Raw genomic sequence first — 144179 nt, 5'->3', positions numbered from 1 at the left:
TTCATGAGTGTTTTTTTTTTCAAAACATCTCTTCTTTTGCACAGCATCAATCAAAGTGACAGCATCCCTTAGATTAAGTTCGGATTCACCAGCACAAATTAATTAATCTGTCCAGTACTTCCTATCTCCCTGTTTCAATCAAACTACAAATAAAGCCATTCAAGACTTCAATTCTTTGCTGATTAGTCAATAAACCTTGACAACACACTTGTGACAGTACTTCTGGGATTCTCACAGAAGCTTATTTATAGCAGGTAGCAAGTGTCACGATCAGTCTTCACAAATGGGCGTACATTTTATATTATTTTTTAAAACTAGCTTCATAATAACAACAAATGAAAAATTGGAACAGCATAAAAATAAATTTGAGAAACACATTATCTGAAAAGGAACAAAGCATAAAATTAAACATCTCAGAAATCACAGAAAATGGAAGTGCTTTGGTGCTATATAATAATAGCTTTCAGCTCCTTTCACTGGAACCAGAGCAGTACAATGTAAAACGGAGATATGCAATGATCCACACGCAGCTGGCCAGAAGGTAGGTTGCACTGTGGAAATGCCCTAACATAGTGAAAAAAATCATCACATGCAGTCATTCCAAGGAATTTGCCTATTATATTGGAAAAATTATACACTCTAGCGACCGGAGGAAGAGTGAGAGCAGGAATATTTCCAGCAGCCTGTGAGATGTTAAGAAGGAATACTGTGCCCTTGACACAGAGCTCAATTAACATCCCATACTATTCTGGTTTGGACCCTTACAACTAGCTCTTTCCAAGAGAAAGCCAGGACAGAGTCTTATTCCACCAAGAAACAACAGGAGTGAGACTCCATAAGGCTTAATCCTTCCCCCCAATCCCAGAGTTTACCAGCACTGTCCCAGCAGACTTTTCACACCTACCACTGATACAGAAGATTATGCAGTCTCCCTGAGAACACCACGTATAGTTCCACCTCACAGGAATAAAGTCACCATTCCAGTAACATACAATGTTATCTTAAGTATTATAAATTGACCAAAAATAGTAGTGATATCTTCTATCCTAGGCCTGAAGGGGAATTAGAGTCAAGAGTAATGCAGTGCAAATAAGATCAGTGTGTTTTAGAGAGAACTCATCCCAAGCATTATGGATTAGTTATTCTGTACCACTTGACCCTGGAACTGAAGCTTGTTTCTTTTAGCTCTTCAAGGATGCTCTTAACCTATACAGTCTAACAGGGTCTTACATACCAGTCTGGATATCTAGTAGAAAAATCAAGCACGGTTCTGCTCTTTTCCACTTCAGCCTAAAAGTGAAATTTTCATGTCTACAATGGGCTTCTCTACCATATAACTTTTTCTTGGTAGAACAGCATCCTAGTTATGGGGGCCAGGACCAGTTTATTACTATGTGAGTATAACCAAAACTGTGTATTCTACACCCTCTATGTAATTTCTGATGCATTTTTAATAATGGATCATTTGCAGCAGCTGCCCAGGGCACACCTAATGGCTCAGCTGTGATAACTGCCCTATGGGGAGGAATTAGCACCTTCACACCCAGCCTGAGGGGTCATCTCTGCTAATGGACCACACCGGACTGACATAATAGGCAGCTGCAAGGACCTGGACCATCAAAGATTCCAAAAATATCCCATGACTCACAGAGTTAAATCATCCATTGTGAAACTCCCTGCCCTGAGAAGGTACTAGATATTCCACCTGAACCTGAGTATATATCATCTTTGTGTTTTTTTGGAATTTCCAATACCACTCCTCAGATTGAGAGGAGAACCAGAACTCCAACAGCGCTGCCACTGCCCCTCTCGACAGTACTGCGACCATTACTTCAACAGAACTGCCACCGTCATCTGGACCAACAGGTTTTCCTTTCCTTTTACTTTGTACCCAGCAGGGCCACGTGGTGCTCAGCACACAGGCCAACGAACACTGTTCTGTTCTTGTCTCAGGGGGCTGGGTTATACATCTGTTTTTGTGGGCTAAAACCAGTTTTTCTCTGTATCGTCGCATCTATTGTAATTTATTTTTAGTAAATTTTAACTCTGACTTATAATCTCTCTAGAGTTGGGTTCATTTCTCCCACTGATTTACTTTTAAACCAGCACAAACAGGAATGCAAAACAGTGGATTACTGAACATGAATCCAGCCTAGATCTGTGTTCGTCATCATGACCTTATGTCAGTTTGGTATCACGTGAGATCTTCGCAATTTTTGTGAAGCAGAATGAGATGTTGCTGCTGGAGATAAAAAGGTGCTTTTCAGAATTTATTGTAAAGGTCTCATGCAAGTTAATTCAGTATCAAAACTCAGAGATAGCAAGATCAGGCATTAATATAATAAAGATTTGATTCTCTCTTTATATAATTCCTACCAGTGTTAACAGATGTAATTTGAAAAGAGATGTCTGAGCAACATTAGAAAAAATATGCAGAGATTCTGTAACAAAACCACTGTGGGTCATAGAAACATGAATCATCTTATTTTTAAAGTGTTCAGGAAATCAAGTTACAAACCATGTGCTATTACCATGAGCATAAAGTTACATTGTAATTAAATTCCTAAGTAAAATTTTAGTACTTTAAATTACTTAAAAACAACAGCAAAACAACACAGTGTGAATGAGTAATATTGTATTTCACATTATTTGCACTTTCATAAATTCAGCTCTGAAAATAATATGCAAAACATTATTAAAATACTTCTTTCATTTCAACAGTTTTCCAATGAAATTAATATAATTGGATGCATTTGGATTTGTAGATGCTGAAAAGTAGATTGATGAGGAAGCATAAAATATTTAATGTAATTCTGGGTAAGAAATTACAAAGAAAATATATTACAAGTTAAGCACAGTTGATTTTAGACTAATTTATTTAAGTTCAGTTTCTCACCCACAACCTAATAATGATTGTATCTGTCAGCCAACTTAATATTTATATAAGTGTATATTAATATGGAGCAAAATATCAATAATCTTAAGAAGCAGTTCCTACAGATGACGACACTTTCTATGACAAAATATGAAGACTATCTGGTAGAGTTATGATCATTTTAAAATACATTTTTATATTCCTTTCTAAGTGTTTTGAGGTACAATCAAAATTGAACTCTGTTAGACACTGGTACATGTGCAATCCCTGATAATTATCTCCAAACAAAAGAAGTTCTTGTGTTCCTTAGGTCACAATAATGTATGTCTCTACTGAATCCTGATACTCTCGCTTGTCCTGTTCTTCCTACAGATTTCTCTTTCTTTACTCCTTTTCTTCTGATTTCATTTAATCTTTTTGTTTTAACCATGCAGACCTAAGCATTTGGAAATTTTGCTTGTTGTGTGTGTGTATATATACATATATGTGTGTGTGTATGTGTATGTGCATGTTCACAGACATGTGGGTACTGTCCAGTTCACAGAGGCCATTAACATTTATTAGTTGGTCCTACAATCAGATTTATAGATTTCAAAAAAATATTTTTGTCTATTAATTATTTTAAAACTGAGGTGGATAATGTTTACACATTACTTCATTGTTCCATCTCTGTTTCTGAGTTTCTTTCCCACATTTGGCATGTAAAGTCATGTTTTCTTAGAATCATATCAGTGACATTGTTAGCAGTATTTGGGACCAGTGTTTTCCTCAGTGTTAACTTTTTCACACTGTTTCAATGCCATCCTTTCAAATTAAAAAACTGAGTTACACGGAGAATGTACAAACATCAAACTACTGCAAGATAATGAAGAAAAGGTCATTTCAGGTTTCATAGCAATGCTTTGGATTGTAACACATTTTATCAAGTCTCATTAGTTATGTCATGTTTCATATCTCTTGTAACATCAGATGCTGTAGGCTGAAGCAACCCATTTTGTAGGACATCAAAATGTACTGCACTGTATGTCACCTGAGAAATCTTTGACAGTACTATTAGGAAAAAGCAGAGGATTCATTAGAGGAAAAACACCAACACTGAAATCACAGAAAAAAAAATAAAATGTTTCTACCCATAATTAACTGTTAGATCATATTAAAAAATAAATATCTGGGCTTGAATTTATTCTGGTGAATGAACTGTTCATAAAATAGATATACTTGGAACATATTTGCTTTTACGTGCCCTGATAAGGACACATATAGTGTCATACTGACATTGTATCTTATCCTACTTAACAGTGTATAAGCATGCTGCTTATAATGTATGTCTTAATCTGGCCCCAGGAATTTCTTTACAGACACAAAAGATCCTGATTTGCAGATAAATTGCAGAACACTTAATCTGTTAAATCTGAAAATAAGATGAAAGGTATTTAAACTGTTGTTGCAGAATTCCCATTAGAAATACTATCTGAAAAGAGAAATCTGATTGAAATAATTCTAATTGCTTCTTTTGATCTCTGCTTGGGGAACTAACAACACTGACAAATGAACTCTGGTGAGTACTGTTGAAGTAAAGACAGTATCACCCCAGCTGCTTGCCTTGGTTTTGTGCTTGAGGTTTCTATTTCCACTGCAAAGCTGTCAGAGGGAAAACCTGCCTACACCTCATAGGGGTCTTGGATTGAATTTCATGCCTTGGCTTAAAAATACAGTTAAACTGGATTTGCATTAGGGTACCAGACCCTGCATAGAAGCGTGTGCATTATGGATATGCAGTCTATTTGGTTAATTCTTCTGTGGAAGTGGTAAAATTTAGTGAGTGGCTGCTGAAGTAACTTAAACTGCCACAAGAATTTTTTAGGTGCCCTAAATCCCAGAGTCTGAATACTCAAGAGCAAAAATTTCCACATCTTCCTTTGTTAGCATAAGTACCCAATTTTATCTCAGATGGATAACTTTATACCATCTGAAAAACAATTTTAAGTAATTTACTGGTTTTATTCTTCACACCTATCTTGTATGTTTATGCAAAATTTAGGTTCTTATTTCTAGGGTAAAAGACAGTAATTTAAAGAAAATTCACTTAACAAGTTTTTTTTTTTTAGAATTGTCTCAAAGCTTTGTGATAAGCTGATTTTGAATTAACAAAATCTTAACTCACAGTTTTTTGTGAAAAAAACTTAATTTGGAATGAAGATTTTTTTACCCCACAAAGTAAACAATTAGAAAGAAAATGTTTTAGACTAACTTTGCAAGGGGAACTTTATTTTCAGAACTGATGATATTTTTTTAACAAAAGCCTGTAGTTAAAAGGCAATGTCTATGCGTTTTGCACAAAACAAATGGATTTATTAATATTTTGCATTCTTCATAAACCATGAAACCTAACCATATTATGAGTCATGTTGCCACCAAACAAGCCCTTGATCCATAGTACTTAAATTCTAAGTTTAAACTGAGATGACAGAGAGATGTACAAAAATTTGTAAGAATACAATGCCAATATCTAGGCTGAAAAATTAGTAGCATGCATAGTAGAGTACCAAGAGTCATCTATTATCAACTTTTTAATTGATTTCACAGAATGAGAAAGATTTAGTAGTGATGTTGGGGGAAACTAACCAAAAAGCATTATAGAAATTCAGAAAGAGTTTCTTCCAAAACCTATGGTTTTACAGAGAAAGAACTTATAAATATTAGATAGCATCTGTATGAGTGGATTATAGTGGTTCATATCAAGACTGTAAAAGTTCTGAGTACCAGCTACATTCCTTCAATTGGTTTAATGGTTTTGCATATGTGGATTTTTTGTTTGTTTGTTTCTTGGTTTTGAGGTGTATCACAATTTTTCCTAGAATATTATTTACATTCCTGTCTTAACAAATTCCAAAGAGCTTGTTTTCCCTACAGGTGCTGGTGATGTATTACTGCACCTTATCATAGTTAAAGGTTGTACTTTTTAATTGTATTGTACTCCTTGTACTTCCCTGGCAATTAATGAAAATTTTGTACTAAATACATAAATATTATCAAACCACTAAAAATAATTTTTTCTGTTTTCATTTCCTCTGGCCCACAAATTGAGAGAGGAAAAAAGTTAACTAATTAACTAGGGTTTAAAGAGAAAAATATTTAACCATCTTCAGCATTTGAAACCCCAAGTCATCTTCCTTCTTCAGGAACCCACACTTGCATCTGTAGAGTGGGGATAAAACTAATCAGTTATGAGTTACCACTATTGATTAACTCAAACCACAAATGATTTCTATTAATCAATCACAAAACACTGGAAATTCACTAGTTTTTATTTAATTCTCTAGCAATTATTTCTTATTTAAACATAGATAATGTCTTCTCTCAGTGAATTATACATGCAGAAAAGTTTTCTTGTCCCTGGTTTCAGAATGGTGCTGTTGAAAGCAGACAGATATTTTCATAGTGTGAAAAATTTAGTTTTCAAGGTATTACAAGGAATATGTGTTTGATGAGCAGAATGAAAATAATTTCTATATTTGATAAACACTTCAATTATTTTTATTTTTTCCCCACTTAACAATTCCTTTACTTTTACCATTTATTACCTTTTCATTTTGGGAATTCACTTGACATCCTTTAAAAATGTTTTGTGAGCTCTTTACTGCGACTGAAAGGAACAGAAGAATTCAACAGAAATGTCACCTGTACACTTGAATTGGATGCTAAGGCAATAAAGTTCTGGTTTTTTTTAAAAAAAAAGTTCTAAAAAAAGTTTCTAGTTTTTTGTTTTCAAACATGTAGCACCACCTTGAATTAATTTTTCAATAAACAACACGTTTTTACATGTGTCTCTATTTCATAAACTACACTGGAAAATTTTATTTGAGAAATGTCAAAATTGCTGTAGCTTCCAAGAAGTCACATACATTTATGGATTTTGGATAGTTAAAAATGGAGATAATATTTTCATAAAAAAGGAAGCTTTTTATTTCATCTATTTATAGAATAAACATGTGTATTTATTGCTCCCATTGTATTTACTTTACAATGCTTTTCTTTTTCAATGAAAGTGTAACAATATAATTTAAATTTTAAAAAATTCATTTGGGCAAAAATAATTATTTAGCTTTTCAGGTTTCATTTTAACCATCAGATTGAAAAATCAAGCATTTACATGATTAGTAATTTTGGCTGATACTGCATTTCTCATTTATCTATCATGTATTGAGGTGTGTGCTGATTTCTGCAAAGGTCAGGAGACACATTTCCTTCCACCTTTTACCCCAATCTGCAACATTTAATGCTTTTCTAGAGGCATTCACTGGGACTTTTGCCCAGTTAAACATCAACTATTAGTTACTGCCAAAGGCAAAATTCTTATCTCATGTGGCAAATTGTAGGTTCTTTTTTCCCTCCTCACAGACAAACAGATCAGCTTGAACAGATATATAGTCCTTGAAATGAGATGTCATTCACAAAACATTTTTTCTATTATAAAAAATTCTGTTTAATAAATATCATGTGAACATTTAGAAATCCCTTTATTTCTCTGAATGATTAAATCATTTTGGTTTTAGTTGTTTGTTTTTTTTTAAATTTTACCCAAAACTGGGGAGGAGGGGAAGAAAACAATACTGTTTCTTAAAGTGGTTCAAAGGCAAAAGTATCACAGTTTTAAGCAATGTTCTGCAAGCCTGTTTGTAGTGATCAAATGTTCTAAGTACATAATACTTCATCTGGGATCTGCTAAAGGCAGAGCAAAAGGGAGATGTTTTACCTTACCTGGAGTTTATCTTACCAAGGTCTAGCAAGAAATACCTTGTTTTGTTGTGCAATTAGTGCTTTACAGGACTCTTACTGGTCTGCCAAACTTTAAAAATCTGCAATGCTCAGAGTCGAGATCTTTTTTCTCAGTAGCAAAACCTCATATCTCTTTCTGGGCACTGCATTGAGCAGAAACTGTGAATGGCAGTTCTCTTCTACCTGCAAGAAATTTAGGAGTCCTCTTTTGTGGCAAGGCTTTATGTAGCATCTGAGAGAAATGGTCATCACTGGATTGACATAATGCCTACTGAATTTTGCCTATCTAACAGCTCTTGCAGCACCTGGTAAGTCGAGAGTCTATAAACCAGAACTTACTTTTAGTCTAGGAAGTCCATTTTTGACTTGATCTCTTCAGGAATGATCAAAAGCTAAAACATGTTATTAGGATCATTGTCCAAATGCCTCTTAAACACTGATAGGTTTTCAACATTGACCACCTCTCTAGGAAGCCTATTCCAATGTTTGACCACCCTCTCAGTAAAGAAATGCTTCCTAATGTCCAGTGTAAGCCTCTCTTGGTAAAACTTCAAGTCATCCCTGCGTGTCCTGTCATTGGATACCAGGAAAAATAACTCAGCACCTCCCTCTCCATTTCCACTTCTCAGGAAGTTGTAGAGGGATGAGGACATCCCTCAGCATCCTTTTCTCCAAACTAAACAAACTCAGAGGCCTTAGCCACTCCTGACAGGACATTCCTTCCAGCCCTTTCACCAGCTTTGTTGCTTTTCTGTGGAAACATCTGAGTACCTGGACATCCTTCTTAAACTGTGGAGTCCAAAACCACACACACTACTCCAGGTGAGGAGGCACCAGTGCTGAATACAGTGGGATAATCACCACATTTGAACATCTGGTTGTGCTATGTTTAATCCATGCCAGAATGCCATTTTCCCTCTTGGCTGCCAGATCACACTGTTGATTGATTCTGAGCTTACTACCAAGCAGCACACCCACGTCCCTTTCTGCAGGGCTGCTCTCCAGCCACTCCTCTCCCAGTTTAAACTTGTACCTGGTGCCATTCTAGGTGCAGAATCCAGGATTTGGACTTGTTAACTTTTATCTCATTAATGCTTCAACCTATCTAGATCCCTCTGCAAGGCATCTTGTACCTCAAGAGAGTCAACAGCTCCTCCTAGGTTATTACTGACCGTTAGTGTAACAGAGCAACCATATGGAAACCTAATAGAAAAGCGTGTAGGGTTTCAGTTCCCCTCAGGAACTGCTGAAGTTCAGAAGTGTTTCTTAACCACAGAGAGAAGATTGTGGGATCTCATTTGGAGAAGAAAATGTAACAGAATTCCAAAATAGTTTTTAATTTTGCTGCTTCTGTCAAGACATGATAAAGATCACTACTTTTAAGATAATAATACTTAAGTGAATTCAGACACACAAGTTGAAATTTTGAGAATAATATTGAAAGAATGACCATATGAGAGCTGTTCATTACATTTTGGTGCTATGTTAATGGGGAAAGATGAGAAGTTTGCAAACAAATGGGAGAGGCAGGACAGAAAAAACCCACCCCTGTGCAAGGGAAAAAGAGGTGAAATTAAGCAAGTGGTACTTGAATATGAAAGGAGAAATTGTAGCAAATATCTAATTTGAACAAAACTAGGTAAGTCTCTTCAAAACTCTGGGAAATTGAGATTCTCTTTATTTGTGCTTTAGCAGTAGTCTCAAATTCCTTTATTGATAGCTTATAGTACAGATCTAAGCAATGAGAAAAGAGTTTAAGTCATGAAGTTCCAATGTAAAATTGAACTTCATCAAATGTCTAGTTTCTGGGGGATATGTCCAGGCCGTTTTTATACTTCTAAATAGTTTAAGTAGTTTTGAACTCAGAACATCCATGTCTGCAAATTCTCTATTTCACACTGCATAAGACTTTCAACTATAGCACTGTTCAATTTGATATGGGTAGATTAGGGGATTTGTGATGGAAACTGAGTGTTTCAAGCCAAAGGCTAAATTCCCATCTCAGTGGACTGGGACTTAGGTACCTATCTGCTTTGAATACTGTCAGGAAAGCTGTCATATGCATGAAAATTCTTGGGCAGCAAAATACAACAGCATCCTCAATATTTGAAAGGAGCATTAACCTAAGTATTTCAAAGAGCATATAAGCTTTTTTTAAAATATAGGTGATATAGACTACATTCTCCATAGTTATCATTTTCTATGTGTCATCTTTTAGATGTACAAATTTGTAGAAGTTTCGAAAATTAAGTACTGCTATTGATTAAATGCAAGATTTGTTCCAAGTTGTGAATCAGGTCTAATGCTTATCAATAATTCGTTATTTCACATTTGAGACACTACTGATTTTTCCACATGCAGACAAGATTATCCTTTCATTAAACAACTCAGTTTTGAATACATGACACTTTTCTTTTAGGTTTCAGCTTTTTTTTGAGGATACATAATTTCACTACCAAACAGTGACTTGAATAATTCAGTTGCAAAATCAATAAATTGTCCTCTGCCATGCAAAAATGTAAGTAGTATGATTTTGACATGATGCTTCAATCTGTAAGTTTTTAACACACAGGAAAGACAATTCACAAAACCAAATCTCCACATATGTTAATAGGAGGAATTGCTAATATTTATTGCAGTTCAAAGCAACCTGAACCCAAATCAGGAGTGGCTGAAAACATGACAGTAGTTTGCAGCAGAGGCAGAAGATCCCTCCATTAATACTCTAAACTGTCCTCTGAGTAACAGCTTGAAGTTTGGTCTAAGTCTGTGCAAGGGTCCTGGAGTAAAATAAAAGATGAGTTCTCCCTCATCCTTGGTAAGGCAGCTGATCAATAGCCAACAGATATGGCATTTTCTGCTTGTTTTCCTGGCATAATCTTTCACATCACCTTTAGCAGAAAGCTTTTGCCAAACTTTTGTGCTCTGGTACAGTCTCCGTCAAAGCAGGAAAAATTGAAATGCCACAAAAGCTTGAGGCTACTACAGAAAAGAGAAGTGCTTTCAAAAATAAAATAGCCCCTGGTGTATTCTGTTAGATGGTTCTCTGGATGTGTACTGGTTCCAAGAGAGCTGCCAAGTACAGTGCTTCTGGAGTCACTGATCAGTACTTGTCTTCTGACTTCTGACCAGAGGGAAGGGATAGCAGTGAAGTCCACTGGACCATTTAGTTGGAGCATAGAGAGAAACAAAACTCTGAACACCTAGTCAGCCTTACAACCAAATATGGATTGTCTGTGTAAGGCTGTCTCAGAGGGCTTCTTAAAAGTCACTATTTTGCATACAAGCTCCATCCCATTCCTGTTAAGACACTTCTTCATCTCTGCTTCATCCACATTAGACTTATCTATCATATTTTTGCAGATGGATACTACTGTCTTGCACATGAGAAATTATTATCATTGTTAGCAGTAATAGTAGTATCATCACCATCATTATCATCACAATTTTATTTTATTATTTTATTTCAATTATTAAACTGTTCTTATCTCAGCCCACGAGTTTTCTCACTCTTCTGATTCTGGAAGTGAGGGAGGGAATAGACATGTAGGGCTTAGTTACCAGCACGGGTTAAATCACAACAGCCTGCTGCAGCCAGAATCTGTCACTGAGCCTGGATTATGTAACTATACAGCCTTGAAAGAAAAACAAAAGGACCTGACTTAGGAAAAGAGTGCTTCACCATGTATTCAGTTTTAAAGATTTAGCCTTGTTGAGTGAAAAGAACTTCAGAGAGGTTTAAACATATAATCTAACTGCTTTGCTTATCAGTATTATTAATAACAAAATGTCTTGTTCTGGAACCAGATTACTACATTGGAAATTTTGGAGTACTTGAAATAAAATTTGTATGGCATGTTCTATATTATGTAATCCATGATTTTCCTCAGTAACTTTATGGCTTTCATATCCTTTGCCACTTCAGTAACAGAGCTATTAAGTTCCATATAATTTTTCCAATATCTCAGAAAAAGCAACTCGAATGGTTCTTTAATTTATCTGTTCAACCTACTGCAATCTTTGTTGGAAAAACACGAGAAATTCTAGATGGTACTTCAGACACTTAGATAGCAGGAAAGAGGTTTAAACTATATAAAATACCTCATATCCCTGCTCAGAAATATTTTTAAGGAAAGGTGTTTTTCCAGAAGAAGAAACATCCTTTTTCAGTCTCCATCTATCTCAACTGTATTATGATATATTATTTTTATACTAATGGTATCAGAATGTGAGAACTCCAAATTTTCCTTCCACAGAGGAAAATTTTATATATATCTCTCTAATATGCATTATATATATTGAAAAAAATATTAATATATATATATGTACTGCACATCCTCATAAATTTCAGTCCCAGAAGCAATGAACTTACTCATTTCTCAGTCTTATGAATATCAACATGTTTTTGTTACCACTAATATAAATCATCGAGGCTTATTTTGGCTTCATAGGTAATTTGCTTTTAGCTCATTTAATAATTTGGAATAATCAGTAATGTTTAAAATCTTAGCAATTTTGAAGTTGTGTTACAATCAAAACGCATTTAGATTGCCATGCAATTCAACCTTACAAATCACCAGCCAATCAGCACCCCCGATGCTGTGAAGCACTCTTATCTTGCTCTAAGTGTTATCTCACGCTGCTCTTAACACATTTGGAAATTGAGTACATTGACTGCCTTTGGTGTCTGCATCTATTCAGTGTTTAATGTCTGAGACTTCACCACTATTCTGTTCAATTTGGTGTGGCATTTTAGCAGTTGCTATCTACGCAGTAATCTTGTTCAATTCAATGAAAGTAGGTTCAACCACAGATTATAGAGAAATAAATTTGGAATAAATATATTTTGAAATGTGGGAACTCTACTTAGTGTCTGTTTGACTCCAAGGAAATTATGAACTTCAGGGTAGTTTTAGGTCTATTTAGATTTCAATAGCATGATCATCAATGCATTGCCTAGGAAGCTGAGGAATGGATATGGCCTGCTTTTTCTATTCCAAACTAAGCATGGAAACAGCAAGAATGAATTCTGCAGCATTTAGAATGATTCCTGCCTTCCAGTTTATGAGTCTTGGAGGATCTGGAGAGTTTACATTGTTTTGCGTGATCCAAGATTAAATCCTTTCTTCTTCCTGTGACATAATGCAAAAAAAAAAAAAAAAATTAAATTCTAACCATCTCTCTCTTTTGACATTAGTAGCATTTTTTTTCTCTCCCTCTTTTTTTTTTTTTTTTTACTTGAGTACATTCATAAGAAACTCCAAAGATTATATTGGATTTTTCTGAAATTTTTAAAGTGTTGATTTCTGCTATTGCCTGAAAAATATTATTCCATTTTTATTAGTAATCTAATTATCTGATTTGGGGAAACCTATAAACTTGTGAAAAAATAAGTCATACTATATTTACTCCAGTCAAGGTAGGTATACCTTTAAATATTAATATTGTTTATTTTAGATTATTAACATCACCAATGCAATTTGCCTAAATGAAATTTTGTTCTCTCTAGTCTTCAGAAACTTTAATTTTTGAAATGAGAAAGAGATTAATTAAGCACATGCCTATATTCCATCTGTCAAACTGCCAGTGTGAGCGGCAACAAACCAACCCAACAAGCAATTTTTATAAATTTTATATTTTTTTTTTCTTACTATGCAGTCCTTTGCTTTATTCATAATATTTCACACTTTGGATAACTTCATTGAATGAACAGCGAAGTGACCAAAAAATTACAGTATCTCAAGGTAAATCCTAATCACTATTCTCTAAATTCAACCTGATTAGTGTGATATCCTCCATCTAAAGTATCATCTTGGATGTTCTGATTTGTAATTCACCTAAGAGGATAGTATTTTCCTTCTGGAATTATTTTGCAAGTAAAATGTTAAGGAGATGCCCATACCCTAAGTACATGTAGAAATGTAATTTTTGGCTTGTGAAATAGAGGAACACAGATTACAAAGCCTACAGCTGCTCTTTTTAAACTTAATTCTCTCATACAGCAGTGATGAGTAACAGATAACTGCAGATGGTTCTGTGTTTAGCATACAGAAATATAAATAATTTCAGTTTAAGCCACAGTTTTCCTTTCTTCACCATACTGTGAGTTATACATACCTCACCTGTGTAGGCCCATTTGCTCTTTATACACCTCTTCAGCCCTTTTGCACAGCTCTCTTTCCAAATCCTGGCAAGGACCTTGGCTTGCTATCCATCTTCTCTCTTCCTAAGCTTATCTGACTTACATATTTTGCATGACTCTTGTCCAAGTCTCCTCCCTGGTCTCTCACTGCAGCTCCTGAACAACCCTTGTCCCACATCTCTCACTCTGTTCTACTCACCTAACTCTTTAGACACTTCAAGCCTCACTTATCTTTCACTCTCATCTCCTCTTCTTCATATGGTCAACAGTCCTCCTACTTCCTTTTCTGATTTCCCTGTTGGTCCTGTAACAGATTATTTCTCAATCCCGGTTTCCCCAGGTAGTTTTTTCTAGATGCTTTGCATGCCTTGGATGAGACAGAAAGGACACTAACAGCATTTTGAGACACAGTCTTACAGTCAGTGATTTTTAGATCAGGTACCAGATCTGACAACAGCTGCAGGAGCTCAGAGCTGAAAGGAAGGGGAAGTCCCATTGCAGCCTCAGGGTGGGACAAGTTCAACAGAGAAAAATCAAGAATTCCAGATAATAAAATATTTTCACTGAGCATTTACTAACTATACTGTTTTGAAGGTTTGATATTTTAGCCAGATTTAGGCAGATATTCACAAGATGGCAAAAACACATCTCCAGTGAACTTCAAAATTCTGCTCCAGGGATTTGCAGTGCTTGAGCCTGTTAAAGATGGGGTCCCAGAATTTTGCAATATAAGAGAAACTGTATACTAGTCTTTTTACTTAGTTTTCTGATAGTGTTTAGTTATTTTTTACTAAAACTAAAATATGAGCCTGAGGCACACACACTTGGCATGACAAATTTCAGTTTGATTGGTTGCATTTTGGGGGAAATATAAGCAGCTGAAACACAACACTTAGAGTGGCAACTTGTGCCATCCTGAAAGGTGCATGTGTGTATATGCAGTGTATGCACATGCACACAAAAATGTATGTCCTCCACATACATCTGGTGGAGTATAATATGTCATGGTGTAACTTTCACCCTAACATGTTTCATCTAAAATTAATAGTATTCTTCCTAAGGCACCCACCCATAAGAAAAGCAAACTAAAACGTGGCCAAGAACAAACCTCTTAAAGTCATATAAAGCAGATTGGAAGACCACATAGGCTTTCCTAGTGTAAAATCCTAATTTAAGATAAACTTTGAACATACACACATTATTTCTGCTGTGTTGATCACTCTTGGTGTGCATGTGATTTCATTACTTACTCGGTTAAACATAGTAGCAGCTGTCCTCTTTGACACTTCTAAGGGGGAAAATCAGAATGGATTATTCAAAAGATTTAAGTCCCTTTGAGACATGGCACTTCCAGCAATATTATAAATTCTTTTTTACTCCAAGGTTAGATGCTATGTTGACCTTGATTTAAAACCCATGATTCTGTTGAAAATGGCAATGATATCCAGCTCTGACAAATTGAATTGGTCTCAAGGTATTGAAGGATGACTAATAAATCTGAGACTTGATCCTGAAACTTTTCTACAGATGCTTTGAGTCTCTTTCTTCTTGAGACATTTGTGATACTGTACATAGAAAAATCATGTCATACCAGTGATCTATTTAATTGACTTAAGCTATGTTTGATATTTTCCTTCAGGATAGATTAAAAACTTAAATGAAGTTTGAGTGAATATATCTTGTCTACATGTTGGAAACAACTATAATTTGCTTTGGGTCAGCACTACTAAACAATTCATTGACTAAAGCATACAAGAAAGAATTTTATGTTGCTAAAGATTACATGTGCCAGACTACGTATATTTCTAGTTTTAGAGAACTTGCTTCTAAGAAAGGATGAATGTATATTCAGTATATGAAATGGAATCACTGGGGTTTGACTGAAACTGGCAAGTGTGAGGTGTTTTGCCACCAAATTTATATTCAAGCCATAGACTTTTCTGTAAGAGCCAGGCAGTCACCCTGCATGCTAAGCCTCTATTGAAAGGATGCATAACTCAATGAGCTGAGTTTGCAATGAAGATCCTAAGATTCAATTAAGTTTTTTGCAAGTTTAAATTGGATAGATACTAAAATATTAATACAAATTTTGAATTGGTCTCTTTTCCTTCTAACAGAATCACATAACCACAGAATCATCAAGGTTGGAAGAGACCTTCATGATCACCTACTCCAATGATCAACCCAGTACCACCACAAACACCCTTAATCATATTCCCAAGTGCCACATCCAGACACCTCTCGAACACTTCCAGAGATGACAACTCCACCACCTTCCTGGACAACTTATTCCAATGCCTAGACATTCTTTCAGTGAAAAATTTTTTTCTAATATCTAATCTGAACTACCCCTTGTTCAACTTAAGGCCATTTCTTCCTGTCCTTTCACTTGAGACACGGCAGAAGAGACTGACCCCCACCTTTCTACAACCTCCTTTCAGGTAATTGTAAAAAGTGAGGAGGTCCCCCTGAGGGTCCTCTTCTCCAGAGTAAACTACCTCAGCTCCCTCAGCTGTTCCTCATAAGACAGGTTTTCTAAATCCATTTTAATTTCAGTCTAAAGTGGCCTTCCCTTAAGCTGTGTTCTTTACTTCACTTAAGAACACTCCTTTGATCAACTAACATATAAAAACTGTTTAATAATTGTGTGCACCAGAAAGCTTCTCAAGATGGACAAAGAATTACACAATTCTTCTTGTCCATCTGCACAGAATTCCAACAAATTTTTTTAGTATCTAATGAAAAGCCAAATAAAATGATTTTTCCTGCCTACTTAGTTCTGAGTAACCACAAAAAAGGAACCATTCTCCTAAGTCTTAATATCTTCCAGATAGCCCCTGTACCTCTTTTTATTTCCTTTCACCAAGCTTGATCTTTAATCTTTTTAATGGTGCTCTGCTCTCTATTGGCTATTAGCCACACTTACTTTTTAAGGCTATAAACTTTGATCTTGTGCACCTTAGAAGATACCTAGATTGTTAATGGAGGAAAAAAAAAAATCAGTACATTTTTTTCTGTATTAAAATCAAAAGAATTTTCATTTGAGCTTTTCTTATTTCTCTTTTAAAAGAAAAATGTCACTACCAATCTACCTTAAATAAGCTTCAGTGCACAAAAAAAAAAGCATTTGTTAAAATTCTTCTGTTAACTTGTCTCAGGTTGTGTGCTGTGCCAACCAGGCCAACAACCCAGTTAAACAAACTCAGGAAAACTTTGTTATGAAATCAGGAATCTTTTCGAAAACATAAAATAAATTGCCCATTTCTAAGTCACCTGTGTGGAAAAAGGGACAAGAAGCCTCTAGCTTTTAATGCAGTTTTCAGTTAATTAAAATCTAATGGATGTAACTTGTGTCTCTGGAAATGTTCTTCCAGTTTGTTTTTTTTTTTTTTTTGCCTAATTAGTAGTGCTATTGATTATTCTGAGGCTGGTAAATTGTGGAAAGCCATATAAAACACAAGCACACTGGTTGGGAAATGTTAATCTCTTCTGTTACCTACAGTCAGGCAGATTCTGAACTTGAACATCTGTTAACCGAGACACTCATAATTACAGCAGAATCACCCCCAGGATTTTTCTGGACAGACCGTGTCTCGCTCCTCTATTAGACTCCTTTCAGAGTCCTCACATAACAGTTATCAATGTGTACCTGAAACATAATTTTGAGTGCAGTCTCACAGGAACACTTTTGTGGCTTTAGAATTAAAATTCTGGGGATTTTGCCTGTGAAAGAGAGCCCATAATTTTACCAGGCTTGCAGCCTTACTTCCATGAGATAAAGAGAATTTGGTACAACTGATGAATCAAAATATCTGGTCTAGTTTCTCTTTTGTTGCCAATCCTATTTTTGGTACAAGGTTACTTCAGCTTTGGCTGGTACTACAGGCAACCCTAGCAACACACCAGCAGTCAAAGGAATACTAGTGCTCAAAGTCTCTGGTGATAGTTAGTCACATAGAAATATAGTGGCCAAGGAAAAAAAATCCAAAGAAACATCTGAAAGGACTCTTCACATGCAGCTTGGGTGCCTAAATAAATTAAAAATAGTTGCCAAGAAATCTGTCAAAGGAACAGCAACACTCATTTTGGAGTCTGTGTTCCTTTCAGTCATAATGAACACCATGGCACAGGGAAAATGTAGGCATCACACCCAGAAAATTCTGTAGAGGCAGAAATTAATTTTCGCTTTGAGAATCTGGGAACAAGGTTGGATCAAAGTCCACTGTGCCATAAAAAATGGGAGGTTTAAAGGAATAGCTGCTGCACCTGATTCTGATGAGGAGGGTGGGAAAGATAAAGGCAGAAAGACTACTTAGTGGCCTGAACCCTCGTCTTGCATAGTTCCCATATTTCAGGACAGTTAAGGTAAAATGGTGTTCCTGTAAGAAAGAGTCACTTGGTTGTATGCTAGCCCTGCCCAGATGCAGAGCCTGAGCTGAGGACTCCGGTTGGAAAGCTCATGGCCCAGGGCCAGGCAACCTTGCTCTCTATGTAGTGCAGAGATCTGGACTTGCTTTCTTCTCACCTCTTGGGTTGCATAGGACCTTCACTACCTCAGATCATTTAGCTGGGATGAGGTGCCTAACTTTGGGATGTGGCACTGCAACTGGAATGTAGTTAGATGACTATTTTGGTCATGATCATTCACTAGAAGTTAGACTGCACACATAGCCTGTACTGTATGTTAAACACCATTACAGTGACAACAAAACAATGGTTTTCTACTATATATGCTCTAGAGGTCTTTTTCAATGGATTTTTTAGTGAAGCAGAAACATTGCTACTCAATGGAAACTTCACAGGACTTATTGCTACAGTCCTTTTTAAAGAGAAGGGTATATTCTCAGCACAATTACCAAAGTTACCCTTGAACAGATAAATGGATTTTGTTCTAAAAAAATTATCTGCTGGATAGAGACTAAGTATGCTAAATTTCAACCTAGGATCTCATCATTCAAAGAAAATTATGTCTATCTCATATTTCAAGCTTCAAGTGCAGTTATTGTGGTTAGAATTAGTTTCAAAATAGGCAATAGCTGTAAAATTTACATCGGGAACTCTCATTTTGCATTCTTTTAGAATTAAAAAGTAGTAGGGCAAAGGGATTTTGTTTAATAAGTGTTGAAAAATGTCTTTTTGAAGGGAGGAAACAGCAGAAAATATTCTAAAAGCAAAATGTTTCCTTCCATGAACACAAAAACTTAAAAATTGGAAGTTATGATGGAAACCTGTTTTCAGTCTTAGAATATAAATAAGCAGCTGTCAAAGACTGACATAAATTCTTCTGTTTATGCTTTACATTAGAAGATATTTACCATTAGCCAGAAGGCATAATTCTGTTCCCAAACTGACCTGCATGGCAAGGTGTATTAACCACTAGAAGGTGGCTCTAAGATTTCTGGACCAGAGCTGTTTTTTATCAGCTCTGATCACAGTGGACTGAGGTCATACATATTTGCATCTGTTGGAATAACTCTACCTTTTAAATAACTGACACAGCTGCATATCTGATGTAAAAGAATTAGACAATTTTATTCTATAACTGCACAAGCAAGACCAACCTATGAAATAAGTTGAGTGCTGGGAAAGTAAGTAAGAAAGCATATTGCTGTTATTAAGGACAGTAACTCTAGTGTAGAACTGCCTGGAAATTTTTGGTTTTAAAGCCACTGGAAAATACTAATTATCAAAACAGAAAATTTTTTAATAATTTATGAATTTAGCCAATGTTTTAATTTGTCCACTATTTTTAGCCACCACATCGAATTTTAGAATTCTAAATTATAGATATTTAGTCTTAAAAAAAAAAAAAGTTCTTCTCAAATCACCCATTTTAAGCCCAAAACTGTTAGTTTCTGTATGAGTACGGCAAGTGTTCTGTTATAAAACTGTCAGTCACTCCTGCTCAGTGTAAATAACTTCACCTAAATAAACACCCTTTCTTTGGATGACAGGCTATGATAAAAGTTGAAGCTGTCATGAGGATGAAAGAAAGACTTGTTCACACATTTCTTTTTCCCATGACTCATTATCAAAATGTTTGCCAATAGTCTTGGACTAGTGTAAGTCTCTTTCTGATGTAACTGATCCTATGCAATTGGAGCAGCTCCAGCAGGCTGATTACTCCATCCAGAACAGCCATTAGTCTGGTGCAGAATGAATGTGCAAGTTAAAAGCTCAAGACGTTTGTCTGAATTTTGCAAAGGAAGAATTTACACTCACACTTCCCAGTTTCACCTCTGACAGAACAAGATAGAAAAGACAAGAATGTCAGTAATGGTAGGAAAGGAAAACTGTTACCCACAAAATTGATATGAATAAATGGGTATGAATAAAATTGTTCATGTTGTTCATGTTGTTCACTTAGTGACCCCTCCTGCATATTTCCTCTCAAATGAATGTACCATGTGTCTGTAAGGACAAACTGCAGAACCAATATGCAGTATTGAGAAAAATGTTGCTATTGTGCCTTTACTGCAAACCACAAAGACACACTGAACAGTAAAGAAAACAAAAAATATTTGGAAAAAATAGCCAATCAGCAGTCTAAAATGCATTTACAGGTGTACTATTCTTTGCTACTTTGATTTGAGCATGACCTTTCAAAAAGTATTTCTGGAAAACAATAGATTCCTGGGTTTCAACACTGTTAATACTACCACTGAAAATATTTTCTCAAACAATATGAAAATATAGCTGTGTAAGGAACTGCCCTGATAATATAAAGAATGCTCTAAAAAATTCTGATGTAGTATAAGTGACTTTACTAGCTCAAGGGATCCTAGGCTATAATACCTTTTCCCATAAGGTACCTCTCTACTATATTTATAATAATATAATAACTAGGTCACTGTTCAATGAAGTTTGTAAGAGTCATTCCACAAAGAAAAGACAAAATATGAAATTTCGTGGGTTTATACCTTCCTAACATGGTATCTTGGCAACTCTGGTCTCTACATTCAGTTGTCACTGACTGTCTAATTAGTCAAGTCCACTTATCCATTTATTTTAGCTCAAGAACTGGTTAGAGTTCTGACTGATTACCAGATAACACAGGTATGAACATGCTTCCTTATTCTCCCTCTCACACTATGACTCCCTTTCTCTAAAACATCAAGCAAACACCAAGCATCAATACCTCCTACATCTTGAGCAAAAGTCCAATCGTTCTATTAGTACATGAGTTAAAACCAGGATCTCCTTCAGGAGACCTTCCTCAAGTGTCCTCAAGTCCTGCAACAAATACCCATAGGTATAAAGATTCTCTGTAAAGGATTCAGGTTTCAGGTTGTGAAAAGGTTTTTATCAAGTATGCTTCAGGTGCATGACCTTCAAAAATGGGAATGATTTCAGTTATATTGCTGTGCTTCTCACCACACAGCTCTAGTCCATTCTTCTGAATAATTCCAAAATTCATAACTTTCCATATGGCACAGTGAACCTTCATGCTCAGCTCTATGCTTTGAACACTTCTCTGGGGGTCTATAAGATGAAAGTGAAAGCATCAGAAATGTGAAGTAATGAATATAAAGATGCTCAAATATTTTATTTGGTCCAATTTTGAGATTGGAGTGTTTGAGTGTTTTTTTGATTTTGTGGAGTTTCTTGAAGTGCAGTATGAAACAACTTGTTCTTCATAAAGTACTTTACTCACCACATGTCTGGAGATATGAATGGTAGAACATGAAGTGCCATAAGAAAGTTCAGTCTCAGTAAGTCTAACAGCTGATCAAGACTCAATAAAGGATTTGAGTAGTCTGCTAGAGTCTGTAGGTCTCCTGGGATTCTTCTAGAGCTTTAATTTCAGGGACTACAATGATGAAGGAATCTGTGTTTTTTTTTAACCTAAAACAACATGTTATTTCAACCAGAGTTCTACTTCATAACAGAGTTGACTTGCAGCAAGCTTCTTCTCTTCCTCTGTTTTGCTCACTGTGTTTGTAGCAGACTATCATTATAGCTTTAATCTTGAAACTACAGCTTCCATTCCCAAAAATGTGTAAGAGTCCTAAAGTTATCTTATTTTTAGCAATAACAACAACAAAAGTGTAGAACCTTAGTCTGACCAGTATTTGAGTAAGAAAAAAGAAGTTGGGAAAAGCTTTTTTTTTTTAAATCTTGTTAAAATTTTCTTTACATGCTCCAAGCAAATTGGTATAATAAAACATTAAAATCAATATTAAATGTATTTAATTATCTATCTTTTAAGCAGTTTCTTTCACTTTCATCTTACTTTTAGGTACTACATCTTGGCATCTTTTGCTCATAATATTTGTTACCATGAGCAGCACTTTCAGTCCTTGCTCTGTGATTTAACACTTTGTGTTCTTGACAAATTGACTTCTCTCTCCTGGAACAACAGGTATTTTTGCAGAAATTCAATTTGTATTCCAGCCAACTAGCATAACAGGTTATTTTCCATAAGCTGATGTTCTTGTATTGCTTATGTATGGCATATTAACCTTTTTTTTCAACCCAAGAAGTCTATTTATATACCATCAGAGTGGGTACATGAGGTATTATATCAATGATAAGCAGAACTTTGGAATCCATGAAGCACAGGTAGGGTGTGTGCAGGGAGCAACTGTCACAGTGTTCATAACTACCTTTTTCTGATTATATATACTCAGGAAATCTTTCCCCTATCCAAAAGGCACATTTTTAATATGAGTTTGTTGTTGTCCAAGGGTAGGAGACAGATAACATTGCAAGAAAGTCTCAGCAGGCAACCAGAGGATAGAAAGCCCAGTCTAAAGAATGAAGGATACAAAAATCTTTGGCTTCTCACAAACTTTTCTAAGTTGTTTTGTTGTTGTTGTTGTTATTTTTTGGTTTTTTTATGAATGGCTCCTTTTAGCCTCTCCAACCTCGTGGCAAGAACATTGGGTACTGGTCTAGTACCTAAAAAGGTATGATCATTACCAGAAGGTTTAAGTTTGATCTAAATGAAAAAAATGCACAGGATACACACTCTGAAATAGAACTAACCTACTGTTGTACCCTGTTCACTACTATCCTGCTGGAAAGCTACTTATTCTTAGCAAGAGGGGAAAAGAAGTGACACTAGAACATAATTGAATTTATGTCAGCAGAGATATTTATAGTAGGATATCACTGCCCTCATATTTCTTCACATACTATTGCAAAGAAATTAGATCAGTTGTTTTTCCTTTCTGCATATGAACATTGTAGTTAGGGTATCTGCACTGTTTAGATGCAAAGAACTATTAACTATTGTAAAAAAAGTGGCTATGTTAGCAGGAAACACTGGAGTTAAATATTTTATTGTGTTGTGCTTGCAATGTCTTTAATGGTTGTCCAGCAGCTCCTGGTTACGCAATCCCCTGGAGAAGGAATTGAAGAAGATAGTTATGACTCTGCTCCCAAGGGCTATTTCACAACATATGCAGTTGAACTCAAGGTAAAAGGGACAGAGTTTTGGGTGCAACATGAAACAGTGTGAACATTTACAAAGTGCTGGACCTTGTTGGTGATCACAGGAGTGTGCTTCACTCAGCACAATTGTTCAGAGCTCTCTAACGCTGTGTCCAAATGACTCAGTCTGGGATGCATCTCCTGTTTTTTACGAAAGTGCACATCCCAGGTGTATTTTGACTCACTGTGGAACATGACACAGGTAGTTACTTCTGCTCCCCTTGTTCCTCGTGCCATGGTTTTCACAGGAAGGAAATTGGGAGTACAGGTCCAACTGGAGTTGCTGTGTGCTACAGTCAGGGCTCTAATCAGGATGACTGATGTTACAACTGACAGAGCAACAGGCCCACGGTCTAGTATAGTTTCAGTTAGTGGGCTGAAACATAGTGCACCAAAGAACTTTGAAATTTTGTCCAGTAGTCTAACACTGCCTGTGCTATGTGTTGTCTCAAAAAGCAGCTAAAGTGACATAAAATCCTGTGAATGAACAACAGTAGTGTTTAGCTGGACTGGTTGTAAAACATAGCCTGCTCTAAGAGGTCCTGTACAGAATCTCTCTTCTAATTGCTGAACCTAAATCTAAGGCATACCTCAGAACCTTAACTTCTGTTTTCCTGCTTTGCAAACCTGTGACTGATCATTCTTTCTGGATTTTCAATAAACTTGCACTGTTTTATTAAAGAACTACACTTGACAAATTAAAAAAAACTTCATTAGAAATTATGATTTCAGGAAGAAAAACTCAAGAGAATATCAAATCACAACTACAAAAGAAATGGCAACTTCCCCTTCCTGCCATCCCCAGAAATCTAAGGGTTTCTCAGAAATTCAGAACATTCCCCCCCAAGGTCTTCGCTCCCAACAAAAACAGCCTCCTATTTCCTTTAACACATTACCTAATGAAAAAAAGTAAGTACTTCAACATAAAGGATTTTTAATCATCCAAAGTGATGGCTCTGTAGTACAAATCAAGGAATTAGCAACAACTGATTTTAAATGGGAGATATAGCAGAAGTGCCTTGGGTAAATCAAAAGCCAGTTTGTACTTCTACAAAATCGTGAGGCTAAATTTCATTCAGAGTACAAGTTAAGCATGATTTTCAGAGTAATTCCATATGTCATGTGCTATTTTTGAGTTGGAATAACTTAAAATGTAACTTTTATTATTAAATATTATTAAAAGGTTAAACTGATCGCATCTCTCTTTTCTGTATCATTCATTACATGTTATGCTGTTACTGTATTAAGGAAGTGTTTGCTTTGACATCTTGTATTCTTTCATAAGATCCTTTTCCTATCGGACGTGAATATCGAATGTAATGCTTTGCTTTTGTGCTTGAGTTCTGCTAGTAGCTTGGGACAGCAGCTTAGGGACAGTTATAGGTGGGAAAGGAAAAAGAAGGAGGAAAAAAAAGAGGAAGGAAAAGGAAAGATGTTGAAACTTAAGGGTGTTGTAGGTGGGTGTCTATGGTTTCTATGAAAAAATAATGAAAAACAAATTTACGTATCTGTTGTGTCTCATAGCTGCACTGGACAATGATACAATCTGATTTTCAGAAATTAGGGAACTGGAAAAGGTCTTTGTTTATGAGTAAGGCACTACAAGATCAAGAAACAATGAGCTGTGACATGTCTCTTCTTTTCTCAAGAAATATTTGGAGAGAATGGGGCAATGTATCATGCTGGAGGATTAAGAACTTTTTTTCCCTATGGCATTGTAGCCACACTACTCCAGAGACTTTTCTGTGGACTTTGGACACTTAAATAAAATTAATGGAAAAATTTTCTTTCCACTGTATCACCAATCTTTAGCATCATTTAGGAACATAATGTTCTAGAAACATGTGATTACTTGGAGCAACAAAAAACTATTTAATTCATCTATTTTTTTAATATGAGATGGCTTTGTGATATACAGTTAGTTACTGTCTAGGCTTTTATGATGTAATTTCTCATCAGTATGACAGTCCTACTAGTTTCATCATAAATTACAACTCATTTTAATTTGATTCTAAACTATAACTCCTGTTAATTGTAAAGGGGAACTAAATACAGGATAACAGGGCAACTATACAGCAAGTATTAAGGAGTCCACAGCCAACATGAGACTGTGATCTAGTCATACAAACCTGGGTATGGGTTGCCTGGTATATGAGTGGGTACATTTTTACACGTCTCTCAGTATTCTAGTTACAGCTAACCTATGCAAATAAAAGCCTTTTGAATTGTTCTGTGAGGAGTTTCAACACAAATGTGAATATTGTCTCAATTAAAACACTTTATAATCATGTTGGTGGTAGTTCCAGAGCGGGTATCAGTTTGGTCATAAGGGATTTTGAGGCCAACAAGGATCAGATCTAGGACCCTTCAAAATGTGATCACAATATTTTTAATCACATCTACTTGTGTATTCAGAAACCTACATTGCAAGAAAATTAGGTAATTTACAAATACAATGAATGGATAACTGAACTTGCAAGATTTACATATACAAGTACTTGTACCTGAAAATATTGTTCAGAACAAACTATTACAATTCAGGAGATAACACTTAGAATTATATCAGATAATTTTATGAAAACATAAAATCTCAATAGTAATAAAAAAAACTCCTAAGAATCAACCCTTCAGGTTAGTACAACTAACCCTCCAGGTTAGTACAAAAGGAATAAGAGAAAAATATTTGCAACTTTTTGGTACATCTGCATTTTAATACAGTAAAATTCTGTCTGTTCAATGCCAGAAATCATTTGGTACAGTTAGAAAAGACACTATAATGGCGATCACTGAAATTATTTTAACTGTGGGTTAGATTGAGACTATTTAACTTGGAAAAAAGACAGCTTGAGTATAATAATAGTCTGTGATTGTGGGTATCACAGGGAGTAATTATTCATAATTTAAGAAGAAAGGGCATTGAATTAAACTATTATATGACAGGAAGAATAAATATATCTATATTTTCTCATATTATTCTCTGGACAACTACTCTGGCCACCTCTGAAGAATGATACCAGAACAAACAGATAATTGGTTTCAACCAATAGTGCTGTTCTTAAGGGAAATTTTTATATAACAATTTCATGTAAGTGTAATAAATATGTTACAAAATGTCCTCTTGTCTTGAGTCATATCACTGGTAATTCAAGAGTGTGCCAAGTGTAAAGCAGCACAGGATGTCTTCAGACAATGTCTTTTTGCATTCCTGCTATACTGCCTAAGGGAAAAATATACTCTACTAAGTTTGTTAGCGTGAGGCAGATATCTAAAGGTTTCTAAAGTACTTGAATTTATATAATAGCATTTTCAAGAGCAACTGTGAAATTTTAGTTTTACAGCCAAAGAGAGTGATGAAACTAGATTTTAAAGCATATGTACTTGCTACTATAAAACAAGGCTTCTAAATTTGCTTGTACATTAATTTTAAAGCACTAACTTTTGAAAACCTTGCTATAGGAAAATTTTTAAATATACATATATCTGAGAACAGAAATCTAAATGAATTCAAGTTTTATTAATTTTGCTTTCTGATTTTTTGTTTGTTTTTTTGTTTGAAATGTTATGCTTTGGAAAAAAATACTTTTTTATGTGAAAAACTAATGAACATTAGAAGTGTGTATATGGATATTTCATACTCCTTTCATCAGTTTATTCTTAGATGAATTAATGAATTCTACTATTAGATTATAATTAAGCTCATAAACTGCTTGATCTACAGTTTAAGTATGTTCTTGAATGTCTCGTTTGAAGGGAAAAGACATACAAGGTTGGCAGAATAGATTTTGTTTGGATTTTCTACAGCTGTGACACGAAAAGAAGTTTCACATACAAAATTGGCTGAATAGCTCTTGAATAAAAACTCATGTATTTTAAAATCTGAAACTAACTCAGATAATACATATGATGGTACTTACTTTTTAGAAGTTTTTGGTGAAGTCCACTAGAGGACTTGCAACTCCAGCTGACAACTAATGTGTATTTAGCCAATTGGATAGTTAAAACTTTTCAGAGAAGCAATGAGGGAAGAGCAAGTTAAGAGTGAGAGTAAGGCAGAAACCTTCACCAGGAAGATCATACTCCTCCTAGCAAAGAACTCAGGACACTGATGACTACATCAACCCCCCACCCCCACCCACCCACGTTTCTTGTTCAGGAACAGTGAGGCTTGACTGTCAATTTCAAGGCCCAAAAAGTCTTCGGAGGTGTGACTGAAATATCAGAGAAAATAGTATTTGAAAGTATAACAGTTGCAGCTGTGGATGAGGTTTTCTGTAATAATTACATAATTTAGTCTACAAACATTACGAGGTTTGCTCTTTGTTGATGAGATTGTTAAACTGCTAATTGAATTAACAATAAATTCTTAGTCCAGCATACGTATGCATGCTGTGTCTCCTTTTTGCAGATAAAAAGGTTTTCTGTGTAAAAATGTTTTTCTCCTGGTTGCAAGACTAAAAAAGCAAAAACTTCGCTAACTTGCTTTTCTCTTGAATCTTGATTTTGCTCAGCAGTTATTTGAAAGCTGGAGGAGAGCCTCTTGCCTCTATCTGTTCGCAGTATAGCCTGTATCTTGATGGCTGAGACATTTTTCTGTTAAGAGATATATGTGTCTAGAAAGACAGTTTTTGGTGTCCCAGCCCTGGAAAAGAATTGTCAGAGATTCATGATTCGTGCAGGCATCACAACCTGTGGCTGTGAACAGAAGCATCTATATCTGCTGTGGTCTGTGCTCAGTACAGTGAGGATTTCATGTGTCACACATAAATGATGATGTCTAGCTGACTAAGCCATTCTGTTGACTTGGATGGTGTTCATGCCTTCTGCATTATTAGGCATTAAACTTCAGGGTCTTGAACTTAGTCTACCACAGCAAAAACCTCAGCTGAGTACATGTGTTGCTGGCACCTCACTATTTCTCCTACTCTTCTTCACCAAAAAAAATCTAGTTCTTTGATGGTTTGACATAGATAAAGATGTCAACTGTATAAAATTTTACAGCCTGCCATGCTATAAAACATCCTATATTTTGACTTCAGTAGGAGAAAATAAAATTAATGACATCTAATAAAACACTTTTAGTGTGATTAGTCAACATGCTTTTCTCAGACTCTCAGTATAGTACATCATATTGTAGAGAACTTTCCGTTTGCTTATTTGCTTCTTGTGGTATTAAACATAGGAAACTCACATAAATAATTCCTTCAAAATAATCAGAGTCAACAGAGCATTTACAAGTGATTAAGGAGAATTAAATTTCGTTATATGCTGCAGTCCTAAACAAATTTCATACTCACCTGAGTTTGTTTCACAGCAAATCAATAATACTAAAGACTTTATTTGAACAGACAATATACAGTTTCCTATTCCTGTTCAGTGTGCATATAAAACTATCAGCTTCAGTTAATGAGAATTTTTTCCACAAGTGTTGATGGGTGGAAATGTATTCTTTGCTTTAAGAGACTTTGCCATCTTGCGTCTGACATCAGCCAACTGCCTTGAATAGCAAGAGGAACTGTCCAATTCTCAAGAACACTTTTTATGCTTTCCAGTGATCTTTGGGTAAGTATTCAATGATTCTGTAATAAAGTAAACAAACTATTATTCTGTTTTCAGGTTTCATTGCACAGCTATCAGTAGGATTAAAAAGTTTAAAAAACTCCCAACACTATAGGCATTATTTAATATCCTTGTGATACCAATGCTGAATCAAGTAAAAATATTAATTGTACTGCAAATGTAATAGCATACCACTGCTAGAATCCATACTCTTCTTGGGTATCAACATGCCTATACTTTGTGTCTTTTTTATCTCATGGTGCTATTAATTCCTGCCCATCAAGAAGTTCTCAGAAGACATCCGTGTTCTAAAATATTTTCTTAGGGAACCAAAGCAGCACAATAATTTTCAAAAGGTGCACAGATGTCACTGAGTAAAATAACTGAAAAGGAAATACTGGAACATTCTAAAATTTCTTGTCCAATTATCAGTGAATTATTTGAGTTTATGAGCCATTTTGCATTTATGCCTTCAATGAGTGTTCCCAAATGGTAACAGATATTGAAAAACTTCATAGAAAGATGTGAAAATAGAGGTACATTCAAATATTAATACAGATGTAACACAGACTTAAAGTATTAAAAATGTCTGCAGCAAATTTCTTATCACTGATAAATCAGAATGGGATTGTCTATCAGCTGAATAAAATACTTCAAGAATAATTTGAGACTGCAAGGAGGAATGATGTGAGTGCCTGAGTTTTGTTTTGGAGGTGTGTCTCCAGCCCTGCTTCTGGCCCTGCATCATGCATAGACCTGGGCCCTGTTTTGTAAGTGGGATTTCTCCTGGACTCCTTGAATATATGCTGCATACAGTCCTGTCTCCGGCCCTGTCTCTTGGATAAACTTTGGCCTCACGCTATAGCCTGGTCTTCAGCCTGGTATCTGGCCCTGTCTGCTTTTCCTCCAGGCTGGATTTCTATAGAAGGACCCCAGATGCAGTCTACTACTCGCTTGTCTATGCCTGTCATGGACCCCATTCCCAGCACCTCCCTCTGCCTGTAGGATTCAGCTCGTGTGAGACTGCGTCCTGTTGATGAGGACACAGCCCCAGATGGAGCCACTCTCAGATCCTGACTTGTCTGTTTTTGAGGAGCAACTCTGTCCTTGCTGCTCCCTGATGCAGGATTTTAAAGGTACATCTTCCTGGAAGGATTAGAGCTCTAGCAAAGAGTGATGAATATTTTTATTGTTATGCACAGGTAAGCCCAGGATTCATGTGAAGATTTAAGCACATGTAGTAAAAAGGTAATGTGTATATTCAGAGTGGAAAAATGGAGCAGCTATATTTAATGTCAACTGATGAACAACACTATAGAAAAAACATTTTTAAGAATAACATAACCAGTTAATTTCACTTTGTGTATATGACTAGAACCTGGGTTTTTTACTCCTTGCGAAAAAAAATTGGGAGAGGGCTGTTCAATTTAGGCCCTCTGTCATCTGGTTTATTTATGCATTCTAGAAGCATTGGGAACCTTGAAAATATTTTTAATTGTAATAATTTCTGAGCTGAATAGGAAGAAAAATTGAATGTGAAAAATTCATTTTTAATGGTTTTTTAAAAATAATTTCTTGTTAACTGATCCAGATTGGTTATTATAAACATAATTTGGGGTTTGTAAATATATAACAAAATGAAACTTTCTTTTCCAGAATTTGTTTTAGTCTGCATGTGTTACTTTTTTGATGGGTGGGCATAAATATATTTCTAGGATGTTCTAAAAAAACACAATTCAGTTTGTGCCACTCACTTTCCTTCCTTTATCAAAATCCTTATGCATCTGCACCCGTTTCTGACAACGTGAGCACGATGAAGCATGGCTGGAATTCACAGGTTAGCGTAGCATTCATTCAAACAAAAATGACCTAAATTAAATAGACTGAAAGCTCAGTGTGGCTGCAAAGGAGATACTATCCTGCAGTTTATTGCATTCTGAGCCAGGGAACACGGCCTTTATAGCACTATTACCAATGAATTTTAAATCACTCCAAAGTTCAAACTTCACTGAAGCATCACATTGTATGTTGAAATCAGATGACCATTTTGGCTGGCAAATGCCATCTATATTTCAGAAAACATCCATGTTCTAATAAAAAATGAATTAAAAGACATGGAAACTTCAAGCACCATTTGTCATCTGAAACTGATGTTCATTAATATGCTTCAAATCTCTAACTCTGAAAAAAGCTAAGTCAATTCCCAAATTACCATAACATTCAAAACTAAACAGTAATGCATTTTAAAATGAGTGTATTGAAAATTGAATGCCAACTGAAAATAAATGATGGTACCTTTTAAAATTAAATTACAACAGACTTTTTTCCTTGTTCTTTCCCCTGTTGTCATCTTCAGTTAGTCTAGCTGTCCAATTCTTGCTATATTTACCCTTTGACAACAAGGGCCTAGAATATAAAAGACAAAAACACCACATAATTTTTCATAATTAAATACTTCATAACAGTCTTAACTTGGTATAAAAAAAATCCATTACATAAAAAGGAGTTTCTTCATTTTTCTGTTTTCTGTTAGTTCTTTCACTATATGCTTCCCAATGAAATTTCACACACATAGCTGTTTATTTATTTGACCTTGTCCATAAATATCCTTATTTGATATGTCTGTATAGACTATTTGCAAGGCTTGTACAGCAAAAATATGAATTTTTAGTAAGCTTGGTATATATTTAAAAACAAAATGAAGAACATATTCCCTAACAACAAACTGGTAGACCAAAAGTTTTCCGCTATGAAGTTTTGGTGTAGACAGGGAAAAGCAAGTAACTATGAAAAAAAGAAATTCAAACCAGATATTGATTACATATTAGTAGTAAAAATTGATTTTTTTTTAATATATGGTAAAATGTTTTATTCTTGCTGATGTTCTGAAAATACTTACTATCAAATTTCAAAATATATTAAAAAGCCCCAAAATACCAAAACAATACCTAACCCTGGCATACTTGACAATAAAATTTAGTAAAATTTTAGGGTTTTCAGTCTCTAAATAGGAGAAAGTTACATAATAGACTTATGAAATTCCACAAATCCATTCTCTGCATTTTTAGATGCCTATATGTTTTTAACTGTCTCAGTATTTTTATTCTTTACTTGTATATTGCCTGGCACAGCATAGCTCTCCCTATTGTTTAATATCCATAAAGCAGTAGGCTGCAAAGTATACAATGAATGAAAATAAACTTTTCTACTATTATTATTTACAAAATTATTTCGATCAACATCATTCTTTCTGTGTTTTTCAGTCACCATTTCTGCTAAATGGATTGTATCTTCTACGCATTGGCAGATGCTGTTTGTCTGATGTCATAGTTGAACAATAAACATTTTAGACTGCTTTGGCACTTGAGCATAGAACATCTTTCTTTATTTGGTATCCTTCTGTTTTTCATTTTGGCCACATTTTTAAATACAACCTCTAATTTTGCTCTGGCAATCAATTACAGGTGCAAATAATTGGAGTATTTAGATGTCCAAATACCTGACTGAAGGCACAAATCATGTAGTTAAACCCTAAATGCTATTGATTGTGACCATGAAGTGAGTAGTTTAGTTGAATTCCCTTTTACTTTTTTGACTATGAAAATCAAGGTACTCTTTAAAAATAAAAAGAGAACATTATTTCTGATATTTAGAACTTATGCCTCTACATCATCTTTTTTTTTTTTTTTACTATTTTCACAAAATGTGTATTCGATGTGTCTTTCTGGTAATTGTGTCTCACAGACCCTTAGTAATAGAGAGTTACTGAGATTTTAATGGCTGTACAAATATAATAATAGTGCTTTTTTCACTTTAAGCACAATTCACAAAAACTACAGGGCAGTCAGGGAAATTGTTGCCAGATAAAATTCTCTCTTTTCTCTGTGGGAATATTACCAGAAAAAGAATTGCAAAGTTGAGGCCTTCTAATAAAACATAACTGAATTAAAGCCTATGTGCATTAGAAAATATCTTTTTATACTTTTTTTATTCCATCTTCCTTTCTGTGAATAGCCACTGTGCTTCAACAGGAATCTGACCTGTATCTTGTTGCTTTGGATCTAAAAATGCTTTTCTGAACAGAAATTAATAACCATGCTGAATCATGGTGAAGATTGTTGTTTAGTATAAATATCTGGTATAAAATGTGTTGAGGCCAACACATTTCCTTGTTGACTCATAAAAACTATTTGAATCCAGGTCTCCAGAAGTAAAAAGCTTTAAGTACGGTAATCCATTGGATCACCGAGGGACTGAAACAATTGACAGTTGTAACACATTTTTAAGCATAATAAATGGTAGAAATACCATTTTCCTTCATGTAAGTGACCATTATGAAATAAATACGCACATGCCATTTGATAGATGTAGCATTAACGGGAGAGAAGTCCCTGAGTCAGCATTTACAGGCTGAAAAAAGGTAATTTTCTGAAATGACAATTACTGAAATGACTTTGGTCTGATGGGGCATGCCCTGGGGAAAAGTCACAGGATTGCCACAATTGATTAGCTTAGAATTTGGCTTTCTATAGATTACTTTGACAAGAAACAAGCATTGGAAATTTCACTGTTCTCCCAGCACCTTGCCATATGTTCACAAATTCTGAGAAAGCTATTCTACCTCAGCTTTCCTAGGAATACTAACTCCTGGTGACCACTGTAAAAGTAGGCCTTCAAATGTTACAGAAAAATTTTAGTCTGTACCTCAAACTGTCACCAAATTTCTGGGGTGGCAGAGCCTGAACTGTGGCTCTTACCTCTTCCTAACAACTTTCTCACAGGAAGTTAACGGAAATTATTTTCCTTTTCAGTACAATAAAAAAAACAACAGAGGGCAAGGGACTGTTTTTTTTCTCTTCACATTTTGGGGGTAGGTTTCAGATGCCGTAAGTATTACTTAGGAGATGTGTCAGAAAACCGTAATAAAAATACAAATAGCTGACAAGATACAGGATAAAATCAATATTTATACATCTTTTAAAATTCTACATTTCCAGGGTAGAGGTTTTAATTCATAGTCCTTCAAATTAGTCTTTAAAGGTTGAAAATGCAGATAATCATTATCAAAACTATGAAAATTAATAAATCACACTCACTAATATTTTTAATTTTAATTACTGAAGAAGGGCCTACCTACTGCCTGGAACAGTCTGACACTGAGGTGAAAATTCTCTTTCTAAATTAGAAAGCTCATAGTGAGGACAACAAAATCTAAAAAGTAACATGTACAAGACCACTGGAAGATTACCTGGCTTGAAATGAAAACACTTTTTCCCCCTCAAAATCCATGCATAATTTTATAGATAATTAAAGCTGATGTAGAGGACACATCACAGCATTTGTAAACTCATTCCAGCAAGGTCCTAGGAAAAAAGCTCAAATGAATGTTAATTTTTTGCTAAAACTTGCAGTATAAGACCTCAGACCTCAAAAATATATGTGCATATTTAATTTCTTGCACATGAATTCTATTTTGAAGTTTTCTTTCAAAAAAACATATCTGTTAACCAGTAGGCAATCTTTTCACTTCTAGACATAACAGCAGCTCTTAAATTTTATCACACAGGTAGACAAACACTGGATAAATGCTGTTGCCAACTCACAGAGTTTCAGCTCTTAAGTGCATTTAACTACAGAAGCATTTCAGTACATCTAACAGGTAATTCGGTCTTGGATTTCAACCACACTAACATTCATACTTCTCCAATATTATATCATTTGTTCATGGCACTGTCAGTCCAGTAACAGACATAACTCCAACTGCTTAAAAACCAGGAGCAAAGCCTAAGCTGGTAATTGCAGAGGAAGGTAGTCACTCTGCCAGTGTGTTTTGATCTCAGACACCCTTGCAGAAAGGAAGGATTCCTTCACTGAGGAGGCATCTGCCTCTCTAAGAACAAAAACTGTGTTTCAGGTATAGACCAAATAAACAACTTCTAAGCTATTCTCATGCAAGAATTTAAAACAAAGAGTTAAATTTTTGCTCAGACTCGTCTTAAGGGCCTTTCCCCTGAAACAGCCTCTGAGTCTCAACTGAGAATTTAAAACTAGTCCTTGGTACCCTTTCTTTAAATGACCTTTAAACTAAATCTTTCTCTCTTTCTAATTGTGATTAACAGATATCTTCTCTTTCTAAGTCTTTCTCTGCAGTCTCATTTCCCTTTGCTCCAATTAAAACACTGCCCATTTTTATTTCAGAAACAGTTAATGGAGACAAACTTTAGATGGAAAGAAAAAAATTGTACTTCACAAAAATACAGTAGTTTCAGACTGTTTTCTATTCCTTTAAGATGTTAAGTAGTTGGAAGAGAAATCTTAAAAAGACTGAATTCTAATAGGTTCACAAACCTGCGTGCAGAAGTTAGTAGCAAAATATTTAAGAAACTAACTGGAAATGAATTCTAAAACACATATGAAAAGACAAACACATTAATTTTTAATATTTAATATTTTAAAAAATTAATATTTTAATATTTATTTTTATAAATTAAATATTTTAATATTTATTTTTGCTTTTACTGCACTTGCTAGTTACAATGTACCAAAGTATTAGGCCAGAGTGCAGCATAGAGAGGAAAACAAAAAAAGAGAAATACTTGGTTGCAAGGAAATCCTAGACCTTGCAAATAACACTTGCTTTTTTTCAAACTCTGAGCAGAAAAATGTCAATGTTAATGTTCAATTTCAGATAATTTTGTGGACAACTAATTTCCATTATTCAGCTATTGAAGGTCACTTAAGTAGGTAATCAGAATAATTAAATTACCTCCCCAGAGTTCCCTGTACTAGACCACGTTCAACAGTATTCAGTTAGGTCATATTATCTGCATGAACATCACTGAGTAGGTCTACTGAAGTATCTTGTTTTTTAATCAAAAAAAGACATCCTTTGGTTACAAATCGCAATGACTGCGAAAACTTTCATATCTACAAGTGATAGATATTCACTTAGCAACAGACATGACTGCAGCAGGTAGATTCCCTTAAATGAAATTTAGTATGTGTGATAGGCAGCAGCCTCCAAGCTGCACTGCCTGCACATAGTTGCAGTGCTGTTCTGAACTGTGGCATTGTGCTCTGCATGATGGTGTTAGTCCAAAATAATATGAAAGAAGGACCTATCAGGAAAATACAATTTCCATGAACAATCATTTTGTTCCTACTGTTTGACAAAGACAAAGATCATCCATGGCTGTAGTGGCATTAACAATGAGTTTACACACTGGAACTTACACAGATTCACAGTTTATTCCATGTGAAAAAAGTAAAATAAAACAGTCTGTAAATATAAAACAAGGTAACAACTGAAAATTAATTTCCCAAATCTGAGCTCTGCGTGATCATAAAGATAGCCTTTCTTTCCATTTACAGTGCCTTAAAACCTACAAATTCACTCAGGAAAACAATGCTGTTCATTCAATATGTTTTATAAGACTTCTATAGTACAAATTAGGATTTAGATTTTAGCTTTAAGATGTACCCTACACAACTAAGAGAAGGTGTTAAGTAATGTGGCTCTATGCTATTCTAAATGTCTTGAATCAGCCATCTAGCAGAGCAGAAAGCCACATTACTTCCACATTCTCTCTAGTGCAAGCTCTTGCTACAAGTGTGGAGAAGATCTTGGATTTCTGTTGAAACACTGTACGTGGAAATTGTAGAATTGACATATGTTAAGTCATTAAAAGATTACTTTCACATTATAAGAAGCAGATGACTCAAATATTACATAGAAAAGATGGGAAAATTATTAACTTCACAAGAATAAGTGGAAATTTCCAAACAAATGCCAGCTTTTAAACCCCCTCATTCTTATATACCTATGTTCATTTCCATTGCTTTACAATAAGTAATAGTATTTATTATTATTATTATCAGGTGTTTTACACTTCAGAGTGCATAACACATCTGAGAGTTATGGTTTCCAGCTTTACATGGATTCCAATCTATCATTTCTTAATTGCCTGCTTGGAAAAAAATCAAAGCAATTTCCTTTCCCATCTGAACAAAATAGCATTTTTTGGCCTTGATGTTCAGGATTAGGTGTTCGAAAGAAGCATACTGTCAGTCAAAGAGCTCAGCAGAAGAACCCTGCATGGTATATGAAAAATGGCACTTTGAACCAGTTAATCTTAAGTTTGAAAAAAAAAAAAAAAGTGAAACAGGGAATAGAAAATGAAAAATCATTTTTAGAATAAGCAAAAGTGTTTTCTTAAGAAGAACTACATGCAATATTTCTATCATACATAATTTATGCTTTTAGAAAAGTAAAAGTAAACTTAATTTTTGGAAAAAAATATAGTGCAATGCAATTAATATTAGTTGTTTACTAAATAGAAACCCTAGGGCAAACCCCAATAATTTCAATGAAAGAGGGATAAGAAATACAATACTGTCCACAATCTCTATCAGGAAAGAACAACAATCAAAAAGAAAGTTTGAGGAAACAAAGCTTTTCTCCAACAAAATGGGTAACTCTCTAAAAGGACTCATCAAAAGAATTAAAATCAATTGAAGAACACTAATTCTTCAAGAAACCACATGATGATATCCATATCAAAAGAAATACTCAGTGCTTAATGTTAAGCATGCCCTAAATCGATGCACTGCATTACAGTTTTGAGTGTCCATACCATACCAATATCATAACACACAAAAGCTACATCACAGGTGTTTGTGATAAAGATCATGCTTTACAATGCAGTGGTGCTTTCCAAATTGCTTTATGATTCAGAGGAAAGCCATGAATCTGAATGTTATATCAACACACCAGGCAGCTTCAGATGAAATGCTCTCAACCACTTACAACTGAAAACTGACAAGATTATAAAACAATTTTCCAGTACTGGACAGTAGTGGTCTCATTAACATGATAGTAGTAGCTCCAAAAGATTAATTACAAAAAGCTATTCATATTAATTATTTCATAAAGGCACATGAATGAGTTTTTACAAATAAGAAGGAAAACTGTTGCTCCTTTTTGAATTGCCTTTTGGAAAGCAGATATGCCTGTGGGGAAAATAAACACTACATATACTCATGAAAATAATTTCCAATAGTGTAGTATTGACAGGGAATCTTTGGAAACCATAGCTACCAGGCTAACTGAAGGCAAATAATAAAAGGTGGATTGAAACTGTTTGAAAATATCAATCTTGCCAATTGCAAAATAAAGTGCAAACTTCTGCAACAATCATTCTGTGCATCAGTGTAACTATTATATGTGATTACTACCTGGCAAGCTCTCTAGGGTCCAAGATGAATGGAGAAGTCAAGAACAGAACTACAAAAACTCAGCTTTTTGAGTCTGATAATCATCATCTCTTTTTCCATATCTTCCCTTTAGTTTGTCCAAACTTTAACCTTTTTTCTTATCATTGAGTGATCTTGAGGCTAAAGCCTGCAAAGGATTCCTTTTAGGAAAGGACATGCCCTCAGCTTTGTTTTCCTTTCCTTTTTTGCTTGGTTCATTTGTTTTGTTCTTGCGTGTGTGTGTGTTTGAGCTTGCAGGTGGCAAGGTTTTCTCTCTTTCCTTTTTTTTTTCTTCGCTACCAGATTCATTATTCTGCATTAAGCTGCATTGAACTACATTTGTCATCTATTAGTCCTGTTACTGTCTACATTGTTCCTCATTAATTACTATTTTTCCAAAATTAGAATCACATGGAAATCTTGCCTTCAGAAGCATTATCCAATTCATTTATATGAATAAAAATAGTAGAGGACAGATCAGTAGTGCTTGCAATGCCAACACCTCACTAATAACTTCTGTTTGATTTAGGAAAGAACATCTTCGACTTCTTTTGTCCTCTTGCAGAAATTCACTTCACTGAGTTTCTGAGCTGGATTTATAGCATATTTTGCAGGTTAATCTCTGAAAGAAGCCTTACAAAATAGGTCCTAAACCAGGTCCTATAGCTCTTACATACCTGCTGTACTACACCTTTTCACTTATTAAAGAAAAGCAACAATTTTCAGACCTTTCGATAATGCAGAAATTGAAATAAAGAGGAATGGAATTCCAGTGAGTTAGTGAGCAGAAGGATCTTTATTTCTTTGGGACCATAAGATACATTCATAACATCAAACATACTTGCCATTCAAATCCAGCATTTCCCATCAGTTACTCTTAACCAGCTTTACCTGTGCTAACAGTGTGAAATAACCATTTGCCAGCATGGGAAAGCTGGAAAATTGTGCCTGTGTTAGAGAAACGGTGTAACAATATTTAAGCTGTTTATTTAGACTATATATAATGTTGACCTGCAAAAATTCTACCAGTTTCCCAAGACAAATTCACAAAGACTTGTTTCAGAGGTTTTGAACTTCAGCATATTTTGGTCTTGCTTTCCTTTTGTGCCAAGTTGTGTTTTAATTAACTTGGCCACCAAACTTTCAGTTTTCTTCTGTGTTGTTTAAATAAGGTAGATTTTTATAGCTTTTAAAAAGCATGAGTCTTTCAGTGACTTTGCCATGTGGTTTGCTCTTCATATAAATAAATGATAAAATGGGGCTCCTATAGGAGGCATTCTCACCTCATTTGTTGTGGAAGGTTAGGTTCTGGTTCAAAGTCTGCTAAATTTAAATGTAAATATAGTACACTATTCTACAGTGTACTGAAAAATGTTGTAGGATTTAAAGCTGACTTATATTTTGATGGATTTTTTTCATACTTGTTGCATGAGATGAACAAATTCATATTAAGAAACAAGAATTTCTTGTTTTTTCTAGGAATTTTATAATTTGCAGTTTTTAAAAACCAAATTATAAAATGTTAATAATGTCATTGCTTTCTCATCCAGAGGCACCCCAAAGGAATTCTGTGTGTGGTTTCATCCCTCATAAGAAGTCTTGTACTTACAAAAACAACTTTTGCTTATTTATTTTTATTTCAATTTTTACCTACTGCAAGCTCTGGAGCCTATTTGCTTTGTGAATGTCACAGGCAGCTGTAAAGACACAATATGTAGAATAGAAACAGAACATTAAATTATTATAAAGCATATATATCAATGTACTTGTGCACACACATGTGGGTGACTATGATTGACAGGAAAGAAAATAGGAATTACTAAACTGATTATCAAAGTCAATAGGATCTCTAAAAAATTAAAACCCTGAGAGGGCAACAGATTTAATAATAATAATAATAATCTATTTCATAAACAAATAAAAGAGTTATTTTTTTCTGGTTACAATGATTTATTTAAAAAAAAAAACAAAACAACTAAACAAACCAAAACTCTGTTTTGGTTTTAAGAAAAGTCAGACTGTAAAAAACCTCACTAACAAACACTTCTGCCTTGAGTTCCTGTAAATTATGCGTAATCTGGAGTCTTTTAAGCAGCTTGAAATCAAATTATATTAGAAACTGTCCAAAAAGGTAGATTTTATAGCTAGACCTCGATTTATGTTTTTTTAATGAAGTGTACTTCCAAAGCAGCAAATTGGGATTTTTATTTCCTTTAACAACTTTTATTTGCAAGAAATGCTGTGACTGAGTGACATAAACAAACAAGATTTATTCATACAAGTGTTTAAACACAGCTAACAAATGAAGAGGAAAGAAGCAAAGCAGAAGATCAGATAAACAATAAAAATACAGTTTTAACCTAGTATTAAATTAGCAATTACAGATATGATACACAGGTCACTGTTTCATTTTTATTGTTGCCTCTTGGAACTGAAAGACATGCTAAGCTAAGCTAAAGGTAAAACTCTTGCAGTGGTTAAACCCAGATAACTTCTGAATATGTGGTTGATTGTCTTCCAATCCAATTCCCAAATTATGAAGACAATCTTTATTAAAAGGACAGGTACTTCTGGCAACTTTCAGTCACCACTGAAATTATTTGACTTTGAAAATAAATAAGAGAACATGAAGGAGATCTGGCTGGAGCTGCAAGGAACAGAAAAGAGCATCCCTTTTTTTAAAGGATGGAGGTGACTGGTTTTCAACCCTAGAAAGCAGCAAATATGAAATCCATGAAAGGTTTCACATGGCTTTCATCTCTGAAACATTAGTAATTTTAGACCAGCTGTTCCCAGCTGTGAAACAGGAATGCAAGCACTTCTCCAGGCATGCCTTAAAAATGATACTATCCTCATTCTTCAGTCATTGCTTTATTCAGTGAGTGGTTCCACACGCAGTTTCCATTCACATAACTCATTAAAAAATGCCTGCTTTTGTGTGTGCTTTAGAGCTTGCTTTTTACGGAAACTACAAAGGATTAAAAGCATTTGTGGACTTATTTGGTATTTCTAATGAACCCAACTCTGAAAGAACTGTCATTTTGTGGGTAATGTTGCTTATTTCATAGCACAGGTCTCAATTCCTTAAGAGCTCCCTTATTTTACATCTTAAGAAAGCATGCTAAGAACTTGGGGCATGTTTTTGAGGATGACTGATAAAACTGTGTTTCTATCATAGTCTGGTCACAGTAATCCCTATCGCAATGTCATGCAAGTTAGCTTTTCTAATTCAGGTCAGAGAGTTATTATTCTGCTTTTCTTTCTGACTGGATGAGTTCCACTTGGCATAAAGAGAAAGTCAAGGCTGATGTTCATGAGACAACAGGAACTAAAAGAGCTGGAAGATTTGGTTTAGTCTGAAAACTGCAAATCAAAATTAAATAATCAAAATGGCATTGGAAGCAGTGTCCATTTTATCATATTTTCTGTGTTTGTTTGTTTGTTTTTCATTTTATTGTTGTCAGAAAGTCTCTTATCTGCATTTTTCAATAACAAAGAAACAAAAGCAAAGATTTATCTTCTCTGTGCTTATCATTCGGGGTAGGTCTAATGTTGTTTTGTTCATATGTCTCTTTTTAACATTTTACAATCCCAGATTAATAATCCCATTCCTTTACATGGATATGTTTTAATATCATTTCGATTACCCCTCTCTGAGCCCTGATAGTAAGAATAGCTGATAAATCATCAGTGGTATAGGCCACTGTTTTGACATTATCAAAGTATTTATTAACTCCTGGAGGAATAATATGAATAAAAACATGGAAAGTCTATACAGAACTGTTTGTTACTACAATTTATCCTTTTTCAGAATTATTTGACGCTATTTGTCATCACTGAATAGTTCAGAGAGGCATGTTTTGGTGTGTTTTGGTGTTTTATATGACAAGAAAGAATACTCTTTTGGTTTTTTTCCTCTGTCTATAAAATCATAATGGTTACAATTTTGCTTTTAAGACTGTATGGATTGTCCTGGTAAGTGAGGTCAATTTCACTTGTCTGAGATCCCTGGAAATATGATCAACATGTCTTTTAAAGATAGTTAATATATCTGCTGCCAAGCAGTATGACAGTTTACTCACATTAAATTACATACTTTTGTCAGTATCTCAGCCACTTCATTGTCAGACAGTTCCAATATGAAAACTATTTATTCTCTTCTCTCCTTACTTCAGTTCCTGATAGCCTCATTCTTATTACCTGAAAAGATGAAGTAAGGAGGTGCTTTTCCTATGGTCTGGTGAGACGTGGGTACAAAGAAATTATCAGGCTTCAGCTTGACAATGTTCTTATCTGATGTAACAGCACATTCCATTCTCAGACATTGGACCAACAAAGAAAATAATTTTTTGTTGTGGTTTTCTCTCTCTGGTGCTTGAGACTTGCTTTTGCTTTTTGAAGAGCAGGTCTGGGTCTGAAACTGGTAATTGGATCCTCCCACAAAGATCTTTTTCCACAGTTTGAATGGGTCCCATGCTGATCAGTACTATGCAGTCTGCAAGAATTTTAACCCTACTTGCCCCCAAATATTTGAATCCTTTTTGCATACAGAAATTAGAATCAAACACATATTACTTATGAATGATATAATAAAATGAACAGCCTTTCATTTCTATGGGCAAATAATACTCTCATTCTCAATCTAAATCAAGCTGCAGAGTCACTAATAAAAATAAGTCATGACTCACAAAGTTAAGTTCTTTTACATTAATCTTAAATTCTTTAGGAATTATTGGAGTCTCACATCATTAAAACTAATGCCAGTGGTATAGTCTGCAGTAACTATTAAATTTACAACTGGAAGATAAGACTCATTTAAAAGAAAAATTAAAACTGTACTAAAGACGAAAACATGTAGATACTGTTTACACTGCACAGCTGCGGCAGGTGACAGTTTACAGGTAAACCCTTCATGCTGTAGGACATCCATTATGTATATAATCACTGGTTTTTTGTGACATTGTTTGTCAAATAATTCTGCAAGAGGCCTAATTATATAAAAAAAATCTTTTTGTATAGACTTCCAATGCTTTTACTCCTTTTATTATCACTTCTTGCAGCAATTAATAGATACTGCATACACTCATTTAACAGTGTGCAGCATATTTAATTTAAGTGTGGTTCTACTAGACTGACTTGAATAAAATGAAGCCAAATTGCAGCAAATATAAAACCTGTCCTAGGTCCATCAACAAATCACTGTCCATAAATTTACTGTAGCTCAAGGACTACACCAGTCTGAGGAAGGCAAAACATGCACCCAGAAACATACCGAGGTTACCATCTGAAATGCACTGTAGGAAAGGTTGCCAGAGAATCTTTCAGACGTAATAAATCTAATAAATCTAGAGCATGTATAGGTATTCTCTCACTGCAGTAAATAAAAAGGCATTTTTACCTGGGAGAAAAAAAAAAAAAAGAAAAAATTTCCTTACAGAGTAAGAAGCAGAAAGGATTTTGCTCTGATTTTTGACATATGTCCCACCTCACCTAGAGTGTATGCTAGACTTCATATGTGTTGACTGGAAGCTACTGCTCCAAGGGTTTCTCACCTACCTCTTTTAGTCCTTATAACTCAAAAAAGGCCTAAGAGGGGATGGTGAAAAGAAGAAGCTTGCTTTTGCATGAATTGCAATGTCTCAACAGCCAACAAGCAGAGGCTGGACTGTTAAACTATAAATTAGAAGTGCCTTGAAGTCACTGTCCCGGAAATCTAAGGCTGGACTTCATCTCCTCAGACTCTTTCACTAAATATTTTGTAATTTGTTTTCATTCTAGTGGAATATTTATGAAAACACACTATTAGTATAAATTGATATTGCTCAGAAATTAATCTGAATTTGTGAGGTTTAGTGATGATTTTTCAGATTACTAGCACAGCACATATACTCTAGATGAAAATGTATAATCAAAACCACTTGTGGGATTTTTAAGGAAAAAGCTTAATATTTTCTAGTAGAATATTTCAAATAACATTAAATTGTTCATTTTGAGACCTAAATCCTTCAAATGCATACAAAAAATTCTGGATATGATCTGTGCTTATTTCAGAAAAAAACCCAAACCAAACAAAAACTGTATTATTTATTTTAAATTAAACAAACATTTTTGTTTAATTTAAACCCTTTTGTTTGAAGAAAAATCAAGTATTTTCAGTCAACTCAAAAAAAATATGATTAGTTTCTAAGGGAATTTTAGGTCGAAAAGAAATTTAAGCTAGAATAAGAGAAGCATTTAGGATAAAATAAGAAAAGGTTTTATTCACATAGGTTGAATGTTACATAGCTAATAAGGCTTTTAAATTTTTCTCTAGAAGCAAAGAAGAAAATCTAATCTAGATAACTACCTTTCATTTTTTAATCTAGCACTTAACGCAAGCATGAAACAAACAATAAACCCCTGTAAACCACAGAAATACTATTTCTTTTTTTCTTATAACTGTTAAAAAGCAGCATTTAAAATGAGCCACAGAAGCACAGAGTAGTTAGGGTTGGAAGGGACCTCTGGAGATTATCTAGTCCAACCCCCCTGCCAAGGCAGGGCCACCAAGAGCAGGTTACACAGGAACGCGTCCAGGTGGGTTTTAATGACTCTGTGACATCCATGGGCAGCCTGTTTCAGTGCTCTGCCATCCTCGACATAAGGCAGCTCTTCCTGATGTTGAGGTGCAACTTGTGTTTTAGTTTTTGGCCATTGCTACTCATCCTGTCACTGGGCACCACCAAAAAGGATCTGGCACCACCCTCTTGGCACCCACCTTTGAGATATTTATATGAATTAATGAGATCCTCTCTCAGTCTTTTCCCCAGACTAAACAAGTCCCGCTCCTTCAGTCTCTTCCCACAAGAGAGATGCTCCAGTCCCTTAATCATCTTCATGGCCCTCTGCTGGACCCTCTCCAGTAGCTCCTTGTCTCTCTTGTACTGGGGAGTCCAGAACTAGACACAACACTCCAGATGTGGCCTCACCAGAACTGAGTAGCAGTGGAGGATCACCTCCCCTGACCTGCTGGCCACATTGTTCCTGATGCACCCGAGGACACTATTGGCCCTCCTGGCCAAAGAGCACACTGCCAGCTCATATACTATGGACTTGACAAGATGTTTATCCTACATCCTACATATGTTCAGTCCAGGGAAAAAATCTCTTAAAAGATTTGATTCAATTTAACTATGCAACAGGGACCAGTTCTTTTTTTGTGAATCTGATGACACTAAGTAGGCGAAGAAACAAATAAACAAACTCCTTTAAAAAAGGCTTTACATCACATAAACATTGGAATGACTAGAAAATCTACCAAATTAAAGCAATTCCTCTACCTTTTATAGCTTCGTTATTACTGAAAAAAAAATCTACTAAATTGGCAATGATTTAATGAGAATTGCTGCACAAAGCAATGTGTCATCAGTGAAGTCATTTAGGGAAAGCTAAAACAATTCTTCCTTTTAATTTTATTGTTTTGAGACCAAATAATTCCTTTTATTCTTTCAATTTTGGGATTTTTTACTAGCTTACTTTTACTGGAAAGCTGCCATTAATATAATTGCTATTTAAAAAATAATCAGAGGAGATATAAACTTATTTGAGTTTGTAGAACTACTTATGCATATCTACTTGTTTTATTTAAAATATCTATGTGCTCTGTTAGGAGCTCCTCACCAGTGTAACCATATTTACCTCACAGCAGATAAAACTGGGCATATTCACATTTTCTAATACAGAGCTAACTATCATAATTACGAGACTTAGGTTTTTAAAGCGGGTGTTAGCATTAAGTTACAGTGGAAGGATGTAATTTCAGGTGTTATGGGGCTAAGTTTTTTTAAAAGTATAGTGGAATACATATCATACACTGAATTTTGGGAGTTGTTATTCTCTGTAAATATGGACTCAGGTCCATATTCAGGTTCCAATTGCTGTGTCTATAAATGTGTAACTCTCCATCACTTTCCCAAGTTTAAGAGCCAAATGTCTCTATCAACTAAAGTTTCAAAATGATGGTTAAGGTCTCTTAGTTATTCATAAATATAGACACTGAGACTTCCCAAAAAAATCTATAATTTCAGCATAGTTTACTACTGCTATATTACTACTACTTCTATATGAAGGTTAAGCAAGGAGAAGGTACAAGAAGGAGTCCAATACTATATTTGGCTTAAGTCCTGTTAGTTAAAAAAAAAAAAATCCTATTTTTTTTCTTATTCTTTGTCTCATAGATCATACCAATGAATTTTAATTTGGCTCACTAGGGCAGTACTTGTCTTAAAATGGGATAAAACTCAGAATGACTTAGTAATAAGTGAATTAAATATTTAATTAGATATTTTAAGGGGCTCAATAAAACTCTTATAAGATTAGCTAGACTTATGTATATATTAAATCATACACATTTTCTTAAGCAGAATAGAAACAGGAAGTATCCCAGATTTCCCTGATTGCCATAAAATTAGTCAAGAAAGATATTTTGTTTTCTATGTTAATAGGAACAAGGAATGCAGAGCCCTTCAAAAGACAACTGTTTTTCTATTTCTGAAGTAAATTTTTAGGCTGCTTGGAAACTAAGACAGAAGGTAACAAGCAGTTGTTCCGAACATTAATTGTCTCAACCTGTTTGGTAATGGAAAGATGTAATAGGACAAAGCAAACTTTAAAGAGCTAAAGGGCACAGAAAAATGCAAGCCATACCACATTGCATTTTCCTGAGCTGAGAGAAACCTAAAAAGTACAGAGTACATGGAGCAATGACAGTGTTTGGTACTAGCTGACAATGACATGCAGAGCATCCTAAGCAATAGTATTTATCTCACAGAGCATCTGAATTATTCATAGATTCCAACAGTAGAATAAATTTATTGTCTCCTATAAGAGATATAAGAGGTTGATAAACTGCTTTTCTGACCTTGAAGAACTTTGTTGGCACATTAAGGGACTTTGATACATAGCAAGGTGCAGACACTCACTATGATTTGTTAGGTGCATTCTGCTGGGACTGCACTATCAGGTGAATTGAAAACAAAAAACCTCTCTCAAGAAAGCAGTGTGAAAAAAAAAAAAAAGCTGGTGGATTTTCTCCCACTGTCCCTGTGGTACAGATCACCAAAAAATGCACAAGGGGGGATTTCTTTTTTAAAATTTGTATTTTTTTAACTACTACTAACACGTGGAGAAGCAAAGATGAATGTTTTCTTCTGTTTTCTGCTGTCTATGTACTCTCCACTCTGGTACAAATGACTCTGACCCATCCTGCTTTGCCCACTACATACTGCTCTGTACTGCACACTGGGATTTCAGTAGATGACAGCATGGCCTCAGAGAGTCTCGAGCTAAGGTCCTGCTGGTATTGAAGCAAGGTCATGCTTCCATACTATAGTAGAAATACCCTTTAAATGTGGAGAATGGGAAAAACTTGGTGGAGGAAAAAAATATTGCACAACTGAAACATTTCTTTCAATGGATAAGCAGAAAGAGTGGCATTAATTACTAGTAACACAGGTTCTTTCAGAACATTTATCTTAATATCCTCTCTTCCATCTCTATGGATTTAGTCTACTAGCTTAGTGTCAGGATCTTTTCATTCTCTCCTGGTTGGATAGGCCAATACAGCTTACAGAAGTGGTTAAATTACCTGTTTTTCTCAACCTCAGGGACTCAAGGGTTGTAACTGCAGAGACAGAGGCATCAGCATACAGGGCCTCCAGAGATCAGCAGTTTGCCTCACGAAACTGCCATCTGTAACTCTGAATAATTAAATATAACTGATAATCAATCAGGAGCATATGGTTAGCATAACAGAAATTGAACTGTCGCTGAAGTCAGGGAAAAAGCTGCTTCACCGAGGATTAAGAAGATTGGATTCTGGTTACCTGCACACTATATTGCATGCGAATAAAAAGAGGATTTTAGTTTGCAGTATAAGTAGTCTATTAATCCTAATAAATGCAACCATCTTTCCTACAGAAACATTTAACATGAGTTTAGTGCTTTTACCTCATTCTAATACTTCTGTCATAAAACAGCACAAAAATAATGTACTATGTTTAAAGAAAACCACAGGGCTGTCTTGTATAAGCTATTGAGAAAGATTTATTGTTTTGAGCTTGAAAACAGCAAGAAAAACATAAGAAGGTTAAGGGCTGAACCTAGCTCAAGAAATGAAAGCAAAGCAAAATGATCCTGCTTCTACAGTTTGTGACAAACCAGTTGGATAAACATGAGCAAAACAGTGATGCTTCCTTTAAGACAACATATTTTAAATAAGCAGCAGTCCCTTTCTTTCCAAAGAGTTGCTTGTAGTTCTAGTAGGCACTGATAGCTGCTGGTGTACCTCTATTTTGATGCTGCCAACTCAGAAAGGTGCAATTTTGTCCAAATCCTCCTTCTGTCTTCTTGCTTTCTCTAGGAAGAGCTTACTTGAAGTAAAAGAGGTTGCTTCATCTTTAAGACCACCACTGTTACTCCCTTTGGGAGTCTACATTTGAAATCATGCTTCTGTTTTAAAAGATGGGAAGAGTATATAGGTGAAAAATTGCCGTACAGGCAACTAATAAGGACCAGTGTATTATTTATGTATGCAAATACGCACACACACAACTCTATAAAATGGGGGTTATTCAGTCTGAGGAGTTTGTGTTCACAGACACAGCCCTGGTAATACTGCATGCCTGAGTTCTCAGTGACTGGAAATGCCAAAGGGCTAGTTACATATGCCTCTGACAATGAATAATCAGCAAGGGATTGACAGTAAGCATAGGTAATTTTGATTGAATAGACTCTCTAGGTTCACATGGACAATTCAGAAGCCCATTATACTTGTTTAATGAACATGAGTAGAGTTATAGAGATCATTCATTAATTCACTACATTAATTGAAGCCAGTATTGTTACCTTTTGCCTTTGTTTAATACTGCCATTATCTGACCCAGCTTTATATTGTTGATATATTTAATACTCTGTGAACTGTTTCGTGTTGACTTTTTGATGTGTTATAAAAAATTCAATGCAATTTCATTAAGATCAGGACTGAAGTGGGATAAACAGTAACTCAAACTCTAGTGCCATCTATATTTTAATTTTCAGTGTAAAATGTTCTGCCTGACCTTTTAAAAAGCTCTACTATATTAAATTAGGATTCTCTATTTCAAACAGTCCATATTCATATTGGCATTTTAATAAACCTTGGAAAAGGAAAATATTTATAATTTAAGTTTGTCCATCACCAGATTCATGCCAAAATTGCAGAACATTTTGTGTAAAATAATATATATCTTTCAAGTAAAAACAAGAAAAATGGCTTGTGTAACTTTGCAGCCTTTCATCAGGTAAAATGAATGAGTTTTTTTAGTCATTAAGATCTTGTCTAAGTTTCTTTCTTTCTCTGACACTTTTTGTTCCAAACCTGAACTTTGGGATAGTATGTGAATTTGCTCATTTGTTCATTTTTGGATAGTCCCAAGCCCTGTCTTTGCTTTAGCTGAAAAGACTGATGGCATGTTAACACTTCTGAGGTTATTTGTTCTTAAGTACATCTTCTAGGTTATATGTCATAATGACAAGCAGCCAGCACTGTAGGTGCCAGAAACATTACAGCCCTGTAGCAGGGTTACAGTTCATAGACTAAATCAGCTCAGAAGATGTATGGGTGGTCCAATGATTGCTGAATGCTCAGTCCAGGAGTTTAAAAGAGAGAATCAATGAGCTGCAACTGTGTAAAATAGGGGTCAAATATGTACAGCTGAGGCTCCACATATATCAGATAGGGCTATGTTTTATCTTCTGCTGTGTAACATTTGTTACTGAAATGTGGCTCAGAAACACTCTATTAAAAGTAGATTGGTATTAATTAATTCAGATTACTGTCTGCTCCAGAAGACATCAGGATAACAGAAGTCTCCTTCAGAATACTGCTATATATCTCAAAATCTAAGTACTAATTCAAAATTACCAAGCGGATATTCGATCAAAACTCTCCCCTCCACTGACTGTCCTTTGGTTTTGTATCAGTGACTTTCTTGCCATCACAATCTGCTCTGCCAGTCATAGCTTCCCTGCTTTTTTATCTGTATGACTTTATGTTCCATTGGATGGTTGAATCTATTTCAGATCTTTATAACTATTTCTGGATTGATAAATAATATTCTTTCTATGGTGCTGATTCAGTTTCTTTGACATGAAAAGAAGTCTTGCACTGACTTAGAGAAACAAAACCCCAAATTCAGGTAGACCAGTGAGAATTCAGGGAACCTCATCAGCTCAGCAAATCTAGCTTGCCTCCAACACATGAGAGAACAAGTCTGGAAGAATAAAATGTCAGTTCAAACATTAAAATCCTTAATTTTCACACTGTCATTATTCATACAAGTCTATAAGGATTCTTATGGTGACCCTCTCTGGGTTTCCATCCTGCACTTCTGGAGCAACCTAAACTGCTGTGGTATCCTTAACACTGAGCTGCTCTTGTCCCTACCCTAGCCTGGAGATGGTTTCAGAGAGGAATTTGATCTCAGACCTGCTTTCAGCAAACAGAAGCCATAGCTCATACCACTAACACACTTTCGAGGGAAAATATAGATTTCCTCTGCAATGGGTGGTGCTGGTGAGGGTGCTTGGAGGACACAGAACTACTACAATGAGAAACATGGAGGATGTCTGATCCTCCCATTCATTGAATGAGAAGTCTTCTTGTTGTCCTGAGTAATTTTGAGGCTGAGGTTTCTGAACTAGTGTTAGGAAAATTGAGATCAGAAGAACTTTAACCTAAGGAATGGAGAGAAAGAAGATGTGAATGGCTAAAGAAAACATAGATAAATGTGAATATAGAATTAAATAAAAGCAGTACCATTGAGGAAAGGAAAATGCTGCTAGGAGGCACTAATATTAATAGGAAAAATACTAAATTTAGACATTATTTTAAAAGGTTTATATTTAATCTTGTAAGAGAATTGGATATGATCATTAATGCCATTGTAGACAGTTCAGAATTAGGGAAGAAGAATATAGATAAAATAGGACAGCTGAGAAGGGAGTACAGGTCACTTAAATGATTTTAAGAAGGGCCTGGATTATTTCATAGAATCATAGAATAGCCTGGGTTGGAAGGGACCTTAGAGATCACTTAATTCTAATTCTCCTGCCATGGTCCGGGACACCTTCCACTAAACCAGGTTGTTCAAAGCCCCATCAAACCTGGCCTTGAACACTTCCAGGGATGGAGCATCCACAACCTCTCTGAGCAACCTAATTTCATGAAAACAACTTTGTTTATGGTTACTGTAAGAGGGACTAGATGTTCAAGTCTTCTAGCCCTATTTTTTAATGCTTTGTTGAAAGAGAAGATTCCTTTATTGGCATATTAAAGAAAATTTTACATGTAATTTTCTTTTTTTTTGGTTTATAAACTAGTTTATAATCAGCCAAAACATAGGATACTTTGTTGGAGCTTCATCTTTTCATTCAACTCAACCTTTATTTCATTAAATCTAATTAAAGTACCTGCCAGCAATTTAATTTCGAAACATTCAGTATTTTTTTTGCCTTTCCTTTGTAAGGGGTGATGAACTTATGTAAGTAGAATAGTTTTTGTTCTGTTTTGTTGTATTTGTAGAAAAAATCCAATAAATCTAATGTACGGCAATGTGAAGCAAGGATGTGGCCTTATCATAACCCTAAAAATTGTAAAAAAAAAAAAATCCCTAGTTATTAAGAACAGCAGTTGCTGTAGTTTTCAGAGCACTGTTTTAAGAGTGTCCACCTTGCTTTCACTATCAGTATTAGTACTCTGCTCAGTTTTATTACTATTCACAGTATGGGAATGTGTGGCAATAAATGTACTTTCTCGCCTTCAATAAATCCTAAATGTTTTAGAGTGAAATGAGTGCCCTGATGATGGAGGATACAGAGAAGATGCAGTTACTGAATGGCTTTTTTGCTACAGTCTTTACTGAAAAGTCAACCCTCAGTAATTCCAGACCCTGTAATCAAGAGAAAGTCTGGAGAAAGGAAGATTTTCCATTGATAAAGGAGTATCAGGTTAGAGGTTATTTAGGCAAACTTGACACCCACAAAGCCATAGACCTCAATGAGATGCAGCCGTGAATGCTGAGGGAGCTGGCAGATTATAGAATCATATAATCAGACAGGTTGGAAAGGACCTCTGAGATCATCAAGTCCAACTCTTGATCCACTACCGCTGTGGTTATTAGACCATGGTACTAAGTGCCACATCTAGTTTCATCTTAAAAACCTCCAGGGATGGAGAATCCACCACTTCCCTGGGCAGCCCATTCCAATGCCTGATTACCCTCTCTGTAAAGAATTTCTTCCTAATATCCAATCTAAACCATGTCTTCTTGTCTTACTGATAGCTGCCTGGGAGAAGAGACCAATCCCCACCTGGCTACAACCTCCTTTCAGGTAGTTGTAGAGAGTGATGAGGTGTCTCCTGAGCCTCCTCTTCTCCAGGCTAATCTCAGTCTTTGAAGGGTCACAGAGAACAGGAGAGGTGTGTGGAGGAAAGCCAGTGTCACTCTAGTCTTCCAAAAGGGCAACATGGAGGACCCAGAATGCTACAGGCCACTCAGTCTCACCTCTGTCCCTGGAAAGGTGGTGGAACAGCTCATTCTAGATAGGGAACAAAAGAAGGTTATCAGGAGTAGTCAACACTGATTAAACAAGGAGGAAATCATACTGGACCAGTCTGATAGCCTTCTATGATGCATGACTGTCCAGGTAGATGAGAAGTGGACGTTGTCTCCCTTGACTTCAGCAAGGCTTTCATCACTGTCTCCCATAACACTCTCAGAAGTAAGATCAGGAAGCATGGGTTGGATGAGTGAACAACAACATGGATTGAGAACTGGCTCAATGGCAGAGCTCAGAGGGTTGTGATCCATGGCACAGAGACTAGTTGTAGGTCTGTAGCCAGCAGTGTTCCCTGGGGGTCAGTACTGGGTCCAGTCTTGTTCAACTGTGACCTGGATGAAGGGACAGAGTGCACCCTCAGCAAGTTTGCTGATGATAAAAGACTGGAGGGAGTGGCTGGTACACCCAAAGGCTGTGTTGCCTTTCAGGGAGACCTGGACAGGCTGGAGAGTTGGGCAGAGAGGAATCTAAAGAAGTTCAACAAAGGCAAGTGCACCTGGGGAGGAATAACCCCATGCACCAGTACAGGTTAGGGGCTGACCTGCTGGAAATCAGCTCTGTGGAGACATTCAAAACCCAATGGGACATGATCCTGCTTTAGGTGACCCTACTTTACTGGGGGGTTGAACTAAATAATCTCCAGAGGTCCCTTCCAACCCCACACAGCCGTTGTGTGATTGTGACTTCATTCCATAGGTCTGAGAATTAATTTTGAAATATTGAATATAGATGTTATTTTTGCTATGGGCCTTGAGGTTTGAGAAGTGGATAGATAATAATTCTTCCATTAGATTCTTTTATCACTTATTTTGTTACTTTAGTTACTAATGACGTTTTATTAATATATAGCTTTCAGCATGACAGAGAAAACCATTATGCATTTTACCTTGGGGTAAACAGTCTTTCAGATACAAAATAAAATAAAAAAGAAAGCTTTTTTATTAAGCCAGAAAAGACAGCCAAACAGGTCACTAAATGTCAATATTGTTATGTTATTTCAATGTGATTATGCCTGTCATAAAAGAAGAATTATGTATTCTATAAAGTGACCAGGGGATAAGGCTTTGACCCATAAAAAATGTTTTCCGGACCAGAGCTGGTTCAATTCACCACACATAGCTAATTGTGGAATAGTTAACCACTGAGACTAAGCTAACCATTTAACCTCCCTCTGTAGCACATCAAGACAGAAAGACACTCCTTCAAGAGAACAGTTTATTTTGACTACCCTAAATATGTACTTTTGGATAATAAGCCTCTAGAAGTGCTTTCTCCTCTCTCTCAGTAGACTAGAAGCAGCACAGATCTAAATTAGTTGATTCAGATTAGATACATGACAAGATGGCTGACAGGAGGTGAAACTCTCCCAGAAAAAACAAAGCCAAGGCTTGTAAGGTGTTTAATTCCAAGTAAAATGAATAGATGACAATAAAATGAAATAACCTACGATAGTTTCTGAACAGAATCCTGTCTAAAACAGCAGTGAAAATATAAGGCTGCTTAGGGATATGAAAATGGACCTCTTCAGGCCAGAACTGGAAATCTAGTAGCCTCACCATTTGCTCTGTAGACTTTGTAATAGAAATAATACAGATCCATATGGGGAAAAAAAATATAGTATTGCATTTTTTTTTTCTCACTAAAGTGGGAGAGATCTTTTGAAAGACTATGAAAAACTAAACCTTTCTCCAGAAAATCATCTGAATTCAGCATGGCATTTGAGTGTATGTACACGAAGGTTTGTGTTTTTGCCTGAGTGTGGACCACATTCATCTCCACTTGAATTAACCCTAATAATGGACTGTACTTGTGTATAAGATGTTAAAAGTGGTGCGCAAAGATTTACTCAAAAGAAAATTTACCTAGAAAAATATTAGATACACAAAACTACATTTTCCTTACTGTAAGTAAACCAAATTTTGTTGATTAAATAAGAGAATCAAATATTATTATTTTCTTTCACTTGTTAAAGAGAATTCATCATTTCTGTCTTTAACTGTAGCAACCTTGTTGCTGTAAGGTGTTAGTTTTTAACAGTTATTCAGTCCTCTTTCCACTTGCAGCAATTATTTCAGCATGGAAGCAGGACTGAACCCAGCTGCTTAAATTCCTTCAGTTTTCGCTTGATCTTAACACTCACAAAGTTCCACTGTTGCAATTTAGAAGCACCCAATTTATTAAAATATTTTGGAGCAGGATTTTTGATAAGGACCTTGGAATCTGTCTCAAGGATATTCAAGCTTAATGTAAGTCATTCAGCCCAACAGGCCAAAGCTAAACAAAAGTGTCAAACTAATTTTAAAGAAAACTAACAAATTAAAAGTATTCTTTTCAGATCCCAAGCAAAGATACTAGTTTAAAGGCCTGCTTCTCTGATAACTCACAGAACACATCGATCTGGTTGGAATCTCTGCTTTCCCAGAGACAGTGAGAATTAAATTGCTTTTACTCAGTTTAAACATCAAATCACTTTTTATGCTTAGCAGAAGTTAGACCTTGATCACAAGAGCTCATTTAATATAAAAGACATAAGAAAGAGGCACAAGCTCCTATACTCTAAAATGCTTTATAATACAGTCCAATTTACATAATTCATATTCAGTGCTGTAGCTAAGATTAAGTTTTATGAAAAAAAGAATTTCTTTATGCACATGAGTAGGAGTGAGTAAAGATCACTGGAGTCTGCATTTCTTCCTGCAGTAGCCCTAAAAATCTATGTCAGGGCTATAAACATGGGTTTTGGTTATGCATACTTAGGATGGAAAATCACATTTCTGACTGATAAGAATGTAGAGGACTTAAAATTCATTCCACACTTATTCAGAAAGAGGAAAATCTGAACCTAGTATGGATTTAGAGTAAAGGGACTAAGCATTAGCTAGGTCTGAGGGGTGTGAGAGAGAGAACAGCAGCTGGCATGGTTCTATCAGAGTCCCTCCACCTTGGGCATCTCAGCAGGCCCAGGGACCTTGTCCTTCTCGGATGGGTATCATCGGTATTCACATAAATCCACCGTCTGTGCCCCAGTGCACATCTTCCACGTGAGCCATATTTTGTAGAACACAGCAAACATAAACAGTTCTATCCTTTGGGATTCAATCCCTTTGAATCCCTCAATTTCCTCTGCTGCAAACTGTATATTCTGGTTTAATAGTAAATATAAATGTTAGCATGCAGACTTACAGAAATGACAATAGTGGTAACAACAGGCAGGCATTCATAACAAAATATACAACAAAGTGAAGGAAATAACTTAGCCTGAAGACATCAAATTAAGGAATCACTAGCACAGTGTCCCAAGAGGGACTCAGAGGTATCCCTGCTACTCATTTTCTGAAGCTGGAGGGACAAATCATTTCTAATCCCTCTATTGACTGCCATCTAGGGGCCCTAAGAATTTTATAGTGCATATCTTTTGTGCCATCAGCTGTTTTACTTTATGTATAGGGAATATAGAGATTAAATTTTCCTCTTCTGTCACGTTATGGTCATTGATCCAGCAGATGTCTGAGACTGAAGTCTTGTAATTGTAAAGGTTATCCTGGATAATAAATAAAAAAATAATAATAAAAAAAAAACCTGGAACATTTATTTAGAGTTTTCTCTTACTTTGCAACCAGTATGCAAAGTAAAACTATAAAATAGGTGTGATTACTATCCCCTCTGATTTTATACAGTAAATTTGTAGTATAGGGGCATTAATAATCAAAGAAAAGGATGGATTTTCCTGAGTTTTAAGTACTCTCAGTTCCCTCTGACATGGCCATAATTTCTAGATGATTTCTACTTCAGAAAATCATGTCTTATATTTTGTTCTTTTAGTGTAGTTTTCATTCACTGGGCTTTGAAACACCACAGCACTACTCTTCCAAAAAAGGAGGCTTGGTTACCAATTTACACGTTTCACATTAGAGACACCAAACTTTTCTTTGAGAAGATCCCAGACTCTTTTGGAAAAGCAGGAATACTGACACTTTTTTTCTGAACATTTTTGCGTACAGACTGTCCCGGCTCACTGAGTTTCTCCAGGAACTGTTTCCTTAGTCATTAAGGAGGCTGCACTGTGCTGTCAGTTTTAGTCAAGGCCAGAGGAATTATTTTATTTTTTGTCTTCAGTTTGAAATATACATGTCCATTCACATAGTCAGGTATCCTGCATGTAGTTTTCTTTCTCTTAGGGAAAGGTCTGCCTATCTGTCATGAACTATGAACTACAAGTTATCAAAAAATGATGGAAGTTACATTTTAAAAATGGGAACTTAAAACATCGGAGTAGCCTTCTGTATGCATTCAAAGAGGCTAAATCTGTTTGACACTTGACCATTATTTTTATATAAACAATATAGCCTTACAATGCTGAAAGCCTTGTAATATCAAATTGTCTGACCTCTTTTTCTTTTTTTTTTTCCTTTTTTTTTTTTCTGGGATGGTATACAGAATTTAATTTTAATTGGTTGTTACATCGCAGTTCTACTGTGGTTACCCAGGGATCTTTGTAAATAACATCTTACAGCACAAATTCATTTCAGTCAGTAAATACAATTTTAGCAGAGGTTGCTTATTTATTTTATTCCATTTTGAGGGAAAATTAAGTGGGGAAAAGTGCAAAGAAAACAGTGATGGCTTTTTAAAGATCTCATTAAAAAATAAGCATCTTATATTCTACCTACCTCTGTGACATAGAAGGTAACATATTTTATGTAAAAGACCTACCTTGACTTCAAATCTTTCCTTTCCTGACTAATTAATGCCCCCAAAGACGAGGCTCAGATATACAGAAAAAATTCAACCAAGACCTATACATGCCTCGAATATCACTGTATTGGTAAATACATTCTGTGGGGAAAGAAAAAGAAAGGCTTTTTTCTTACAGTTCTCTACTTTGACCCAGGCAGAGAATGATGGAGGGAAAAGACAAAGTGGTACCTTCATCATTCTCAGAATTAGTGCAACCCAGAAGATACTGAGCTAAATTCTATTTTAATCTTTTGCTTCAAATCATGTAAAACAAATGGAGCAATTCACAGAGTTAAAGGGAAAAGTTACTGTGAGTGAGAATGACAGAATCTGGTGCTCAGAACAAAGTGAATATAACTTACAACAGTAAGTTGGGCTGTACAAGACATAATGCAGTGCTTGAAGCCTTTCTTCACTGAGCTCTTAAAGTAAGTGTCAAGTGGTACAAAAAATTTTCAATCTGAGAACCTGGATTGAGGACTGTGAAATTTTAAGACACATTACAGTACAAGGACTCTGCATCTGAAATAGGTTATGCTGTGAATACATACGCCAGAATCAAAAGAAATCATGCATATTTTTTAATGATTTCTGAGCAACTGTTAACTTTTTAGATGGTGTCAGATTATTGCCTACAGTCAGCTATTTTCCTACAACAGTCACATTGTAGACAGAGAGCAATCTTTCTGCACAGTAGTAGAGTGGAACTAAAAATGACTATGTCCTAGCAGGGCTGCAACTTGTTATGTTGATTGAGGCGAGACACATTTACAGTTTTCTACCTGCAAAATTAAACTAATTACACTTTTTAACAATACCTCATTCCCTGCTTGACTTTTCAATACAGAAACCATTTTATATTATGTATCTGTACCTGACTGAGTGAAACTCCTACCAGGAGTACATAAATGTTGCTGTAATAAGTACAGTAATCTTAAAACAGTGTTTTGTGTAGAGTTCATTCAAGAGAGAACAAAATTAAATTACTAAAACGTCAGAATACTTGTGTTTCACTTACTTTATGGGCTAGAGGTACCTTAGATGCATGGGTAGGTGTCCCAAAAGTGCCTGTTTTCCCATATTAAATATGTCTTTGACCAAAAACATAATTCTTTTGACATGCCTTATAAGCCACTCTGTGTGCATATGTGTAGGAGGGGAGGACTACCACTGAACACAAAATTCAGTCATTCAAGCTAAGTGAAAAGGTAGTGCTCCTCATCTGGTGAGTTGGGCAAGCAACAAATAGCCCTTCCCTTGAGGACCTACTGACAAGCTACAGTGTGTTTGCTTTTCTGGGCCATTTCACTTAAATAAAACTTTAAACAGGTGATTTAGTTTCTTAAGAGAGTCTCAGAAAGAGATTATTCTGGTAGGTGGTCCTTGTTGCCAGCATGCTTGATTGGTACAGTAAACCTATTCACTTATATTTGTGGATAACTTTCCAGTTTCACTCTCTGTAGAGTACTGCTCTTTCAAGCACCACTTTTACACCCTCTTATGTAGATGAAATTCAGGCTGGTTAGGACTCCTTTTGCATTCTTGTGTTTAATTTTGACTACATAGTAAATATGTGAATAGAATCATAGCCAATGATAAAGGCAATATTCCACTCTCAGCTGCCTTAAGGGTTCTTCACTATCAACGAAAGGCAGCAGATGGGCCTGTTTGCTTATTTGTTTTTAAGAGAGGGAGAAAACAGAAGAGATTTTGTGATATTTTATCCTGAGTTGCATGGGGCTTGGGGTACAGACGTCTCAGTAAAGTTTGCCTCAGAATTCTGCAGCATTTAAAATGAGCCACAGAAGCACAGAGTAGTTAGGGTTGGAAGGGACCTCTGGAGATTATCTAGTCCAACCCCCCTGCCAAGGCAGGGCCACCAAGAGCAGGTTACACAGGAACGCGTCCAGGTGGGTTTTAATGACTCTGTGACATCCATGGGCAGCCTGTTTCAGTGCTCTGCCATCCTCGACATAAGGCAGCTCTTCCTGATGTTGAGGTGCAACTTGTGTTTTAGTTTTTGGCCATTGCTACTCATCCTGTCACTGGGCACCACCAAAAAGGATCTGGCACCACCCTCTTGGCACCCACCTTTGAGATATTTATATGAATTAATGAGATCCTCTCTCAGTCTTTTCCCCAGACTAAACAAGTCCCGCTCCTTCAGTCTCTTCCCACAAGAGAGATGCTCCAGTCCCTTAATCATCTTCATGGCCCTCTGCTGGACCCTCTCCAGTAGCTCCTTGTCTCTCTTGTACTGGGGAGTCCAGAACTAGACACAACACTCCAGATGTGGCCTCACCAGAACTGAGTAGCAGTGGAGGATCACCTCCCCTGACCTGCTGGCCACATTGTTCCTGATGCACCCGAGGACACTATTGGCCCTCCTGGCCAAAGAGCACACTGCCAGCTCATATACTATGGACTTGACAAGATGTTTATCCTACATCCTACATATGTTCAGTCCAGGGAAAAAATCTCTTAAAAGATTTGATTCAATTTAACTATGCAACAGGGACCAGTTCTTTTTTTGTGAATCTGATGACACTAAGTAGGCGAAGAAACAAATAAACAAACTCCTTTAAAAAAGGCTTTACATCACATAAACATTGGAATGACTAGAAAATCTACCAAATTAAAGCAATTCCTCTACCTTTTATAGCTTCGTTATTACTGAAAAAAAAATCTACTAAATTGGCAATGATTTAATGAGAATTGCTGCACAAAGCAATGTGTCATCAGTGAAGTCATTTAGGGAAAGCTAAAACAATTCTTCCTTTTAATTTTATTGTTTTGAGACCAAATAATTCCTTTTATTCTTTCAATTTTGGGATTTTTTACTAGCTTACTTTTACTGGAAAGCTGCCATTAATATAATTGCTATTTAAAAAATAATCAGAGGAGATATAAACTTATTTGAGTTTGTAGAACTACTTATGCATATCTACTTGTTTTATTTAAAATATCTATGTGCTCTGTTAGGAGCTCCTCACCAGTGTAACCATATTTACCTCACAGCAGATAAAACTGGGCATATTCACATTTTCTAATACAGAGCTAACTATCATAATTACGAGACTTAGGTTTTTAAAGCGGGTGTTAGCATTAAGTTACAGTGGAAGGATGTAATTTCAGGTGTTATGGGGCTAAGTTTTTTTAAAAGTATAGTGGAATACATATCATACACTGAATTTTGGGAGTTGTTATTCTCTGTAAATATGGACTCAGGTCCATATTCAGGTTCCAATTGCTGTGTCTATAAATGTGTAACTCTCCATCACTTTCCCAAGTTTAAGAGCCAAATGTCTCTATCAACTAAAGTTTCAAAATGATGGTTAAGGTCTCTTAGTTATTCATAAATATAGACACTGAGACTTCCCAAAAAAATCTATAATTTCAGCATAGTTTACTACTGCTATATTACTACTACTTCTATATGAAGGTTAAGCAAGGAGAAGGTACAAGAAGGAGTCCAATACTATATTTGGCTTAAGTCCTGTTAGTTAAAAAAAAAAAAATCCTATTTTTTTTCTTATTCTTTGTCTCATAGATCATACCAATGAATTTTAATTTGGCTCACTAGGGCAGTACTTGTCTTAAAATGGGATAAAACTCAGAATGACTTAGTAATAAGTGAATTAAATATTTAATTAGATATTTTAAGGGGCTCAATAAAACTCTTATAAGATTAGCTAGACTTATGTATATATTAAATCATACACATTTTCTTAAGCAGAATAGAAACAGGAAGTATCCCAGATTTCCCTGATTGCCATAAAATTAGTCAAGAAAGATATTTTGTTTTCTATGTTAATAGGAACAAGGAATGCAGAGCCCTTCAAAAGACAACTGTTTTTCTATTTCTGAAGTAAATTTTTAGGCTGCTTGGAAACTAAGACAGAAGGTAACAAGCAGTTGTTCCGAACATTAATTGTCTCAACCTGTTTGGTAATGGAAAGATGTAATAGGACAAAGCAAACTTTAAAGAGCTAAAGGGCACAGAAAAATGCAAGCCATACCACATTGCATTTTCCTGAGCTGAGAGAAACCTAAAAAGTACAGAGTACATGGAGCAATGACAGTGTTTGGTACTAGCTGACAATGACATGCAGAGCATCCTAAGCAATAGTATTTATCTCACAGAGCATCTGAATTATTCATAGATTCCAACAGTAGAATAAATTTATTGTCTCCTATAAGAGATATAAGAGGTTGATAAACTGCTTTTCTGACCTTGAAGAACTTTGTTGGCACATTAAGGGACTTTGATACATAGCAAGGTGCAGACACTCACTATGATTTGTTAGGTGCATTCTGCTGGGACTGCACTATCAGGTGAATTGAAAACAAAAAACCTCTCTCAAGAAAGCAGTGTGAAAAAAAAAAAAAAGCTGGTGGATTTTCTCCCACTGTCCCTGTGGTACAGATCACCAAAAAATGCACAAGGGGGGATTTCTTTTTTAAAATTTGTATTTTTTTAACTACTACTAACACGTGGAGAAGCAAAGATGAATGTTTTCTTCTGTTTTCTGCTGTCTATGTACTCTCCACTCTGGTACAAATGACTCTGACCCATCCTGCTTTGCCCACTACATACTGCTCTGTACTGCACACTGGGATTTCAGTAGATGACAGCATGGCCTCAGAGAGTCTCGAGCTAAGGTCCTGCTGGTATTGAAGCAAGGTCATGCTTCCATACTATAGTAGAAATACCCTTTAAATGTGGAGAATGGGAAAAACTTGGTGGAGGAAAAAAATATTGCACAACTGAAACATTTCTTTCAATGGATAAGCAGAAAGAGTGGCATTAATTACTAGTAACACAGGTTCTTTCAGAACATTTATCTTAATATCCTCTCTTCCATCTCTATGGATTTAGTCTACTAGCTTAGTGTCAGGATCTTTTCATTCTCTCCTGGTTGGATAGGCCAATACAGCTTACAGAAGTGGTTAAATTACCTGTTTTTCTCAACCTCAGGGACTCAAGGGTTGTAACTGCAGAGACAGAGGCATCAGCATACAGGGCCTCCAGAGATCAGCAGTTTGCCTCACGAAACTGCCATCTGTAACTCTGAATAATTAAATATAACTGATAATCAATCAGGAGCATATGGTTAGCATAACAGAAATTGAACTGTCGCTGAAGTCAGGGAAAAAGCTGCTTCACCGAGGATTAAGAAGATTGGATTCTGGTTACCTGCACACTATATTGCATGCGAATAAAAAGAGGATTTTAGTTTGCAGTATAAGTAGTCTATTAATCCTAATAAATGCAACCATCTTTCCTACAGAAACATTTAACATGAGTTTAGTGCTTTTACCTCATTCTAATACTTCTGTCATAAAACAGCACAAAAATAATGTACTATGTTTAAAGAAAACCACAGGGCTGTCTTGTATAAGCTATTGAGAAAGATTTATTGTTTTGAGCTTGAAAACAGCAAGAAAAACATAAGAAGGTTAAGGGCTGAACCTAGCTCAAGAAATGAAAGCAAAGCAAAATGATCCTGCTTCTACAGTTTGTGACAAACCAGTTGGATAAACATGAGCAAAACAGTGATGCTTCCTTTAAGACAACATATTTTAAATAAGCAGCAGTCCCTTTCTTTCCAAAGAGTTGCTTGTAGTTCTAGTAGGCACTGATAGCTGCTGGTGTACCTCTATTTTGATGCTGCCAACTCAGAAAGGTGCAATTTTGTCCAAATCCTCCTTCTGTCTTCTTGCTTTCTCTAGGAAGAGCTTACTTGAAGTAAAAGAGGTTGCTTCATCTTTAAGACCACCACTGTTACTCCCTTTGGGAGTCTACATTTGAAATCATGCTTCTGTTTTAAAAGATGGGAAGAGTATATAGGTGAAAAATTGCCGTACAGGCAACTAATAAGGACCAGTGTATTATTTATGTATGCAAATACGCACACACACAACTCTATAAAATGGGGGTTATTCAGTCTGAGGAGTTTGTGTTCACAGACACAGCCCTGGTAATACTGCATGCCTGAGTTCTCAGTGACTGGAAATGCCAAAGGGCTAGTTACATATGCCTCTGACAATGAATAATCAGCAAGGGATTGACAGTAAGCATAGGTAATTTTGATTGAATAGACTCTCTAGGTTCACATGGACAATTCAGAAGCCCATTATACTTGTTTAATGAACATGAGTAGAGTTATAGAGATCATTCATTAATTCACTACATTAATTGAAGCCAGTATTGTTACCTTTTGCCTTTGTTTAATACTGCCATTATCTGACCCAGCTTTATATTGTTGATATATTTAATACTCTGTGAACTGTTTCGTGTTGACTTTTTGATGTGTTATAAAAAATTCAATGCAATTTCATTAAGATCAGGACTGAAGTGGGATAAACAGTAACTCAAACTCTAGTGCCATCTATATTTTAATTTTCAGTGTAAAATGTTCTGCCTGACCTTTTAAAAAGCTCTACTATATTAAATTAGGATTCTCTATTTCAAACAGTCCATATTCATATTGGCATTTTAATAAACCTTGGAAAAGGAAAATATTTATAATTTAAGTTTGTCCATCACCAGATTCATGCCAAAATTGCAGAACATTTTGTGTAAAATAATATATATCTTTCAAGTAAAAACAAGAAAAATGGCTTGTGTAACTTTGCAGCCTTTCATCAGGTAAAATGAATGAGTTTTTTTAGTCATTAAGATCTTGTCTAAGTTTCTTTCTTTCTCTGACACTTTTTGTTCCAAACCTGAACTTTGGGATAGTATGTGAATTTGCTCATTTGTTCATTTTTGGATAGTCCCAAGCCCTGTCTTTGCTTTAGCTGAAAAGACTGATGGCATGTTAACACTTCTGAGGTTATTTGTTCTTAAGTACATCTTCTAGGTTATATGTCATAATGACAAGCAGCCAGCACTGTAGGTGCCAGAAACATTACAGCCCTGTAGCAGGGTTACAGTTCATAGACTAAATCAGCTCAGAAGATGTATGGGTGGTCCAATGATTGCTGAATGCTCAGTCCAGGAGTTTAAAAGAGAGAATCAATGAGCTGCAACTGTGTAAAATAGGGGTCAAATATGTACAGCTGAGGCTCCACATATATCAGATAGGGCTATGTTTTATCTTCTGCTGTGTAACATTTGTTACTGAAATGTGGCTCAGAAACACTCTATTAAAAGTAGATTGGTATTAATTAATTCAGATTACTGTCTGCTCCAGAAGACATCAGGATAACAGAAGTCTCCTTCAGAATACTGCTATATATCTCAAAATCTAAGTACTAATTCAAAATTACCAAGCGGATATTCGATCAAAACTCTCCCCTCCACTGACTGTCCTTTGGTTTTGTATCAGTGACTTTCTTGCCATCACAATCTGCTCTGCCAGTCATAGCTTCCCTGCTTTTTTATCTGTATGACTTTATGTTCCATTGGATGGTTGAATCTATTTCAGATCTTTATAACTATTTCTGGATTGATAAATAATATTCTTTCTATGGTGCTGATTCAGTTTCTTTGACATGAAAAGAAGTCTTGCACTGACTTAGAGAAACAAAACCCCAAATTCAGGTAGACCAGTGAGAATTCAGGGAACCTCATCAGCTCAGCAAATCTAGCTTGCCTCCAACACATGAGAGAACAAGTCTGGAAGAATAAAATGTCAGTTCAAACATTAAAATCCTTAATTTTCACACTGTCATTATTCATACAAGTCTATAAGGATTCTTATGGTGACCCTCTCTGGGTTTCCATCCTGCACTTCTGGAGCAACCTAAACTGCTGTGGTATCCTTAACACTGAGCTGCTCTTGTCCCTACCCTAGCCTGGAGATGGTTTCAGAGAGGAATTTGATCTCAGACCTGCTTTCAGCAAACAGAAGCCATAGCTCATACCACTAACACACTTTCGAGGGAAAATATAGATTTCCTCTGCAATGGGTGGTGCTGGTGAGGGTGCTTGGAGGACACAGAACTACTACAATGAGAAACATGGAGGATGTCTGATCCTCCCATTCATTGAATGAGAAGTCTTCTTGTTGTCCTGAGTAATTTTGAGGCTGAGGTTTCTGAACTAGTGTTAGGAAAATTGAGATCAGAAGAACTTTAACCTAAGGAATGGAGAGAAAGAAGATGTGAATGGCTAAAGAAAACATAGATAAATGTGAATATAGAATTAAATAAAAGCAGTACCATTGAGGAAAGGAAAATGCTGCTAGGAGGCACTAATATTAATAGGAAAAATACTAAATTTAGACATTATTTTAAAAGGTTTATATTTAATCTTGTAAGAGAATTGGATATGATCATTAATGCCATTGTAGACAGTTCAGAATTAGGGAAGAAGAATATAGATAAAATAGGACAGCTGAGAAGGGAGTACAGGTCACTTAAATGATTTTAAGAAGGGCCTGGATTATTTCATAGAATCATAGAATAGCCTGGGTTGGAAGGGACCTTAGAGATCACTTAATTCTAATTCTCCTGCCATGGTCCGGGACACCTTCCACTAAACCAGGTTGTTCAAAGCCCCATCAAACCTGGCCTTGAACACTTCCAGGGATGGAGCATCCACAACCTCTCTGAGCAACCTAATTTCATGAAAACAACTTTGTTTATGGTTACTGTAAGAGGGACTAGATGTTCAAGTCTTCTAGCCCTATTTTTTAATGCTTTGTTGAAAGAGAAGATTCCTTTATTGGCATATTAAAGAAAATTTTACATGTAATTTTCTTTTTTTTTGGTTTATAAACTAGTTTATAATCAGCCAAAACATAGGATACTTTGTTGGAGCTTCATCTTTTCATTCAACTCAACCTTTATTTCATTAAATCTAATTAAAGTACCTGCCAGCAATTTAATTTCGAAACATTCAGTATTTTTTTTGCCTTTCCTTTGTAAGGGGTGATGAACTTATGTAAGTAGAATAGTTTTTGTTCTGTTTTGTTGTATTTGTAGAAAAAATCCAATAAATCTAATGTACGGCAATGTGAAGCAAGGATGTGGCCTTATCATAACCCTAAAAATTGTAAAAAAAAAAAAATCCCTAGTTATTAAGAACAGCAGTTGCTGTAGTTTTCAGAGCACTGTTTTAAGAGTGTCCACCTTGCTTTCACTATCAGTATTAGTACTCTGCTCAGTTTTATTACTATTCACAGTATGGGAATGTGTGGCAATAAATGTACTTTCTCGCCTTCAATAAATCCTAAATGTTTTAGAGTGAAATGAGTGCCCTGATGATGGAGGATACAGAGAAGATGCAGTTACTGAATGGCTTTTTTGCTACAGTCTTTACTGAAAAGTCAACCCTCAGTAATTCCAGACCCTGTAATCAAGAGAAAGTCTGGAGAAAGGAAGATTTTCCATTGATAAAGGAGTATCAGGTTAGAGGTTATTTAGGCAAACTTGACACCCACAAAGCCATAGACCTCAATGAGATGCAGCCGTGAATGCTGAGGGAGCTGGCAGATTATAGAATCATATAATCAGACAGGTTGGAAAGGACCTCTGAGATCATCAAGTCCAACTCTTGATCCACTACCGCTGTGGTTATTAGACCATGGTACTAAGTGCCACATCTAGTTTCATCTTAAAAACCTCCAGGGATGGAGAATCCACCACTTCCCTGGGCAGCCCATTCCAATGCCTGATTACCCTCTCTGTAAAGAATTTCTTCCTAATATCCAATCTAAACCATGTCTTCTTGTCTTACTGATAGCTGCCTGGGAGAAGAGACCAATCCCCACCTGGCTACAACCTCCTTTCAGGTAGTTGTAGAGAGTGATGAGGTGTCTCCTGAGCCTCCTCTTCTCCAGGCTAATCTCAGTCTTTGAAGGGTCACAGAGAACAGGAGAGGTGTGTGGAGGAAAGCCAGTGTCACTCTAGTCTTCCAAAAGGGCAACATGGAGGACCCAGAATGCTACAGGCCACTCAGTCTCACCTCTGTCCCTGGAAAGGTGGTGGAACAGCTCATTCTAGATAGGGAACAAAAGAAGGTTATCAGGAGTAGTCAACACTGATTAAACAAGGAGGAAATCATACTGGACCAGTCTGATAGCCTTCTATGATGCATGACTGTCCAGGTAGATGAGAAGTGGACGTTGTCTCCCTTGACTTCAGCAAGGCTTTCATCACTGTCTCCCATAACACTCTCAGAAGTAAGATCAGGAAGCATGGGTTGGATGAGTGAACAACAACATGGATTGAGAACTGGCTCAATGGCAGAGCTCAGAGGGTTGTGATCCATGGCACAGAGACTAGTTGTAGGTCTGTAGCCAGCAGTGTTCCCTGGGGGTCAGTACTGGGTCCAGTCTTGTTCAACTGTGACCTGGATGAAGGGACAGAGTGCACCCTCAGCAAGTTTGCTGATGATAAAAGACTGGAGGGAGTGGCTGGTACACCCAAAGGCTGTGTTGCCTTTCAGGGAGACCTGGACAGGCTGGAGAGTTGGGCAGAGAGGAATCTAAAGAAGTTCAACAAAGGCAAGTGCACCTGGGGAGGAATAACCCCATGCACCAGTACAGGTTAGGGGCTGACCTGCTGGAAATCAGCTCTGTGGAGACATTCAAAACCCAATGGGACATGATCCTGCTTTAGGTGACCCTACTTTACTGGGGGGTTGAACTAAATAATCTCCAGAGGTCCCTTCCAACCCCACACAGCCGTTGTGTGATTGTGACTTCATTCCATAGGTCTGAGAATTAATTTTGAAATATTGAATATAGATGTTATTTTTGCTATGGGCCTTGAGGTTTGAGAAGTGGATAGATAATAATTCTTCCATTAGATTCTTTTATCACTTATTTTGTTACTTTAGTTACTAATGACGTTTTATTAATATATAGCTTTCAGCATGACAGAGAAAACCATTATGCATTTTACCTTGGGGTAAACAGTCTTTCAGATACAAAATAAAATAAAAAAGAAAGCTTTTTTATTAAGCCAGAAAAGACAGCCAAACAGGTCACTAAATGTCAATATTGTTATGTTATTTCAATGTGATTATGCCTGTCATAAAAGAAGAATTATGTATTCTATAAAGTGACCAGGGGATAAGGCTTTGACCCATAAAAAATGTTTTCCGGACCAGAGCTGGTTCAATTCACCACACATAGCTAATTGTGGAATAGTTAACCACTGAGACTAAGCTAACCATTTAACCTCCCTCTGTAGCACATCAAGACAGAAAGACACTCCTTCAAGAGAACAGTTTATTTTGACTACCCTAAATATGTACTTTTGGATAATAAGCCTCTAGAAGTGCTTTCTCCTCTCTCTCAGTAGACTAGAAGCAGCACAGATCTAAATTAGTTGATTCAGATTAGATACATGACAAGATGGCTGACAGGAGGTGAAACTCTCCCAGAAAAAACAAAGCCAAGGCTTGTAAGGTGTTTAATTCCAAGTAAAATGAATAGATGACAATAAAATGAAATAACCTACGATAGTTTCTGAACAGAATCCTGTCTAAAACAGCAGTGAAAATATAAGGCTGCTTAGGGATATGAAAATGGACCTCTTCAGGCCAGAACTGGAAATCTAGTAGCCTCACCATTTGCTCTGTAGACTTTGTAATAGAAATAATACAGATCCATATGGGGAAAAAAAATATAGTATTGCATTTTTTTTTTCTCACTAAAGTGGGAGAGATCTTTTGAAAGACTATGAAAAACTAAACCTTTCTCCAGAAAATCATCTGAATTCAGCATGGCATTTGAGTGTATGTACACGAAGGTTTGTGTTTTTGCCTGAGTGTGGACCACATTCATCTCCACTTGAATTAACCCTAATAATGGACTGTACTTGTGTATAAGATGTTAAAAGTGGTGCGCAAAGATTTACTCAAAAGAAAATTTACCTAGAAAAATATTAGATACACAAAACTACATTTTCCTTACTGTAAGTAAACCAAATTTTGTTGATTAAATAAGAGAATCAAATATTATTATTTTCTTTCACTTGTTAAAGAGAATTCATCATTTCTGTCTTTAACTGTAGCAACCTTGTTGCTGTAAGGTGTTAGTTTTTAACAGTTATTCAGTCCTCTTTCCACTTGCAGCAATTATTTCAGCATGGAAGCAGGACTGAACCCAGCTGCTTAAATTCCTTCAGTTTTCGCTTGATCTTAACACTCACAAAGTTCCACTGTTGCAATTTAGAAGCACCCAATTTATTAAAATATTTTGGAGCAGGATTTTTGATAAGGACCTTGGAATCTGTCTCAAGGATATTCAAGCTTAATGTAAGTCATTCAGCCCAACAGGCCAAAGCTAAACAAAAGTGTCAAACTAATTTTAAAGAAAACTAACAAATTAAAAGTATTCTTTTCAGATCCCAAGCAAAGATACTAGTTTAAAGGCCTGCTTCTCTGATAACTCACAGAACACATCGATCTGGTTGGAATCTCTGCTTTCCCAGAGACAGTGAGAATTAAATTGCTTTTACTCAGTTTAAACATCAAATCACTTTTTATGCTTAGCAGAAGTTAGACCTTGATCACAAGAGCTCATTTAATATAAAAGACATAAGAAAGAGGCACAAGCTCCTATACTCTAAAATGCTTTATAATACAGTCCAATTTACATAATTCATATTCAGTGCTGTAGCTAAGATTAAGTTTTATGAAAAAAAGAATTTCTTTATGCACATGAGTAGGAGTGAGTAAAGATCACTGGAGTCTGCATTTCTTCCTGCAGTAGCCCTAAAAATCTATGTCAGGGCTATAAACATGGGTTTTGGTTATGCATACTTAGGATGGAAAATCACATTTCTGACTGATAAGAATGTAGAGGACTTAAAATTCATTCCACACTTATTCAGAAAGAGGAAAATCTGAACCTAGTATGGATTTAGAGTAAAGGGACTAAGCATTAGCTAGGTCTGAGGGGTGTGAGAGAGAGAACAGCAGCTGGCATGGTTCTATCAGAGTCCCTCCACCTTGGGCATCTCAGCAGGCCCAGGGACCTTGTCCTTCTCGGATGGGTATCATCGGTATTCACATAAATCCACCGTCTGTGCCCCAGTGCACATCTTCCACGTGAGCCATATTTTGTAGAACACAGCAAACATAAACAGTTCTATCCTTTGGGATTCAATCCCTTTGAATCCCTCAATTTCCTCTGCTGCAAACTGTATATTCTGGTTTAATAGTAAATATAAATGTTAGCATGCAGACTTACAGAAATGACAATAGTGGTAACAACAGGCAGGCATTCATAACAAAATATACAACAAAGTGAAGGAAATAACTTAGCCTGAAGACATCAAATTAAGGAATCACTAGCACAGTGTCCCAAGAGGGACTCAGAGGTATCCCTGCTACTCATTTTCTGAAGCTGGAGGGACAAATCATTTCTAATCCCTCTATTGACTGCCATCTAGGGGCCCTAAGAATTTTATAGTGCATATCTTTTGTGCCATCAGCTGTTTTACTTTATGTATAGGGAATATAGAGATTAAATTTTCCTCTTCTGTCACGTTATGGTCATTGATCCAGCAGATGTCTGAGACTGAAGTCTTGTAATTGTAAAGGTTATCCTGGATAATAAATAAAAAAATAATAATAAAAAAAAAACCTGGAACATTTATTTAGAGTTTTCTCTTACTTTGCAACCAGTATGCAAAGTAAAACTATAAAATAGGTGTGATTACTATCCCCTCTGATTTTATACAGTAAATTTGTAGTATAGGGGCATTAATAATCAAAGAAAAGGATGGATTTTCCTGAGTTTTAAGTACTCTCAGTTCCCTCTGACATGGCCATAATTTCTAGATGATTTCTACTTCAGAAAATCATGTCTTATATTTTGTTCTTTTAGTGTAGTTTTCATTCACTGGGCTTTGAAACACCACAGCACTACTCTTCCAAAAAAGGAGGCTTGGTTACCAATTTACACGTTTCACATTAGAGACACCAAACTTTTCTTTGAGAAGATCCCAGACTCTTTTGGAAAAGCAGGAATACTGACACTTTTTTTCTGAACATTTTTGCGTACAGACTGTCCCGGCTCACTGAGTTTCTCCAGGAACTGTTTCCTTAGTCATTAAGGAGGCTGCACTGTGCTGTCAGTTTTAGTCAAGGCCAGAGGAATTATTTTATTTTTTGTCTTCAGTTTGAAATATACATGTCCATTCACATAGTCAGGTATCCTGCATGTAGTTTTCTTTCTCTTAGGGAAAGGTCTGCCTATCTGTCATGAACTATGAACTACAAGTTATCAAAAAATGATGGAAGTTACATTTTAAAAATGGGAACTTAAAACATCGGAGTAGCCTTCTGTATGCATTCAAAGAGGCTAAATCTGTTTGACACTTGACCATTATTTTTATATAAACAATATAGCCTTACAATGCTGAAAGCCTTGTAATATCAAATTGTCTGACCTCTTTTTCTTTTTTTTTTTCCTTTTTTTTTTTTCTGGGATGGTATACAGAATTTAATTTTAATTGGTTGTTACATCGCAGTTCTACTGTGGTTACCCAGGGATCTTTGTAAATAACATCTTACAGCACAAATTCATTTCAGTCAGTAAATACAATTTTAGCAGAGGTTGCTTATTTATTTTATTCCATTTTGAGGGAAAATTAAGTGGGGAAAAGTGCAAAGAAAACAGTGATGGCTTTTTAAAGATCTCATTAAAAAATAAGCATCTTATATTCTACCTACCTCTGTGACATAGAAGGTAACATATTTTATGTAAAAGACCTACCTTGACTTCAAATCTTTCCTTTCCTGACTAATTAATGCCCCCAAAGACGAGGCTCAGATATACAGAAAAAATTCAACCAAGACCTATACATGCCTCGAATATCACTGTATTGGTAAATACATTCTGTGGGGAAAGAAAAAGAAAGGCTTTTTTCTTACAGTTCTCTACTTTGACCCAGGCAGAGAATGATGGAGGGAAAAGACAAAGTGGTACCTTCATCATTCTCAGAATTAGTGCAACCCAGAAGATACTGAGCTAAATTCTATTTTAATCTTTTGCTTCAAATCATGTAAAACAAATGGAGCAATTCACAGAGTTAAAGGGAAAAGTTACTGTGAGTGAGAATGACAGAATCTGGTGCTCAGAACAAAGTGAATATAACTTACAACAGTAAGTTGGGCTGTACAAGACATAATGCAGTGCTTGAAGCCTTTCTTCACTGAGCTCTTAAAGTAAGTGTCAAGTGGTACAAAAAATTTTCAATCTGAGAACCTGGATTGAGGACTGTGAAATTTTAAGACACATTACAGTACAAGGACTCTGCATCTGAAATAGGTTATGCTGTGAATACATACGCCAGAATCAAAAGAAATCATGCATATTTTTTAATGATTTCTGAGCAACTGTTAACTTTTTAGATGGTGTCAGATTATTGCCTACAGTCAGCTATTTTCCTACAACAGTCACATTGTAGACAGAGAGCAATCTTTCTGCACAGTAGTAGAGTGGAACTAAAAATGACTATGTCCTAGCAGGGCTGCAACTTGTTATGTTGATTGAGGCGAGACACATTTACAGTTTTCTACCTGCAAAATTAAACTAATTACACTTTTTAACAATACCTCATTCCCTGCTTGACTTTTCAATACAGAAACCATTTTATATTATGTATCTGTACCTGACTGAGTGAAACTCCTACCAGGAGTACATAAATGTTGCTGTAATAAGTACAGTAATCTTAAAACAGTGTTTTGTGTAGAGTTCATTCAAGAGAGAACAAAATTAAATTACTAAAACGTCAGAATACTTGTGTTTCACTTACTTTATGGGCTAGAGGTACCTTAGATGCATGGGTAGGTGTCCCAAAAGTGCCTGTTTTCCCATATTAAATATGTCTTTGACCAAAAACATAATTCTTTTGACATGCCTTATAAGCCACTCTGTGTGCATATGTGTAGGAGGGGAGGACTACCACTGAACACAAAATTCAGTCATTCAAGCTAAGTGAAAAGGTAGTGCTCCTCATCTGGTGAGTTGGGCAAGCAACAAATAGCCCTTCCCTTGAGGACCTACTGACAAGCTACAGTGTGTTTGCTTTTCTGGGCCATTTCACTTAAATAAAACTTTAAACAGGTGATTTAGTTTCTTAAGAGAGTCTCAGAAAGAGATTATTCTGGTAGGTGGTCCTTGTTGCCAGCATGCTTGATTGGTACAGTAAACCTATTCACTTATATTTGTGGATAACTTTCCAGTTTCACTCTCTGTAGAGTACTGCTCTTTCAAGCACCACTTTTACACCCTCTTATGTAGATGAAATTCAGGCTGGTTAGGACTCCTTTTGCATTCTTGTGTTTAATTTTGACTACATAGTAAATATGTGAATAGAATCATAGCCAATGATAAAGGCAATATTCCACTCTCAGCTGCCTTAAGGGTTCTTCACTATCAACGAAAGGCAGCAGATGGGCCTGTTTGCTTATTTGTTTTTAAGAGAGGGAGAAAACAGAAGAGATTTTGTGATATTTTATCCTGAGTTGCATGGGGCTTGGGGTACAGACGTCTCAGTAAAGTTTGCCTCAGAATTCTGCAGCACATAAAATGCTTGTGCTTGTTTAAGGCAGTATTTTCATTTGTGGACTTTTTCTTTTCCAGTAGGAAATATTTCCAGATGATTCCTTGCACAGTTCCTCAGCCAATGTTTCATATGTTTCAAGAAATGTCTTGTGTGTGGACTGCTAAGCCCTTAAAGCCTCTAATCTATTCTGTGTTTACCAAAGCTCTTTGCTTTAGGTCAGGGCTCTCTGCACATAGTTATAAAAAAAAAAAAAATCTATTTGAGACACCAAGATGTGGCTCACCTTGAGAGAGGAATAAAAGAGTTAAAACTCAGATATGAGACTGAATGCACTGTACTAAGTATCACTACCTAAAGGTTGTCAAAAATTGACGTGTATTTTGGGCTCTGCTTCTTGCTTGCTGTTTTTTGTTTACAGTGAAATTAATATTAATTCCTCCAGCATAAAGAAATTAATTGGGATTTACTGTCACCCAAACTGTAGATCCACTATAGTTCTGTTTGCTGATGCAGCAGATGCTTGTAGAAAAAATAAGATGATATTACTGTGACAATGAAAATACCAGCTGGTCTGTATTATGCAATTCAACATATTTTATCTTGATCTTGGATGTACTTAAATATAGAATAACTTTTTTATTAGTTATTAGTTAAGTCCATTATCAAAAGTCAAAGACTAAACAAGCAGTAAATACAAAATAGTGATATCTGTTTGCCTAACCTCTAAACGTGTCTTTAACTCACAGCCAGATCTTAAGGGAGCTTAAGGCAGTTAGATACCTGAACTTAGTTGTTATTCATCTATCATCTTGCACCACCTTTTTTGCACAGAATCTCCTTAACTATAATTTAGATTTTCTGTCTGAAGTTAAGCATATCTCACTTGATATGCTTAGATATGGTATACAAAGACCTGTGGGAAACTACAAATCAAAGCAAAATTCCTGTGTGTTGAGGAGGGTAAATGCTCTCACATCTTTTTCTCTATAAAAATGTCATTCTCATATTCATTATCCATTCTTTTTCTTACTCACTTGTGAACGACAGGAAGACTTCTTCCCAGTCCAGGAGTAATCAGGAGGCCTTGAGCCTAGAGATGAAAGATAAGAAAGGAGGAGGAATAGACAAAAATAAGAGAAGGGAGAGAAAAATTGAGATCTGGACAAAAAAAGAAATAATAAAAGAAGATTTTTTTTCTGCTAAAATATTTATTTTACCTTTTATTGATAAAAAAGTCTTTTTTACAAAAACAGGGCTTTCTAGATTTTCCATCTTATTAAAAAATACAGATAAATATCTCTGGGATGCATAATTTTATTCCTAAATGAAGGATTTTCACTTGAAACCAACTTCTACATTACAAAGAATTTTTGTATAAAATGTTCTATTAGTAATGAATTATAGGTACATTGTATCCTGCATTTTCTGCTACAAGTTTATTCCCATATGGTGAAGTATCAGTTGTCACTATTGTAGTTGATTTCTTAGTGGGTGACTTGCCCATGTCAGACAGGAAACATGATGCAGAGCCAGCAAGAGCAGATATTTTCCCAGTCCTAAGTTTGGTAAGTTTATTTTCTTCATCCTGATTTTATTGACTGCATTTCAATTGGCAATCCTCTCCTGGCTCAGCACTACCTTTAAATGAACAACTGTAACCTCAGAGCTCTTTGCCCATACTGCCACAAAGACTTCTGATTACTATTTTCAACAGACAAAAAACCTATTTCCTACCACAAATTAAAGCAGCATCTTACTTGTCATAAGATAGACAAGACATTTGAGGAACAGGCTGTTCTCTGGTTGTCAGGGTAAGATGCTTATTTTTCTGCCTTTCCTCCATTTCTCTTTATTTAGACCTCATGTACGTAACCATCCAAGCAGAAGACGGAATAGTTATTTACCAGAAAATTGAAAGAAAGGCATGATGTTACCATAGGAGAGTAGGGTTCAATGATTCCACTTAGAGCAGAGTGTCAGAGAGAAACAGCAGTCACCAAAGCAAAATCCTCAGCTCTGGTGTGATCTTCTATAACCTGTGACAAAGCTAGAAGTAATGGCTGTGTCAGTAGCAAGAGGGAGGAGGCCAACACTTGCTCACAGTAGCCTCCTCATGCATCACTGTCAAGCAGGCTGTAGAGAAAAAAAAGCAAATCCTCACTGTGAAATTGTTTCTCAGACTCAAGCAGTGGCAGCAGCAATGCAGTCTGCTGCTCGTGTAGAAAAGGTGTCAGCAAAGGGAACAAAGGTAACCCAGTGGAAACAACTGCTTGCTGAACCCATTTAAACAATATCTTTGCAATGTTAGTAAAAAAGCTGCACAGTATAAAAATGGAGAAAGAGTATATTGAGTGTGGAGGTGAGGTATGAGAGAGAAAGACAGTGCTTTGGAAAAAGAAAACACTTCAGCTAAATATTCTTGAGTGATTGCAATTCGCTGCTCTGCACTTACTGCAAGGTAGTGAGAAGTAGACTTCAGGTAGAGTACCCATCTCTTGTTAGGGACCAGATTGTACTCTACACAGTAAACAAGAAACTGCCAGAAGCTGACCAGCCAGCCTAAGCTATAAAAATAATCAGCAATTAGAGTACCATGAAAAATATTTCTGTTTGCCTTGGTTAGAACTTCCTTTTGCAATGTTCCAGGCCTTCCAAACAAGGGAGAATGAGGAACTCACTATCAGACCAGGGCTCCTCAAAAAGCATATGGAATAGCAAATTTGTGCAGGTTTCTGTCTTCTTTAGGCTTGATAACAAGGGCAAGGATCACCCTTGAGGAGAAAAGGCAACCCAGAAAGAATCGTGCCTTGCAGAATTTACCACCTAAGGAGTCTTTCTGCTGCCTTTTGCAATTGGACATGCCTGTCTCATATTGGCCTTTTTAGCCACCAGTGCACTTGTGACAAACGTGGGTAGAGACCTTTCCTGAATCTTGTTCGCGAAGCCCAGCCATGATTAACAAGGGCAATTCATGGCCAGAAACATGAGTTTTCAGTGTCATAGAGTGCTACAGTGCCATCTCTAGACTATCTATGCAAAAAAACCTAGTTTCTCTAACTTATATAGGCCTTGTCTGCCTCACAAGTAATAAGTTAGAAATGGGGACTTCTCCTGAGCCTGCTTCATTTTATTTTTATCCAGCAATTCTGACTCTAAGACAAAAGAAGGGCATGATCCACTGTAGTTTCCTGTACCTATTAAGTGGACTAATATCTTTGAAACGAAGAAGACAGACTGTGTAGTCCATCTCAGCTCTTCTCAGCTCTGTAAAAGGATCATTCACTCCACAACGCTGTAGGTTTTGAGTTTGTAGTTTATTACTATCTATGATTACTCAGTCACCACAACTTTGATGTATACAAATAAAAGCAAGTGCGTAAAACATTGACTTCAAATAGAATCACTAATGTTTTGCAATTTTTACTGCCCTTTTTTTAATACCGGCATCCAATAAATAACTATTGTTAATAATAAAACTGTAATTGAGATAAATGCAATTCCCACTGAAATATAAATGATGTATTTATGAGAAGACTATGCTGTCATATGGGACAAATTACTATATATGGCAGGCTGGAGAATAAGAGTGTAAGCTTCATGGGGGAGAAAGTGGCAGGATACCTGAAAATTTAAAAAGTATGGAAATGCAAAATTTGACCAGAATTTACTAATCATATATTTATTGTGCTAGTGTTTCTTTAAATGTTCTTTTCTTTAATAGCTCACATCTGTATGCACAGCCCACTTCTTAATCATGCTATTTTTGTTACTTTTGTTTCCTGTGATTGGAAGAATCGGAGATTTAAGTTCTGAAAGCTCCTGCTCGCTCTTTCAGCAAATTAGTAAACACACTGGTTCTAAAGAAAGTACTTTTTTTATCTTCTATTTCTTCAATAAACATCTAGATGAGGAATATATTCCAAATAAAATACCACATCCAGATTTAAAAACCCGGATTTAAAAACCTAACAAGCCTAATTTCTTTCATCAGTTTCTAAACTGATAGACTCTCTTGACTAAATATGAGAGTTAGCTGACTAGGAGAAATCCTGCTCTTGCCTTTGTAGGATAGTTGTTAATTTGTTTTGCTGGGTGTCTACTACTCATCCCTGTTGGAGTAGAACTTTTGATTTTGGATCATTCTGCCAAATAACTGTAAAACCTGGACATTAATGAGGTTTATGAACCTTTATGTACACTTTATACATCTGAAATAATCAAGCTGTAACTACACTTCATATATTTGCAATTATACAGTGTTATTATCAAGAACAGAAGTTATTTTCCAAAAAAAGAATCCAATTTTTGCTTTATATGCCTGAAAAGAGAATAATAACAAATAAAAATTAAATATATAGTAATAATGAATTTCAATAAAACATTTAGCATTCTTTTAAAATATACAATCATAAACCCCATAATAATTTAAACTATTATCCACCTCACTGCAGGTGAATTAAATGAAAGAAAAAGTAGGAGTATATTTAAAATGCAATAATTTGCATGTTGTGATCTAAAACAATGATATGTTTATCGTGACCATAAACAGTAAGGCTTTTTTCCATTTTATTTTGTAGAATTGAAGATTTGGGGAGTGAATAAGCTCTTATATTTTAATTAATACAGTCTTTATTGTGTATTCCTAAAAGCAAAATAAAAATGTGCCTAATAGGCACAGTTTGCCTGTGAATTAAAAATATTTTCCTTCAAAATATTAAGAAATGCAAAAGTATACAGCACTCAGAAATATTTCTTTAATAGCATGTTTATGACTTGAAAGACTGAAAAAGTACCATGTGATAAAATTGCAGTTTCCATAGTAACCTTGATTGTTTTTAATAGCAAGGTAATAAGAAACATAAAATATGGCTTGATTGGCAGCTACCCTAAGGCATCAGCTCCTGTAACACAACTAAAATGCATTTTTATTTATTAATATTAAGAAACAAGGTCCTTTTTTTTCTTGCTGCTGATTTCATCACTGGATTTTCAATGTCTAGAGTTTTGTAATATGCTCTATAAGCCCTTATAAAGCAAAAATTAGAACTCCCCTGAAATGTAAAACATAGAAATGTTACTGCTTTTAGCCTGTGTTTGCAAAGGTTTAGAGAAATGAGAGGCTTGTTATTCCTTCTGTGTTAGCAATTATTTTTTTTGTACTGAACGTTCTGCAGCTTCAACATCTTTAGACACAGGAGTAAATTTCTATCTGCTTTCTAGCAGGACAATAACTTACACTTATTACTTATTGTTAGTAACTCTCTTTTTTCTGTTTGATCCAAACATCTCTTGTCCATATGGTACTGCTTTATTACAATTTCTTCCCTAGGAGCATTCACATCAGAGGGGAATCAGCAATCACATGACTATGTTTGCCCTGCTTGGATATTTGACAATCAGGCATATGGTGGAAATGGTATCTACCCTGAAAATAAATGATGCAGGAGCCACACATGAAAAAATTTGAGATAGATGGATTTTATTTAAGCTTTTTCTGGATGCCTTGATTCTGAGAGTAAACATCTTAAGCCACATCCAAAAGTGCTGTTGTTGTGGTGAAGTGGGATGCCTATAATTTTTACAAGTCTTTTGCTAAATGGTTTTTACCCCCTAAAATCAGAAAGTCATGTTTTTTACTGAACCTAAAAGTAACAGGAAGGAAGAGTGGGAGGGCTTTTCTACAGCTATAAAAACTCACCCTGGATCCTTCTCTGGGCACAAGGTCAGATCTTCTCAAAAAGTGAGCCAGAGCTCCCTTTCTTCTTTTTAATTTCAGCTTCAGCCTGAAAGAACTTTGTAAGGAAATGTTGATTTCTCAATCTGTACTCTCTGCTCCTCCACTGGACTCCTCATGTGGCTGCACACCAGTTTTCTTCTTCAGATTTCCTATCAGAACTAAAGGTGGACTTGAAGCCTACTTTAGTACCAGTACTTCAGAGAGGCTGACAGTCAAATAGCAGCTCAGGCAGCTCAGACACACTCTTCCATATGTGTGTAGTTGTAATCCAAACCTATTTCTTCTTTTGCTACTCCAAGCCTATCTCCGTGACTCCACAGTGAGGGCATTTTTTATTACTTTCTCTACTATTTCTCATATGTAATAGAGATCCCTAATAATATTTTTTTCCCTTCTTTATTCTCAGGTTACTTTATAGCTATGGTTTCACATGTTCAAAACTCCTTAAAATCAGAACAGCAGCTTCTCTACCTGAGTTAATGACATCATATGTTGAGTTAAAAACCTGTGATATGAGATCTACACCACGTTGCACTGCCTAACAGGGTGTCATAAAATCATCTTGGGGATAGCGCTTCTCTAGTTAAGTTTCGCTGCTTACTTTATTATATCACTAATCTCATCAGGTCCACTCCTACAGAGTCATTACATAAACTCTCCAGATGAAGAAACCTGGAATGAAACTTCGGAGTTGAATACATCCAGCATAATCTTCCTTTTTTTGCCAATTTTGCTTGGCTTTTCTTAATCAAGCCAACTACATCTATAGTTCACAACTCCTGTGCCATTTCATGAGCATTAGGAGAATAATAATGTTTTCACTGATACCACCAGAACCAAAAGAAAATCTATGCAACACTCAGTAAATGTAATTCTCAGCAAAGACAAACCAACATAACGGTAATAGGGAAAAACACATCAAAAGCTGAGAGTAAGGAAAAGAGGTCACAACAAAGATAGAATGATTAAAAGATATTGAAAGACTATTTTAAAAGCAATATTCATACTTTGCCATTCAGTCACTTCAGAGTCATCAGTGTAGAGTCCCTACCAACAGATTAGCTGATACAGCATCATCATAATTACTGTAGGTAAGGAGCGCTGTTTCACTTTGTGTTGGTGTATGACCAAGAGGTTTATGATGCACACATCAGAGTACAGCTGAAAAAGACAGCAAGGTAGTTCAGGCCCAGACTGACTGCTGTATATTGCTCTATGAGGAAAGAGTTTCTCACCCTTCTGCATACCATTGTTAGACTATTCCAAGTAGCGGTGATCGTTTTCAGACCGTTCTTTTGCTGAAGAGTGTTGAGGTAAGGAACATTTCATATATCATTAGAAAGTTACACTTGCTGTCATGAAGCAAGTTGTTAAGTAACTTCTGGCTCTCTAAGTCCTCTCATATGTCACCTTTCATATGTATGTACATGCTGTGGTGGTGATCAGTAAACTTCTGATTTGAGATTCAATTATAGAAATATGTGAAGAATTACATTGGCCAAACTTGAGAAATAAGAAAAGAAATATGCAACATTGTGGGTGAATTGAAGAAAACTTCATCAGTGTGATCTGTCTAGTTATAAATGCAAAAATAGTAAGACAAAATTTTAGCTGATTAGTGTATTGATTTATTACTGAGAACGTAGCTTCATTGTCTTACTATTCACTATGGACATTCTCTTTCCTAATAATAACAAATTACAGCAGCTGAGAACTCTGATATTTTTCCAGGAACTATGTCTCAGTCTAGCCATGCTTTCTGAACAAATTTTATCCTGCAATTAGTCTGCCAAAGTATGGGACAATGTTCTTCTATGACATCTTTGGCTAGTAATGTGCTGAGGATTGTTCTTACGCCTCAGTCATTTCAGCATAGTACACTATATAGATGTATATATATATATTACACACGTGTGTAAATGCCTGTTGGCCTCCGTGTGCATGTGTAACGTATCTACACCCTTTAGAGCAGTGGACTGTTAAGATCTGTACCATTTCCAAAGTTCCAGTGCCTTAACATGCTCCCTTCAGACAAGACCATTCTGAAGAAATTGACTGTGAAATAAAGAAGCACAAAATTACACTTTATTTCCGAAAGAAGTTACAGACTAGGGAAAACACTGTTGATTACAGTCTCAGTGTTCTCATCGCCAATATGAACACTGGTCTCAGCTCTTTGCGCTTTGTACTTTAGACCAGATAGTCCTTCTAGGTGCCTCCACTGACTATTGTATCATAGTCTTTCGAGCTTTCCAAATAGATAATGGAGTCTCTTCCCATTTTCACTTTTCCATGGGGGAATTTTCATTCTACAGCTCCAGCAACTCCATATCCTGAAAAGAGCCATTCAAACTTAATGGTCCTATTAGTGGAAAAGTATTGTTTCATTAAACTTCAGTCAGGAAATATAGATGGTCTCCATGGGCTCAGTCATAGCTACTCAGACACAAGCATCTCACCAGGTACCCTTTTCCCACAAGTTCAGGAAGCTCAAACCCAGACAGAGCTTAAATGCAAGCAACAACCTCATACAAATACATCCCCACCAAATTAGTCATCCTAGGGAAAATTGATACCTACTTTAATTTTTTATTCTTTCTCAATCTTCAAATCTCTGTTTTCTCAGACTGGGTATGAATAGCTTTTTTTAAGATAAGAAATAAACAAAACAAACAAAAGAAAAAACAAATCCACAGAACTGTACATTTCTTATTTTATAGAATCACAGGATAATTTAGGATAGAAGAGACCTCTGGATGTCATCTATACCCTAGGTGACCTTCTGTTCAAAGGAATGCTGGTTTCAAAGTTGTATCTTGCTTAGGACCATTTCCACTTGAGTTTTGATTATTTCCAAAGACAAAGGCTCTGTAGCCTGTCCAGGAAGCTCTCGTTATAATATTTTTTTCATTTTATGCAATCAGAATTTACCTCACCAAAAATTGTACCCAAAGCATCTAATCCCTTTACTGAGTACCTGCAAAGAGTCTGGCTCCACTTTTTTCTGTAACCTTCCATTAAATACTTGAAGACTACAGTTAGATCCCCTTCTTTGGGAATCTTCCATCTAAACAAAAGGAGCTCCCTTGGCCCCCGCCCACATGTTATAAGGTCCAGCCCCCATCATCTTGTTTTGTTTACATTTTCTCCAGAAATCTGCCCCATAATAAAAGATCTTTCTTTGTATTTTCATCAGTATTTTTCTGGTCATGTAAATGAAAATGCTTCTCATCCAACTGTTTGATTCCATTTGCTTGATTGCAAGAGTGCTTTCACATACTGGACTCACCAGTCCATCTGGTGTTTTTTTTCTTTTTTTACACTCTTCTGTGTTTAACACACATAAAACATTTCTAATCCAATCCCTTCCTTCCCCTAAAAAACCCACTGGTAAAAAGACATAGAGGCTTTTTCTCATTAATAATTTGCTGGTTATTTATACAGTAGAAGCTACATAACATTTGGGTAAAGTGACAAAACTACATGATATTAATATTAGGCTGCTCAACGAGATGTGGAAGTGGCCATAGCCCATCAGTTAGTTAATTAATGAAAAAAATATGAGAAGTAGAGAGCATTTACTTCTGATACTGCAAAAAGAAAATAAAAAGGAAAAAAAAAGAAAAATCGTAACATAAATTGCTTCAAAATCTTTCCGTTTGAAAATACACTTTTGTGTAAAGGCACTTATACTACAGTGTACACTGAGGACTGAATTATCCCACGTTACTTACACAGAAATACTTTGCAAAATGGACAGCTATGAAAAAATATTGTGATGAGATCCTTTCCTGCTATTCAAGTTTGATATACTTTCTTCTCCTCATATTAGATACGACTCTACTTTCCACATAAGCTGTGTTCTCCTAGGTCTACAATAATCCTAGAAGAGTTTCAAAGACCTGAAGCCATCCTCATGAGAAATGTAGTTTTGCACTGACTTGGACTTTTGGCTCCTTCCATGCTTTTTCTTTTGAATAGAATTCCTTACTCTCTTATTTGCAGAAATAAGCAAAATTGGCAGCTTTTTCAGAAAAAGAATATCAAAGCTAGGTAGTAATTTCAGCTTCTGGGCCCATCACACAGGACAACTTTTTCAGGTGCCTCCCCACACAGCAGACTGAAATCATTCCTTTTCTACTTGTCTCCAGGGTACAAAGCAGTCATGTAAAAAAAAGAGACATTTCGTTGCCTCACAGGAAAGCAAAATAATAGTATGGAAGGGACCTTACATGTTATTAAATAGGAGAGATGATGTAGACAGGATGTAGGTAACAGATGAACAATAGTTATTTCTTTCATTAAGCAATTAAAGAAGAAAAAAATAAGTTGTAAGAGATATTTATTTTTTAAAACAAAATTTTATTTTTGTTTAAGTCATTTTGTTGTTCTTCTAATTAGAATGAGTAGAATAAGATATTTTGAACATTTCTATTTTGTTTTGTTTTGGTTTTTTTTCTGGTTAACTTTAAATTGCTTTGTTAGTAGCAATTAGTAAAGCCAGACATTATGTTTTATTAGGCAAAAGTTTTTTAATGGAAACATGTCATTTTAATAACACATTTTCCAAGGAAGACTTAGCATAGCAGGTATCCCAATATGGTCCAACACTCAGGTGAGAGAAAGATAAATTCAGGTCCTTGCTTTATCTGACTCATTTTACAGCTTTGTAGATATCATCCAATCACTAAGAATCTCACTGAGATTTTGCTTGCATGTGTGTAAACATGCAGAGATAAATCATGGAGGAGTCATAAAGCTCTGTATACAAAAAGTCAGGCGCACACAGATAATCAAAGACTGTCTTTCAGACAACTAGATCTCAGTCTGCAGATGTCACAGCATATCTTTTGTGCGTTTAATTTGCACTAATATATTAACAACAAGATTTTATTAATTATTAATTAATCAATAAATTTAATTTTTGTTAATGTCATGATCTGGAATTACACAATGACTTTTAAACCTGAATTACTATCAGCCCTTATTTTTCATGTAAGCCTTTTCAGGTCTTTATCCAAGTGTTCTGGCTCAAAAATTAAATTTCATTGAACAAATCTTAGGTCTATATATCCTTCTATTTCTCTGCTTATATATTTTCTTTTTATCTATAGATATATCAAACATTGGAAAATTTTTATAATCCATAGTATTTTACTCTGTTGAATACCCATTTTAGCATAATGAAGCATGTCTCTAAGTTCTTAGTCTGGTGCAGCTACTTATCTGAGAATGTGAAATAAACAGAAAGACTTACTAAAACCAATAATGGCACAGTAGGTCACAGATAAAAGTAAAGATTGTCATGAGAAATTACATTGCAAATATATGTCATTGTGTCTGAAATGCACAGTGAAAATACATCAGAGTAAGCAACCCGTCTCAGCAGATTGTTTTGGGGTTTGTTTTTTTTTTGTGTACTGTACATGTGCATGTGCATTAACTTAAATTTAAAGCAGTTTGGAATTTTTTAAATTCAATCCTTTTAAATGCAGCTGAAGTTCTTGCTGCATTATGTTCATTTAGTGAAGATTTTGTAAAGGAATACCTTCTAAAAAAGAGAATTTCTGACCAGATCTCAAGAAGCATTCATCTCAGAAGAATCAGCTCCAACAGGCATAGACCAGATCCAGGTTTCCCTTTTTTAAATCAGGTTCTAAAGCTTGTAGGTTCAATGTCCCAGATGAATACTAAACTACCAGAATCATGGCTAGATTAAGTTGCTATTTTATTTTGCTGCTTTCTTTTTTCATGAGCATGGTAAAATCTTTTGCAAAGTAGATAGCATCTTTAAATTTATAACAATCTCCCAAGCTAGAAAACTTGAGAAACTATTGTGTACAGACTTGGGTTTGATTCTTTTAGTTTAAAGCCTTTAAATACTGGTTTAAAAGAGATTGAAGCCCAAGTTTATTTCCTGAAGTGTCTCGGCACTGTAAAGTAGAGTTGGAGAAAAGAGAAGGACATTCAGTATTTCTGTTGTTTTCATGTGCCTTTAAAGTGCCTTGCTTTCAGAGTAAGATGAGCCAAATATTAATTAGCTAAATATTAACAAAGGTCTCCTATTCTACTTCTACTTGATCAAGAACTAGACATCTTCCAGTCTTCATTCAGAGTTTTCATTCTTGGAAAGAGAAAGAGGTACAATAGAAAGAAGACACAAGCACAGAACGTTCCCTTCCGCACTGCAAGTCCAGATTTTTCAACAACTGAGGGTTTTATAACAAATTAATACAGAGAAAAGGCCAAGTTTATAAAAAGATCTCAGCTTTGAATAAGATACCTTTCCAAGCATGTTGATCATATAATTCTGACTTGTACACCCAGATTCTCTAAAGACGTCCTCATCAACTTCTTGGAGTCTTTAGAAAGCCTACCCAATAAATTGAGTAATATAATTTTATTATTATATTCAATTTAATAGTATTCAGCTTGCAGATGGTCCCATAGCAAAAAGGAGTAGTTAAAACACAAAATCAGCTCATAGTTCTGAGAATTGAAAGAGCCTGACATTTTCCTTTTTAAGTAAATATCGCATTTTAATTGCTGCAGCCCCAAGGTAACCATAAAGTCGTGCACTGACAACTCATGCAGATTTCATGAGAATGTTTGCTCTGTTGTTCATGAAAAAAAGTTTGTTTAGCAACTGCTGCTGCTCCTGGTGCTTACATTACCTGAAAGTGAAAATGCATCTTCCTAAGTATGGAATAAAAGTTTTTAATATTTTACCTGTAATGAAAAACCTAAGAAAAAGAAATCTGAGTGTAGAGTCAAAGTGAAGAGTTGTGAAGACTACAGAGATGGCTCAAGTGTCAGTTTTGTTGCCTGGTTGTGCCTGTCACCTCCCATTTTTAGCGTCATTTTTATTCCATTTAAGAGAAATTGTGGATGCCCCATCCCTGGAAGCATTCAAAGCCAGGTAGGATGGGGCATTGAACCTGGTCTAGTGGAAGGTGTCCCTGGCTGTAACAGGGGGGCTTCAAACTAGATGATCTTTAACATCATTTCCGACCCAAATCATTCTGTGATTCTGTGAAAGGGGACATTTTTCTTGACTGCAAAGATGGGCTATAGGTACTTAAAAACTTTTCATTTTCTAATTTCTCCATTTTTAAAATGAGATTAAAGACAGTTTCAAAGTCTTTTTTATTAGTTGTGCAGAGCTTTCTGCAGTCTAATGATGTAGGCCTTACAATATAACACAAGATCGTGACAACACTAAGCATATGTATTTTAATAAGTATTGTATTCTAGGAATTAATATTAGTAAGAGGATCGATTTCTAGACAGCATGTGTGTCATTCAATGGATTTTATGAATTATATAAGCTAATGCAAATCTATGATATAATTTGAACTCTCTCTGGTAATCAGTGATACCAATAATATTTCTGAAAAGTGATAAATAATCTTGAACAATCAAGTATTTTTAGAAAGTATATGGATGCTGCAGCAGCAAATAACTAGTGATAACCTGAAGTTTTATACTGAGATATTTATATGACTAATGCAATGGGAATGTTCCATTTTAAAAAGGTTTAAAACAGGTACTTTTAAATTTCAGTATGTGCTTTTCTAGCTAAGATTTACTTCCCAAATGATAAATCTATTCCATTTGTATCTGATTTTTTATCCTAGTTGTTCCACAATTTAATGGTAGATAGGTCTATTACTACTTAACAGAATAAGTACTGTCCATACCTTTCCACTTCAAAAAGCACATCTTCAGCTTTCCTAATTACCTGAAACCACAATCACTTCTAGCTAGGAAGCTGAAATATTACAATGGAGAATATTTTCAAAGGCATAAAACTCCCAGTTACATACCATTTAGTCAATTGGAATTTGAAGTCTTTCTGATAATGTATGTGCTTGGCATTACTAACTCACACCTTTTTCTATTTAATCCCATGATGAACAATTAACCAGGAAGAATGTAGTAGACTCCAACTGTATGGAGTAAAGGATACATTGTCCTCGTAATATGAAAATCAAGTAAAATCTATGTACATGGATTCATAGATTTTACCTGTGGTTATTCTACCACCTTGGCCATGATTCAGAAATATATGTAAGCAGATGCTAGGATTTATACACATTTTTTTCAAATTAAAGCCAATGAAGCATAAGCAAATTCTTAAAGAGGGTTAAGGAGGTTAACGTATGAGACATTACTTTTTTAATTACTCTATCAAAAATAGAAGAAATAAGGAAATTTATAAAACTTCAGAACTGTTTAGTGCTTGGAATGTCTCTAAGTTTAGAACTACTCAGTTAAACCTGAATAAAAAAAGTTATATTTGTGCTATTATAAAATAGACTGAATAGAAGAAATGAAAACTTTGGAAGTATTTACGCATTTAAGACTATTCTGTTCCCAAGCGTAAGTCAAGCTTTTTTACTTAGGTCAATTAAATATTTATTTAATTAAATTATATATTATTTCTTTAAAAACCATGAAAGCACTTAGATTGTGAAGGAGTGACTTGGCAGTCTTGAGGAAAAAAAAATTGTCCTTCTTGGAACTAATTATTACCTTTTGTGAAATCCACAATCATTAATAATAAAACCAGGGGTCTGGGATTTCTTTGTTGTTCTATTAACTTGAAAGAAAATTACATATTATTATTCATTTGTGACTTCCCAGAGAATAATCACATTGGGGCGGGGGGGGAAGAAGGTATTGTGCAGCAGTAGTTGCAGGTATAAAGTATGGTAGGTTTTTGTCTCTGAAAAAAAAATCCTTTGAAAAAAGCATTAAAGATTTTGTACTGTGCTATAAAAGGACATCTGTTCTATAAGCTGTACCTCAACAAGATGACATTGGTTGTCATGTCAAATCTCAACAGGCCACCTTTACTCATGTTCTCCTAAGCTAAGAAATGCCACTGTAGCAGAATAAAACATAACCTTTAATATTTCTTTCTTTGGTCTGGGCTTCAGTGAAATGCAAGAGAAATATAAGAAATCCTTGCCTCTCAGTGGATTTGGTTTAAGCCAGCCTCTCTCCTGTAGAGCTATTTTCAGCTGGGATTTCTTCCAAGAAGAAAGAGAAGTTATTTTGTGTTCTTGTTTCAGTCTTTGTCAGATGAAGAAAGATAAAATTAGATTAATATATATGCCTGTCTATTTTGTTACTGTAGAAGGCTAGAAATACTGCTGCAAGTCTGGTATAATATTTAATGTTCCTGGTTCAGATACAAATATCCATATGTTTTGTATGCATTACATAATGGAGCTACACTGTTCCACAGAGGCATGGCTTTGGGACTGATAGAGTTCAACGGCTGTATCTCCCTGCCATAGTCTCTCAACTTGAAGTACTTCTGGGATTTCTGAAGAAGCAATTCAGGAAATACAGATATCCTAATTTGGCTCACAGATCACTTGAAACTGCGCAGAGAAAGAAGTCGATAAACTTGGCATAACAATATATTAAATACCATTATTTTTCTTTTCATAGAAGACATTTTGGTTTTAAAAATGGAAAAGAAAAGGTACAGTCTCAGCTAATAGTTTGTAAAACACCTTCATCCTGCTTAGTCTGCCTATCTTAATTTTCTGTTCCTTCTCTTGGGTACAATAGTTCTACCGCCCTACTTGACAGAGATTTGCATTCAAGAAATATATGTTGATGATGACTATGGAATAGAACATGGCTAGAGACATATAGCCCTCACCATGCCTCTGTGAGATGCTGCTTTGCCAAGAAAATTGTATGACATCCCAAAACACCTGCTTTAAAGCCCTGTGATTTACAAAGAACTGGTTTCTCTTCATTCTTGTGGGATTAATTTACAAGTACTGCAAAAATCAAGGAGAAGTAAGGAGCTGTTGAAGAGATATTTTCCCTAATTTTTTAAAATTGTTTGCTTCTGTTTTGTCTTCGAGAATGTCTTTTACAAAGAATGAGAACAACATATTTTGTTGTCACAAAGAAATTATTCCTGTTCATTGAAGATTAGTTGGCTCCTGTTCATATTCTTCATTCACTAAACATCTGCAGAAAATATTTTCCCTGATATGGAAATCCTAACTGGGTGTCCTGTTCCAGATCTGAATGGAGTCCAGGAGCTGGATCACCTCTGCACTGCAGAACAGCTCCTCTCTCTCATGCTCTCAGCAGTATACCCATACACAGAGATGTGAGACATTGTGGCTCCAAATGCTCAACATGTTTTGAAAGCTTTTATGCACATTAAAAACTGGACAGTTTGGCTTTTTTCAGGAGGAATTAAACAGATTCATTAATTAATTTATTTTAAGCTTTCCTTGCAGATTTTTTTCCTCCCCTCATGGGGATCTATAAATAGCATCCACAATCCACATGGTATGAATTGCAGAGCTAATCACCAGTATTAATAAAGGTTAAAAAGCTCAGAAGTGTTGCAATCTGCTGCTTTGGCAAACAAAGGCTGCATTGTTCAGGGGGCAGGAAGCAGAGCAAAGGGTTTTGTTGCACTGTGGGAAAGTGCTGATCGATCTTCAAACCAATGGGAATACCATGCACCAGAGGAACTTGGGTAGTGTATAAATCCTATCAACACTGAATCAAAGAGGTTCTTCTGTTCACCTTGTCATTTCGTATGCCTAATTCTTCATTTCAGAACCTACTTACATATTGGTATTTGAGGTTTAATTGATACTTAGTGTGCAGCTGAATATAAGGTCTCCATGAGTAAAATTTATTCTTTATTGTGCTCAGGAGAAACATCTTTGTAATTTATTGGGCACTTCTGGGAAGTGAAAACATTATAATTGTCACAGAAACAAAACACGCAAATATGATTCCCTTTACTTAATTTACTGTTGTGATGAACAGACGTCTCAATACATTTGCAACAGAGTCAGACTATGCAAAAAGAAGAAAAATATTTTAAAGACAACATAAATCAATATCACTATGCTGATGTTAATGGATTCTCATAAATCTACATGAGCTAAGAATCTGTGCCACAAACTATCTGTCACTACCAATACTTTGAATATCCAGTGGATATTTGATATTGAATGTCCAGTTAGCTTTAATTTATATTTGAAGACATTAATTCATTTTTTTAGACTTAAAATGTGCTTAAACTGACATCAAATTATAATGACCCTGAGACAATTGTTCTTTTTAATAATCCAGAAATTGTCATTGTGATAAATGATTCAAAAAGCATGTCACAGAACATGCCTCAGCAGATAAAATTTGTTCATACAGTATAAGAATGTTTCTATCATAAGTTTCCATATAATTTGTTTAAATTCTTTCAAAGACCGTATTTAAGTAGTAGTACAAAATAAGATAACAAGGGTCAAATATATAACATGATACATAAGTCCTATATCTCCTAATATTCCCTGCTGCTTAATTTTTCCCCTTTAATTTGAAATTAAAATTTTGCTCAAAGTACAATGTGAATTTGAAACTAGAAAATAATTTCTGCTATAAAATCTTTTGGTTTTTTCATACTTTGTAATGTGTGCTAAAGAAAGTTTTTCAAATAATTTCATTCTTGCAATGTTTATACATAAAACGTCTTAAGCTCAGAGCCACATCTTTTAAAAACAAATATTGCTATTATATGATGTAATAGTCTTTATATAAGAATATAAAGTATTTTAATTATTGCAATTAAAAATATGAAAACTCATAACAACCAGGAAACTTATAATTTGAAACATAATCTATTATTTTGTACTAATTATTTCTTTCATTTTTTTTTCCCCACTGTCCACTGTAGACCGGAATTTTTTTTTTATTCCCTTTTTCTTCCAAGCCATGACAATCAGACAGCCAATTATTTGTATTTGTGTGCTAAAGAAATTCAAACAAAACTCAACCATTTCTGCATTACAACAAAGCTGTTAAAAAAATGACAGTATTTCAGTGACAAAATCAAGTCAAGAAGTTGAAATCTGGCTCCAGATCGGTGCAGATGCATGGGCATCTTGTGCACTCCTCATGCATATGATTGCTCTCAGAATCATTAGGGATCTGATGTTCAGGATGTCACAGGTATTACACTGACTGACAGTGGATAAGCAGCTAACATAGACCAATGCAATGATGGATGATGATAAAGTAAGGCTTCTGTTTATATGTGGCCATCCATGAACACCTCAGTTGGACAGACTGCATGAATTGTACTTTGAAGGAAGATGGAAGTTAACTTTGCATCAGTCACTTCCAAACTGTGGTTTGGAGAACCTCGACCTGCTCAAAGACATCTCAGGTTGTCTCACAGCACAACACTTCCAAAAAGCAGTAGTGTTTCAACACAGTAAGGGTAACTGGAGAGGTCACTTATTATTTAAGCAGGAACAAAGCAGCAAAGAAATGAGGCCAAGAGCATAGTTAAGGGAATGACTGTTCATGAGGTGTTTTCAATAATATCTGGACCACAATGAATCTGATCATATTGCCAATTCAGTCATGCTTGACATGCTATGAACTCAGCAAACAGCAGTCATTACCCTCCACTCACTGTTACCCACTTGCTCTCAGAAACACTGCCTAACCACCTCGATTACACAATGATTAAAAGGTCATCAAAGCTACTGAAGAATCTGAGCTGTGCAAATAGACAGGGTGAGATGAAGCAAAACAAGCAGAAACAGAAAATTGTGCACAATCAGCATAAATGGAGAAACAGAGCAGAAGTGGAGACTGAAGGAGATAATGCAATTTTCTGCCAGCTAACATTCCAGGAGAGAAACCACTAGCCTCAAAGTCTGTGCTTGGAGACAAAATACAGTGATGGGAAAGAAGTTGCTCATAGTTAGGGAACTGAAGAAAAGATGTTGTAGCAAAAATTATATAAGCCATTAGAAATTTTAAGAATTTCTTAGAAAAATAAGAAAATCGAAAAATTAAAAAAATCAAAAAATAAGAATAACCAGGGTTCCAAAGTCACTTACACTTAACATAACAAAATTTGGTTCAAACTACAGATTTCAGAAAAAAAAAATAAGGCAAGCTATGGTTTTTCTAAGCAAACTGGCATATTTCAATCTTCTGAATTGAAGTCCAATTCAGTGCAACAGCAGTGAAAAATCAAGAGTTCAGTTTTCTGACAAAAACACATGAATATACATAGCCAGAGGATTACAAAGTAAAATATTGCATTGCAATTATATAAACATGCTTAGTTCAATCATTCTACCAAATTAAAATTTAAGCATTTGTTAGCTTGGGTTTTATTATGTTTGTTTGTTTGTTTTTAAATCAGGAAATGTATTTATTTTGGTACGGTGAAATCAACAGTGGGTCTATTTTGCTATAAAGACCGTTTCTTAATTTTTCTCTTTAAAACTTACTAGATTTTGGGACTGGAAAAACAGTTGAAATCCAGCATCTTCTTGAAGATTCCCATTCAAATACAAAAGACTATTTAAATACCATCTTCTTTAAAAGTAACAGTTGTTACTACACAAGTCAATCAGTTATACAAATTACTTGTCTGTGAGAAATGCTGATGTGCCCCAGTGTGTTCCAAAGAAGTTGTAGGCAGGAACAGATAAAGTGACAAAGTTAGAACTTAGCCTGTCATGAGGCTGATTGATGTATCTGTTGCTTACAAGTGAGTGATGCAGCCAAGGCATTCTGCTTAGATTGGTCTACATGGTCAAATATCACAGGTTTGTGGGGTACCATTACCTAACATTCCCCTTTACACGGTATTTTGGAGTTACTCTGCTCCTTTTGCAATGGTACTAAAGTTCAGATTGGGGAAGCAGTTCCATTAAACAGCTCTGAGTATCTACAGAAGAGAAATTACATTTGTGCCTTACAGTATTTATGAAAATTTAGGACAGATGTGACTCACTGAAGCTCAAGGAAAGCAAGTAAAAACTTTTTTTTTTTCAATTAAATCAGTAGTAGAAAAAAAAAAAGGCAGTTTAATGCCCTATGAATTTGCAGTTTACTTTAGGGGAATTTGCCAGTTGCAGACATAAAACCTTCAATGCAGTCTAGCTAAGCAATGCTTGATTGCTACAAATAGAGCAGCCTTTTATAAACTCCTGAGTGAGCTTGAAGTTATAGATTTGGCATTGTTTGCAGACAGCTAAGTATTTCAGGTCCCACTAGTCCTGTACTGTCCCAACCCTGGTTTCTACAAATTAGATTCCTAGTGCAGAACTCAGAGCAGCACGAGGTGAGGGAGGGAGGAGAGGCACGTGGCTGAAATTACAGACTTCTTACATAAAAGAAACTTGGAATGTCACCCTTTGCCTATTTCTCAAGACAATAGATCTTTGAATTAAGTGTGTTCATGAACACTTGCCATGAAAAGCCAGCTCTACTTCTTGTCAGTCACTTTAAGAAAATGAAGCACAGAGAAAAAAAAAAGCTTAAAGAGTAGGAAGACAAAAAAAGCTGAATAGGCATATGGACTTTAGCACATACAAAATTAAAACCGTTTAGAAATTGCCTTCACTTAATAACAACCCAAACTGTTTTAAATAATTGCTGTTCAGCAACAGAGATAAAGATATGCTACTTCACATAAATATCTAATGACTTCAACATGAGGAATTAACTATAATAGAGTGTCATATTAAAATATAAAAAGCCACCAAAGGAAGTTGCAGTAGCTATCCAATCTCTAAACTTCCATTCTATGGGGAGCTGCAGGTTTGGTGATTAGTGATGGGTGTAAAATTATAATTCACAGCAAACCTGATAAGTACCGTTGTGTGTATCCTTTTTAAATGCAAACAGTGAAGAGGACAACTATCAGTGTTATTCAGAAAGCTCTTGTGCCAAAAGTATCTTTTGAATGTCAAAATACAAGTAAATGTTGAAAAGATATATATGATATCTTCTAATACCTTAAAATAATGTCTTCTGAAGTTTTCAAAGTAATACACAGAGAGTAAGAAAACATTCATGATGTTTATCTTTAGGATTTTTATTATCACAGATGAGAGGTTCAATTTCATTTCATAGTCAAATATTGGTGACTATATAAGGGACACAAGTCTTTCAAATGTGGAATATAAATATTATCCAGGGGAAAAAATGCAGTATAGGACAATAACATACATATAGATGTTATCTCAAATATATATGTTTAAAATGGATATGTGCAAAAGAGTTATAAAATAATGACAGTAGAGACTGTGAATTTTTAGAAGTAATAGCTAATGTAGTTGAGTACCTTCATATTATCACTTAATATTTTTTTTCCTACAATGATAGGAAAACAAAAAAGGAAGGAAGAAAAAGTTTCAGGTCATTTCCTTTTACTAACACCAGTATTCATTTTAAAAAAAAAGAAAAGTGCATAACTCTTGTTTTTCTGACAGCTAGATTTCAAGTAAACTTCAAGGATTTATTCTAATTGGATTATATATTTACATAAGAATAAAGGAGTTGCACTAGTACAAGTACTTTTTCTTCCTAAGAAGCTCCACATATTCAGGATCAGAATTACAAAAAAAGTTTGGGGATATATAAAGAAAACAAAAAGGTTTGCCTTCCTGTTCAGTACTGCTTCTTACTTTTCTGTATTTATCCAGGGGAAAGCATGCTCATCTGTATGACTACAAAACATTTGATCCTTTGATTTTGCCAGAATTCCCTCTACTAAAGAAATTCTGACAAAGTCAACCTTACTCTTTAAGCAGTCTAGACTATAGAGGAACCACCTGTTGTCATTGAACCACATATCTCCAAATGAATCACTCATATTCTTCTAATTATTTCTGTTTCATAGCAGAGAAATATACTTCTTAGAGCACATGGGTATGTTTTGGTGTCTTAAAACACCAATATAAGAGTTCATAAATAGCACTTTTTCTTACTACTGCTACCACAGTAAGGGAAACAGGGCATGAGTACTATCTTCCATCTGTAGTTTCAGTTTTTTTGATGTTTTATCATGTGATGTAAATTAGAGATGCCTTCAGGTCTTTATAATTCACCACTGGCCTGTCATCTTGCTTACAATGGCAGCATTAAGAAAAGTGCAAGAACATAGGCATTATTTGCATTGTTTGTGGCTCAGCTGTTACCACTGTGCCCTAATCCTCCATAATTTTAAATTGTTCCTGTGTACTGTCCTGTTTCCTTCACAGACTTACTGCAATGTCTTCATTTCCATGCAGTTGTTAATTCATAGTACACAGAAACAACTTGATAAGGCTTAAAAATTTCCATGAGATTAAAAAAATAAACCATCAGGAAAAGCAATATAGCTTCCTAGAATTGTCTGATCTGAAAGCATACCTTCAGACTGTTTTTCCTTCTGCAATATGTAGAAATTTAAAGATATTCAGGACAGACTATTAGATATGCAAATGTAGTCATTGCTCTTTTGCAGCTATATTACTCCAAGTATCCAATATTCAGCCCCTAATATTAAGAAGTAGTTTGGGAAGACTCAGTGTACGCATTTACCCTTGGGAGTTGAGATTCCAAGAGTCTGAACAGTTGCTTGAACATTGTCAGATTTCCCAGCAGCCATATTAAGATTTACCTTTCATATCAATATGACAAAAAAACATCAAAGCTGCATCTGACCTTCTTTCATGTAATTCAGTTAAAGTACATCAATCTTATTTTCTCTTCTTGGTCGAGTGGAGATCATGTTGTTTCATTTTAGGAACAATTTGCCCATGGTGTATGAAGTACCATATTATGTGTCTGTGAAAAGTGATATTGTGAAAAAAGAGGGATAGCAGAAGGAAATGTACCTCATAAAAACCCTAAAAATCTCTAAATTATCTTGTCTGTGCTCTGCAAGATGATTGCACACAAAGACGGTACCATGTAATCAGTTTTTACTCAAGATTTGATGTCTCCCCACTCTGAGAAGAAAGAAGCAGAGACAAGTTAAAAGATGGCTAAGGTTAAAAGGAAAAATCAGGTATCAAAGGCAAGCCTGAGGAAGATTGAATTGCCTAAATCATAAAGTGGAATCTGAAACCTCTAGCTTGGTGACTGCCTGGGGTCCCTAGGCATTGGTATTTTGCGTTATGTTGCTGCTCAGACCTTTGCAGGTAGAGTCCTAACTCTAGTATGCCTCTTTTTGAGGTTTAAAAATAAGCTACTCAACAGCACTGACCTGTTCCAGTGCCACAAATATCCCAAATGAACAATTAATGGTTTTTTTTAATCAATGCCCATTGCTGCCACCCAATTTTCTATAGTAGTCAACTACAGACAAAAAAACCCCCTCCTCAGAGGAAGAGGATTCAATCCCGTATTTCTTATCTGCTGAGTGAAGGCTCTGTCAACCAGGAGGCAGGTCCACGTCTCTGTGTGTGTAAAGTCACAGAAAAATGTTTGGCTTATGCCTCCCTCTCTCCTGTTGAGAGTAGTATCAGAAAGTGGTGTTACTAGTCTGTGATTAAAATATGTCTGACAAGGCAATATTATTTACACAGTTTACAAGATCTCCTTGATATGCTTTTGTTTTATGCTCCTGACATGTTTCAGTCTACATTTTTAATTACATTAACAAGATCACAAATTTAATGTAACTAGAAAATTTTAATAAAGGTATCCCAAAGTCATATTCTTCACATTTGCTATTTTTTCTACAGTATCTAATCCTTATTTATGTAGGAAACAACTTTGATGATGTGCTTTTACTATCACTAACTTTGGAAGCTTTTCAAAGTAGCAAGGTCAGAATAATGACTTGCCAGGTTCTGTGGTTTCATTGATGCAAAAATGTCTGTGAGTGTTATACAGATTATTTCAAATACTAAATCCTAGACTATGTATTTTATCAGAGTGTAAGGCTTCCTCTACACATGTGGGCTTCAGCACAGTTGTCCCTGTACCCTCTACCTTGCCTTGTCATTGTGTTTAGCAATAAGGTTACCCTGTGCCCTGTTTAAGAGTGTGGTTGTCCATTAAATAAATGTAATTCATCCCAACATCATCATTCTAACAGACTATAATGGCCTTAGGTTGCTTCTAGGTTGAAATGAAGACAATTGTTTTATCAAATGATTTATTCCTAAGATTTACTTATATTATGAATCCTTTAAGAAGTACAGAAAATCCCCTCTAGCAATACAAACCCCTTGCACAGACTCAGGCAACCCTAGGTGTTCGTCTTCTAGACCAGCGTTAAGGTGCAACTAGCAGAAAAATTGTGGCTACCCTACCATGTAGAGGTGTTCTGGACAGGGAATGGGCCATATATAGTAATTCTTGGTGAGAAAACAGTTAGTTGTAGCTGTAGGTTTCAGACAAGACCCAGTAGACTACGGAGGAGATAGTCACACTCCATATTCTATAAATCCTGAATTCAGCACACTCTTCCTTATCATTTCTCTCTGTGAGGACCGTGGCAGTGAACTTTCCATCCTAGTCTAGGTTTTTTAGCTTTTCAAGAACATATGATAAGATTAATATGTATTCCCAAGCTTTTCTAAAAGAAATGAGTATGGATTGGTGTATTTCTGTATCAGGTGGAAACTCTACTACATTTTTGTTAGATGTGCATATTTTATATAATACTTATTTAATGTGGGAAGTGGGACATTCATTTTTGTTAGGAAAATATACACTTCAGTTATTTTTTACACTAGCATATTTGTTAAACCTTTCAAGAAGGAAGTTAAACAAATCACAGACATCAAAAAATACTTTGAAAAGAATAACAAGTGCGATAGGCTACTAAGAAACCAAAAAAATATCATCCACATTGTATTTCTTAGCTGAGCATATTATTTTCCTCTTAAAACAACAAAACTAAGTCCCTAACAGAACTTTGTATGACATAACACTAGCTTTTCCCAATTTTTCTTTTTGCCTTTTAAGAACTATTTTGAGCTATACTTGGTAGACATCTTAGCCCCAGACATCTGATAATTCACATAAAAAGTAAAAATGAAAAAAATTGTGGATTGTGATACAGATAGGTTAGTAGGTGAAGCAAAAGCTGTGAGTGAATTTGTTTCCAGGAAAGTGGAGCTGCATCAAGGGTAATGGTTACTTGATAAGACAAATGTCATAACTTCAAATGTCTTCTCCTTCTTTCTCCATTTTTTTTTTTTTTTGCTGAGTACAACATCATATGATGTGGAATACTCCTTTTGTCAGTGGGAGTCAGCTGTCTTGGCAGTGTCCCTTCCCAGCTTGTGCCCCCATCCCACTCGCATCCGCTTGCACTGCTCAGCAATAGCTAAAACACTGGTGTGCTATTAACACTGTCTTGGTCACAAATCAAAAACAGCATTGTACAAACTACTATGACTAAAATTAAGTCTACCCCTGACAAAACCAGTATAAGAGCTTAACAATTCATTTGATTATAATAAAGATGTCAACGAGCATTAAAAATGTTAGAGATGTACCCAGATCTCTATGATGTTTTTCCAATTCCTGTGCGCTGTAAGGTTCACTCAAAAGATCTAGATGGGGGTATAAGATATCCCAGGAGGGAGATATCTATTCTAATTACTTCCCTGTAGCCTATACTTGTGAGATCTTTCAAGTTCAGTGACAGACCCAGCTATCAAGTTGAAACTAATCCTTGGATAGCATTAACCAATGTTAACAGGCAGGGCGTATGAGTGCTTTAATATTATCAACTCTGTTGTCAGATGAAGAGACTGAAACACTTAAAAGTTCTTTGTTTATGATTTAATAGAAAGGCTGAGTTGGACTGATCTTACCTATTTTAGCTTTTCAGGGTTTTAACTTCTACATCTGTTTGGGTCACCCTATGCTTCTGTAAAGTCAAAGCATAAAATTAGTCTCAAAGCTCAATTAATCTGACCTATTTTGTCCATATCAGTTCTATGTATTTCAGATATTTTCCTTAGGATGAGATGAACAGAAGTTGTTCTTTCTCCCATTTCATGATAATACAATTCTAGATGCTCAAGATGGCAAACTTGGATGTAGTTTACCACACTGGATCAGATGAATTCAGACACCAGTCAGGTCTCATGACTGAGCTTATTCTATTTTTGACACCAACTAACCTGCCATCTAACTTTAAATGTTGAAATGCTTTCATGCACACAATGGTTTTTTTGGCATCAAAAATTGACAAAGCTCTCAATAGAGGATCTAACACAATGAGATTCTTTATCTACTCCCACTCAAGTACAGTCCGAAAAAGATTTATTTTTTTTTCCACAATAAGTAAAAAGTCTATTTTCCCCCCTTATCTGATAAACATTACAAGGCTATGATGGTACTTTGAAAAACATTTTAAATACATTTGGAGGTATCTGGAATAATAGATGACACTAGCAAAAACTGAATACACTTTTCAAGGCCTGACCTGTATCCAGTTACTCTCAATGACCATTTTTTTGTGCAAATTCGAAGGATTCAGCCAAAGAGGAATTTTTGTAGGAGGGCATACCTGTTAACATCTTAGATTCAGAAGGCCATTAGAAGTTGATAAGTTTCCCATGTTAAATGGCCACAGGTAAACAATGATATCTGATATTCTGGTGAAATAATCTCAATAGGAGAAGTTCTAACAAGATCCTACTTTTTATTGAAGCAGTGCCACTATGTCATGTGTTCCACTAAAGCATTACAGGGAATCTCCCAGTCATTGTAGATTACCACTGCTACTCATTAACCAAAGGTACTTGTTAATGAAATGTTATTAAAATAATAATAATAAAAAGAGTAATTTTCTTCTGATTTCATTTATGCAGGGAAAAATTCACTCATTTAAGATCCTCAGCAATGCATTGCTTTGCACCTTGAAGATGATTTCTAAGTCCTTGACAAATATTCTGGGGAGATAAAGGGTATTAAAACTGGCCAATGATAAGAGATGAGATAGGACACTGAATCCCCAGTTACACAGATTTAGTGGTTATGGACTTTAACAGAAGGGCAGTAGCATTTATTCTAGGAAACTCTGTCTCTGAAAAACAAAAAGACACTTCTACAGAAGATAAACTTTTATTTTGCTCTCACTGAGAAACTGTCTCACTGTGAAAGCAATAACTTTCTCTGTAGGATGAATATGCTTGCTGACACAAGCACCTAGACATTCCTTGTTACTGTAGACATGGTGAAAGAGAGAAATTTCACAGTTTGGGTTGTTTCCTACCTATATATTTCATGTTTCTCTGGGGTGTTATTAATGTCTTATTCATGTATATAGTATTACTCTACTATTTCGCTATTTTTGTATCTACTACATTCACACTACTCATTTCACTGGAATGGAACAGCAAGCATCTCATGGAAAAACAACATAAGTGTATAGCAAGGCAAAAAGGACAACAGTTAAAAAAAAACAAGATGAGAAATAGGATGGAGTATAGTCAGGCACTGTCACTAAGTCCATTCAAAATATGACTGCATTACCTTTTGGCTTTAGTTAGCTCCAACTAGAGGCCTGCAAAGATCCTTACCTTTGGCCTTGGCAAGCTTGGATGAAAATTAACTGACTTTACTCTTAAAGCTGTACTAGTTTCTGGTATCTTTCCAGAAAATTAGCAAGAAGGTTGTAATCCTGAAGACCTGACTTGTAGAGAATTCAAGTTTTATCATCTATGTAAAACACCTAATTAAAGGCAAAGAAATTATAGATTTGAGAGTGGTGGCATCTGCTAAATATGAATTTTTCTCTATATTTTGTTCTCTAAGAATGTAGGAGGAAGGCTGTATTACATCTCAGTCGTCTCATTCTTTCTCCACATACCTTTGTGTTGCTTGTATTCAATTCACATCTAAACTTCACAAACACAGATTTAGTTTCAGTTTAGAGATTTAGTTTCTTTCAAATAAAACCTGAGAATACAGAGAAACAGATAATAGCTTCGGGGAGGTCAGGAAATGATCTGTCAGTAAGTATTGGCAAAAAACAAACTGCTGTTACAACTGAAAGTGAGTGCAGGTCAGAAAAAATGGTACTCTAGACTATTTGTGTTGCCTAAAGAGACCACAGATAAAAATACTCCGGGTCAATTTAGTGCATAAGATAAGATAAAGAGAGAAGGTTCCTCTAATGAGGCCTCAGGCCAGGAGAATACACACCAAGCACACACACCTTGACAGTGGTTCTATGATTTTATAATAAGGTCCATCCAATCCCAGAATCATCCACTCCTGGTTCTGCCCCCTGGCACGCCCCTTTGGGAATTTGGTTTGGGGTCTTTGGGACCGCTTCTTCCTCATCTTTATCTTCTTCATAGCACGTACAGTCCTTGGAGATCCTCCAAAGTTCTGGACTTGAAGGTTACTGTGTCCATGTGACATTTCCTGGTCCAGGCTTAGGGTGCTATGACCTTAAACAGAAGTGTTTTTCTACAATTCTACCTTGAAAGGAAGACTAAACACGCTAATGGTATTTAGAAGGATTGATATGAAATGTGGTAACAGAGTTGGGTATGTATAACTATTATGCTACAGGGTAGGGAATATAATATAGCTACATTAAAATCTACATTTACTACACAACTACTAAAATCTAGAAAAGTTAAAAAAATCCAAAAAGCTCTGAGGCAACATTTTACTAACTCTCCACTCACTATAATGGGACCTTAAACACATAGCTGAAATGCAGACAGTTATCTGGATATATTCAGAGTTAGGAATCTGAATCTGTAGCTGAAAGAATTCTTCCAAGGTGTTAATCTAACATTCTAACCTATCTCTGGTAACAGCTGTAATGGGTGCTTAGGTATAGAAAGAGTTAAAATACGATGATGGTTCCTGAGAATATTCTCCCTGTCATCCAGTGATTAATAGCCATCAATAGATTTTTCTACTAAAATCTGTCTGGCCCCTTCCTTAATACACCACCAGTACCTACTGCCTTGGTCTACTCTTGCCCACAATCAGACCAGCAAATAATGCTTCTAGAATGGCAGTTATCAGCACAGAGACATCAAGTTGTATAACTTTTCTAAATTCTTCTTGATATTAAGCCACGTGATCAAAAGGGGTTTTTTTTAATAACTATGTCTTTATCATGTGTTTTGCTAGCTTAACTATTTCAACTAAAACAGTATTTGTCACACTGAGGGTAGCTTTTCATCTGATTATCTCCCAGATGACTGTTTTGACTACAGATTAGTTACCTTAAATTTTCCCAGTTTGATAAAACTAATTTGCCAGTCTTCATCAAAGATATTCACCTCTCCACAGAAAAAGAGTATTTCTCTTTTCTCACTTACATACACACACAGATGCACATCCTTGTTTCATGATGTTTCCTCATTCTCCAGCTGCATACAGAGGTAACTCAACTAGCTATTTTAAATTCAACAGCTTTAAAATTAGGTGAGATCAATTTTTTTCTTAGTGTAGCAAAATGATTCCTAGGATTGTTGAGTGACAAATGTGTATATTTACCTGTTCTTCAAAACTCTGCAGCCAGAGCTGAATAACTTATGCATTTTTAGATTTATGTCATATTCTTGGGGTTACATGCAAAAACAAGGCTGTAGCTTTTGAATTCTTTTGCATGTCTAGTCTCACTGTTGATGCAAATCAGCATTTGCAAATGAAAAATGTCTAAAGCATGATTTGAAGACAGAAATATTTTGCTGTAGTGCATGTTTACATTGTTTTTTTATAGAAATTAATTCACTTTCTAGAAATCCAAGCTACAGGATAATAAAATGAAAAAAGAGCAGATTAACAATCTATATCTTAAATTCTGGCATTCCTAAATAGCATGATTAATTGTAATTATTTTGCTGTATATTTGGCTAAAAAAAATTAATATACATAGGGAATTCTGTTACAAAAGCAGGTTAGAAAAAATTCATTTGTACTTTAACAAGATAGATAATTATATGTGTATATATGTTGCTCTCTTCTTTGTTTAGATTAAATATTATGTAATGTTAAAGTTAAACAGCAAGCACCATATTAACTACACATAATATGAACTTATTCAAATGTTATGACTCCACCTTTGATAAAATTTTATTGGAAAGCTGCTCATAAAATCTCATAAAAATCTATAATTTCTCAGAATGTAATTTAAATAACGGGTTATAGTGATTTTTTAAAATGTTAAATTAGAAATTGTCTTGTAAAATGTAACTGCTGCTTAGTGCATAATAATATTTCATTTACAATTTCCAGCAACACGTTGTGGTAGTAATTAAATAAAGAGAGAAATTTATTAAGAGTTCCTTCAGTGCTTTACAATTTTAAAATAAATTGCCTTTTGCTTAAATATGTGAACTATTTTGACATAATAGTTAAAGCAGAAAACTAATGGAATACAGCTGTTCAAAGTTAACGAAGATAAGCCAACAGTGAAGATGACCAGCCCAGCTGAACAGAGAAATTTTTCTGGAACTTTGGAAAAACAGGAGATTTTATGACCTTTGGAAGAAGGGGTGGGAAACTCAGGAGGACTACAAGGATGTCATGAGGTTATGCAGGAGGAAAATTAGAAGGGACAAAGCTCAACTGTAGCTTTGTCTGGACAATAAAAATTTTTCTATAACTACATAATCAATAAAAGCAGGGCTAAGGAGAATCTCCATCCTTTAGTGGATGCAAGAGGAAACAAAGGATGAGGAAGAGGCTGAGGCACTTAATGCCTTCTTTGCCTCAGTCTTTATACTAAGACCAGTTGTTCTTCAGGTACCCATACATTGTCCTGTCACTACATGCTCTTGTAAAAAATCCCTCTCCAGCTTTCTTGTAGGGTCACTTTAGGTATCACAAGGTGTTCTAAGGTCTCTCTGGAGCCTTCTCTTCTCCAGGCTGAACAACCTCAGGTCTCTTGTGTTCATAGGAGAGATGCTTCAGCCTTCTGATCATCTTGCTGATGGCCTTGCTCCAACACGTCCATGTCATTCTTATGGTGGGGGCCCCAGAGCTGGATGCAGCACTCCAGGTGGAGCCTCACCAGAGTGCAGTCGAAGGGAAGAAGAGTGAAGATAAGTTTATAACTTTACAACACACCCTCTGTTACTAATTATATAAAGATGGAGCATCTGAAGGGAAGACACAGTGTCCAAAAAACTCTGATAAGGGAATGTCAAATGTAAACCACAGCTTCTGTTATTTATTTCTACTGTCCATTTGTCCCTGAATTTGTGTAAAGGAGTGTCAGACAAATAGTTTCTGACAATTCCAAATTAAATAAACCTCTAAAATATCAACCCTGGAGGAAGGGTTACCGATGCTGGAGGAAGTTTAATCTGAATCAATAGCCAGAGTTTTGTCTACACTTTTCAAAGCTAATTAAGCAAAGAAACTTTCTATATCATCTATCAACTGGGGTTTATTTATTGTAGAAAATAACTACATAACATATCAAAAGCAAGAAATGAAAAGAAATAATCCACCATTCTGTGTACTAAATCTGAAATGCACATTAATGGAGCACCAGCAAGTCTGTCAAAATGCCATGGCATAATTATTGCCTAATTAGCTAGTGTAGTCAAACATGTAGGATTTACTGCTACTTACATGACTTTTTGTTGTAAAAATCAAAAAAGGAAATGATAATGGCTTCGTGCTGTAAAGACAGTGCTTTTTGGGTTTGGTTCATCTACTTAGACACTTTCAAAATGAAACGTATGCTGAAGTACCTCATGTTTTAGTGTCATCTTTTATTTCATTTTGAAATCTCTCTAGAGTATGAAATACAAATGACAAAGACACTGAATTGAATAAGTGCATGTTACAATTATGCGTTACTATGTGCTAGCCAAGATCCTAATACCAAGTCTTTATTGTAAATCACATTGATCTATAATTACTATGAACTGTTAAGCTTTCATATTCACAGAGTCTTTGGAAATAAATCACTGCATCATTCAGTATTAATATCAAATGCGTGAGATGGAAAAGTGTTTCCAGAAATGTCATAAACTTAGTTTACTCTGAAATCTTACAGATTTTTTTATATTTAAAACTAAAGAGGAGAACTATTATTTAGATTCCTTGTTCTTTAATAAAAGAAAATACTTTTATAAATCTTTGTTAAAAGAAAAAATTTTCTGAAGGTTTTTCTGAACTCTGAAAAGAATGATCTGACAAGCTGCATTTTTCAGCTTGCAGAACAAGACCTATGATTTCAACTCAGCTGATTGATATGGTTCAATCTAAAGATAAAAGGTTGGCATTTTGAAAATGTATGTGTTCCAAAACTGAGAGAGCACCCAAATATATTGAGAGAATTATACACTCAAATTCTATTGTAACTTTCTGACGGAGATCAGGAAAGCAGTTTACCATCAAGGAGGCTTCAGACTTCTTTCAGCACAGAAGGAAGAAACGTTGGAGGCGATTTCACTACACTGTTGTACCTTTACTTTCTGCATTACACAGCCCATGTTTATTAACCTACTGGTTAGGGAAAGTGATGTATCCAAAGAAACAAGGTAATGTAAAACTAAACATACAGTAATTATATGCATTGAATTTTTTTTTTAAATGGTAACATCCTGTCCTTAGAGAAAAGACCAAGAGATTTTTAATATCACCAGCATGACAAGAACTCTGCTTTAGAGGTCTTCTGTACACTGTCATGTCCAACCAAACTAGATTCTAAGTTCTGCGTGCTCAGCGCAACCGTGTTGGCTCCTAACCCCACAAACCCACTCTTGTGTATTTTCTGATAAATACTGATCCTACTATATTTAGCTTAATAAGATCACATCACAATTTAATACTTAAATACCTATACAGTTACATATGTAATGTAGACCAGATCCTATTATGTTACATTAAGACTGTGGGTGAGGAAAATTAACTGTTCGCACTCTGCCATTTAAATGTACTTTATCAAGCAATTCATAATTTAAATTATTTTAGGAGGCAATGTAATTTAAAGCTGTGCTTTGAATCAAAAAGCATTTGTATAAAATGGGATCTGATGGGTTGAAGATCCAAAAATTGTAATTTTCATCTTTTTCATTGCACGTACACATGTATACATATAGTGTTTGCCTCTTTCATTCTCCTCTTCTCAAAACTTAAATTTTCAGAAAACCATTAAAGAGATTCAGAGTACATGTTGTATACTACAGAGGCCCCGTAAAACAGGTAAAAATGTACATTTTAAAAAACCAAGGGAAATTCCAATTAATAAGGTCACATATCTAGGCAAAGATGAACACTTATCTTCACCATGACACAGAAACACGGAGTCAGAAGGGGACTGAAGAGCATGGAAACACTTGCAGTGCTTTCTCTGATTTTACAATTTGGAAGCAGTCTTCTTATTACAGAACTGATTGTTTTACAAGCATATTCTGAACAAGAACAGTGTGACTCAGGTCAGGCATTCCTCATTCAGCAATAACGAAAACAGGTCAAGGAGAAAACTTAGAGAACTCACATAGAAGAAATGTCATCATCCCCCCCTCTCTCTCTGAGTGGTCCATAGGTCTAAGTTCAGTGACTAATTGCACACATCACAGTATTTAAGGATGCATTATACTTATAGATGGGGTCCATAGACTTCGAACTCTTCCTCTGAAAGTTTAGCAGATGTAAAGAGGGACTTCAGTGCGGTAGTTTGGTCTGGGCCTTCCTTGGTGACCAGTTTGTAACCAAGGAAGGGTCCAGATTTACCCAGTATTCCCTACGATTTTTACATAAGCCAGGTTATAAGAAGAAAGGAGAAGAGGCCTTCGCTCTCTTTCCTTCCGGCAGCTTTGGAGGTGCAGGTTCCCTGCTGTTGAGTCTGTGTGTTGGGGAGCGAGGCCTGGTTAGGCCTTGCCGACCTTGGGAGACAGAGGTTGCCGGCGATCGTTCCGGAGCGACCCTCGGTTGTCCCAAGGAGAGTAGTGAGATATTTCTTTGCTATCTTTTTTTAGTTGCTAGATATTGGGCTACTAATTGGGATATATATATTTTGTTTTGGTTTTTTTCCTTTTCCCTTCCCCCTTCCCGTTCCCTTGTGAAATTGTATATATATTTCAATTGTATATAACTGTATATATATTTCAATTGTATATAACTGTAACATAAGTGTAAATATATTTATATATATTGCTTTAGCTGTCTCTCTCTTGGTTTTCTTGGTTGTTTTTTTTTTCTACCTCTTCTCCCTGAGGTTTTGGTGGGGGGGAGGGACTTCTTGAGGTAAGGTTTGGAGACTTGGCAGGGAGCCAGCTTCAAACCATATCATTCAGTTAGAAGACAGAAGCTGCCTGCATATTCAGTGGAGAAAGATCAACTTCTGGTTCTGAGAACTGTTTGGTCCTGAGATCCATCTGAAAGACAGTGCCTCTTTCTTATGTCTGCCTTGTGATCTTTCCCTCAAATATTTAGATAGCATGGCCTTAATCCCAGAGATGCTTTCTATCTATAGCTTTCACTGAGAGAAAGGGATGTACATGTCGATACTGGATGGCACTTGCCATTGCAGAGAACACATTATTTGTGCACAGTTTGCTCACAGTACAGTAAGAGCTTTTATAGAAATCAATAATGTAGGGTAAAATTTTATCTACATGTATGTGTGCATTACTTCCTTTGAAATGAAAATAGACATCTGCACATGTACCCATGAACAGAACTAGATCATAGATATTTTTCTTCATAGTGAATTTTTTGTCTAGTAAACCCAGAATGAACAATTTGTTATAATAACTATATAGTACCTACCTCTTTTAAAGTGTTTTTCATCAGCATATCTTAAAATCCTTAAAGTTCTGGGGTTTTTTCTTCCACGATGTCCTCATTTTGATATAACTTTTTTTCAGAGGTTCTACCCATAATCAAATCTGTGCCTAAAGTTTCCTGTAACTCAGAATTTTGATAATTAATAGATAATTTTAGAAATACTTCTTCCAAAAGGCATAAGCCGGTTCCACCTGGCTGCTGATGCTCCTAAGGTAAATTAATTTTCTCACTATACAATCTGTAGCAATTGACAAAGTATTTACCTGAAGACATATTGATTTACTACTTTGTTGAAATATTCCTTGCAAAAGAGCAGAGTGGTTTTAAACCTTAATGTTCTTTATACACTGAACAATGTACAGACTTACAAACTGACAGTCACACTTCTGTCTAAAGGAGATAGACATTTGCACATCAATACTAACTCTGGACAAAAGTGAGATATAATGCAAAAGAAAGAGCAGCCTGTTCTCTATGAAGGCTCAAAATTATAGGCCCTCAGAAAATAAACTTTCCATAAGAGAGGCTTTGAGGACTGACTTCTAGAAGGGCAGACCAAAGTTTAATTATACGAACATATGATTTGAAAGATCTTCAAGATGCAGCTGCCTACAATTTAACTGTCTATACTAAGCTCGAGGCCTAGGATGTCTGAATAGACAATGTAGAAACAGCTAAGGAGAGCTATCTCCACAGACTTTTGAATGGACTAAAAAAATCACTGAAAATAGAGGCAAGGGGGATTTCAGGTTGTTCTCTGGAGATGCTCTCTTTCCAAAGTGATTACACAGATTAAAAGTCTATCATTTAGGTGCCTACACTTAAGTAAGGTAAATTTCATATCCAGTGTCTCAAAATTTTGAAATGCCTCCTCTAACACTTCCCAAAAATGACCCCTAAAAATATCACTCTATTGATAGATAATGAAACCTTTGAAGTCAGTATTCTACAGCACTGGATCTATCACTTTAATTATAAAACTGTATTCTTGAAAGATTTATTATTGGTTTATTACAGCAAAACATAGTGAGTCAGTGCTAAGTTGTTTTGAATGCTCTAATAGTTGCATGGAATCAGAACTTTTAAAATCTTCTTTTTAAATACCTCTGAGGGAAACTGAGAAAAACAGACTTCCTACTGTACAGATGGTCACCATCCCTGGCATTCTAACCTCTGTAAACTGTAAAGGATTTTTCTGCTATTGAATGTATTTGCATTTTCCACAGCAGGATAATACATTTTCCTATTTATAAATTCAAACAATTCTACAGCAGTTACCGTAACCTGCCTACACAAGTGAAACCTCATTTCTTTGTGCAGAAATGCTGTGGCTCATTCCTTGATGTGCAGAGAAGGACATTGTAAATAACGTTTTAACACCCACATCCCAGTTCATATTAAATAGATGTAATGTATGGGTAGACCATTTAAAGAAGAAAGAGGTCAGTAAATACATAAGAAATGTTAGTCATGTCTGTAATCTGCCCCACATAGAGCAACAAGAATCACCATTAAAGAGGTAAGGCAAAAAAGCTGATATTACAGATCTCTAACTGCAAACAAGTGGCCCTGCTCTTATTTCTGCTCCTGTCTATGCCTCCTGCTTCGACCTATATTACAAAACCAACACTGTGATCAACACACAGATTTTGACCACAGGAGACTTGGGTTCAAGGCACGCAGGATGCAAGCTGTGCCTTTCACTAAGCTCTGCTGTGAACACGTATGATTTACTGTAGAACATGTTTCACAGCACCAGTCACAGGTAAGTCTAGAAAAGAAAATCAAAAGTCAATCAAGAGAGGAAGTGAGATGAAGGTTACAGGATGAGACAAAGCAATCGTCTCTGCAGAGGAGTAAAATGAAAGAATTGTTTTGTGCTGCTTCAGTACCAATACCAATACTGAGAACAGCTTTAGTTTTAACTAATATTTTAAACTTTTGTGCTAAAGAAACAAAGGAAAGCTACCACTTGAATTCACATACATAATAGCAGTTCTCCATGGACTTAAGAAACGGTAGTGTCTCAATGAAATTATTTTTCATATTCAGAAGCTGAGGTAATTATTGGAAGCTTAACTTAGATACAGACTTTGAGCTTTGCCCGGGCCTCACTGTTTCTTTGTTACTGACTTCTTGAAAGAATAACGCATATTAACTAATTCTTCATGTCAATATTCTTCATGTCAACAAATTATCAAGGCGCGTATGTTTTAGTCCTTTTTAGTTCCCCAGAACTGAAGAAAATAAAAGCTAGGGCAGTCCATCCATTGCTAAGTACTAAGAAAGAGAATCTTAAAGTACACCTGGTCCAGGAACATTATAAATTAACTGCAAAAAGGTAGTTGTAAAAACTTAGAAGTTAAATGAAATAAAATCATATTATGTAAGCTTTTCTAACCCTGAGAGAGCTGCGTTCTCTGAGATTCTTTACAAAATAATTTATATTTTAATATCAAAGTATTTCAGTCTCAACTCACTTTTAATAGATGGCTTTAGTGACTTATTTGTGATGGCAGAAACCTTGGAGAACGCATTGCACCAATGCTGTAGCTTATGAAAAAACAGATGCAGTGTAGTGTATCATGACAGGCTGAAATGGAATTCCAGCCGTGTGAAGGTAAATTTTCCAGCTGTGCTAGCACAGATTGGAATAACTCACTCATGACTGCTGCAGAAGAAAGTGTCAGTCTATATCTCAAACTGTAGCTATCAGCCACTTTGTACCCCTGCCTACAGCAGACAGGGAAAAATTCAGAAGTAACAAGCTGAGATTGATGCATTTCTGAGAAGTAACTTACAGTTTTATAATATTTTTTGAATCTATCTTTTTTATTCCAATACTTTTTGCTCTGAGTTTATGAACATTCAGATATTTCTTAAAATGGGTATACTACTCATTGCCATGATGTTCTTTTTTCCTTTAGAGTGGCTGCTGTTTTACGAATATTCAATGTGCTGCTATCATGAGCAAATAATGAAGTTAGTTATATTCACATATAATTGTAAAATGGAAACAGAACTACATGAAAAATATATACATGAGAGGATGACAGGATGATTGTGGTAGGGCTTGGGATATCACAAACTGGACTCTCAAAAATATCAGTCACAAATCAATAATGCATTATGTTTTGACTTTGAAAAAGAGCAGGTGAATTTTATGCAAGTGAACAATTTATGTTGTTGTAGAATCAACAACACTGATTTTAATTAAGTACCTTTCTTTTTCCTATTCAGCAATTCAGAAGTCACACTGAATCTCTCAGGTCTTATTTCTGTGGTTAAAATTCATCAGACATCCAGCTCTTTGTCTTGTGCTTACAGGAAATGGGATTTATAAATGGGTTTCCTATCTAATGCAGGCTTAGAGCAGTTTGGACTTCAAGATCAGACAAATACAAGTCTTTGAACAGGGACACAGGAACTTTTAATGTGCAAAAAATATCAACAGAAGATATGTATTAACATCACTGAGGTTAGATAATGTGTCTCTCTTTCATTTCTTTATTCCTGGCCTCATGATATGTTGCAATACATATACTATGAGGCATTAAATTCAAAAGTAAAATTCAGCATAGAAAAAAATGAGAACTGGAGAAAGCAAATATGAAGAATGCCAAAATTCTAATGGTTCCTACAACATGTAAATAAGGAGTTCCTTATTAGAGTACACATCCCATTATTTGGTCAAGGGTATTAACTCCTTTTGAAGTAGTGGTTTTCTATTTCTCCAACTCTCTCAGTAGAAGCTCATTCCTGACTAGACTTTCTAAACAAATTTCCCTTGGATTATTTGAGATTTAAGGTCATCTCAGAAATGATCAACTTAATTTTAATTAGTGTCTGATCTCACCATCACTGTTTTCAGTCATAAAAAATCATCAGATAAAGGGATTCTAAATTAAAATGGTGGGAAAATATGTGGAATATAGATATGTTCTCATTTAAAATATCTTGCATTTTATAAAAATCTCGTTGTTTCTATACCCATAGAAGAACAAATATACCAGGGAAAGACATATAATTATGATCTCTACATTTGCTTGGCTGTATATTTCTAACTCTAAATCAAAACAGAACCTTTTATCAAATGTGAAGGTAAAGGAAAATCTTCCTGTGCTCTTATGCAAAAAATACATGAAGCACAGACAAAATAGACCCTCAGTGCCTCACAGCCACTCCTGCTTCTCTCCTTATTACATGCACATATGGATGTTTTATATGACTCAATGAAAACACACAGTACCTTAGTGATTGGTACCTTTCAGTTGCCTGAAAACAAAGGAAAATGCCTCTTCAGGTCATACCATTCCTTCTGTGCTCTCATCCTTTTTCCAGCACACATTTCACATATCACTAATCTCATAATTTCAGACTTGTCTCGTCTCATAGTGACTTTCTGTAGGAGTTTAAATCCTCTCAGAAAAACTGTACAGCACCTCAAAAATATCACTTTTTCCTGAGTTGACCAACCTTTTCAGACACTTAGAAAAGGACCCCAGAACAAGGGACTACTGAATGTCTAAAAAGCTGGAGTTCATACCTATCTTTGCAATAGCATACAAAGTCATTGAACTGTGTCTGTTTAAACAACATTTGTTTCAGTGAAAGTCTTCATTAGCTGTTTGGCAAATTCACTCAAGTTCTGCCAGCTGCAGGACTGGATAGAAAATGAACTCTAATTGGACTTTGAGGTAGCAAATTTGACACTCTACAGAAAAAGAACTATGTGAAAATTTGCAGCTGGGGTTTAGGTTTGTTTTGGTTTGCTTAATTTTAATACTTCTTTCACCACAGATGTCAAAATCTTGTGAAGCTTTGAAACACATGAAAATTATTTATTCCAGACCCAACCAGCTTTTCAGCAGCTGCAGAAAAGTCAAACTGGATGGAAAAGGAGATACTCATTTTAGTATTTCTCTATTTAAATTTGACTCAAGCATCCATGACAAATATTAGGCTCCATTCAGAGACTATTTATAAAAAGCATAAGGGAAATTAAACTAAACTGCCCGAAAGAAGGTGCATGCCTGCAGAACTCAAAGCAGTGATTTAAGAGTGATTTACAGCACCCGGTGAAAGGAAATGTGAATAACCACGTCCTGTCTCACTCTTTTGTCCTGCTATGAATTATCACGCAGCATGAAAAGAAAAAGTACAGAGATCGAAACAATTCTCCAAAGCCTACCCACATGAATTGATGCATTCACTGCGCACCCAGGTTAAAGTAGCCTAGCAGTCTTGGAAGAGGAAAGGATACCTAATGTTGGAGTTCAGGTTCCTGATGAGACGCTGCAAAACCACCACCTAAAGCAAAATACCCAAAAAATCAAATACCAAACAAACAAAAAACCTAAACCAAACAAAACAACCAAAACACCCACCTCCCCCCCACACACATATACACACACACAAACCAAAAAAACAAACCCAACCCAAACCAACCAAACAAAAAACCCAAACATACATGACTGTAGGAAAACTTCCATGTCCAGAAAATTATCTGGATGCAAATATACATTCTTGCCATTCTTGCACACAAAACATAAGATTTATACAATAACAAGAAGGAAATATTCTATTTGTAAGAGTCCCAGACGCAATAGGTTTCTAGAACGGAAACACATTTTTATATACTCCTGATAATCCTTGCAGCCCTGTTCTATGCTTTTTCAAGTTTCATTATGACCTTCCTGAAATGGGAGTGATGAGATCGGAGTGGAAGATTCAGTATATGGGTGCACCGTAATTAGTAATGCTGTGGCACAGGAACGTTTTCTGGTTTAGTTTTTGGCTTTGGTTTATTTTGACTTAATTGAACAGCCTTTGAATGCATGCCAGAGAATTCCCACAGTGATGCCAAGATCTCTTACATGGAAATAACTAATTTGGAAAATAACACCAAGTATACAGAGTAATCTGGAAATCATTATTTTTCATCTGGTCTAGTTTGTCCAGTTTGGGCCTCCTCAGTAGTACACATTGACATAGTGTGGAGTGACTCTAGCAAAGGGTCACCAGGATCATTAAGGCATTGAAACACATGGCATATAAGGAGAGGCTGAGATAATTAGGTTTATTCACTCTTAGAAAGAGAGGATGAAAGAAGGTCTGGTTAATGTCTATATTTGATGTGAAAATACTGAGAAGATACAAACAGATTCTTCTTGATGGTTCATGGTGACAGGACAAAAGACTGTGAACATAATATCTACTGGAGAAAATTCCAAGCAATTGTTAGGAAAAAGTTTGAAATTATTGGAATAGGTTCCCCAGAGTGGTTGTATAATCTGCATTCTTGGAGATATGTTCTAAACATGACTGAACACAACACTGAGAAATGTCATCTAATTAGTCCTACTTTCAACAGGTGAGTGAACAAAATAACTCTCACATATCCCTTCCAATCAAACTGGTTTATGAGTCTTTGATTCAGGTAAGAGTAGTACTCTGTTTAGCTGTCCTGCAATACTAGAAAATATTCAGGAATTTGTCTATTCATTTGACTGAAGGATGAATTTTGGTGAAATGGAGATAGAGGCACCTTTACAGCAATGTCCAAACCAGAATTACCACTGCATTCATTCTGCTAAAGGGAAAGTACAGAGGGAAGTAAAGAGAAGGGTGGTTTACATCTAATTACTTGATTATAGGTATTTTTCAATGTATGAAAATTATTTATTTCTTTTGTGATCTTCCTGAAATTAAATAATTTGTAATGTAGGCTGTATGCACTTCAACATACTCAGAACAGTTGGTACAATTTCATTAGTAATACATATTTTTTTAATCCAACCTAATATCATATTTTTCTTATTAGGACAGCCATTTTGCTATGATGTCATAACTCCATTGAACAGTCTTTCCCTCAATGCCTTGGTCTTACCTGTTCACATGTATCATAACAATGCTTGTGTACTTATCCAATGAACCAGATCAAGGAAGGTGAAAAGAAATCAAGATGAAAACTAATCATGGGTTTGCAGCCAGATTATTTGCATGAACTGGAACACTGGACAGTAAAATGAAAAAAGATTTTGAGAGACAAAATGAGACACTTTCACGTATTATTAAAGCAATGGCAGTTTTGTTCTATCAGCCTAAACAGAGGCTGTCCCACTGATGATGTAAACAATGAAGATAACATATGTTAGCAATGCTAGAACCTAGCATGATGGCCAGTCAGAAGAAAACTTTATTAGTGTTATAATTGTATTTCTTGCTTCAGAGAGAGGAATAGATGGAGTTATAATAGTCCTTAAGGAACATGGTGGAGACTTTCATTTCTGAGGAAGAATCTGACTTTTGTACATTTTTCACTTCCTCCTTTCCTCCTTTTTTTTTTTCCTGCTGTTTGAAACTTCTCCATGTATTTAGCTTGATTGCACAATCAGCATTCCGAAAAATCCCATTTTCTCTCTCTGTTCCCTTTCATCTTTTTACTGTCCATAAATAGAGTCAAGAGAGGAAGGGGAGATAAGTATATATCTATAATTGTAACAGTATAAAAACAACCCTTGAAACATATTAATCACTGACTAATTCTTCCATACTAATTTATCCCACTTGTCTAACAGCAGCTCTTTCCTTCTCTGATCTTTCCTATTCTGAGACCAAGACTTCATGATCATATTCCTGACTAGCGGATGCAGCAAATTGGTGTTATCATTTAGACTGCAGCTTCCTTTTTCCCATTATATGACAACTGTCAACTTTCTGCTCAATTGGGAAAATATACATCCTCATTTGGGAAGGGAAAAGAGAAGAGGAGAGAGTATTTTTTCCTAAATGTGGTAACAATGTCAAAATGAAATTGTTTGCACTGTGAAACATGATAGAGGAGACATAAATGATACAGGAGAGGAAAAGAGTGAGCCTGGAAAATGAATACTCTCACCTTTGACACAACTAAGAACACAAAAGACCAAAACCCACAACCCCTATACCCAGTCTTACCATTGGCAGTGAGACTTTCAGTCAAATAAAATTTGATGGAACTATGGACATCAGTACTTGATTGTGAAAGAAGAAACAATTTGACAAAAAAAAAAAACAAAAACAAACAAAAACCCAACAACAAACAAGTTCTATCTGCCACTTATCCTGAACCTATGAGATTAAGCAAACAAATCAGGCTTGTCAGGTGCTAACAAGTGTTAGTAATAGATGTGACTCCCTGGCACAACCAGCCCTTATTTTCTAAGTTATCTTTGTCTTTCTTTATTTTGAAATCAGGGAAGCATTTATCCTCTATACTTTCCACTTGGTAGCTTCAGAAACAAAAGAAAAGATTGTGTGACCCACGGTTCTCTACAGTGGCCTACAAGCCAAATGGATTTGACCCTTCTCCACTACTTTTTGGTTTGTTGTTCATTTATCTTGGTTGTCAGGGCTCTGTATTTCTTGGTGATGATGTGAAATGTGAAAATGCATCCTCTTCTGTGGCTGCTTTTTATTTTTTAAAGGATAAAAATAGATTGAATCTCCAGACTCTTCCAGAAAAAAAAAAATAGAAAGGAACAAAATGATCTGCTGAGCTTTTTCAACAGGTTGTGTTTTTCCCATTCCCTCACTCCAAAAATGCCTAGAAAAATAGTGAATAAACAATTTAAGCTAACAAAAAGGTAATACATTCAATTTGTTAGCATTGTGCACTGGTTCAGTGTATTTACTCTAGGTTATTAAAATGCAAAAGGAAAATATAACTCTGTACCATATTTACTTTAAAGTAAAATCTTGTCTTTGGTCAATTTGGGTACTGGCTTTCTGTATTGACTATTTTAACAATAAATTTATTCCACCATGTTTCTCTCTTAAAAGTAGTTCATTGAACAATTTCAGCTCCACACCAGTAACTCAGAATATTTTGTTGGTTTGTATATTTTTATGATGAGGAGAAACATGAAAGATTAGACACTATCATTTCTCAGTTCTTCCTTTCTGGAGGCACAAATCTGACTTGTTACTTCTGAAAACGAGTTTAACAAAATATTCACTAGCATATGATGTGTTAAATATACTTCATATGTATTTTAAAAAATGGTTGGCAGATGCTGCAATTTCGTTCAGGAGGATAGCATGAATTTTTTTCTCAGAAAAGAAAAATATCTTGTTAGTCAGCTGAACAAAGTTAATAGACCAAATTACAGCTTCATTTAAGCTATTATAAATCCATAGCCATTGGTAGTGAATTTAAATTTAGGCTAAGCTTAATGACAGGAAAATTTGGGTGATACAGCAAGGGGAGATGCAGTTCATGTGCTAATCAACAGAGCAGGGAGATTTTGATGACTGCTACTTATGTGAAGAAGATATCTATAAAAGGCTGGTGCTGTGGCAGGACAGGCCATTAGCACACGATCCAAAGTATGTGCACATATCCAGCTATTGAGTTGGGAATCATGCAGTGGGAAGAAGCACTATTCATCTGCTCCAGGTGTGAGTTGTGGAAGTTCCCTCTCCCTTCTCCCCCAGTTCCTATATTACAACAACTATATTGTTACTGCCTATTAGTCAGAATTCAGAAAGTTGTGTCATTGTGCCAAAAAATTACAAACTTTAAATTCAGATCTTCATTTTTTTTTCCACTAACTTTATTCATATACCTTCTGTCATTGTAATGATGGAGCACGAACTGCTGATGAATGCTTTGAGGAATCTTAGGGTAGAGCCAAAAGTGGTGGATACTGTCACTGTGAAATAATGAGGCCAACAGTCACTGCTCTGGCTATCAGTCCTGTTTTAAAGCATTTACCTTATCCTGAAATGTTCATTGTCCTGCCAGATATACATGTATTTGTATAGATTTATATACAAATACATATTTATATAGCTATTATCTAGGAATATCTGCTGTACATCTAAGTCAAGAAGGAAATTTACCACAGATACAATATCTCATCCTAGAACAAAATCTCATTAGTCATTTCTTGACAAACTTTATTTTAAACATTTTTTTATGTTCTTTTAAACCAAAATTAATCAGGTAAATGATTGGTTTTTTCAAATTTTCTGCTCAGTTTTCAGATTCATACATGTTTTCAAATTTTTTTAGCAGTTCTTTAAAGCTTCATTTTTCCTTTCAAAAGAGTTATTTGCTTAAAAATGTAAACTTGCTAAGAAAATAAAGGAATCAATATTAACAGAGAGAGAACATTATGGTCATATTTCTGGGTAGCTACAATTTTTGAACCATCCAAATTTTCTTGAAATAAAGAAACCATCTCTCACTCAGTTACTCTACAAACAAAGTGTTGATTAACTTTCCACCTAGTCTTTACTATAACTTCTCTACTTTTACCACCCGAATTTAATTAGATGCTTAAATAGTTGTCTGGACATATCTCACTGTAGCATAAATGGGTTTCTCTACTTCATGTCTTGTAACATGAAATACATGAAATGCATGTTTCTTAGTTTTGTCATTGCTGATTTTAGCACCTTCTTAACTGTAAAGGGAAATCATGAAAATAATCTGTGTAATAGTTTATAGTATAGTAATAGTAATATTCACATCCACATCCAAACTAAGGAATGAAAGATAGAAAGTTAGCAAGTAAAAAATCTCCTGTAAGCTGTAAGGACATTGATATTCCCTCATGGGGATTTTATTAATTTTCTATAATGTTTTTCTTTATTTCAACAGGCACAGTAAAAAACACATCTTTTTTTCTGTTGTTTTCAGTCGGGTGAGTTCACAAGCTCATATTCAGATGGAGCAGGTGAGTGTACAAACACTGTGTAACCAACACGTTCTTGGCAAGGCTGTGCATTACCATTATCTCTTCTAGACATGAGACAGAGAGAAAAACTAACGCCTGCTTCTCTTAGTGCCAGACACCTGTTCATTTTTCTTCCATTGCATCTACTTCACCTTCTGCTACTCTATCAATTGCTCTTGGGCTGTGTCATAATTCTCTTCAGCAGAAACCATTCCAGAGGGTCAGGAATTTCTCTGCATTTCTGATCAAATGTACCTGTGTCATAAGAATGATCTTCAACTAAGGTGTCATTATAAGAAGATGTCCAAGGAGAAAAGGCTTACTTACTTTCTAGAAGCAAGAGTGTTCATCATGTGATAAGAAATCAGAACCCTAAGCCAGACAGAGAGCTGAGAGGGCATTCTACCAGTAGAAAAATATTTCATGGAATATTAAGAATTCCATGTAGATAAAAGCTTCCAATTGGACGAGAAGAAAAAGACCTATAGGACAACTAGAGTAAAGTAACTGATCTACCTTGTCACTTGGTTGTTGATGCAGGCAACATGTACACATTAATGGCAGGAACTTCTGTGATTTTTAACTGCTATATGTTCCCTTAAATAAAACAGTTCTATTTCTAACTTATCAGTTTGGTGGCATAACCCTGAGTCTTATCTTAGTTAAGATGATTCCAAAAATCTCAAATGTTGAGCAGATGGTGACAACTTGATGAGGCTCTATGTTGAAGCTGGGGAAAAGGAAGTTAATATTTCAGTTTTGTTCTTTACAAATACGCAACATAACGTAATTATGTACTCGACTTATTAAGGAAAACATCGCATCAAGTTGGCATTTTTGTATGCTTTTAAAGTGGTTGCTTAAATTATTTCAATGAAATTTAGTCAAACATGAAATCAATATCTCTACTTCAGTTTTACCAGTTTAGTATTTCCCAAGCTATGCAACAAAAGTATAGAGATTATTTTCTTAATCACTAGGGGTTTTTTAATAGATGTTAATCAATTTCTACTTTTATCTGATGGACAATTCTTGATTTAAGGAAAAAGAACTCCTTCGTGTAAAAGCAGGACTAACCATGTAATTTCTGGATAACTACAATTCGCAAGAAGTAATAATGTCTGGTATGTCATCAGGGCACTTAAAAATGAGCAGAAATCTGGGGATAAATTTGTCTGTTCACATTAAAACTATGCTTTACATCAGCCTATGAGCAACTCAGTTCAGTAAAATGCCATGTCAAAAACTGCATTACTTGTTTAATAAAAATATAAAAATTAAGTTTCTCTACTTGTTCCATTCTGAACAGGATGTGTTTTTATTTCCAGGAAAGCTTTCATGTTTTCATGTGCTTTAAACTGTTTTAAAACACTTGTTAACAAACGGTTGCATCAGCTTTCTAGAGGAAAGAACTTTTGTGTAGTTTGTACATGATAAAATGGAATTTTTTTAATGTTTGTGGTTTTTTCAATGCAGTGAAATGCTCTTTAAAAAAATAGTTATTTTTAATTTTCCTTTCTCCTGGGTTCTTGTGACTGTACAGCTGTTGGACTGATAGCTTCTTTTTTTAAACTGGCTGTTGTTTGATGTTTTGTTTTTTATAAATAAACACAAATTTTCCAGTTTATTTTTTCTCTTTAAATTTGCCTAAGTATATTCAAGACTGCTATTGAAAAAAAAACCCAAAAACCAAAACAAAACAAAACAAAAAAATCAAAATACCAATACAAAAAAGTCAATACAAAAACAGTATCAGTAAAAAATAACAATCATTTTTACAGTAACTGGACTGATTCTATCTTGTGTCTTGAGAGCCACAGATGCTAGTCCATCTGTAAGCGTTCAGTCTATAAAGTAAGAGCCACTGCAGTGCCAAATAAAGACACTGGGCATTGTATCCAAAGACACAAGATTCACTGCTTACTTTCCTTCCACCCCTTTGCTTTTCTCCCATTTTTTCTAAGTATATTTATAGCCTATGCAGACAGGAGGAGGGGAAGCTTACTGTTAGTTGTGAGGTACCAAGTACAAGTCCTACGGTAGGTAGGCATAGCAGGGCAGAGAGTGGATTCATTACATGAATATAAAATGAGGAGTACAAATCATACAATAGAGCAAAGCAAAGCAAAAAAAAACAAACCCAAACACCAAAATAAACAAAAAAATAGCCCAAATTCTTCTCTGCCTCATTTTTCTCATTAGTAAAACATTTTTCTTTCCCTCCTTGTATGCATATCAAACAGGAAAAAAGAGGTTTCTGAAGGTAAAATCCATAATGCTTGTGAAGCATTAGCAGAATTGTGAGTTATGAATGTAATAATAACTAAGTACATAAGGCTTGAGTGCTGGGCAGGTACAACATTCATGAAGTGAACAAGTCTTATACAATGTCTATTAGTGATGCGTTAGGTCTTAGGTAAATATTTAAAGATAATGTAGTGCAGCCTTAATTTTGGCATTTCTAGAGTTTGGGATTTTTGAATTTTCAAACTTCATAACGTTCTTTTAACAAACTTTGTGGTTTTCTGTACAATACTTGACAGCTCTAGAATCTCTGGAAATTGTTTCATTAACATTGCTTTGTTTCATTTCAACATTGTGTTGAAACATCAAGATGGTAAAAAGTCCTAGAAAATAAAAAGATATAAAGCTTGGCCTTCATTACAACAATCTTTATGTTCAGGGGAAGTTTAAAATTTTCAGTAAAATAAGAAAAAAAATCCTGAAAATATCTATCAAAATAAAAAATACAATTGAAGAAGAGCTTTGATACCTCCAATCTTGATTATATTCAAAACTTCACTGACCAAGGCTGAGTAACCTAATCAATGTTATTTCCACTATAAGCCAGAGCCTAAACCAAATTAAATATATTATTCTTTGTGACTGATTTTTCCCTAGCAAACAACTTGTACCCAGTCACTATTTCTAAATATATGTAGGTAGTGAAGACCACCCTTTAAACATCTTTATTAGAAACATAGAATATCCTTTTGACTGAAGTTTCTGTAAGCCTTAAAGATATATGGTTTTACATTTTCTACTTCATAATTAGTTCATAATTATGAAGAGTATCATTAGTAGAGCTGGCTGATATCATAGGACAATGACATAGTTTTGTTCCCTGGTGTCATAGGTTTACTTATTCTAAAAAACCAAGCAGGGAATTTTTCTTTAGCCTACCTCACTGTAAAAAAAATATGTTGAATGGGGGAGGGTGGTTTGCCTTTGGTGATTGATCTACACAAAAGTGCTAACTAGCAAGGCCTGCATTCCAAGCTGACAGCCCTCCTAAGGCTGTGGGGAGGGGTGATGAGTTTTTTCTTCTCTCCTCGGAAACGGGGACACTTCACTTTTGCCTTAACTCAGGCAAGATGTGTGTTGGAAAGGCTCTGAGGTTGTTTTGTTCTCGGTCTGGTCATCTGGCTGCTTTTTGGCCCTGCCTTGCCTGCGCCCTGTTCTGTCCCCAGCCTGGACCTGCTCGGGCTTCATCGGAGAGGCTTGACCTACCTGCAGAGGAACTTCCTGGGGAGGAGGTTGCCCACTCCCTCCTCCCCTCCCATGTTGGCAGGGGCATATGTTCATTGAGGAAAAAGGGGAATTCCTGGCCACAGCCATCTGCAGAGAGCATGAGTTTCATAGGAAGAGCCTTTTTTCCCCTTTTCTCTTTCCCTTTCTAGGCGGGGAGGGAAGACCTCCATTTTCGGCTTCTCCCACGTACTGGGCCCCCCATGCAGTGACCACCACAGCCCTGCTGACCAACACTGAGCAACTGCAGGCTCTGCTCCTCCAGTGATCCAATAGCATTCCCTGCCAATCATGGTTAGAATTGAGCCAAAGGATGGGAAGTATCAAACTGTTTCCTTTTTGAAGGGGACTTTTTTGGGTACAGGATTAGTTTAGTTTAGTTGCTTTTGTGTTCTTTCATTGTTCTGATAATAGACATATATCCTTTAATAAGGGGTTGTTATTTTTTCTTTCTCTATACTTCCTCAGTTGGAGCATCTTAATTTCAGATTTGCAATTGCTTAGAGAGAGGAGTTTGGTCTACATCATAACTCATCCTCCTTAGCAAAACACTTAAATCCCATTAAACTGAGACACCTGGCTTGATGAAAGAGAGTTGAGAAGGTAAGCATTGTGTCACTGGAGGTAGCTTTCAGTGTCTGTTCCACAGGCTAGAAAACCATCTCTGTAACCCCAAGGACTGGGGACAATCTGAGAAGTAACAGAGAACAGAAAACCAGGAAAAAACCCAAATAAATATTGACCTGCATTTAGAGTTTTCCTCCTCTAGCCAAGCCCACACTACTGGGCTACTTTAAATATATTTTGCCTTGCATCATTACATTATATTTCTCCACTACAATGTAATGATGATTTACATTGATTTTCTTCCCTTTCCATGAACCACAGGAGACTAAATATACCCAGCTGTGAGTACTGAACCACTCTGACCGTGTCTCTGTTAACAAAGAGAGAGGCTGAAAATAAACAGACTTGCAGAGCAAGCCACTTGGTGTTGAGGACTAAATGTCCATGCTGTACACATTATAGAGGATTCTACTTCAGACTACTTGTAGTCTAACCCTGTAAACTGAATGCTCCTTAGCAGTTGCCCTGCTTTCACTACACTCTGAGATCATATCTTCCCATTTCTTTTCATCCAACCCATTTCTTGTACTAAGACACTGCTCATGGATATGCACAATGAGCAGAGATGATCAGGATATTCATTTCATGACACCCATACTCTGAACCAACACACAAAGCTATGCAAGCATTGTCAGTATGGAACTAGGCCCAGATAACAGCCCCTGCAATCAGGAAGCTTTATTAGTGTCGGTTCTGGCTCAACACTACACTAATCACATACTCCTGGCTTCTGGCCAGCACAAAGTGCAGGCAGAGGTCACTTGCCTCTGACTACAGAGTACCATATGCACATAACCTAAATATGCATTTGTCCTTCATAAGGTACAATTATGTTTATTGTGTTACTGAATGAAAATTTTACTGGAGTTTAATGTTGCCTGGAGGATGCCGAATCAATTTCACAGCAACTGTAGAAGGTTTAAATGTATTTGTTGTTCTGCATTAAAATCGAATTTGTTTAAACATCTCTTTTCAGTTTGAGGAGATGAAAGATCTTAATGATACAGATTATTTTTGTATGTTAAATCAGGAATGCGGATGTCAAAGGTCCCTGTTCTCCTGTTCTCCTCTGTGGAGAGCTGCCTTACAAAGACATTGCTTTAACCCGGCCCTTCTACCTTTCAACCCCATACACTAAACAGACAATAGTTTCTCTCTAGACCCCAAAGTTTTATTAAGAAGCTCTTGAAATGTTAAATAGCAGTGAAAATCATAGCATATTTAATGAAATTGATTGGTTTAGATTGTCCCAATCAGTTTTAAAAGAAGCCATCTTTAATAGGCAACCTACGGTTTTAATACACTGTCCAAAACTATCTCCAAAAAGCTGAGTACAGTACTCCTCTGTCTTCATTAACAGAGAACATATGTTGGCAGCCAATTTTTTGTAGCTCCCTTGTGTGATTCTGTAAGTCAGATTTCACTGATAATTGCTTTAATAAAATCTATTTTAACATAAAGGGCTTGATTTCAGAGCTGGCCTACATTTTTCTGTGTTCTACCTTATGAAGGCAAATATCTGTACAGGCACTCTCTACACTAATGGGACTGCCCTCTTGGTTAAACAGATGCATAAGTGCTTTATTGGGTCGAGGTCTGAAGTCTAGATATTCAGGTAAAGGACTTTAAAACGTTTAAATTCTATATGTGCATGCAAGAAGGAATGACTACTCAAATTTTCAGAGAATAACTGTAGTCATGCCCATCAGTGTACAGGGACTAAGCATGTACCTATAGATAGAGTCTACACTTCAACTCTGACATAACTTCTCACCCTTGTATATTCACCATCTGCAGCAGTTCAGTAGCTGAAAAAAAATTTAAATGAACTCTGACTGAGCTACTGATATGCCAGTAACACAAGAATTAACTGTCCCTGCACACACTGTTCACCTCTGTGGCATGCTGAGCTCTCACTGGATACACTGTGAGAAGATAAATAAAGGATTTTAAGTGTCTGTGACTGCTGAGCCTGGCGAATAAATAAACTTTTAATCTTTCTTTCTGTTGATAATTTAAAAAAAAGTTTTAAACACAGACATAAAGGAGTAGTTGTTAAAACCATTGTCCAAATATGAATACAATTTTTGCTTAGGAGCCGAGAGGGAGTCTTAAGAGCAAACTGAAATCTCTCTGTCAGCTGACCTCTTCTCTGATGGACCAAAGATTTCTTTTGCCCTTACTTTTCCCCATCATGACCTGTCAAAGAAAACACAGCCTTCCATCATAGCCTGCAGTCAACAAGTGGAGAAAAATAGTTTCAATTCTCTGTCTAAACCTTTGACATCACAGGATACAATAGGGAAACTGCATGAAGTAAAATGTTCCTGAGAACTGTATAGAAGAAAAAAGTGAGCTATCATACGACCCTTACTGAAGTGAACAGTACAAGCCCCAATGACTATTCTTGTAGAGAGCCTGAGGTAAAGAAATGATCACGGGAGGATGAATCTGGCCAGGAATGGGGAATCAAGATTGTTGCCAATCTGTATTTTCTTTCTGTGATTCAACATACTGTGGGAGTTTTATTGCCTTTTGGTGAGGCAATCATAAAAGAACACCCAATGCATCCTCTCTAATCTGCTGTCCATTGCCTAGGGAAGGAACATACTGTGATTTACAATACACAAACCACATGGACAGAATGAAGACCTTGATGGAAGGGAATCTTCTTTCCTGATACAAACAAAACATATTTTGGAAATCTCTTTCTTCCAAAAGTGTTTTAAAACCCCATACACTTAGCAGAAACAGGTTTGTTCCTAAAGAAATGCTTCTGTTAATTGCTGAGGCTTTATTTTCATAGTCAAAAAAGTGTAAATAGCTCATTTATGTTACTGCTTACTTCCACCCTCCCTGTTGTTCACATATCACTGCCTTTTCCTACTCATTTCTCCTCCCTTGATGTACTATTTCCTCGTAAAATAGGGCAAAATAACCTGTTCCATGCCAAGCAACCCCTTTGGTGAGCATATTGTAGGTCTGCAATTTGTTCAGAAGTGGTGGATTGCTGAGTTCCTTTCAAGCAAGCTGCATGAAAATCTTCACAATTGAGCCGAGGCCATTAGTAACAAGAGCCCTAAGGGAGCCATTGTAGTGACTGAATGTATATTATGGATCTCTCTATGTAATTTAATTCTGGAACTGGAAATGTTAGGTAGCATATGAAGAGCTGCAGAACTGCCCCACCACCCCCGCCTCTCTTGCTCACACTCACACACAGAAGGAAATCAATGGGAAAAAATGTCCTTGCAATGCTGAATACATATGCACACTGGCATTTATGAAAACTTGTGCTCCCAATGAGGATGAAGAACGTGGCTTAGAGGAAATTAGAACAGCCTTACACTGGTGCAGTCTCTCACCCTGCAATACAGGTCATAATTGACAGAGCCCTTGTAAACAGAGAAGTCAAGAAGGAGGAGGCTTTTCAAATTACATGTAAGATGACTGAGATGACATTTAAAATGCCAATTTAAGCAAGAATGCGTTTTCTGAATTATTTCCCTTTATAATGTGTCTTTGTACCTCTGCTGAATTTCTAGGACATTCATTATAAACCTCATCCAATCAATCATTTAAAGAAATATGAGGAATTGAAGTATTAAATATATATAATGGATTTGTATACATAAGAACAGTTCTGTACAAAGTACTGAAATGCAAAACAAATTTACATTAATATGGGATTAAATATTTTCAGAATGTTTTTATATGTAAATATAGCTGCCATATCAAGCCAAGTGCAAAACTACAAGACAAAAGAGAAAAAGTTATTCCATATAACTATAAAACTGATCTGCAGAACTTTTCAGTGCTGAAAATGAAAGCTTCCTAAACTATGAAATGATTGCAGAAGCAAATAAAAACTACAAGAACAAATGAGATTAATTCCAGCAAAGATATCAGATATTCTGTGCGAAAAAGTTAATCTCTCTTGGACTGACAACATTTTTTGTTTGTGGTAATTACAGTCAGAGCTAATAAAAACAATTTTGATTTGTGGTAGAGATCAGTTACCTCTGAACAAAAAGAATCCTGCATCCATATTTGCACAGAATACAATGAATCAGTATCAAATTTGCAGGGCATACGTTACAGCTTTCATAGTTTCAAAAGGTAATTTTTCTAGTGGGTGTGCAGAGATTTAGAATTGTAATGTATCTATCTCAGAGTACAAGTTTCTCTTCACTTGTCCCACTGGACAAGCACTTGCTTAGGGGATGCAGAGCAGAACCATAACAATATGAAAGGAAACAATTTTCTTTGGAATAAATTACATGTTATTAGGCCTACTTTTTAAAAAATAATTGTGTTGAATACCCCTTGATAAAACAGCTAATGGAAGAATTTTTTTTCAAATTAGGAATCTGTTTCATTTTGAAAGACCATTGAAGCTATGGTCTTCAACACAGTGAGACTAAGAGGAGTCCCAATAAAACCTTTATTGCTCATCTCTTTCCCCTTGCAAAATTAACGTGTGTCATGAATGATGTCAAACAGTTCAGATTTAGGTACTTTGGTAATAAAATTATTTTAAGGAAAGAAAACATGTAAGCTCTGGTTGCAAAATTTGAATGCAGCCCGAAAGAACATCCTCAGAGCCATCACGGAGCTGGCTGGTCTTCACAACATTTGGTCTGGTCCCTCAATCCCTGTGATGTAATCTGGACTGTAAAATCCTCCAGAGTTTCTTTTCTGACCTTCTCTCTCTTATTCTTGGTGCAGCTGGCATGTTCTGCCGCACAGCTGCCTTTGCTCTGATTCCCCATAGCAAGCTGACACTTGCACACTGTAAAGAAAAGAGAGAAAAGTCACTGTAATGCGATGGGCCTGACAGTTTCAGAAGGAACAGCCAAAGAGCATGATTGGAGACGTTCTTGCCATCTACATCAGGCAAGAATTTTAGATGCAAAGGCAAGGGGCAGACAGAAGCTGTCAGCTTATGCACAGACATTTAAGATTAGTAACTAATTTGCTTGCTGTTTTCAGTTTAAAAGCTCTTCATGTCAAGTTTTGACAGTACTTTTGAAAGTACTTTACCAACCACTTCTGTATCTCAGTTTTTTTATCCTCCTCGCTGGAGAGAATGGAAAGATCTGATCCTTATAAAATAAAGACACCAGGCAATGTGATCCACTTAAGATATGCAAGAAGTAACTTCCCACTAAGACAAGGTTAGCAAAACTCTCTCATGGTTGGTTGAAAGGACCTTTCATTTTAGTATGTGACTTTTGACCAGGATCAAGGATGCTGTCTGGTATTAAGTCTAATCACTAACAACAGACATAGAATAAACTGGATATATTATCATTAGTATCTGGAAATAACTACTTTTTACTTGTTGATATTCCAAGATTCATAAAGTCAACCCTATTTAATTATATACATATCTAATTTATGTCTTCATTTAAGCACAATTATTGAAAGATTGGGAATAATGTATTAATAATAACTAGCAGATTTTTATAATTATTCATTTTACTATTATTCTTTTTTTGGATGTACTGTACGTGTTTTTCATGAGGACGTCTACAGGTTACTTTATTGATTAATATCTTAATATTAACTTTGTGATCAGAGACCCAGATTAAGATCTGAGATTTCTCATGATAGAAATGCCATGATCATATGTGAAAATGTAATTCTTTCCTCTGGTGTACAGACATAGGTCAGTAAAGGAGAAAAGGATAGTATTTATACAGCTTTTATGTGCATTTTTTTTTAGATAATTGTATTTTTTAGATCGTAAAGTAAATATCAACTCTTTACTCTGTTCCTCTGGACAATATTTATTTCCTGATTTTTTTTTTCTCATGAGTGTTTTTTTCGGGATGAGTCATACCCTTTCCAAGTAACAGAAGAGCTTTTGCTTTATTTCTCATGCAATTTATCTAGTTACAACTTTCTAACATACACTCAGTTCTGAGAAAAATAACATTTGGTAAACTGAATTGGTCCTATAAACAGCAGATTGGGAAGTGTAGACATATAAACCAAGAATTCACATCTCTTTTCTTCCTCAGTTGCTTGGAAGCTGACTTTTTACGTTTTGTTGCAGGTAAATGGGGAACTAGAAAGCTTAGAACATGCACCCTCTACTATCATTTATCTATTGAAAGAAAATTTGGGACAGATAAATGTATTTACCAGCTCAGAATTCCTCTGAGGCAGGGAATGATCAATTAGGCGTGATGAAAAGAGGAGAAAGGTCTGAAAGTGGTAGCTCTGAAAAACTGCACTGCAGCTGAAGGTGTGTATAACAAGACAGCTGATACAATAGGTCAGGACTAGAAAAAGGAAGCACATGGCAAGTTTGGGCAACAGTGAAATCAGGAATTGGAATGAAATTCCATAGAAATTGATCCAACAAAACAAAAATCTCTCTGTGTTAAACTCATAGAGTTGTGCAACTCTGTATGCTTAGCAAAACATCAAGAAACAAGAAGAATGAAATCTAAAATATAAGGGTGATGGTAGAAGAGTATTGATGGTGTCATTCTAAATCTGACAGAAAGTGAATATTTGGGCCAAGTGCTAAGTGAAAGCTGTGAAGAGGAAACTGCTCCCTCTTTAAACCTAATCTAGTCTGGACTTAGAAGAATCTTTCTAAATAAACAGAAGTATTTTGAAGATCATATTTAGCTGTCCCCAAAATGGGCCATGTATTAACTTCCTATATCAAGAAGACATAAAAGGACATGAAGGTGTCATAAAGTTATATTTGTACTCCATCAGATTGTTTTGCTTATTTCCCACTACAGTGAACTAGTGGGAATTACAGTAAAAATTGTCATTGTTAGATTCTAGAACATTTCAAGTTACAGCATATCATCACAATACTTCACTTACGTTCATCTCAAGAAAGGATTACCTATGTGCTCACTCTTCGCTATACTAAGAAATAAGATAACCTAAAAAGTCCTAAATTGTGTTCCTTTTAGATCATTTAACAAAAGCATCAACTGTTGGATAAATACTATAACTTAATTTGCATTTGAAGTGGTTTTGGTTACTTTTTATTTTTTTTTTTAGTAGGAGAGAGAAAAGTTCTCTTTCCAGCCTTTTGTCCAAAACATGTTTACCCATTTTTTAATTTCTTTTGTAGAAAAAAATATGCTTTGTAAAAGCATAGATATAACCATACTGATTCAAAACAAAGGTTAGGCTACTATCCTATACCTGACAGTAGCCAATTACAAAGGAACATGAGCACAAAGTGAAGAAGCAGTGTGCATAGTTTATCTCTTCAGCTTCCAGAAGTCAATGTTTCAGGAATTTCTGAATAGAGATCATAATGGTATTTTAGCCCATGATAAGTATTATTTATCTACTAACTTGTGTAACCATTCTTTGAATCCAACCGAATTTTATCAATGAGTTCCGTAGCTTAACTACCTGATTTGGTTTACTTTTAATCTACTTAGTCCATTTAATGCCCTCTATTTCTGGAATTGGTCCTCTTCTTAATCTTCTCCTTGCTTCTCCTTATATTGCAACCTTTTTCATATTCCCCTCAGCTGTCTGTCATTCAAACTAAAAATGATAGATCAGTTAACCTCTCCTTTGATGGAGAGAGATTAAATCAAATCTCATCTCTTGATTACCTTTGTTGACTTTCCTTTCACCTTTTTACAGTTCTACTATTTTTTTTTTAATTGGGAGAACCATATTTTCACTGTATTGAGAATATTTTAATGCTTATGAGACAGTTATTTTTTAATTTAGTTCTCCAATCTTTACCTATTAATCCATAATGTATTCTCCTTTTTTAAAAACTACTAATGAGCAGTGACAGGAATACAAGGTATTTATTTGGTGTGTAAATCGGTAAGAGCCGTACATTGTGTAGGCAAAAATGGATTTCTTTTTCTGTGTGCACTCCTCTTTTCTACAAATTTACATTAGTTTTTAAGTACAATTTTATTGCCTGATATTCTTTGCAGTAGAAGCTGTAAGAAGTTAAAACCTCCTGTTTTTGTTTGAACAGACTGAAAAGCCAGTGGCAGAAAATGAACAGAATCTTCATTACCTGTTCAGGGTTCTTGAACAAATATCTAAAGGTATAGTCATTAAATATATCTAGACTGACAGAACATAGGATGTGAAAGATCCCTTTATATCTGGACCAGATGTTCTCTACATATATCGGACCATCTCAAATAAAGCCTACCCTCAGACTTAGTCAACGCAGGATGACCCTTTTGTCTTTACATAATAAGATTAATAGTCACACCACTGGTATTTCCTGCCTCTTCTGTAATTTTTATCTAAGTTCTAGTCAGATATATCCCCAGTCTATAATGATAGCAGCAGATAACACTTTTGAAAACCCAAGCCATGATGTGGCTGATAAGTCTCTTTTCTAAAATCTGTCAACATTACCATTAATGACTTTCCCCACACACTTTTCTTGAGCTTCTCTGTGCCTTTTAGGCACAGATCTAAACAGATAAAGTTTGGTATTTTTTTTGCTAGACTTCACGGGAAGTTGGTCCCATTTTGTGTTTAGTATCTGTCCGAAAAACAAAGCTGAAGTATTGAAATAAAACATAGAAGTTATTATAACCCTGTTTGGCCTAGTCTGAAACTAGAAATAGTAGATACACTAAAAAAAAGAGAGTTTATTCTTCCAAAACATACCATATAATTTTTCATTTTCAAAGACCATATAATATCTCGATAATCCATTTGAATAAATATTGCTACTTTTGATACTGAAAAATTAAAATGGTTGATTAATAATGCATTTGGAAATCAAAGAAAACCTTCTCAAATGACATGAACACTTTCAAAAGGCTCAATTGTTGTTAAATCCACAGGCTGGTAAGTGGGATTATATGGAATGAGAAGATCATGGAAAGAGATTCTACCTTCATAGCTTCGTGCATGCAGAAATGTATTAATAAGCAACACGCTGTCCTCCAACGATGCAAGAAGATGCACTCTAATTGTTCCAGGGGATCCATCTCATTTCACGAGATTCCATCCCATTCATCCCAGTACCAGTCTCTTTGGTTCATACTATTTTGTGCTGTTTATTTTTAAATATTATCTGTGAAATATGGTATTTGACTGATATAAAAGCTACAGAAATCATGGAACTTTAAATGACTTGGAATCAGGCCCTTATATTTTAATAAGAAAATCAGATATTTGATCATGACAACATTAAGTGAAGATGAGGCTGACTCACATCATCCTGCAGTACTCCAGTTCTTCCAGTCAGATTTGACATATGGGTAAACAGGACAGCAACAGAGAATAAAAAAGATGATAGAAAAATTGCAGTATTTACAAACTTAAGTCATGACTACTGTATATTTTTATATACAAAAATAATAGCTACTGAACTAATGCCAGAAAAACCTAAGAAAAACTAATGCCTAAAACCTAAGACTACTGAAAAAATTATTGTATTAAGGAACATATGATTGGCACTCATTTTTTAAAATCAAAGTCTTGTTGGTGCCTTCTTGTTAGCATCTCTGCCTCTGGTTGATTTGAAATAAAGCAACAACCTAAAAATACCATTCTTTCATTTTATTTCCAAGCAATTTGTTTCTAGTTGCTCAAACTTCCACACTGTAGCTCTGCCAGATTTTTCCATAGGTTTCTGAATCTCAGAAGAGTTTCTTAATTCTTGTCTAATCTTGCTTACAGGTCTCCCAGGTGCTGTTGCCTTATTTATCTTCCTTTTCACTGAAGCAGTGCAACCAGGAACTGTCACACCCACCAATAAATCTAGCCTTAATTGTTAAATGCTAAAAGCACTGGAACATAACTTCTTGCCTAGAAAGATTCTTGGTCCTTTCATTTTCATTTTTTCTTTTCTCTGCTCCTCTTTCCACTAACTTCTCTCGCTTTGGAAAAATTACTGACAATAACCTCTAGAAAACATTATGAAGATAAGCAACATGTCATTTCTCCCTCAAAACCCACAGAACTCTCGAAAAGTTTGCAATGCAGTTTAAACCTACTTATGCCTGTGATTAGAAATTAGGGATTAATAAGGATTGACATGAACATTTCTTAAAGAATCTGTAATTATAGCTGCACAAATGAACACAGGAAAAATACAAAGGAACTATGATGCCACTCAGACCTCTCCTTTCTTATGAAATTAATGAAATGTTTCCAATTTCATTTGCTGAGGCTGATCAGAAAAGTATTCTGCTGGAAAGAAATCAAGTGATGGTACATATGCAGGATTTCTAATACAATATTTTCATTTTAACAGTGACACATTTTTCATTCAGATTGTATGCATTTTTTTTCTTTTTTATACAGTTTGGGTCAAAAAGATATGTTATTAAACAAAAAAAAGACCAAAATGTATGAATAATAGCTACATAATCATTGCAATTCATTAAGTGAATTCATTAAAGACAGATCAACCCTGAGCCTGTGATATAGATACAGAGAACAATACTTTATATATATATATATAGGAGAAATAAATATTTTTATTTTTTAGTTCTGGATATAGCTTCATATTCATTATCCTTCATGAGATTTCTATCTGATGTTGATTCAGCTACAGCTGTTTTAACTCACACATTTACTACGCAGTATCTGGACAATAAACTTCAATGTGAATACAAACGGTCCTTTATATTCCCAACTCCCAACTCTCCATTTACCGCAAGGATAAGATGCCAATGAGGATTAGCAATAATAAATAGCATTTTTCCTTACAGAAAAAAAAGGAAGGAGAAATTGGGCAAAGATACTCACATTATTTGCTATAAGCCTCACTCTTTCTAAGTGGGTAAACATGGTTACAGCCTGAGAACTGCACTCATGATCAGGCCCAACCTCTCAGACTGACTGACTCCAGCTGGCTGCATGCATGCAATCCTTTGGAGTAGAAATTGGTGTGAATCACTGAGTCCCATGGCTGGGTTTCCTCACCTGGAGACACAGGTGATTTGCATCAGTTTAGAGTAAACATGACAGCTAACGTGTAGATGATGTGGAAACCTGAGTATTTGCTTGAACAATGATCTCAGTACAGTCAACTGAAGACTGTCAACATAGTCTTCAATCTCCAAATTTTGTAAAAAGTAAAAATATCCATATTGAGTCATATTGAAAACCCAGCAAGCCTGTTACAGAACAAGAAGAATCTAAAAACCCTGTCCCCCAAAAAACCTCGAAACCTAATAATTCCGGGAGTAATTCCTTTTGATCATTGGACACTTTTATATTTATATTATTTTTTAAAACCACAAAACAGGGGGTATACTGGGACGTGAAGTATATTGTAATAGAAAAAATTCAGGTACCTCATCTGAAAAACAGGGATTTAAATAAATTTCACTATATGGCTCAAGATAATTTATGGGTTTGTATATCTGGCAACAACTAACTGTAAATATACATTATATGACCTTTAAATAAGGCTCCCATATCCTTTAGAGTACTATTGTCTATACAGGTGCAGATACACTTGGGCAGTTTTTGAGAGAATGTCTTCCTGATGTTCTATATTACAGTGAATGACAACTTTGTCACTGATGGTAGCAGGTATTCAAACAGGTTCATACCGAAGAGACAGAGAACGACATGCACTTTAGGAAGCCTCAGCATCACATCTGTAGTAGTTTATATGACATTATATGACAACTTTATTTTTACTGATTAAATGAAAATAACTATAATTTAAAATAAATGGATGTACATTCTATTTTATATGTACTACATAATGAATACCTCTAAAAATTATTACAATCTTCTTTAATACCTTTAAAAGACTGACATTTTCAGATTTCATTTTGTTTTGTTAACTCATTTTTATATATATTAATAAAAAAAAAAGAATTACAGTTGGAAAATACAACTTGAAATCACTGGAATATTTGAGTAGTGATAAAAATTTACTGCTGGGTACCCAAACACCTATGCTGCTTACTGCAGACCACTGAAATTAATAATATAATGGCTTATAGTTAATAAAATATTGATATTGTTAAGAGATAAATTACTGCCAAAAGATAAATGATTTGTCTTGTAAACATAGCTTGTGTAATAGTTTACATATTAGGTAGGGCAAAATCCTATTCAGTGCCAAAAGATTTCTGCCTTATTATATTTTCTCCTTCAGGAAAATTTTAAATGTATTTTCAGCTATTCCTGCATGTCTTTTTTAAAATAACATCACCACTTTTATTATTTCTACAGTGCCAGAGGGAATTACTTCTTATTTTGATTGCATGTATTTATTAAACCAACTTCTTTTTATAACATTTTGAGAATTATCTTCTTGATAGCATAGCACGATCTTTAACCAAAGTTACACAGGCAATCTCCTTATGTATATTATATCCTTTCCCCCTTCCTCTTTAGTTTTTTATTCTTTACTTCCTTCACATTTCTTCAGCTCTACTAATACAGCCCCCAAATATGTATTTTGTGGCTCCAGTTTATGTCATCTCACCAGTCCAGACATACTGACATATAAAATACAGGTAGATATATATTTCTATGATTTCTTGTAATTCTTCCTTCTTCCATTTCTCTTTTTCACTCTGAAGATGTCAACCTCTGTAGTCCTCACATCTTCTCACATCTTCATAAGGGGCTTTTTTCACCATTGCCATAGTATTAAGGTATGACCCATGACTCAACTGTTTGCTAAAGAGCAGAATGTTTTACTTGGAAAATGGCAGGATGCAAGAAGCACCTTTCTCTTTCTAAGCACGTAAGCACACAGTTGTGGGGCTGACCCACTGGTAATACATGCCAAACACAGATATCTAAATCCACATGTATCACAAATATATAAATGTTTAGACACACACAAGTTAGACAAATATAGATATCTACAAAACCAATATTTATTATATCCTGTTGTCTAATTTTAATTTGATTTTTATCTGATTTTAAACTGATTTATATTGATGCCATATGGATACACACTTGATAAATAAAGAAACTGAAGAATAATGAGTGACAACAAATTTACAGAAAATCAGACAAAACAAAAAAGTACAATATTTAGTCATAAAATGGAGAATCCACCAGAGCTTGTCAATATTCAGTTAAGAAATCCTGTAACATGGTATGTCAGAAGCTCATTGAAATGAAAAGGTCTCTGTGAGGGCTTACCAGTCCATTGTGCACTCTACAGGGCCCGATCGATAGGTAATGAATGCTAACAAAGTGACACTATCAGAAAGGGAAGTGTTTGTGCTAATGAAGAAAAGGACTTAGGGAATGGAGTCCTCACACTGCTACTGCATATCAGCTTTCTTAAAGGAACTGAGTCTTGGACTGCACTGTTACTGTGTGGGGAATATTAGATACTAAAGTGGAAGGACAAGTTAGTAAGTGTCAAAGAAGAAACTTAACTGCATATTCTTTCTGGAGTTCATTCCTGTGCTATCACATTAAGAGAGAATTTTGCTATTAACAACTTTTCTTATTTTTGAAATAGAAGCCTTTTTTTTAGCAGTATAGCACTGGAGACTTTATTCTAGTGTGAGATCTAATTAGGTTTGAGACTATACACACGTACAATAAAAAGGACAGGTCTGTATGGAAAATGTAAACCTTAGTAAACTGAACCCAATAAAAAGTGCTTCAACAGGGTAAGTGCTAAGGCAGTCATCTGGGGCTGTTACCTAGAAAGCAATATAACCGATTTTACTCACTTGAAGTTGTTATATATTTACTCCATCAAAGCAATTTGTCAAAGCTCCTTTACTGGAAAACTGTGGTGAATAGCAGCATTACCGAGCAGCTGCTCTGTGGTGAAGTTGCTGCGGAAACCCAGAGAAAAATGTGTGTTTCCACTCTAACTCTGTGATGCTTATGGAAAAAAAGAAAATGAGAATCCTTGAATAGAGGCCCTGTATGATTAATAAACACATCTACTGATTTGAATGGACATCTGGGTTTGCAGCTCACTCCCAGGCTTGGGGTTGCACTTCATTCTTTAGCTCATCTGGAACCTCATTGGAGCCTGACTGTAGGGAACCTATATGTCCTGATGATTCAAATTTGCATTCTAATATTTCAACATCCATAGGAAAAGGTTTCATGCTCATAGCTGGAGGTGATTTTCACCCAGATAAACTAATCCATACAAAATACTTTTTAGAGCATTGACTAGAAACATTCAGTGACTTTTTCAGGCAGAACTGGCACATATTTTTTACGATTTATTTTAGCTCAGTCATGCATATTTGACTTCATTCTTAGAAGAATGCTAGTTGTTTGTATGGGGGGTTTTTGATTTTTTTTGCTTGTAATTAGCAGGTAATGATGTCAGGTCAAAAAGCTAGTATCATGTAAATTATTTTCAACATGAATGCCAGACTTAGTAGAGTTCCTGGAAGTTAAGTTTATTCAGCTCTCATGCTCAAAACATTCCTGTTCAAGGTGGGGTGGCTTACAATTTTGCTCCCACTAAGAAAATGACCTTGGTTAACAATCTCTGCAATTTTCTTATCCTGGTCATTTGACATTTGCTTTTTGTATGTGGTTAAAATTGTGAACTCAGAGAAGAATTGACATCAGTTCCAAAATCCTATTTTTCTCTACAGGAAATCTTGTACAAGGTTCTCATGTTTAAACTGGGTAAAAGCACTGTCATTTAAGTAATGGGCAGTACATTTCTTTTAGTGAAAAATACTTTGGGTGCCTATTGCCTTGGGAAACAAGCAGAGAAGCCACAACTAAGAACCAGACTTTACTGCTGTGAGGAAGAATATGTTTTGTTCTTCCCTTTTTTCTTTCTCAAGGCTACTAGGGAGATGAAATTTTTAGCAAATATGGACACCAGCATTAATACGAGTTATGTGATTTTATTACAAGCCTTTGTTACCTCAGTAAAGATGTGGAGAACAAAAGTTAACAATTGGGTTCTCCATTAGTCCTTGAAAACAAAGCTAGAAATATAAGAAGATGAAAAAAAAAAACCCACTTAAAAAAACTCTTAAAACCAAAAGTCCTTTTAGTGGCAGAAAATATAAATAACATATAAATATATATAGAAAAATATAAAATAACAGATATGTTATTTTATTTTCAGAAATCAGAGGATTTCTGAAACTGCTGTATGAATCACATGTAAAATCACATCACAAGACATTAAGGGTAAAAATCTTATATACTTCTATATTCTCAGCCAGAACTTAACTGCTTATCTCAACATAATTTAATGTGTACAGTTACCTAATTTAAAGAATGTAAGACAGACTTATAGAAGTTGATTCTGCTTTTATATTTTATTATATCAGGGAGAGAATATGTATTTTTGCTTAAACTAGACAAAAAGGAAAATTGTTTGTTAAGGAGTGCCTCTTCTTTGTCTCCACTGAATTTTGCACTGTAACAGTGAGTTACTCAAGCTATCTGGGTTATATATGTTTCAGGTAAACTCTTGGCTTTGTAAAATAATCTAGAGGTAGTTTTACACTAAGTTTACAGAATTTTACCATATTGCATATCTTGAATCAAACAACATAGATAGTAGACAAAAATTTATGGCTGATTTTATGTGCAGTTTTCAGTAAGTTTTTTGTAGTTTGTAAGGCAAAAAAAGCCCATCCTCTCACTCTGAATGACATAAAAAATAAGAATAACAGTATTAACTGGTAGATATTGTTTTAACAGTTTAACAATAGTAATTAGTCATAGCAGTTTATTTATTTATCTGTACAAACTTTCAATGCACTCTTCAAATGTGAATGGTGTGGCTCATCAGTTTATTTGCATTGCATTCGCTCTTTCTGACAACTGCAGATGTTTTGTTATGTTCTAATTAGGACTGTATAAATTTGCAAACATAAAACTCACTGAGTTTTTCACAACTGTTTATTGGTAAGCTGTCAAATGTACAAATTTCTAGCTTTGCAGTTCAGTTTGTAACAGGTTAAACAAATCTGAGCCATTTGCTTTTTTGAGCTCTACCATCATGTGAGCAAAACTCCTGTTAAGTCAGTCAGCTTTGACACAAAATTACCTGGGAGGATAAAACCTGGGGGTTGAGCTTGTAGATAAGGCTGTGAGAATATTCCTGTTTGTTTTATGTGCTCTGATGAGCCTCATTTAAGACACAACAACAGTCTGTGACTTTCAGACTGGGCTGCTGTTGTTCTGGATGAAAAGTGGAATCTCTGGGCTTTTATAACTCTCTGTTGGTCATACTTAAACCTGGTGCATATCCGTTAGTTATGGTGGTGTGTTTTGCTACATTGATATACTCCCACTTATACATAATTTTTATTACTAGCTAACCTTACTCTCATTCAAACCAGCAATGAGCAAAAATTCATTACCCATCCACTACGTATCTCTGTCTTGTTAGTGATAGTGGCCTGCAGTTAAAAGCCCTTTTAAAATTAATTTCTTTATCTCAGATATAATGCATTTTGATACACTGTAAAAAGAAGTTCATTATCTTTTTTCTTTTTTTTTAATTCTTGAGATATTGCTTGATATTATTAGGGCAATATTTTACAGTACCATCATATGCTCTTTCAATTCAAATAAAGATTGATTTTTAAAAGTGGACTTTACTGCTCAACCTGTTGTTTTATCTTTGTATATTATTGGATCATCCTTAGCTGTAGTATTTCAATATTTTGACACCAAATATGGATGAGGTAGCTAACAAATTAAGGAGGAAAAAATAAAAATACCAAACAAACCAAACAACCCCAAAATTAAATTCTTCAGTTAAGTTGTGACCTTCGTAGACTTAAAAAAGGAAGTTGTTTGAGCCAACTTGTCCTTGTTCAGTATTCAGATATGACTCTACAACACCAATTTGAAAAAGCCATTTGGAGTCAAATGCACGACTATGATATATGTTTTTTCCTGAATGATACACAAACCTCACTTCACAAAGAGGGCCACATACAAAAATATAGTTATTAAAAATGTTACAGATGTGGAATTTCCTTCTGAGAGGACTGAATATTTCACATAAAGAAAGACAGTGCTTGATGAAATACTCAGTTCCTTTGTATCTTTACTCATTCACGTGGCATAAAATTAAGAACAAAAGGGACTTCTTGATTAATGACCTCTGCTAATCATTCTAGTAGAATACACAGAGACATTTTTTTATTTGATTCCACTACCAAATTAAGTTTCTGTTAATCATAAATGTCACTTACGCAAAAATTACACATAAATATTCAGAGTGATCTATATTTTATCATTTATAACAGAATGCTTGGCAGCCAGCATAGGTTTAAACAAGCAATTAGTGAATAAGTTATTAAACATTTTAAACAAATGTGGTGCATCAAATCTAAATTAGAGGAGTTCAAAGAAACTTAATAGTGTCTTGATTACACAGGTGCCTGAGCTGAAAACAGATTTACCAGGTATGAAAAAAAAGGAATATACATTAGAACCTAACATGCCATGGAATTTTATTTCCTTACTTTTCTTTCAATCTCTTTGATAAAGGCTTGAAAATTCTTTTGGTAAATGCCACAAAAGCAATTTCTGAGAGTCTTTTCCTTGCAGTTGAATTTGTATTGGTTTTCTTCATGCCTCCTCTTTTTGCATTGCTCTAAATTATCAGTTTTTCAATCCTATTTATGACCATACAAGGTCATAGAAAAAAACTCCAGAGAAATTCTCTTAATGAGGTCTATATTTTTTTTAATTATACTTTTCAGTATTTGCACAAAAGCTGCTTTCATGTTAATTTATCAAAGCACAAGGTGGACAATGGAAGGAGTGGTTTTTCATATTCTGACTCCCATGGGGTAAGGTCTTCTTTCCATAGCATTATTATTTGCAGATTCCCAACAAGGCTTTCCGGATATCTGTTGTTAACCAGCGTGAATAAGGGTACAAACCTTGATGTTATCAAGTTTGATATCAAGTTATCAACTTGATGATATCAAGTTATCTGAGTAAAATCCAAAAAATGGTCATGCATAAATTGATAGGAATTGAGTGTGGAAGTGTAAAATGAAAACAGGAGGACCTCAACCCTGAGCTCTTAGCAGTTAAGATCAATACAGAAACAGGTCTTCAACTGTGTATAGAATGAATGATCAGGTATTTAACCTTGACATTAAATACTGTCTCTTTAAACCTGAGAGGCTTTGTATCTGAGAGAGATACTATATATCACCTCTCTGTGTATGTGTGTGTGTGTGTGTGTGTGTGTGTGTGTATATATACATATATATATATAAAGCATGTGTGTGTGTACATATATATATATATAAAGCATGTATATGCAGGAAACTACACTGGATAGTGGATATCAGGGTCTTTTTCAGTGAAGGACCAATACTAAGGCTTACAAAAAGTGTAGGTGGAAGAATTTTTTATGTTCAGGTATATCATCACACATGGTTACATCTTTTCTTCAATTCTCAGTTAATTTCTCTAAGATTAATATTGACCCCATTCCCGCGGTTTAACTATTTATTGGGGTTTATACCCGAAAGCATGAGCTATAAGCTACTCCCAGGCATTCATTAATCTTCTGGGAGTGCCTCAATGTGTGTTGCTCAATTAACATTAGATTAAATATTATAGTTTAAAGATATTTCAATATCAGAATTGAGTAAAACTTTCTCCTTTCACTTTCTGATGTTGGGTACATTTATGGTTTTGTAAAAATGAAAGTCTACAAGCTGTAACATAGTCTGAGTCTCATAGACTGATAAGTACTTGCTGCATATTTGCATTACATCAACGTATTTCCCCTGCTGGGCCAAATGTTGGAATGTGGAATTAGGTTCTAAAAGCACAAAGGTTCTTCAGACTTGCAGCTAACAAGAAATAGAATTATGAGACTTAACATTGCTCATCCCTTTAGTATGAGTTCAAAGCAGTCTGTATATTTCTTATCAGTTAAGGCAAATTCAGCAACAATCTCACATCTGACTATAATTCATACTTAAAATTCAGATGTAATCAGCAGTGCAAATGAACACGTGGGATGCTGGTTGGTTTTGGTGCCTATGGATTTTTGGGATTTTTAGCTTTTTGTAGATTTTAGAAGTAGCTGTATTATATCCCTTACCCTTAGCACAGTAGTTTACACATTTGCCCAACCCTGTTTCCCCATTCCATATCAATCCCTCAAAATTCCATTAGCATGTTTAGATTTCCCTCAAGGTAGGCTTTCATTCTGTTTAAGAACACTGGCACCCTGGCTTGAAGAACAAGATATCCCACAGACAAAGTAACCTTTAAACCCAGAACTTTGGAGGAACTCCAAGGACTGGACGTGCTGTGATGAAGATGAAGATGTTGAAGAGGGGGTCCCAGAGACCCCTGCCTCAATTTCCAGAGAGGTGTGCAGAGGGGAGAATCTGGGGGGTGGATAGATCTGGGATTGGTGGGAATAATACCTTAAACTCTGGAACCCCATGGACATGGGAAACACGTCGTGTATTCCTGTGGGCCTCAGGCCTGAGATTAAAGACCTACTCTCTTTGTCTTATACCCTAAGTTGGCCCTGAGTCTTTTTTTCTGCAGTCTCTTAAGGCAACGGTTTTCAGCTCTGAAACTGAAAGAATTTGAATTTTACTGTTCAATTCCTTCGTCAAATTTGGTTAAATCTGTTGGTGAACCTCACTCATCTCTAACATCCGTTTTTAAATCTCCTACATTAAAAAAAGATGTTCACGCACAAACTAAATGAAAAATTTACTGCTTCCTTCCTTGGATATTAGAAGTACTTACAGAAAGTGAATGTATGAATACTTAAACTTTCATTTGTGTCTAATTGAACCTACAATTCAGACAAGACCATGAGATAACATTGAGTATACTGACTGGGAAAGATATTAGGGGAGAATTGTAATTTAAAAACCTGATCTAGACAGATTTTTATCAGTTTAACTCCTTCTGGATCATGTTCAGCTTTGCACTGTTATTTGATAACCTTAACATATGAATTCATTCTTCATCCTTTTAATGTGGTTTTGATCGCAAAATACCTTGGGATAGTGTGGGTTGTCAGTAATAGTGTGGCAGACACTCACCAAAAGAGAAAAAAACCCCACCACCTGTTACTGCTTTCTAAAGCAACCTGTGAGATAAGGCAGAAAAATCAATACAGGGGAATACTGAAGAGGTGGTAGCCCATAAAATACTTGACAGTTTAACTGTTATCAATGCATTGTAGGCAACATTGTAAATTCAATTCTTAAAGAAGAGATTGAAGAGAAGATCATGAACTGTCCTTTTAAATACAGATGGAGGGACAACATGAAAGAAACAATATTTGACTAAATTAATAGAAGAACTATAATAATTGCCTGTAATATCATTTATTTATTGCAGTGTTTGTTCAGTTCTAATGTTAATGTAAATTCAGGGTGTCCATGAAGGAAATCTGTGAGCCAACAGAAAGGTTTCTTAGTCTCTTCTTACACATTAGTATGGTACATGGGTCACGGTTTGTTATGTACATTGGAAGAACATAATCGATGTTTCTCCTGTCAACAGACCTTGAAAACTGTCTTGATAAGGGTGCAAATAATAAAAAGTAATGCAGAGGCATTACTCTGCAGAGGCATTATTAAAATAGTAATCCATCCATATTTCCCTTCATTTATCGGATTAAGATAATGAAATTAAATTCCAAGTATTTATCTTCCTCATCTACTTATCTTGAAAATTTGAAAATGGCTTGTTTATTTGTTGTTTAGTCTACAAAATTTTATCTCTACCACAAACATTTCTTCATTTAAAAAAGGACATTTTAGTGATCATTAAGGTAAAATTTATCTGAAAGAACATTATCTTTTAGTTCAGACCAAAACTAGAATTAAGCATCTATGAATAATAGAAGAAATGTAAACTTTTACATGGGCAGTTCTGGGATCTTTTCTCATATTTGTATATCACTATAAATAACTCCTCGAAGACTTACTATTATAAAGGCCAAATCCACAGAAGACAGTTTTCTATGTTTCCTGCGTAACCTTTCCTATATTTTCTATGTTTTCTGTAGTGAACATATGTATCCTTTTGCAGAACATTTTGTTTGTAAATATTTCTCCTGCATTTGCAGATCATGCATATCAGTAAATAGTCATTCTGAACTATTGCACTAAACTCTGAATATTTTACATGCAAAAACTTTGTTCTTAGAAGAATGCACAAGTAGTTAATAAAATCATCTGTAGGGAGTTT

General features: G+C 35.5%; 1 long non-coding RNA gene across 1 annotated transcript; it reads left to right on the top strand.

Moving 5' to 3' along the window:
- The first annotated feature begins 48121 nt into the window (after window positions 1-48121).
- On the top strand, window positions 48122-107157 carry LOC127470480 (uncharacterized). The gene is made up of 3 exons (XR_007904313.1): window positions 48122-48463; window positions 63170-63237; window positions 106985-107157. It is a non-coding gene; the product is annotated as an uncharacterized LOC127470480 (long non-coding RNA).
- The last annotated feature ends 37022 nt before the right edge of the window (window positions 107158-144179 follow it).

Source organism: Manacus candei, unplaced genomic scaffold (genome assembly GCF_025592945.1).
Source record: "Manacus candei isolate 608988 ecotype Guabito, Panama unplaced genomic scaffold, ASM2559294v1 h1tg000021l, whole genome shotgun sequence".
In the NCBI taxonomy this organism is placed as follows: domain Eukaryota; kingdom Metazoa; phylum Chordata; class Aves; order Passeriformes; family Pipridae; genus Manacus; species Manacus candei.
This window is presented reverse-complemented; position numbering and strand designations above follow the sequence as displayed.